Raw genomic sequence first — 117,833 nt, forward strand, 5'->3', positions numbered from 1 at the left:
AGGCCACTAAGGAGGCATGACCACTAGCGGTGACATGAGACCCTCGACTAGATGCTGGAACAGACTTTAATGGAAAAACTGGTGAAATTTAGTCTCTGGTTTTATTGTATTGTACCAGTGTTAAGTTCTTGGTTTTGGTCACTGTTTTATTGTCATGCATGACGTTAATGTGAGAGGAGACTGGGTGCAGGGTATGCAGAAACTTTCTTTACTATTTTGCAGCTTCTCTATAAGTTTTAAATTACTCCAAAAGAGTTTTTTTTTTTGTTTTTTTTTTTTGACGTAGCAGGTGAAAGTAGAGGGTCACTGAAGATTAAAGGGCAAGAAAAGGAGGAAAGGAACCGGAGGACCTGATGACATCATGTGAGCTTCTGAGCCACGCTATGATGGAAGCTAATTTACTCCAGGGCTTTCTGGTAGTTCCTGGACAAGTGTGCAAATAAATTCACTACATTTAACACAATACTAAATTTAGATAAGTATAGTAAATTCACAGGCCATTGAAAAGAAAGAAGGGGAAAAGTGTTCAGCCAGGAAAGCAAATAAGAGCTGCAATTTACAAAATGTTAAAATACTGCCATTAGTATTTTTTTTAAATGAAAGTTTGAAATGTTTGTAAATATGCCTCTTCAATTTGCCCAATACTTTTGAATGCCACTTTTGGTTATCAACTGAATTCACTTTTTTTTCCATAAGTAGACCACCTACCTAAATAGTGTTCCTGAGAAATGTAAGAAAACTCAGCCCTAAAACATCATTCTATTGGCCATGCCACAGAACATGAAATTCACCTCATTCATCTAATTTTGGGTTAAGGCCTCGAAGGTCTCTCTTAAAATGTAAATGCTATGGCCCAATCTATAAATATTCATCTCAGTGCTCTCTGAAGGAGTAATATACTATTAATATATTATTAATCATTAGCAACTTAGCCCCAATTTATTAATCAGATTAATTTATGTCCCATGGTAGGGTCTTGGAGGAATGGAACATAGAGTGAGTAATTTTTAATGAATGACTAGAAGAAAGGATTTGAAGTCTGAGAGACATGTGCTGACTCTGGGGATCCCATTCAGAGGTACTAGGGGAAAAAAGAAAGAGGAGCAGAGAGAAAAGGAACAGAGGAAAAACAGCACAGTGTCAACAGCAACCCTGCCAACAATTCCTGTCCATAGCCACCATTTTCAGGAATAATATAAGCATTCTTTAAGGGACACACAGATCAGGTCCATCACTCAGTTATTCAGGTTGTTCCTGGACAACCTGTTTCAAGTAATGGCCAAATCCAGCCCAAGCTCCCTTTGTCAAGCTGCAAGTCCTGCGGGGGCCTGCAGCTGCCCAGAGCAATGCCTTCCTCTAATTCATGCAAAAGTTCTGCAAGGGCAGCCCTACACAAAAATCATTTTTAAGGCTTTTTCACCCAAGGAGGAAAAGGGCATGTTGACATTTTCTGGTTGCAAAATCCTCTTCCACTTTGGAGACTGTGACAAGAAATCTCATTGCCTTCCTCCTTGATATGGTTTGGCTGTGTCCCCACCCAAATCTGAGCTTGATTTGTAGCTCTAATCCCCATGCATCATGGGAGGAACCCCATGGAAGGTAACTGAATCATGTTGGGGAGTTTTTCCCATGCTGTTCGTATGAGATCTGATGGTTTTATAAAGGGCAGTTCCCCTGCACATGCTCTCTTGCTTGCCACTATGTAAGACATGCCTTGGCTCCTCTTTGCCTTTTGCCATGATTGTGAGGCCTCCCCAGCCATGTGGGACTGAGTCCATTAAATGTTTTTTTCTTTATAAATTACCCAGTCTTGAATATGTCTTCATTAACAGCATGAGAACAGACTAATACAGTAAATTGGTACCAGGTAGTGGGGCACTGCTATAAAGATACCCAAAAATGTGGAAACAACTTTGGAACTGGGTAACAGCCAGAGGTTGGAACAGACTGGGGGGCTCAGAAGAAGACAGGAAAATGTAGGAAAGTTTAGAACTTCCTAGAGACTTGGAGAGCTCAGAAGACAGAAAGATGTGGGAAAGTCTGAAGCTTCCTAGAGACTTGTTGAATGGTTTTGACCAAAATGCTGATAGTGATATGGACAATAAAGTCCAGGCTGATGTGGTCTCAGATGGAGTTGAGGAACTTATTGGGAACTGGAGCAAGGTGATTCTTGCTATCCTAATTTAGCAAAGAGACTGGCAGCATTTTGCCCCCGCCCTAGAGAACCATTAAACTTTGAACTTGAGGGAGATGATTTAGGGTATCTGGCAGAAGAAATTTCTAAGCAGCAAAGCATTCAAGAAGTGACTTGGGTGCTCTTAAAAGCAATCAGTTTTTTTCATTCACAAAGATATGGTTTGGAATTGGAACTTATTTTTAAAAGGGAAACAGAGCATAAAAGTTCAGAAAATGTGCAGCCTGACAATGCAATAGCAAAGAAAAGCCCATTTTCTGAGGAGAAATTTAAGCCTGATGCAGAAATTTTCATAAGTAATGAGGGGCCAGCTGTTAATTGCCAAGACAATGGGGAAAATGTCTCTAGGGCATGTCAGCAGCCCCTCCCATCACAAACCTAGAGGCCTAGGAGGAAAAAATGGTTTTGTGGGTCAGGCCAGGGGTCTTGCTGCTTTGTGCAGTTTCGGGACTTGGTTTTGTATCCTAGCTGTGGCTAAAAGGGGCCAACGTACAGCTTGGGACATTGCTTCAGAGGGTGCAAGCCCCAAGCCTTGCACTTTCCACATGGTGTTCAGGCTGCAGGTGCACAGAAGTCAAGAACTGAGGTTTGAGAACCTCCACCTAGATTTTAGAGGGTGTATGGAAATGCCTGGATGTCCAGGCAGAGGTGTGCTGCAGGGGTGAAGCCCTCTTGGAGAACCTCTGCTAGGGCAGTGCTGAAGGGAAATGTGGGGTGGGAGCCCCCACACAGAGTCCCCATGGGGCACTGCCTAGTAGAGCTATGAGAAGAGGGCCACCATCTTCCAGACCCCAGAATGGTAGATCTACCAACAGCTTGCTCCATGTGCCTGGAAAAGCCAGAGATACTCAATGGCCAGCCCATGAAAGCAGCCAGGTGTGGGGCTGTACCTTGCAAAGCCACAGTGGCAGAGCTGTCCAAGACCACAGGAACCCACCTCTTACATCTGTGTGACCTGGATATGAGACATGAAGTCAAAGGAGATCATTTCAGACCTTTAAGATTTGACTTCCCCGCTGGGTTTAGGACTGACTGTCATGGGGTCTATAGCCCCTTCATTTTGGCCAATTTATCCCATTTGGAATGGGAATATTTACCCAATGTCTGTACCCTCATTATATCTAGGAAATAACTAATTTGCTTTTGATTTTACAGGCTCATAGGTGGAAGGGATTTGCCTAGTCTCAGATGAGACTTTGAACTATGGACCTTTGAGTTAATGCTGAAATGAGTTAGGACTTTGGGGGACTTTGGGGAAGGCTTAATTGGTTTTGAAATATGAGAACATGAGATTTGGGAGGTGCCAGGGGTGGAATGATATGGTTTGGCTGTGTCCCCACCCCAATCTCAGCTTGAATTGCAGCTGCCATAATCCCCACATGCCATGGGAGGGACTCAGTGGGAGGTAATTGAATCATGGTGGTGGGTTTTTCTCCTTCTGTTCTCATGATAGTGAAGAAGTCTCATGAGATCTGATGGTTTTATAGAGGGTAGTTGTCCTGCACATGCTCTCTTGCCTGCCACCATGTAAGATGTGCCTTTGCTCCTCCTTCACCTTCCACCAAGCTTGTGAGGCCTCCCCAGCCATGTGGAATTGTGAGTCCATTAAACATCTTTTTCTTTATAAATTACCCAGTCTTGGATATTTCTTCATAGCAGTATGAAAATGGACTAATACACATCTTAACCGTATATCCAGGCTACCATCACCCCATCACCCTCTTGGTACTCAGGCCTGTTTTGAAGGTAGCAGAATGCAGAGGACAGGAGGCTCTCTAGCTGAGGAAAGAGCTTTAAAGCAGTCATCAAATTATCTCCAATGACGGAGCTACTGGTACACACTGTACTGATAATTTTTGTGCATCTTGATATATTGTTTAGGGTGGTTAAAAGTAAAGGACAATGTAAGAAAGAATCTGGCTGGAATACTACTCAATAAAAAAATCAAAACTAAAACATCATTGTCCCCTCCCTTTTCTGCTAAGTTACTTATTGCAAGAAAGGCTAGAGTCAAAGTTAGGGAAATTAAAATAAGGTACTTCTTCCTGTTGCTTTCAGGATGGTGTTAACTGCTTCTGGCATATTTTGACCAGCAGAAAGTAGTAAATTAGCACATTTTTCTCTTTAGGGCAGTGTGGATATATTAGTTCCTCCTATCATTTCACTAACACAGAGGCTCAGAGAAAATCCCACCGGGCCTTAGAGAACATTACCTGGGGATGATAACCAGCAAATGCTTGTTTTGGTTTTTCCCAACCTCTTTTCTGCAGCTTTTCTCTGGCTAATAGTTGAAGCTGAGACTTAGTTTAGGTCAGTGGTTATCTGGTGTCCTCCCAAGATTACTGCCACCCCCAAAGAGCACCATGCACTTGTAGTAAGCCCAGATGAGAGCCCAATTTCCTCTTGGCTAAGCTTCAGAGGAAGCTTAGCAACCTTGACAAGCACTTATCTCCTTGGTTTTTTCTTCCAGTTTTCCCAAAGACATAACACAGGTGTTAAATATAGATAAGGCAGCCACATAGGGGACTTTAACTTGAGGCACCATCTGCTCTTAGCTCTGCCTCCCAAAGTCTGCTGCTGCCCAAAATGTTTGATTTGGATGAAGGTATCATGTCTTCAGAGGGTCTGATGCAAGCATGTTACTTTAGAGGAACAGCACACTGTTAGCCCTTCCTTCAATCATTCAACAAATACTTATGGACTACCCACTCTACCGAAACAGGTTCTCTCTGCCAAGCCTGAGGAATTAGTGCTAGGCAAAATAGAGACATGGAGTTTCCTGTCTAGTCTGCCATTCTTGCCTAACCAACTCTTCATCTTTGGTTTTTATCACCCCCCTGGGAAGTCTTCCATGAGCCCTACCTCTGGCTTGAGGACTCCTCTTCTATTCTCCTGTAACATTCAGTACATAAGCCATGGCACTTAGCACTCAAAAGGAACTCCGAGTTCCCAGGATTTCAAAGGAGGACAAAGATTAGTTTACCCATCTCAAAATCTCCTGTCATTTTCATTTCAGTTGTAAAAGATCACATAAAATAACTCTCAAAACATCATTGTTAAGCACTACTCAAAGGAGAGAAAAATTGATATGCAGTGCACAAAATCTGGAAAAATAAAGTCTATACTGCTCATAATGGTAAATGTGGTTGTGGGTCATGAATCTGATCTAAATCACCAAAATCCATAAAGACAGTGATAACTTGCTCATAAAACACCTCTTGCGAGACTTTCCATAGGAAACCTTAGAAGGTAATGAAACAGCAGCTAATTAACTCTGGTAAAGCCTTGATAGGTTCTGCTTTATTATCTTAATTAGGAATATCATGAACACTGTCCTCACAGCACAGACACAGTTGTCTTCTTCACCCAGCTTTCTGCTCCCGACAGGCAAAGACCTAGAGCTCTTCCTGCCACCAGACTTTAATAGCCCAGATTTTGTCTTTGAGTTTTACAATGTACCTTCTTACAACTTCCTGCCTGTTCCTGGGCCACCAATAGAATGATTTTGGTAAGCAGGTCCTATCATTGAGAATTAAGAATGTGAAGGGGCCAAGTCCCATGTTCAAAATTTTAAATTAAAACCAGACCTAACAATCATAGTGAAAAATGTAAAACCAAAGTGAAACTAATGTAGAGGGGGGAAGAATTATCAAACAGACTAAGAAAACCTTTTCATGTTTAGTTTCTCTCATAAAATATAGAGTTTTAGCCTGGGCGCAGTGCCTCACACCTGTAATCCCAGCACTTTGGGAGGCCGAGGCGGGTAGATCACGAGGTCAGGAGACCGAGACTATCCTAACATGGTGAAACCCTGTCTCCACTAAAAATAAGAAAAAAATTAGCTGGGCATGGTGGTGGGCGCCTGTAGTCCCAGCTACTCGGGAGGCTGAGGCAGGAGAATGACATGAACCTGGGAGGGAGAGCTTGCAGTGAGCCGAGATTGCACCACTGCACTCCAGCCTGGGTGACAGAGCAAGACTCCGTCTCAAAAAAAAAAAAAAAAAAAAAAAAAAATATATATATATATAGAGAGAGAGAGAGAGAGAGAGAGAGAGTTAGTTTTGGGAAAATCACAGTATCTTGGGTTCGGAATCCTTTTTTTTTTTTTTTTTTTTTGAGTCACGGTCTTGCTGTATCACCCAGGCTAGAATGCAGTCGTGTGATCTTGGCTCACTGCAACCTCCACCTTCTGGGCTCAAGCCACATCCTCCCACCTTAGCCTGCCAAGTAGCTGGGACTACAGGCATGCAACAACATGCCTGGCTAATTTTTTGTTTTTTGTTTTGTTTTGTTTTTTTGAGACAGTCTCGCTCTGTTGGCCAGGCTGGAGTGCAATGGCACGATCTTGGTTCACTGCAACCTCCAACTCCCAGACTCAAGCAATTCTCCTGCCTCAGCCTCCCAAGTAGCTGGGATTAAAGGCATATGCCACCACGCCTAGCTAATTTTTGTATTTTTAGTAGAGACGGGGTTGCACCATGTTGGCCAGGCTGGTCTACGAACTCCTGACCTCAGGTGATCCACCCGCCTCGGCCTCCCAAAGTGCTGGGATTACAGGAGTGAGCCACCGCACCCGGCCATGCCCAGCTAATTTTTAACAATTTTTTTTGAGAGACAGGGTTTCTCCATGTTGTGCAGGCTGGTCTTGAACTCCTGAGCTCAAGAGATCCTCCTGCCTTGGCCTCCCAAAGTGCTGGGATTACAGGCATGAGCCACCATGCCTGGCCCAGAAAGCCTTTTATACTCTTTCTGTTCTTTGCATTAAAAAAACAAAACAACAACAACAAAAAACCTGATGGACTTGGCCCATGTTCCCAGGTTTCCCAGACCCATTAGCCATTCTGTATTATCTTGGCATTTATTATCATCTTGAGCTCATGACAAAAGTAGAGAGGCAAATATTCAACATGGCAAAACACTTGCTAAGTAATGACAAATACCATTTGCATATCTCCAAATGGAGCTAATTTTGACAAGATAAAATAACTGAGTATGTAGGCTTCATAATGACCCACTTGATTTCACAAAATATTACAAAGGAAGGTCGATAAATTCACCAATTACTAACAAAAATATATTATATTCAACTCATGGAGAGAATTTTTTTAAAAAAAGATTAAAGAAACAAACAAACAAAAACATATTAAGAGTCATTATAGCCAGTGTAAAGTTAGCAGGTGAATCTATGTAAACTTTGCTTTCTCTGGATTTTCCCCTTATCTCCTTTTCAATACTTATTCTGTTGACAGTATCTTTTAATGCCTAAGAACTGCTTTAATAATCTTGAAACAGGAAAAATAACTAGCATATACTTGTAACAAAAGGTGTGTAGACATTGATGCTATAATTATACATCATAATAAAGAATATAATTCAATGTCCTAGAAGACAGCTTGCCTGAAAACATGTAGGAGATGATTTGGGACATCTTCAGGGACATAGCAATTTGGTAGTTGGAAAATAATTTAGGCAGCAAGCAATGTGGTCTGCTTACCCAAACCACAGAGCAAATGTAATTAAAAGGGGGAATGGAAAATATTGTGGGTTGGACTAAAAACAATTGGTTAGGAACTAGGAACTTTTTCTGACTATAATCTTCTCTTGTTACAAATGTAAGCATAGGGAAGCATTGATGCAAAGAACACGATCCGTCCAAACCCTTCCTTTTAACCACCTGGTATGCAGACAAATAATAAGAAAGACAGAGGTAAGTCTAGAACATAAGGCTGGTACATTTAGGTTCCTTTTTAAGAAAACGTCATACTAGATTCTGTGATTTAACATGCAAGAAAAAGAAGAAAACTAAAGACTTTTGAGGTTAACATTAAAAAAGAAAGAATAGTGTCAAACAAAACACAATACTCCTCTTCCTTTTCTGCTACCATTGGGTTGCTGGAAAAATAGCAGAGGAGATATATGGTAGAGTGCTAGAGAAAGCCTCATACCCTCTAGTTTAATTTTTTTTTTCTTTTTTGAGACAAGGTCTCACTCCTGTTGCCCTGGCTTGAGTGCGGTGGCCCAGGCTGGAGTGCAGTGGTGTGATCATGGCTCACTGCAGCCTCCACCTCCTGTGCTCAGGTGATCCTCCCACCTCAGCCTCCCAAGAGGGTGGGACTACAGGCACTTGCCACCATGCCCAGCTAATTTCTTGGGGTTTTTTGTTTTTTGTTTTTTGTTTTTTTGTTTGTTTTTTTTTTAGTAGAGATGGGGTTTCGCTATATTGCCCAAGCTGGTCTTGAACTTCTGGGCTCAAGCAATCCTCCCATCTCAGCCTCCCAAAATGTTAGGATTATGGGCATAAGCCACTGCACCCAGCCCCTGTACTATAATTTATTCTACTTGGAATTTCTTTCTTCCTAAAGTTCAAAATGTACCTAACACTTACCAGTTAACACAAGAATATAATCCCAAGGTCTTGAAAAAAATAATAATTAGGTCAGCATAACAAGTAATACTTGTTTGTATTTTACTGTCTACCACCACCACTGCTGTACTCAAAACTGGGGGAATCAGTTATCTTTCTTTTTTTAAGGTCAGGCTCCCCAAGAGGAGGTAAGTGAGGTGGAAAGTATATAAGAACCAAGGGGGCCCTGGCTACCCAGGTGCAGTGGTGTGCACCTACAGTCCTAGCTTGAGCTCAGGAGTTCGAGGCTGCAGTGAGCTTTAATCACACCACTGCACTCCAGCCTGGCCAACAGAGCGAAGGCCCATCTCAAAAAGGCCCTGGTTGCCTACATGCAAGTCAGGAGCAAGTGGGATACTGAGCTGATTGTGCATATGTGCAGAATGGTTCTTTGCTTTGAGCTCAGGTTGACTATTGCAACCAATTCATGTTTCTCATGTTTCTTCTGGGATGGGAACTGAGAATAGATCCACTGTCTATCCTACTGGGGGCCCTTTCTGCTCTACGAGGCATAGTTTGTCTTCCCAATGGACATTTTGCTAGGTAGGGCTACCCCTCTCCTGGTGCACCAAAGGTGCACTAGAAGCAGTTGAGGCAGAAGGAATAGGATGAAGCGTCAACGTAGCCATCAGGCATAGTAGGTGCAGTGCCTAGGCTCACAACACATTTAGGGGTCCATGAACATGTTTTTAATTTCTTTTAAGATCAGGAGAATAATGAATCCAGCAATCCCATTCCTAGGTATATACCCAAAAGAATTGAAAACAGGCATTCAAACAAGCATTTGTACACAAATGTTCACAGCAGCACTGTATTAGTCTGTTCTCATGCTGCTGATAAAGACATACCCGAGACTGGGTAATTTATAAAGGACAGAGGTTTAATTGACTCACAGTTCCACATGGCTGGGGAGGCCTCACAATGAAAGTGGAAGATGAAGGAAAAACAAAGGGACATCTTACGTGGTGGTTGGCCAAAAAAAAAAAGAGAGAGCTTTTACAGGGGAGCTCGTGAGATGTATTCAGTACCATGAGAACAGCACAGGAAAGACCCACCCCCATGATTCAATTACCTCCCACAGAGTCCTACCCACAACATGTGGGAATTATGGGAGTTACAATTCAAGATGAGATTTGGGTGGGGACATAACCAAACCATATCAGCACTATTCATAATAGCAAAAAGGTGGGAAAAAAAACACAAATGTCCATCATTGATGAGTGGATAAACAAAATGTGGTAAATACATACAATGGAATATTATTCAACCATAAGAAGGAATGAATTACTAGTACATGTTACAATGTGGATGAACCTTGAAAACATTACACTAAGATTCCAGACACAAAAGGCTACATATTGTATGATTCTATTTATATGAAACATCTAGAACAAGTAAATCCATAGAGACAGAAGACAGATTAATGGTTCTGAGGGGCTGGGAGGAGGGGCTTATGGGGACATGTCTGCTTAATGGGCACAGGATTTTCTTTGAGGTAGTTTTGGAAGTAGGTAGAGATAGTGATTGCACAATATTGTCAGTGTATGAAATGCCACTCAATTGTACGCTTTAAGATGGTTAGTGTACAGCATGGTGACTATGGTTAATAACAATGTATTGTATACTTGAAAATTTCTAAGAGAGTAGATTTTAAGTGTTCTTGACACATAATAAATAAGCATGTGAAGTAATGCATATGTTCATTGGCGTGATTTAGCCATTACACAATGTATAAGTATACATTTCAAAATATGCTATATATCATAAGTATGTAAAATTTTTGTCAATTAAAATTTTTTAATGCTAATGGCTCATTTGTTTATGTACATTTATCTCAATAAAAAATGAATCCAACCTAGATTATATTCATCTTTGTACCAATATAGTCATAATTTTAAAAATATATTTATGAAGGAGTCTATAAGGCAAAAGTGCCTAGGACCTATGAAAGTCATAATGCAGCCCTAACCAAGTGCACAGGATGCAGAGACAAGTGGAAGGAACCTGAGCCATCTGAGTGAGAAAGGGTAGTTGGTCAGAGCACAGCGAGTAAGGGACAGGCTCATGTGTGCGGAGGCTGGGGAAGCCGGCAGAGGCCCAGCCAGGCATGGCAAAGCCTCGGGATGCTAGGTGAAGTGCCAATAAAGAGTTTTAAGGAGACTGACATTTTCAAAGATCACTCTGGGCTGCTGATTGGAGTGTGGACTAGTCAGAGTCAGGAAGAGTGGTTACGAGGAGCCCAGATTCCAGGATACTGCTGTAATCCAAGCAAAAAATGATGGCTGTTGCTCGGATGCTGGTAGAGGAGATGTAGAGAGATGCATGGCTTTGAGACACTTGGACAATCAACAAGATCAATATGGGGAATGGGAAGGAGAGGGTGTCAACGTTAACCTTCCCCTTTCTGGCATGAGCATCGAGAAGCATATGACGTTATTCATTGAGATAAATACTGAAGGTCCAGGTTTAGGAGTAGACATTCAGAAACTGAATTCTGAACACATAAAGTTTGAGGTACCTGTGAAAGTTCCAAAACAGGGGCCAAATAGGTAATTCAATATTTTACCTGCAACTCAGTTGAGGAGTGGAGTGAAGATGGAAAACTTGGGAGTTGCCCACGTCTGCAGTAAAAGGAAATCCCAAGAACAAATGAGATCATCCAGTAAAAGAGTGCGGATTGAGAAGAGAAATCAGCTCAGGATCAAGCCTGGGAAAAATTCGACATTTAACTGCCAGGTACAAGAAGAAAAGCTAGCAAAGGAGAGAGAGAAGCGGAAAGAGGAAGAAGGAAACAGCTGGGCCATGGGTAGATATTAGGAAAGAATCTACTTCAACAAATGGAGAACAGCCAACTGATGTGAACACTGAGGTCAGGCAGTATGTGAATGTTTCAATGTTACATGCGTTAGTGACAGGGAGGTCACTGTTGACCTTTTCAAGACCATCTTTAGTGAAGTGAAGGAACAGAAACCAGATGGGAGTTATTTGAGAGGAGAGCAGGGGAAAAGGAAGTGAAAAGTGTGTGGGCAACTCTTTCAAGAACCTGATTGTGAGTGAGGAGTAGGTGACAATGAGACAAGGCGAACCCAGACTTCACTCACCTAGCTGCCTGCCCATGGGGCAATAGGGAAACTAAGACAGAAGTAACTGCCAAAAGCAAAGGAGTTAGCAACCCGGTGCTGCTAATTCTTAGAGGTCAATGACGAGCAAGGCCTAGGTCCTTCTGCAGCTGGTTGCCTGACAGTCTAGCAAGTTGATAGAACCCATGCCGTGACCCTGTTAATTTTATGACTGTTTGCAAAGGGACAGTTTTCTCTGCCCTTGTAGAGCAAAACCAGGGAGGAATTTAAGTTTGCAGCTTGCTCCCCACCAGATCTCACAGTTGTGATGGGATAAAGTCCTCAAGAACAAAGAAGCTGCGATCACACTGAGTCAGAGTCCAAAAAGCCACCTTCAAATAATGTTAAGACTGTATACCACCTTTGGTTGTTCTTTAAGTACAGAGTGTTAAAAGAGGTCGCTCAGCACTGGCGCTGCAGGCTGAGTCCGGCCCCATGATGCTCCCGCACATTCTAGGACACCTTCTTTCTCCACAGCCATAGCTGTTAACGGCTAACTTCTTTCCTCCGAGCCTTTGCCCTCTGTGTCCTAAGTTTAAATTCTAGGACATGAGAAATATCTCAAAAAACTGTCCCTTTATCCTTTGCCAATTGAAAAAGAAACCAGCCCAGCAGAGAGGAGACTAGGTAACACAAGACCTTGGTTCCGGATGGTGTTCACACCTACTGTCGCTTTTGCTGTGCGTCATCAGTCACATAATGACTTATAGGGCAGAATATTGCTTTAAAAAGTTGGTTTTGGCCAGGCGCGTTGGTTCTCGCCTGTTATCCCAGCACTTTGGGAGGCTGAGGTGGGTGGATCACGAGGTCAGGAGATCGAAACACGGTGATATCCCGTCTCTACTAAAACTACAAAAAATTACCTGAGCGTGGTGGCATGTGCCTGCAGTCCCAGCTACTGGGGAGGCTGAGGCAAAAGAATTGCTTGAATCCGGGAGGTGGAGGTTGCAGTGAGCCGAGATTGCACCACTGCACTCCAGCCTGGGTGACAGAATGAGACTCCATCTCAAAAAAAAAAAAAAAAAAGTTGGTTTTGTGCATATGTTGCTGCCTTATAGTTTCTAGTCTCCATTTCAGGGTTGACTCACTGTCTCCAATATTGGAGTAGATTTGAGGAACACTTTGGTTAGAAAGATACATTCCCATCATCAACTTTTCTTAGTTTTTTGCTGCCCTGAATTTGGCTTATCAAGTGAGCCTCAAGTTTAACACTAGAGCCTGAGCAAGTAAGGCCCTATGTTCTTTCTTTGAAAGTCATAAAAGGTTTATTAGGTCCCCTCATGAATCTAAACGTGCCAAGTAGACAAGGCCTATACGCAGGCTCTCCCAGGCTTGGGGCACAGTGCTCCAGATGTCACATCTGTGGATATTTAGCAGAGTTATACTGTAGCTCTTAGAGGATCATGTTTAAGGAAAAACAAAAAACAAAAAAGTAGCCCTTCCCTAACATTGAAATAAAGGGAATATGTTCTTATAATGAAAAAAGTACAGGAAACTAGTGAAACCAAATGGATTTTTTTTTAAGTCAGGAAGGTGATTATAGTCAGAATGTTATCAGCTTCTCTTACTATAACCTTCAGGGTAGAAATTATGAAATGATAATTTCATCCTGAATATCGGGTATATAACATGCACTCAAATGTTTGTTGAAGAAATAAATGCCATCAATCCTGTTTTAGGTTATATGAAGACAGCTGTGATACTTGAGATAATCACACAGGATTTGAAGTCAGAAAGTCTGGAGTACATATTCTGACATCTACTAGCTGTGTGTTTTGGAGTGATACTCTGGCCCACTCAGCTTTAACTAGAAATGGAGATAATGCCTATTCCACCTATCTTACCATGTTATAAGAACTGAATAATGTTATAGTTACATGTGAGAAAGAAAAGTAAATAGTAGTCAGAAGCAGGACAGAGATGTCTGGCACCACCACTTCTGTTTAACATTAAGCTGTTGATTAAAAGTAGAGGCACAAGACTTGGAAATGAAGAGACAAACATTTTCTTCTTTGAGGACAATATGACTGTCTCCACAGAAAATCGTATAGGATCTACAGGCAAACTATTAGAACAGCAAAAGAATTATGTAAGATTATTAGACAAAATCATTTTACAAATATCAATAGCATTTATATACTCCAGCATTGATCAATTTAAACATTTAATTTTAAGAAGCCTATTCTCCAAAGCAACAACAAAAACATAAACTACATACGAATCAGTGCAATAAAGGATGTGTAAGGATTTTCAAAGAGACAATAATTTATTTTTAAAAACCATTAAAGACTTGAATTAATGGAGAGATACAGAATTATCATGGATAGAAAGATAACATTCTTTCCCCAAATTAATCTATAGATTCAATGTAATTCTAATAAAAAACCTTAACCCGATTGTTTAATTCTACATAATCATTTAATCCTAAAGTTCACAGAAAGAGCAAGGGGTCAAGAACAGTCAAAACCATTTTGAAATACAGAGAAGGGTGGGCAGAGGAGACTTCCTTACCGGATGTCAAGAATTTAGGATAAATAACAGAGAGGGCATTATAATCAGCAGGGAAACGTTGGACCATTCAATAAACTGCTAAGACAACTGATTATCCATATGGAAAATAATGGACTTTATGCCATAAACAAAAGTAATTTCAAAGTGAATTAACAAGATAAATAGAAAGGCAAAATCATAAAATTTTTAGACAAAAATTTTTATGACAGTAGGTAAAGAATTTCTTAAGACACAAAAGCCACAATTCAGATACAATAAAACTTCTGCAAAACAACACACACAAAACACCATAAACAAAATTAAAAGATAAGCCTTAGACTGAGAAAAGATACTATCAGCCTATATATCTCTAAAATATATCTTATATATAAAATAATATGTACCTGGGATTAATTAAGAATGTTTGAAGATCAATGCAAAAAATTGCAAATAACCCCAAAAAGCAAGTGGGCAAAGGATTCAAACAGGCAACTCCCATCAGAGGAAAATGGATTATGAACTTGTAAAAATATGCTCAACCTCACCAGAATATAGAAAAATTAGAATTAAAGTCATGAGTTATCATTTCACATCCATCAACCCATCATGTGCAGTAGCCTATATCCCCAGCCGTTGGATAAAATGAACAGCAGGGAAACAGTTAGTTGGACTTAAGCCTTTTTTTTTTTTTTTTTTTTTTTTGAGACGAAATCTTGCTCTGTCGCCCAGGCTGGAGTGCAGTGGTGCAATCTCGGCTCACTGCAACCTATGCCTCCTGCGTTCAAGCGATTCTCGTGCCTCAGCCTCCCGAGTAGCTGGGATTGCAGGCATGCGCCACCACCCCCAGCTAATTTTGTACTTTTCATCACCATGTTAGTCAGGCTGCTCTCGAACTGCTGACCTCAAGCAATCCGCTCGACTCAGCTTCCCAAAGTGCTGGGACCACAGGCATGAGCCACTGCCCCCGGCCAAGCCTTCTTTTCAATATTCAACTCAAGAGAGTGGTCTACTATGTGAGAAGACCCCTACAGTGAGAGACTATGAGGACTACCACACCTGGGCAGGGCTTGACTGAGAGATAGAAGGTGGAACCAGTGAGAAAAACATGCATTGTTTCTGCTACAGTTAACAAATATTTGGTTATCCCTACTGGTACCAATTTTTAAATATATCCATTGCTTAGTTTTTCAGGTCCCTTTTAAATTTCTTACTTATACTTGCTTTTCTTCCAGATGAATCTAGAATCATTTTGTCAAATCCCAAAACAAAATTTCATTGTTATTCATTGGAAAAAACATATCTGCCAAGGCAGGATTGGGAGGGTATGGAAAAAATGTGAACTCCTATAAATGGCTGGTAGGAATATAATTTGGTATGCATGTTATGGAGATCAATTTGGAAGTATCTGGTGAAACTGAAGATTAAGAATATCCTGTTGGCCAGTGATTCAAGTTCTAGATACATATCTCAAGAAATGCTCACATGTACACAAGGAAATATGTCAATTATTTCATTGCAGCATTGTTTATAAGTCAAAAATTGGAAATAACTGAGATGCTCATCAAGAAGAAAATGGATACATTGTGATAAACTTATTCAATGAACTACAGCATTTAAATGAATGATTTAGAGAAAGATGGTAGTGTGGATACATCTCAAAAACATGAGTGGTAAAACAAGTCCCAGAAGGTTTTGTACAGAATGATACCATTTATATGAAGTTTCAAAATCAGAAAAACAATCCTAGGTATGCATACATATAATAAGGATATAAAACCACTCATGGTATCATTCTGATAAACATCAAATTCAGAGCTGCAATTACTTATGTGGGTAAAGGGAGACAAATGAAATGAGACAGGGCTATACAGATTTCAGGCACAACTGTGATCATTCCTTTCTAAAAGAAAAAATATATAGGTAAAAATAAGACTATAAAAGTTGGGTGATAGATACTTAGGTATTTGTTACATTGTTTTCTGCATTTTTCTGTATTCTTGAAATGTTTCATAATAAAAAAGGCACAATACGAATACTAGCAGTTTCGTTAATAAATGTTGGCTGACAATTAGGTGGATCAAGGTGACTTAACAAGGTGAATTAACTCATTAATACAACAATAGTTGAAGACAACTATTTTCAAGTGTAGGAAGACTACTGATTCTTCCAGTGCTTACATTTACTAATACATAATATAATATGTGCCAGGCATTATGGAAAGTGGTTTACATGCATTAACTTATTTATCTCCATAATCACTCTATGAAGATGACGCTAGCATCATTCTCATTTTATAGTTAGAGAACAGGCTAAGAGTGGAAAGGTAAAGAGTGAAAGGTCACATAGGTGGTAAGCGGCAGAACTGGGAGACAAGCAAGCCCATGTGTGTCTAAGTCCCAAACCTATGCACTTAATCACTATATTATGCTATGAAAGGTTTCAACTTTACTAAATGAATAAAGATGGAAAAAAACACACAGAGTTACTAGGAGTAGAATTGAGAAAAATGCAATTAACACAACTTAAGAATTTTTAAAGGATCAGGGTGTGAGGAGGACTAAGTAATTGGGTATACATAATTAAAAGAAAGACCCAAACCTATTCTGAGTCCTAACACACAATGAAAATATACGTGACTTGGTGTGACATAGAAACACAGGCTAATGCTGGCAGAAAGTCAGTATTCCACAAGACCAACCACAGATAAAGATACAGCCATCTGTTAAGAGGGCGTCCTGAAACTGTAGAGGGACTTCTAAGGCTTTTAATCAGTTTTCTTGGACACATTCTACCAGTCTTTCAAGGCCCACCCTTTCTGATTCATCCAAGCTATATACTAAGTTCTGCCTTGTCTAAACCTGACTCACTTGGCAGGCAATAAACGTGACTTTTTGTTGGTATTTCCTAGGACGGCGGTCCCCAAACTTTTTGGCACCAGGGACTAGTTTTGAGGAAGACAATTTTTTCATGGATGGGGGTCGGGGGGTGGGGATGGTTGTAGGATGAAACTGCTCTACCTCAGATCATCAGACATTAGATTCTCTTAAGGAGGGCACTACCTAGATCCCTCGCATGCGGGGTTCACAACGGGGTTCGCACTCCTATGAGAATCTAATGTTGTGGCTCATCTGACAGGAGGCAGAGCTCAGGCAGGAATGCTCGCTTACCTCCTGCTGTATGGCCTGGTTCCTCACAGACCAGGGACCAGGACCAGTCTGTGGCCCAGGTGGTTCCTCACAGACCAGGGACCAGTACCGGTCTGTGGCCCAGGGGTTGGGGACCCTTTTCTATAGGATCAAGTCATCAACTCTATGGTGTTTTACGAGAGAATATACTGTACCTCAGTTGTCTTAGTTGGCATTATTTGGTAGCAAGTAACAGCCTTCTGACTTAAGAAAAAACTAAGTTGGGGAGTCTCTCTGTAAGGTTTTAAGGCTATCTTGTGGAACCCCAGGAGGATGAAATGCAGATAGTGAAATGCAAGACACTGGAACAAACACTGCCAAGTTATCAGGAATCAAGAAAGCCATTTTCTTTTTCTTCTGGGGTTGAATGTCATCTTTGCTTTCTCTGCCTCCCATGTATGTTCCAGATGTGACCTCCCAAGACATCAGTTTTCCAATTCCAAATTCTCAGGAGAAATCATCTAATTGGCTCAACTTTGACCAGATGTCCACTCCTTGTCTGATTTCTGAACAGCTCCTCACGGAAGGTGGCAGAAAGTAATGCTCAGAGAAGGGATGTAAGTCGGACAGATATCCTAAAAGGTCACTAAGCCAATACTTCCTGTATTTCGTTGTTGTCGATTAATCGGAGGCTTAGACTTTTTTTTGTGGGGGAAGGATGGAGGGGAGAAATAACTGCATTTCTCTGATGGCCTTTCCTAATCTTAAAAACCACTTCAGTGCTAGACTTTATCTTTCAGTCGCAATGAACCTGAAGATTCTTCGGCTGGTTTTTAGAAATGTTCAAATAGGATAGACTCTTACACAGGGGTGTAATTTCCTCAAGAAAATACACATTTAGGTGCTTCAGTCTTTTCTTCTTATTCCATCCTTTTCTGATAGGGCAGTCACTTCAGACACTTCATCCACTATCACTTTAGGTTCCAACTGTTCTTTTCACATTTTTGCATTAGAAATAAGACTTCTTCTCATTTTGGAAAAATCAATGTATGAACCATAGTCAAACAATGAAAATTCTAAAACACTTCACTACAGAAAAATGGAATCTCCAGAGTTAAGGGGGGAGGAAGGCATTGGAAGGAGGTTACCATTTGAATCTCTACCGTTAAGTCAGGCACTATGCTGAATGCTTATATTTTAATACAACAATCCTATCAACAGGGAGTACTATTGTTAGCCTCTTCATGGATGATGAAAATGAGGTTTTAAGGTAAGAAAACTACCAATATCACACATCTAGTAAGTAGCTTAGCATAGATTCAGAAGCAAGAGTTAAAAGGTGAAAAATGGGGAAAAGGACTGAAGGAGATAGGCCTTCTCAGGATATCATTCTTAACATCAAAAACTGTATCTTAAACGTATTTAATACAATGAAGTGGCATGAATCATGTTACATGACAATATACATGACACCTTTTTAAAAAATATATTCATATCATGAAGACTTTATAACATCAAATAAAAGCCAACATGGGAAAAAAAAAAACCTTGTATACCCTTTAGACTCCAGATTTGGCCAAGCGTGGTGGCTCACGCCTATAATCCCAACACTTTGGGAGGCAGAGGTGGAAGGATCACTTGAGCCCAGGAATTCAAGACCAGCCTAGGCAATATAGTGAGACCCCATCTCTACAAAACAAATTAAAATTAACTGAGCATGGTGGTGTGCACCTGTGGTCCAAGCTACTTAAGAGGCCGAAGTGGGGAGGATTGCTTGAGACCAGTAAGTGGAGTCTGCAGTAAGCCATGATTGCACCACTGCACTGTGTGACAGAGACAGACCCTGTCAAATATAGGGAAAAAACAAACAATAAACCCTGGACTAGAATGAATTTTTCTGGGGAGAAGGTGTAGGATTCCAAAAAGACTAGGAATCACTGACAAAAAAAATTCTTCTCTTTTGCAATTTGGCAGCCCCTCTTAAAAATTTTTCCACTCTGTCCCTCACAAAGTCCCCCATCACCCAACATACCACACTGTACCTTTGCAAACGCCATTTCTGCTGAGTTTCCCAGACTTCATGCAGAATTCTCCCTCTTCTAGGTTTCTACAGTACTTTGTTTCTGCCACTAATATATATATTTACATTATACGCAAATCTGTCTGAACAAGGCAAGGGGCCAATGTTGTTTCTTCAACACTAAATAAAATTATGAGGTGATTTCACAAAAATATCAAATTTGTACCAAAGATATCAATTAATTTGTTTTGTGCTTATTGTCAGACAACAAAAGACTTAGTACTCATTCATGGCAGTCAGTTTTAAACATACTGTTTAGTGAAAAATAATTCTTTTACAACAAAAACGATTGTTACCAGCTTCATATAATTAAAACTGAAAACCAAATTGTGTAACAGGTAGCATAACATGTCAGTTTATATTATTTTAAAACCAAATGTTATTCCATAATCATTTATGCAACAACCCCAAATTTCAAACAATATTGAACACAATACAAATTTTTCATAAAACAAAACTTTTGGGTCTGAGTAGGCAGTACTGGAATTTAAACTACAATTAAGAGCCTAAGGGGATGCTTGCTCTATTTTAAGTGATTGTAACGCAGGAGTGTTTAACAGAACCACTTGAGCAGCTGTTTCAAAACACATATACACTCCATCTCCAGAGATGTTGATTTAGTAAGCTGAGGTGGCTACCAGGCCTATGGAATCTCTAAAATGCTCCCCAGCAATTTCTAATGAACAATACTGTTTAAGAACTATTTTCTATGAAATAGGCTTGACATGCTTTCAGCTTATATGTATGTGTATTTTTAAGTATCTTAAGCATTGCCACTATTTTGAAAGACCAAAGTTATTTACAGGGCATCTGACTTTCTGCGGTAGGTGTAGCTCCTTTAAAAGGTTATGTGCTTTTTGGTTGAGTCACTTTTCAGTAATTAAGCCTCAATCTATAGAAAATGAGATGCTCTTTAAGTGATACTTTCTTAAATTAAAATTTGAGGTATACAGATAATCGCGTCCACTAAATGTTACAACAGGAATTATTTGTACATAAATATATTCAATATGCACTAACTCTAGCCTTTACAAAAATAAAGCAATTGACAAAACACCTATTAGAGTATACCTACCCTGAGAATTATACACAATACTAATAGGTTTTATAACCAGAAAAAGTTGACATCAGAGCAAATCTTCAAATGTTGTTTCCAGAGTATATTCAACATTTTAAAATATAAAAATAGAAATATTTAAAATTATCTACACTGAGGTTACATAACTTTGGTAAAAGTTCCAAAGTTCACTAATATATTCCTAGGGGGCACTAAAAAAATCTACAACTTTATTTAAATAATTTTCAAGACTACTTACTTTCTTCATTGCATTCATTCTCCACGAATTCATAAAATATGCATGGACACCTATCGATTCAAAGTACACCATAAACTTACTGTAAAAATCCAGTATTACTTAAAACATCTCTACTATCATTCAAATGGTTTAATCTGACTTAATGGGCAGTTTGCTCAAGTGAACCACCTGCTGCTCACTTAATTCTCTTCACATTAATCTTAATTTAAAAATTCTAAAAATTACCTAAAGGATTTTAAGATTCAAAATCTAATCCCTGTAACTTCAAAATAATTGTAAATTCTAGTGGTTCCTTTATATTATTCCAAGTAGAACTTCCTATTTTACATCACAGGCTTAAGTCTCACATTTAGAAAAACTGTCCATGTTTATGCGTGTCTAGAGTTCTCCAATGCAATCAGGTATTACAGACAGAGTCAGACTGGGCCTGGAAAACAGAAAATGGACATCTTTACCCCCACTGTATACATGTGTTAAGAAACTTGATTTTTACTTTAAAACATCTACAATACACAATCACATTAATACTCTTTCCTCCTACTCTGCCTTTATAATGATGAAACACATGCAAATTCAAAGGCAACTTTTTCAAGTAACTCCTGCCATGGTTACCAACGCTTGTCTTATCATTTTCAGGAGTCTTAATGTAAATTCAGGTTTTCGATAAATCAAAATATTCTGCATTGCTTTAAAACGGAAAACAAAAAAATTGCAAAATGGTACTGATAAAACTGATATGAATCAATGTGGGCTAAGGGCTAAGACTTTTTTTCAAAAATTTTATTTAATAAGCTCATTCTTATTTACTCTAGGTAAAAAATTAGTAAATGACCAGTGTCTCTATATATCTCTTCTTCAAATAAATGCCTGTTTACAATTCAGTGTCTAAAATCAAGAATCTAAAAATAAAAAGCCAAGTTGAAGAAAAATAAACCACCAATTCTTACCCCATACCACTGCAATATTTTTTATGCATAGGAATACAACAAACTCAAAAGAAAAAAAAATAGTGTTTTATTAACTACCACACTGTTATAATACACTTTAAACGTACAATAAGGTAGCCTTTAAATTTGAGGTGGTCTTAAGAATAACAAATGAACAGAATTCCAAATTTTTGAAATAGGTGAACTGCTGCAGTTACAGGTATACATTTAGGAAAACTGTATAGCTCTTACAAGACCAGCAATGTAACTTTATTTTGTACATTTTTGAATTGAAAATATAAACAATAATTAAAAAATAAAAAGAAAATACAGCATAATAAAAAACATACGCTTCTCAATTAAATGTACTGGATACATATAAATTTTAAGGGAAGAAGCAAAAAAGGAAAATGATTGATATTTAAGTGCAGACTGACTACCTAGACAAAAAAAAAAAAGACTTAAAAAAATATCATAAAACCTCTAGTTCTTCTATGACTAATATCCATATGGTTGGAGTATCGTCACTATGGAAGTGATTTTGTTATGTTTGCATATGTTACACTTTACTGGTAATTTACATGATGGCTTTTAAGGCCCTGGGAGACATGGTTTTTGGAAACAAGATTGGATAAAAATCACTGCTAAGACGCAATACACCTTATTTTTTTGGTCCTCCAATAGTCAAGAAAAGGGATAATTCACTATAACATTCTCTTACCACCCAAATGCCTCAACTTATACATTTTAAACTTTTTTAAACATTGGTTATATTGCCCAACTTCGTTATTGAAAGAATATTAACAAGACATTATTTTGGCAAATTAAATCTTAAACATGGCTTTTCAACAGGATTTAAAAGGTGACTATCCCTAGAGTTCCATGTTAAAATGTAGTTTTCAAAATCTTACAAGAGTAATGCTTAAAATATTGTACATAGTTAACCTAATTAAAATAATTAGCTTCAAAATGACAAATTGATAAGCTAAGTAAAGCCTACACTATGTAACATTTGCTTGGAAACTTGATTTGTCAGTTATGCATAATAAAAATTCCAGTCATCAAGAAAATTACAAAATTTTTTATCATAACATGATTTCTTTCACCCACCAGCTTTTTTATCTTACAATAGATAAATACCAACATGTTCTCATTTTTACACTAAACCACACAGGATTGATGCATTTGGTTAGACTACCATTCGCATTGTTAAATTCAATTTTCTCTTTATATAACTTGGTAAAATTTCATTTCTTCTAGATTCCAAAAGTACCTACAAAACCCATGCAATTTTACCATTTTTAATATACTATGGAATATCATACAAAGTAAGGCATTTCAGTGTCATGTATAACCAAGTTACTGTCAATCCAAAAATTTTTGCACATCAATAAAAAGATATCTAAGAACTTAGGAACAATATTCTTCTCACTACTGTATAAAAATAACCACAATGAATAAGTATTTGTGTAATATTTACTCCATTGTCTCATTTCCAGAAACTGTGACAAGCTGTAAAGGTATTTCAGTGTTGGTAAGGATATCTTGATTGCTGGTGGCGGAAGTATTAACAGTTCCTATCCCTGAAACAGAACCTTGTTGAATATTTGCAAGGATAAGCGTTGTTCCTCCTGCAGTAATCAAAGTATCATCTCGCGCAGCTTCCACAGATGCCAGCACTGTACTGCTAGAGTGAATACCTTTTTTATTCTGGTGTGTTTTAATATGTTTGGCAAGGTGGTCACTTCTCATAAAGCGTTTTGAACATTCTGGACAAACAAATTTCTTCTCACCTGTTAAGAAAAAAATTAAGTTACTTGGTTTTAAAAATTCAACTTTAATAGCTCAATCATCTCCCCCAAAACAGAAAGTAAGTCAACGCTGACAGGTGAGGATGGGAGCAGGGGTCTATTAAAATTGTATTCATTTTACGAGCTACCCCTGCCAGATTTCTCTTACAGAATATTTCTCCTTAAATCTTTCATCTTTACTTTTTGATGACTAGCAGTCTTCAAACATGTATTATATAATAGATGGATATTCAAATAAGACTTTAATATCTCAACTACGCTAAGAGTTTGTTTGAAATACCTGTGTTAAGATGCCAGCTAAAAAATAAGCATCTATAACACACTTTAAAGTCTAAATAAAAGTATATTCTTTCACGCTATAATTAAAATACTAACATGCCATGTTCATGATACTAAACCTTCAACTCTTAAATATGAATTAAAGCAACAGGGTACTTCTAGATTAAAGAAATGACACCACAAGCTTGAGATCCAAAAAGAATGAGTAATCCTTAGAAAAATGAATCTGGCTAGCTGACTTGACTTCAGCTACAACAATCAAGAACAAGCCTAATATGTTAAGATGTTAAAGCTGTTAAAATCCTGATGCCTAAATTTATTTCCCAGCATGAATAAAGTAAGTTTAAATACAAAAGACAGACTGAACTTCTATTATGTTGAAGACCGACTCTGCAAGATTACCAAAAGAGAAGACAAAAGGCCAACCTAAAAGGAATTCAGAGAGAAATCAATAAAAATCAATCAATAAATCTAGTAAATATTTTCTTAATTCCTTTCTTCAAAAATGTCTTAGCTTGTATCCTTTGTTCTAGCACCTCTACTCTACATAGGTCTTTATCAGACCTCATGCTTGAACTATACTGCAGTCACATCCTAGTCTCTCTCTCTCTCCAGACTATCTTCCTTAAAGACCAAATTTTATTACATCAGAAAACTTCAAGATTATATTAAGTGATATGGAAATGCAAGGGTAACTTGCAGATGACGTAACAGTTTAGATGCTCCACTGCCTAATTTACAAGGACCTTTAAAGTGTGCCTCAATCCTACTTAACAGAAATGTTATGTAAAATCTCATCCTCATTCACCGCTACAAAAAAAGGTCTCTCACTTCTTCTATTAACATACCACCATTTTTCTACTAAAGTATTTCCCAGTTTCTCTTGTAACATTAGTCCTGAGAGGTACTCCATGGCAAACGGCACAAGGTTAGGAAATGCTACACACACATTACATCACTAACTTATAGATGCAAGCTGTCAATCTAGCATTTAATTTAAAGGTCCTAAGAGGTACTGCCTTGAAGGTACTTATACCCTCTTTGGCCCACTATTTCCTACACTTATTTGATCATTGACCTTTTTCTCCCTTTTACATTATTCCTTTTTACAACCTGCTGATAAAATCCTACTGAGGAAAATTCTGTTAACAGGGCCATCATAAGATCTATTATCCCATACTTTACTATCCCAAGCAGTAATTATCTCTGTTTCTGAGCCTTTTCAACAGCAGACTGCAACGCAAAATCTTTTATCTACCTTTTTTTTTTTTTTTTTTTTTTTGAGACAGGATCTCACTTTGTCACCCAGGCTGCAGTACAGTGGCATGACCTTGGCTCACTGCAACCGCCGCCCCATGGGCTCAAGCAATCCTCCCACCTCAGCCTCCTGAGCAGCTGGGACTACAGGTACACACCATCCGCCCGGCTATTCTTTGTCTTTCTAGGAGAGACACGGTTTCACCATGTTGCCCAGGCTGGTCTCAAACTCCTGAGGCTCAAGCAATCTGCCTTCCTTGGCCTCCCAAAGTGCCGGGATTACAGGCATGGGCCAGCACGCCCTGCAGCCTTATCTACTTTCTTAATTGTCTGTTGCAGTTTCATGTAGGTTAATCTCATCTGTCTACCTACCCAATGAGAGACAGGAACTAAAACTATTAGAGCATCTGTATACTACTACAGACTTCATAGGTAATTTTATACAATACTGAAGGCCAAAGTAGGATATGTGAAGCAACGTCAGAGATAGTTTATTCGCTTAACCTAATAGGGAACTTGGATTGGAATCCAGATGACTTCAAAATCCATGTTGTTCTCCATTTTACCATGCTTCTTCCAAGCTCTCTAGGGATTGTAAATACATAGTTTTCAATTCTCCAGTGTTGAGCATAGACTGATGAACACTTTAATCATTTACATGGTAGTAGGAAAAAACTATCTCTAAGTTAACACTGTTAGGTTTCAGTGTAGATCAGTCACAGGTCCATTTCATTTAACAACCACACAACACTATGTAAAAATAATATAATCAGAGAAAGTCTTCACATCAACATTGCCTTGGTTATTCCTCAGTGAAATACCTTTCCCTTACCTCAGAGATACTAAAAACAAAAGAAAAGGTGAAATGCCCAAATATGTCAGAAGAAACAGGAGTATTTTTTGTTACAGTGTTAAGAGGAAAGAAAAAAAATAGGATAGATCAAGAGTAAAAGCTGACAACTAATTAAAAATGTTAACAGAATAAAAATAGTATAAATGTGGTTTAAAGCATTCAATAATGTCAACAAAAGCCACCCAAAGTCTACTTAAATATAACTTTATTTTAGAAGATAAGCCAGACTGACTTGTTCTTTGGAATTTGTGTTATTAAGATGGTGTTACTAAAGGTAAAAATTGGATGTAATTCATTGTATTTTAAATCGATTCAGTTCAGTAAGGAATGCTAATAAAAAAGAAGTCAAGGCAGTTATGTAGCCCTATAATTCATTTTTGTCTGTTAAAAGTAAGTATTAGTAACCTGTATGTGTTCTTCTGTGCCTCTGTAATTCATCACTTCGAGTAAATCTTTTACCACAGTACATCCAGTTACAAACAAAAGGGCGTTCTCCAGAATGCCAACGCAGATGAGCTCTCAGATGTGAGGTCTTCCCATAGACTTTACCACATCCTGGTATATGACAAATGTGTTGCTTCTTTTTCCCAAGATTGGTACCTCTAAAAAACACACATAGAATAATATATACTTATATGAAAATATTCAAATGGACATTACCATTTACATCATATATCCCCATGTTGAATTTTAAATAGAAGACATTATCATTACAAAGTCAATCAGAAACCAAAACCATTTAAAATCAGTTTAAATGAAAATTTATGTATTTCAAGCATATACATTTTATATATTAACCTTACTCCAGAATTAATGTGATTGTTGTCCAAATGTAAATATGCTCAAGAATTATGTAATTAAAAGGACATTTCATATGTAAAGAATGTACAATAAAGCTATTTATTCTTCTATCAGAACCATTCACAAATTCTACGCATAAGCCTGATCCACTTAATTATATAGGAAACTAAATGTGGTCTGTATTCAAAAGTCGTCAGATAATCAAAAATATATTTAAACCAAAGAATGAATACGTAACTGATCACAGGTACAATTAAAAGATATAGGCAGCTTTAGCAGACTTTAATATGATTTAAGAATATTTGTTCATATTTGTGTGGCCACACTCTGAATATACACTGACTTGGAGAAAGCTTTTTTTTAAATCTAGTTAAAGCAATGGTCTGAACTCCCTTAGCATTAGATGAGATAAATACAAATCAAAATTATCTTTACATTTAAAATTCCCTTCATATTAACCATGTAAAAGATACCCAAAATTAGACACAAGAGATATAATAAAATACAGTTTTCTCCACATCACAAAATTGGACATTTATTACATTTCAGTATTTGATACCAAGAGCAGGGTTTAGAAGATATGAGATTAGATGGGTGAACAGAGGTATCTTAGCCTAAGCAAGAAGAAAACTTTTTTGATCCCAGAATTGATCATTTGAATAGTATTAAACACTACAGAAAATGTTATTTCTCAACCTTTTAAAATAAAAAAAAAAATTAGGCTTGTTACTGAATAAAAATAAATTAGTTTTTAAAAAACATGACACTTTGGACAAAACAATTTGTATAAACTTTACAATGTTTCTGAGTTTTTTTAAAAAAGTACATTTAGCCCCCTCCCCAACTCCCCTCCTCCCCCAATCTCACAGTTTAGGCATATCCTGTAAAACTTTCTATAGCCTGTAAATCCTCCTGTATACAATACACCTATCGTTTTTCAAATTTACTGGAAAAATGCATATTTCCCCACATTTATATTTTAATGTACTCACACTCAGTAGCATGTGAAATTGCCATAGGACAAACAGTGCTAAACGGTGCAGTGCTGGCTGTTAGATGCCATAGGTGTTCTGAACAGGGAGACATCAATGTGGGCTCCAGTAGTTAGAGAAGGCTTCGTGGAGGAGGTGGGTAGGATTTAGATAGAAAGGAGGGAAGGCATTCCAGGCAGAGGAATAGCATAAGTAAAGACAAGGAGGAGTCATGCTGTTGTCTCAAGGGCAAGGATGTCATAATCTAACACAATTCTAGTTTCTGCTCCAGTCCACCCCCAATTTCTACAACTCTTCAAAGAGCTGAGTTAAGTGAAACAGGTTTTTCTGGCTCCCTTGCAATGCCAAAGTCTTACTAACCAAAGCCAATATTGATTCCATTTAATTTAGATTTTTAAATTTATTTTATTATTTAAAAATCCCTAAGAAAAACAGCAATGTTTGTGGCTACTGGTGTACAAACCAATTTTACATATCGTGTTCACCATAGCAATTTCACAGAGAACCCAATTCAGTTCACTCGTGTACTCATTATTTCATGCCTCTCCTCTAAGCCTACCACTCAGGTCAATAATCAACGCGCTTTTACAAACTCAAAAGTGCATTTCACAAACTTAGCAAAATTTAGCATGGGAACACTAACAAAGCACAAGACTAACAAATTAACAGCAACAGATCTGGGTTCTCAAAGAAGCAAGAAGCTAGGGAAGGTATTTTTAACTGAATTATTAGGAAATAAGAAATATTATTTGAAAATGGGACAGGCATCTAGGAAAGAAAAAACATAGGGGCGGGGTTGCACACATATTTAAGGAAAAAGCTCAACATCCAGGCCCAAAATTCTATTTAAAAAGAAAATTTCATTCAAAGTAAGATATAGATATGGTAGATGTGGATTTACGGCATGTCATACCAAGGCTTGAAGGGAGAGAACTGAAGTGAATTTCTCAACAAAGTTCAGGAATAAAAGATTTAAAGTTTTCTTCTTGATTAATATCCACACCACTAATGCCTATAATATAGGAAAAACTAATAATTTTACGTTTTTATTCTTGAGTGTCTAAACTTGTTCCCAATAATTTAATAATGCTAAGATAGAGTGGAAGCTAAACTGTGGGTAGAGGAGTTAAGAAAAGTTAAGTAAATACACTCTCTTCTGCTCAGGGTGGGAAAAACAGGACATAAACTGAAATGCTGACAAAGAAAACAGATTGTGCACAATTTTAAAAATATGGACTGATGTTTAATCCATACAAAACCTATATAACAATCATGCCTCTAGAATGTATTTTACTTACAATTATTTGTCTCTCACTAGGTTATCTCTCACTAGTTTAAACAGTCTCTGAAAGCTGGTTCTGCTCAATAAATATTTGCTAAATAATTACAACTTTTAAATATTTTATATTTTACACCTTACTTTAAAAGGTAAACAAATAAAATTTACTTCTCTAAAGATGAATAAAATCAGTTCTCTAAAAATGCCATCTTGCCCATATTCTTTAAAAAAATAATGGTTGCAAAAAAAGACAAATATTCTAAAAAACTTTTTTAATTACTATCTGTATCAACTTGCAGAATACTTTAGAATAGTTTGGATTTACTACCTATGTTATGCTTCTATCAATTAGGTACAATTGTCATTTATACAAGTGTGTCTATCACACATATACTGCTTGAATTTTGTTCAAACAAGCTCTAAGAAACAATATAGTTTCTTTTCTTAGGAATCTCAATTTTTATTGCTTAGAATAAGTGAGCTATTAAAGAATGAAGTCACAAAAGTTCTAGAAAAAATATAAATGAACATTTTTATAATTCTCAGAATACGGAAAACTTGTAATAGCATGGTAACAAGGCATCTAATAAAGGAAAGGCTGACCAACTTTAATTTTTTGTGCTTAAAATGTTTGCAAGGTGTAAGTGATGGAACTGTTTCTTTACTTGTGTAATAACAATGCATTCTACAAACCACTGACAAAGGCAATGTAAAACTGGGAAAAAACATTTGCACGTGACAGAGTTACATAAATTAACAGATTTACAAAAAAAAAGAAACAATTCAAAAAATAAATTTTAAAATGGCAAAATAACATCCCCAAAAATGTTCAACCTCACCAAGTAATTTAAAAATATACTAAGACAATATTAAGGTATTTTTCATCTGTCAGACTTTCAAAGGTTAAAAATAATTGTAAAATTCATTGTTGGCAAAGGTGTGGGAAACTAGATACTCTCACACACTGCTGGTTAGAGTATAAACTAGCCTTTCTAGCAGACAATTCCCTTTAACCCAGCAATTTCACTTCTGCCAACTTATACAAATAAAATAATCAGACAAATGTGCAAAGACATACGTGTAAGATTATGACAATAAATTCCCAACAAAAGATGTTAAATCACCCTACATCCATACAATAGAATACAACAGAATACTATACAGCCATAAAAATGATTCAGACTATATAGACTTGAAAATATGGTCACAAAAATTCTCAAAACAAGAACAGACATATAAAACAGTGAGAATAAGATGATTCTACTTTAAAATACATGTAACATCTTAAAGGACAAACACAAACACATTACTAGCTTAACTTGAAGAGGGGTGAGATTTTGGTGTTTTTAAATGTCCTATGTGTCTACATTTTTATGAGCATGTTTTAGTTTAATAAACATAAACTAATTAAAACATTTTCATTTTAAAATAAAGAATAAGTGAAACAAAGGCCAGGCCTCCGTTAGATTTGACTTTTGTGAATAATTTATCTTAAAAGCCCCTCTAAAATGAGTTTCAGAAAAGTTACTGCCTAGTTAGAATTCACAATTTTAATTGACCAAAATATGTCAAAAAACAAAACTTTAAACTAATTACAATAAACATGAATACCTAAGGATCAGATGTAGAAGGAGAGTCACTTGGGAGGCAGTATAGTTTAATGGTTAAGGCTCTGGAGTAAAACTAGGTCCAAATCCCTGTTGTGTGTGCTCTTAGGAGTCACTCAACCTCTCTATGTCTCACTTCTAACACCACTGGGAATACGGTAAACTCTCAATGTTACCAGTTGTTAGCAATTATTATTACTGGAAAGGGCTGGCCAATGTGCAACTCAAAGGCAGATAGAAAAGCTCTATTAGATCAAGTTTGTTAACTCTATTAAAAGTACATTTTATCTACTTAAACAGTGCATTTCTAAGAAAGGTATGTTAATTTTCACCATGACAAGGGATTTGGTTAAGTATGGCTTTAGAGTTCTATCCGTTTTTGCTCTATATATTTCAAAGCTGCACAAAAAAGGGACCGTGACTATTAAATCTTCTTGGTGGAAATTTAATATTATTAACAAGAAATACATCTCTGTCTTATTTGGGGCTTTCACCTCAATTCCGTCTCGTGTGATATATTAACACTGCTATCCAAGTTTTCTTTTTGTTAATACTTGCCTGATAAATCTTTTTCCATCCCTCATCTTCAATATTCCTGTGCCAATTATTTCAGGTGTTCTTTATAATTAACATCAGTCTGGATCTTGTTTTTTTTTTTAAAAAAAATATGATCTGAGTCTCAATCTCTTCATTATTAAGCTTAGTACATCCATATTTAACATAATTTCTGATCATTTTGAGTTTACTCCAGTCATGTTATTCTGTCTTAATGTTTACCTTTAAAAAGACTGAACTGAAATACAATCCCATTTTTTAAAAAATTCAATCTATTAAGGCTTATTTTTCACTTCTAAGAAAATGGAAATACTTATGCTTATCAGCCATTCCTGAACTTAATTTTTACGTAACTACTATTCTCAACCTAAAAAATCAACTTTTTATCTATATTTAGGCAAATTCCATTGCTGGTTTGCAAACAGGCTAATTTCTGATCAGTGTGGGCCTGTTAAATGGCATCTGCTGTACTATTTTTGAAACAGCAAACTAATAATTTTAGTTTAAAAAACATTGAGAACTGAAAATCCAATTCCATATATTTTGTTCTCTAACTTCTGCCACACGCATACACACACACCAAAAATGATCATGTAATAATTTCTCATAATTAAATGACATAGCATGCAGTATTTCAAAAATCAGAATGATATTAGCACTCTTAAAAATATATATGTGTTTCATGTATGCATACCTTCCACCACCTTCTTTACAGTTGGGACAGGTGCAAGCTACCCTCCGAAGTCTTTTTCCTTCTTGATGTTGTTGGTCCCCTTCTTCATCTACCACCTGTACTCTTAAGTGTGTTAGGTCATTGGTATTCAAGGTAGAATCACCACTGAGCTGCCACTCTTCAGGATCAGGTTCTTCTTCCTTGATCCTAATATCTAAAGGGAAAAAAAAACCAAATACAGATGAGAAGCAACCAAATGGCCCAAAAAGACAGCATGAAATTACATGTCTTCTCCCAATGTTACAACTTTGCATGCACTACTTCTCTTGCCTAGACTGTTTTCCAGTTATTTTGTTCCTCATCTAACTAACCTCTATTCTTCAAGACTAGTTGGAGAGTAATCTCCTGTATAAATGCTTATAGTAGAATTAATAACATTAATTAGTTCATATGTCCCTTTAGATAATAAATGCTTCACTCAAAGTTCTCGGAAAATACAATCTCCCTAAATGAACAAGTCTTCTGTAAGAAGGAACTTCCAATATAGGTAATAATCTACCTGGAAAAACTTTCTCCTCTACTTTTCTATGCCTTTTATGTGCAAATAATACATAAAGAGATGTTACAAGATTAAGTCAGTTCATATAGATGAGACCACAAAGTGCTCACTAAAGACAATAAATTAATTGCCCAAAAAGTGTTATACCCAATGTCTAATCACTGCACTCATTCATACACATCTGGGTATACTTTCAAATTCTCACCATAAAATCAATTAATGTAGTAAGCCCTAAATAATTCTCCTTTGCATACCAACTTAATACAGATACTTTAAAAATAAGTCTTCAGTACCAGGCACTTAAGTTTACATCTTCCTTGGTATCTCAGTATAGATGACAGGAAAACACTTTTTTTTACTGTGCTGTATTAGTGTCCTACATGGTGGCTAGTTATTCTTAGAAATCCACTATTTATAAGGCTCAGGAGAAACAAAAGTAATAATCCATCAAAATGACCCATAAAAGTAAGAAAAGGTATTCAACATTGTTAAATATCAGGGAAATAAAAATTTAATTCACAATGAGATATCATTACACACCCACAGAAATGACGAGAAATTTTAAAACAGACCGTACAGACTGTTGGCAAAGATGTGGAACAACTGAAACTCCCACAGTGATGGTAGGTGTGTAGATCAGTACAACCACTTTGGAAACTCTTTCATCTGTATCTTCTAAAAGTGAACCTATATATACCCTATAGCTCAAACAATTTCCCCCTAGGTACACAACCTACAGAAATGCATACACTTAACACCAAAATACAAGTACAAAATTTACAGCAATGTTATTTGTAATCACCCTAAACTAGAAAAACTCACATATCCCCTAGTATTGGAATGGAAAAACAAATCATATTTGTTCATACAATGGAACATGTTAAAACAATGAACATTAACAACAACTTACATGCAACAGAAATGAATCTCTCAAAGCATTTCGAACAAAAGAAGCCCCCCCGCACCCCCTATGTATTCCCTTTATATACAGGGAATGGGATCGTGTATGATATTTATATAAAGAAATTTTCATTTATATAAGATTCATAACAATTGGCAATTATTCCAACCATATGACACGTTGGAAAAGGCAAAACTATGAAGACATTAAAAAAGATCAGTGGTTGCCAGGAATTAAAGGGGAGGGAGGGATGAATAGGCACAGCACAGACGTATTTTCATTTCAGAGTACTGAAAATACTATGTATGATGTAATATAGGTGGATGCATGGCATACATTTGTTCAAACTTACAGAATGTATAAACACGAAGAGGGAACCCTAATGTAGAGTATGGACTTTGGGTGATAATACATCAAGCAAATTCATCAACTGTTAACAAATGAACCACTCTGAATGATGGGTGATGTTGACATAGGGAAGGGTATGCATGTGCAGGGGCGGGGGGTAAGGTATATCTCTATACTTCCTTTCATTTTTACTAAGCATCTCAACTGCTCTTTAAAAATTTATTTATTTATTTATTTATTTATTTTTAAGCAGAGTCTTGCTCTGTGGTGGCGTGACCTCGGCTCACTGCAACCTCTGCCTCCCGGATTCAAGTGATTCTCCTGCCTCAGCCTCCCGAGTAGCTGGGATTACAGGTGCCCGCCACCATGCCCAGCTAGTTTTTGTATTTTTAGTAGAGACAGGGTTTCACCATGTTGGCCAGGCTGGTCTCGAACTCCTGACCTCAAGTGATCCACCCACCTCAGCCTCCCAAAGTGCTGGGATTACAGGCATGAGCCACTGAGCCCAGTTTAAAAATAATTATTTAAATGTGAAGGGAGTAGGTGCTCCATGGGGATAGAAGAGTGGTGACTGCCTACTTTTGAGGGACATATATGACTGAGTACAGGGAGATTTCAGGGTTGCTGGTAATATCCTATTTCTTGATCTGGGTGGTAGTTTTCCTATGTGTTCATTTTGTAAAATTTCATCAAGTTATATACATTTGATCTCTACATTTTCTGAATGCATATTGTACTTCAATATAAAGATTATTATAAATTAAATATTTTAACGTAATTTATAGGTGATTACTTAGGAACTGTTAAAGACAATTTTTTTGCTTTACCTCTAGTTCCCACATAGTTGACTAAACCTTCCCCCATTTTTATACAAATAATAAAATGAGTGTGTCCCACAAATTAAATTCATAATATGAAATTTAGAATATGATTTTATTCACTCAACAACTATATGTATGGCTACGATGTGCCAGTCACTGTTCTAAGTTCTAAGGATAAGGCAGTTAGCAAGTTAAAAGTTCATGCTGACTGGGCAGGGTGGCTCATGCCTGTAATATCAGCACTTTGGGAGACCGAAGCGGGAGAAACGATTGAACCTAGGAGTTCAAGACCAGCCTGAGCCAAGAGAGAGCGGTCCCGTCACTATCCAAAAACAAACAAACAAACAAACAAACAAACAAACAGGCCAGGCAGGCATGGTGGCACATGCCTTGTGGTCCCAGCTACTCAGGAGACTGAAGTGGGAGAATCACTTGAGCCCAGGAGGTTCAGGTTGCAGTGAGCCATGATCACATCACTGCCCTCCAGCCTGGGCAACAAAGAAAGACCCTGACACAGTTTAGATATTTGTCCCCATCCAAATCTTATGTTGAAATGCAATCCCCAAAGGTGGAGGTGGAGCCTGGTAGGAGGTGATTGGATCATGGGGGCGGATTTCTCATAAATGGTTTAGCACCACTGTCTTGGCACTGTCCTTGCAATAGTTAAGAGATCTGGTTTAAGTGTGTGGCACCTTCCCTCCTACTCTTTCTCTGTCTCTCACCTCCCTCTACTTCTACCATGTGACGTGCCCATTCCCCATTTGCCTTCTGCCATGAGTAAAAGCTTCTTGAGGCCTTCCCAGACCCAGATGCCAGCACTATGCTTCCGGTACAGCCTGCAGAACTGAGTCAATTAAACCTCTTACAAATTACCCAGTCCCAGATATTTCTATATAGTAATACAGGAATGGCCTGACACAGTCTTAAAAAGAGATGATAGTGGCCTGAAGCTAAGGTATTGAGGAGGAGGGGTAGAATTGTTCAGTCAGAAAATATGTTTAAAGTAGAGTCAAAGACATCTGCTAACAGATTGATAACAGGTTATCATGTGAGGAGCAAGAACAGAAAGAAGTTAAAAACACTCCCAAGGTTTTTTTTTTTTTAAATCCTGAGCAACTAGAAAGATGGAGTTGCCATTAACTGAGATATGGTAAACTGAAGGTAGAAAAGATTGCAGGGGAGGGGTGCCAGTCAGGGGCCTATTTTGAAATATGAAAGTTCTGAATGCCTATTGAATATCCAGATGAAGGTGTTCATCAGACAGTCAATGGGTTTGGAGTTCAGGTAGAAATCTGGCCTGCCAATATCAGCATATACATTAGGCATTGAGAGTCATCTGGAATATAATGTAGACAGGAGGAAACCCTGCAGCACTCCAAAATTAACAAGCAGAGACTAAAAAGAACCAGCATAGGGGACTGAGAGTGCCAGTGAGATATGAGGAAACTGGTGTCCAGAAACCAAACTGAAGAAATCATTTCGGGAAGAACTTAACTGTGTCAAATACTTAAAAAGTCAAGTAAAATAAAGACTAAGAAATGATCCTTGGATATAACATTGTGGTAATCACTGGTGATCTTGACAAGAACTGTGAGCACAAAACCCTGCCTAGTATAGACTCCAGAGAGTGGAAGGAGATGAATTGTAAACAAGTACAGGTTAACTCTTTCCAAGGGTTTTGCTATAAAAGCAAGCATTATAAAATTGGCAGTACAGTTCCTAGGTTAGCCCACAAGGGTAGATTTGACACATAAGGGTACCTGAAGTATTTGTAAATCAGCCTTTATATTCTGTAGCAATAGTGCATGCTAGCAGTATAAAGAAATGAATGTGCTGACTTAAATTTGATTAATATTTGAGGAAAAGTATGCAAAAAATTTAAGCAATGAAAACAGAAATTCAAGGAAATGTGTATGACACATTTAAGAACTTTATAAACAGCACTGTTTTTTTATGTCTATTCTCCACCTCAAAATGTTTAAGTTTCCTTTTCATTTGATGAGTTATTGCACTGACAGTATCTCTGTCCTGTGATTATGGCTGTTTTCAAGGCCTACCAATAAAACAAGCTTGCGAAAGGGGTATGTACAAAAGAAAAAAAAATTCTGCATACCTGGGCAAGAATTGAAGAGAAAAAAACAGAAAATTTAAATAATGAAATATACACACACACCCACACACACAATATGGTTACAAAGATAAGGCTAATTTTCAGTATTAGTTAAGTATCAATAACTCAGGGCATGCCTAGATTTCTATTAAAAATATTACAAGAAAATCCTAAATACCTCTTCCTAAAATTAACTGCTAATTATTTATCAATAGAGCTAACAGAACATTTAAGATAAATTCTTAACCAACTTATCAAGTCTGGAACACGCATACTTAATTTAAATAGCTAACATTAGATAAATATGAATTACAGTATGGTTGATAAAATGAGACATTATCTTTTATCAATAGTGTGCCATTAAGATTTTGTTGTTCTTATCAAAGTCTTTCATATTCTCTGCCTTCAACTTTTTTAAGCACTGAAGTAATTTGATTCTAAATCAAATTTGATTTAGAATCAAATTACTTCATTTGATTCTAAAAGTTTATTTTATTTACATTTTCCCTTTAATCAGCTTCACCTGCCATAAAAATCATCTAACAGAACCACCGGATAATCCTACAATATCTCATGTATTATAAAGTTTCATTATTCCTCAGATTCCTATGGATATTTCAGAGGTACCAAGTTTTTTTTCAACTTTTCTTCTAAGGGGATAGTTCTAAATTATAGATATGAGTTCCTAAAAATATAACTTCACTAATGCTAAAAGAAGTTAACACTTTAGGGGTTAGGTTTTTAAAACTAAATGTTATCCCCTTACCAAATATAATAATAATTTTAAAAATATAGATGGATGGTTAATCACCATCTCTGCTTTAACATCAAGCAATCTCTTCCCCCAAATGCCATCTCCTTAGATTTGGATCATTACTCTTCTATAAACTGCTCCTTTCCTCCCATTTGAAATTAATCTTTTATTAACCTTTCATTTTTATAGCAGTTTTCCAAATTATTTTATATACACATACATATGAACATAACCAGAAATGACTGATTTTCTAATATGTATTACAGAAGATCTCATTTTATAGTCTTACCACAAATATGTGAGAAAAAGATGATGTGACCTGTAATTAGTAAACTGACTAGCGAGATATTCACTTCACCTTATTAAATCTGAAGTACTAGTTAAGCCCCTGTTAAGGGGACTCCTACTCTCTCCAATGATGAATATGATGGCTAAACACATAAGATAAGGATTTACTACTTGTAGAGCACTATTCTAAGTGTTTACATATATTAACTCATGTCATGCTCCCAACTACGCTGAGTTTAATATTATTTTCCCCCTCCTTTCTAGATGAGAAAACAAAGAGGTTATGTAGTTTGCCTGAAGTCACACAGTTGAAAATGGATGGAGCCAGGATGTAAGATGAAAACTGTGCAAAACCATATTGCAGATATTGCTAAAGATCAACTCCCTACCAGGCCAGTTCATTCATAGGAACAGCAGCTTTAAGTTAGCTTCCCTGTATATAAATATATGCAATTTTAATTAGTTTTAGTTTAATTAAATCAAATCAAAGTGAGTTTAAAAATCTAGGAAAGATAAAGAAACTTTAGTACATACATAGACTATTTTTTCTTTGTTTGAGACAGAGTGTCACATCGCCCAGGCTGGAGTGCAGTGGCGTGATCTCAGCTCACTGCAACCTCCACCTCCCAGGTTCAAACTATTCTCCTGCCTCAGCCACCTGAGTAGCTGGGATTACAGGCATGCAACACCACACCCGGCTAATTTCTGTATTTTTAGTAGAGACCGAGTTTCGCCATGTTGGTCAGGCTGGTCTCAAACTCCTGACCTCAGGTGATCCGCCCACCTTGGCATGATCCGCCCACCCAAAGTGCTGGGATTACAGGCGTGAGCCACCACGCTCAGCCACATATGCTATTATATGTGAAATATTCTATTGTATGTATATAGTATGTGTATGTAGCATGTGAAATCCTGTCACACGCTACAACACGGATGAACCTCAAGGACATTATGTTAAGTGAAATAAATGAGTCACAAGACAGCTATGATTCCATGAATATGAAGTACTTAAAGTAGTCAAAATCATACAAACAGCAAGAAAAAAGGTAGTTGCCAAATGGGGGAGAGATGAAAAGGGAAGTTGGTATTTAAAAGGTAGAGTTTCAATTTTGCAAGATGAAAAATTCTAGAGATGTGTTACACAACAATGTGAATACACTTAACATTACTGAACTGTACACTTAAAAATTGTTAAGATGGTAAATTTAATGTTATGTGTTTTTTACAATTTTTTTAAAAATCTGGCAAATCTTCCCTGTTGTCCCACTCCCATAGAGGACTTATTTTAGGAACCTAATGGATAAAATCCTCAATGTCACAGGTAAGAAGGTCAGAGAAACTATGAAGGATACACAGCAATATTACAAGTTATTGTAACACACAATACTCTTTCCTAAGGCTCTGCCTTGTCCCCATAAGCTTTAGGGACTAGTTTTCCCCTCCCCTTCAGATTAAAAAAAAGACTACTTTAAATTTACTATAAAGGTTTTTTTAAAAGCTGTTCTACCAGGTTAAAATAGTACACACACAAAAAGATAAAGTTCTCAGTAATTCCTAACTGCTATCCAATAAACAGCAGGAAAGTGATCTGCTATAAGCAGCTGTAACTCACAACTCTCAAATCAAATGTACTAAAATGTACTAAATGCTCATCTTAAAGGTAGACTGAATTTTTAGGGACAACTAAAGATCTGAAGCTGCCTATTATGAATAAGGTTAAGTATTCAAACTGCTCTTGATTCAAAACAAACTATGACTACAACAGAAATTGGATCTTAATGTAGTTTACCTCCTTTCCCACCTCCCAATCACCTAATCTAAACATTGTATCACAATGTCTAGTCTAACTTAGTCTAACTACTTGAGGACAAAATACACTGTTTTTCAAGCCTCCTTCTTTAGTAAGACCAATGAAGGAAACATACAAAATAGCAATAATATATATTATTTTTTAACCTCATCTCTTGGTATTTAATAGATGTACCTATTATAATCTTATTCTCGGTTTTCATGCCTTCTACCAAATAGATATATATATTTTCTTCCAGGTTCTATGTATGTATTTATGCTACTCACCAAGAATACAAAAATGAGGCAGGTGGTCCCCAGAAAAGCCCTGTCTTTCAACAGGACAAGTGCCAAGCATCCTGTAGAACGCACCAGAGGCTGGGCACGGTGGCTCACGCCTGTAATCCCAGCACTTTGGGAGGCCAAGGAGGGAGGGTCACTTGAGTCCAGGTGTTTGAGACTGGCCTGGGCAACACAGCAAGACCAGTCTCTACCAAAAATAAATTGGGCCACAATGCCCAGATAATTTTAAAATTATTTTTAAGTAATTAAAAAAAATTTTAAGAATGTAAAAATGGCTTCCACATTAATTCTATTAACTAAGTCATTCCAATTGCATATTGCAATAAAACTTAAATTGAATGGCTTGAAGTCGTTTCTTAAAATATTCTAAAAAAAATAGCCATGACAGAACAGATTTGGTTATGCTTTTTAGATAGTATTGTATTAGTCCGTTCTCCCACTGCTATGAAGAGATACCTGAGACTAAGTAATTTATTTTTTTAAAAGGTTTAATTGGCTCATGGTTCTGCAGGCTGTATAGGAAGCATGATTCTGGCATCTGCTCTGCTTCTGGGGAGGCCTCAGGAAACTTACAATCATGGCAGAAGGCAAAAGGAGAGCTGGCAAGTCACATGACCAGGGCAGCAAGAGGGTGGCAAGAGGTGCCACACACACTTAACTAGATCTCACAAGAACTCACTATCACCAAGACAACACCAAGGAGGATGGTGGTAAGCCATGGGAAACCACCCCCATGATCAAATCACCTTCCATCAAGTCCTTCCTCCCACATTGGGGATTACAATTGAACATGAGATTTGGGTGGGACTTCCAAACCATATCAACTATATATCTTTTTTTTTTTTTTTTAAGACAGGGTTCTCACTCTGTCGCCCAGGGTGGGGTACAGTGGTGTGATCTCCGCTCACTGCAACTTCCACTTCCCAGGGTTCAAGCAATTCTCCTATCTCAGCCTCCCGAGTAGCTGGGACTACAAGTGTCCGCCACCACGCCCGGCTAATTTTTGTATTTTTTAGTAGAGACTGGGTTTCACCATGTTGGCCAGGCTGGTCTCGAACTCCTGACCTCAGGTGATCTGCCGGCCTCGGTCTCCCAAAGTGCTGGGATTACAGGAATGAGCCACCCCACCCGACCTATATCATTCTTATAACTTGTTGAAATGCAATGGTAATGGCATATATCACAATATAAACTCATTTTCTCAAATTTAAGTAACTTGAGATCCTTTTAAGCTTTATAAAGTATTTTAATTAAACTTTGGAAAACAGTATTATTTACTATTTCAACTTTCAATTATTTGTGTATCGCTTTAAAAATACATCAAAAACTTCTAAAATTCAAAACCTTCAGGGCATCAGTTATTTAAGATAGTTATGATATCTTGAACAAAAATTTCTCCAGAATCAATTACACATTTACCTACTTTCCTTGGCAGGAAGCTCAGAACGTTATTTAATCTTTGTCTAATTATTCCAATTCATTATTAAAAGTAATTTATGGTATCAAATAGGCCCTAGAACACTGAACTAAAAACATTCATAATTATAGTTTTTTATTTCTTCTACTTGTTTTTCCTGCCTTCTTCCCAACTCTGGTGATATCAACTCTCCATCCTCCACCTCCCAGGTTACCGTACCCATCATCCCTTCTACTGTACATTTTCTAAGCCAGTTTTAAATTTGGAAAGCAGTCGGAATTGTTAAAACTGTATATAAACATTAAATAAATTAGGACTAAAGAAAGGATCTAAGGCTACTCTTAAGAAACTCAAACCCTTCAAAATGAAGATGGCCACGGCAGGTATATCTGCTTCAGTACAGGAAATTTCAAACTGTTAAGTGTCAGCAGAGAAGAGGGCCCCAGGCCCTCATGTAAGTCAGAGCAGCCCCATTAATATTAGTTTTATACACTGGAGTTCTGCCTAAGATGTCATTTGAGGAAAAGGCTCTGCTCTAGCACTGGACTAAAACTGATGTTTCTGCCACTGCTGCAATGGCTAGGGGGAAAACAACCAACCAACAACAACAAAAACACATGGTTTGGGGTTTTCTTCCTTCATTAAAAAAAAAAAAAAGCAGAACTGCCTGTAAATAAAATGATTCCGTTCCAACACTTTCTGCAGACTGTAAACAATCCTGAGTTGGTATCAATATAAATAGAAGAAAAAATGCTTTAAATGATCCACTAAACGACACCTATGTATTGCTTTGAACCCCTAGTTATTTACAAGCTTCATTGTTTTCTATTTTCCCGTGTCTGCTACCTAAATCATCTCTGCCGTATTACCTATATAATTAGAGGACCCTTAGTCACCATGTGGTTGGCTTTCACAAAGAATAAAAGCCAAAGACCTGGATCTTGGCAGTTTTAGAATTTATACATTTTTCTTTTGCCCTCCAATTTTTACATATTTGATTCAAACATTTATTGAACAACTATATTGAGCGAACATTTGTTGACCAAAATTATAATCTAACACATTAATCAGAATCAGTGAAGCTGTGCTACAGTAACATCAATCACAAAAGCTCAATGGCTTTGATACAACAAAAATTTATTTTTCACTAATTTCAAATGTCCAATTCAGGTTGGTAAGGGAGATGTGATCATGACAGTGCCTCAGGAGTCCAGGCTCCCCTTGATACATGCTTCCAGGCTCCACTTGATACATGCTTCCAAGGTTGCCTTGCCAAAGGTGAAAGAAAACGTGGCAAATCACATTCTGTTCTTTAACTTCCACTCACATTTTACTGGTTACAAAAAGGCACGTGGCCATGCCCGACATTAAGAATTAAAGGAAAGGGCAATTCAATGATTATTTTATGAAGAATCATGACTCCCTAGTCCCCTGCTGTCAAATATTTATTCTTCCCACATGAAAAAATACACCTGTCCCTCCATTCAGAAGGTAACCCAAATATCCCATCCAGTCTCAGCATCAAGATCAAAGGACAGGATCTGCGCTGATGGGGAAATCACCTCTATATCAAGTCCAGATGCAGCCCCTCTTCACAGAGACCTATTTATTAAAACAAGTTATCTACTTCCCTTCACACACACAATACACACTGACAGAATATAAAAAATGCTCCAGTTCAAAAGAAGAAAAGAAGACAACAGTCAGTAGTTCATAGCAATTCATAAGCCAGGCTGAACAGATTGTGCAAGGGCTCTCTGTCCTGGAAGGTGGGGAATGCTCTGACTGACCCTTGGGAGGAGTTTCTAAGTCTGCTGTTCTCTGTGCCTCTAGGTTCTGCCTTCTGGAAGGTTTTTCCTGGTCTGTTATCTTCTAACGCTACAAGTGAAGTGAGCATCAGAGAGTGTGACTCCTTAGCAGAGCAGAATTCTCAGCAGGCAGATAGGTCAGGGAGGTATGGGGCAGAGAGCAAGATCATTATGTATCAAGCAGTTATACTTTATTCAGACTTTTGTCTATGCCTCTCCCTGAAAAAATTAGAAGGCTTATCTATTTGATTCTATCCAATTCCAAGCGCCAATGTCCAGAACCAAAGCTTTTTTCTAAGATATGCCTCTTAGATTTACTACTTTTCTTTGCTTTCTTGCCCCATGAGACAGTGTGTCTATTTCTCTCTAACTATGGGTACCTTGAGTTTACCTGGCTTTAGCAGGGGTTCCATACCTTTAGTCTCTTTTCCCTAACCCAACTGAAAAGCAATTCCCTCTCAAGTTGGCCTTTACTCTGAATTACCTTAATCCTTTCAGACATTTTAACAATGGAAGTGATGGTCATAACCCTGACTGGATCCTACCAAAAGGATGAATTTTAATTATCTACTCAAAAGCCTTTTCAGTTGTGTCTCCTACTGATTGGAGGTAAGAAGCAACTACTGGTCAGGCACAGTCGCTCATCCCAGTACTTTGGGAGGCCAAGGTGGGAGGATTGCTTGAGCCCAGGAATTTGAGACTAGCCTGGGTAACACAGGGAGACTGCCTCTAATTTAATTAAAAAGAAAAAAAAAGGTGCAGCAGTAATTGCTTCTTCTAATCCTACAAATTCCCAAATTTCTGGACTCTGTATTGCTTTTCATTCATACTTGCAAACTAACCAATTATTTTCTAGCTCATCTCTTTCTTATAACACCTTGTCAAATGAAACCAGTACCAGTTAAAATACAATTTGTTTTCCAACCTTGTCCCAAAAGCTTCAAATGCATTAAATATATTACTTGCCTTCCAAGTTACTGCACGTTAAGTTTTATATAATAATATTGTTCTCTGCATCGTCATGTTTCTAGCATCTAACATCAGTTTCCTTGCTGCCTGATCCTCAGGCCAATGCCACAGTTGAAGTTTTTTGTTAGAGCATACTATTCCTTGTATAAATTTTGACTTAAGTGATGATAGGCTGTAATAATATAGGTGCTGTCTAATAGAAATACAATGCAAGCCACGTACGTTAACTTCAAATTTTCTAACAGCCACATTAAAAAAGTAAAACTCAAAGGTAAAATTAACTTTAATATATTTCATTTAACCTAATATAGACATACCTCAGAAACACTACAAATTTGATTCCAGACAAGTACAATAAAGCTAATATTGCAATTAACCAAGCCACACATTTTTTTGGTTTCCCAGTACATATGTTTATACTATACTGCAGTCTATTAAGTGTGCAACAGCATTATGTCTAAAAAAACAAAAAGTACATTAATTTAAAAAAACTTTACAGCTAAAAAATGCTAACAATCATCTGAGCCTTCAGTAAATCGTAATCTTTTTGCTGGTGGAGGGTCTTGCCTCAAAGTCAATTGCTGCTGACTGATCAAGATGGTGGTTGCTGGCTAGGCGCGGTGGTTCACATCTGTAATTCCAGCACTTTGGGATGCCAAGGCGAGCAGATCACTTGAGGTCAGGAGTTCGAGACCAGCCTGGCATTTTTGTTGTTGTTGTTTTTGAGATGGAGTCTCGCTCTGTTTCCCAGGCTGGAGTGCAGTGGTGCAATCTCGGCTCACTGCAACCTCCACCTCCCGGGTTCAAGCGATTCTTCTGCCTCAGCCTCCCGAGTAGCTAGGACTACAGGTGTGCGCCATCATGCCCGGCTAATTTTTGTATTTTCAGTAGAGATGGGGTTTCACCATATTGGCCAGGCTGGTCTTCAACTCCTGACCACGTGATCCTCCCACCTCGGCCTCCCAAAGTGCTGGGGTTACAGGTGTGAGCCACCACGCCCAGCCGGAAAATCTGTTGTTTAGTGTGGCCATTTTCATCAATGATCTTAGCTTCCGGATAACTTCTTGCAGCTTCTACATCAGCACTTGCAGCCTTGTCTTTATGTTATGGAAACAGTTTCTTTCCTTAAACCTCATGGACCAGTATTCTGCTAACTTCCAACTCTTTCTGCAGCTTCCTCACCTCTATCAGCATTCACAGAATTGAAGAGTTAGGGGCCTTGCTCTGGATTAGGCTTTGGTTTAAAGGAATGTTGTGGCTGGTATATCTGGCCAGACCACTAAAATTTTCTCCATATCAGCAATGAGACTGTTTTGCTTTCTTATCACGTGTTCACTGGACTAGGACTTTTAATTTCCTTCAAGAACTTTTCCTTTGCATTCACAACGTGGCTGTGTGGCACAAGAGGCCCAGCTTCTGGTCTATCTGGGCTTTCAATATGCTTTCCTCACTAAGCTTAATTATTTCTAAGCTTTTGACTTAAAGTGAGATATGTGCAATTCTTCCTTTCACTTGAACACTTAGAGGCTACTGTAGGGTTATTATCAATTTGCCTAGTTTTTTCTTTTTCTTGAGACAGAGTTTTGCTCTTTTGCCCAGGCTGGAGTACAATGGCGTGATCTCAGCTCACTGCAACATCTGCCTCCTGGGTTCAAGCAATTGTTCTGCCTCAGCCTCCCAAGTGGCTGGGATTACAGGCGCCTGCCATCACGCCCGGCTAATTTTTGTATTTTCTGTAGAGATGGGTTTCACCATGTTGGCCAGGCTGCACTTGAACCCCTGACCTCAACTGATCCGCCCATCTCGGCCTCCCAAAGTGCTGGGATTACAGGAGTGAGCCACCGTGCCTGGAACTGGCCTAGTTTCAATATTGTTGTGTCTCAGGGAGGAGGGAGGCCCGAGGAGAAAGATGAGGAAACGGCTGGTCGTTGCAACAGTCAGAACATACAACCTTTATATCAATTAAGTTCACCTTCTATGGGTGCATGGTCTGTTGTGCCCCAAGACAATTACAACAGTAACATCAAAGACCACTGATTACGGATCACTGTTAAGAAGTATAATAATAATGAAGGTCGGGCGCAGTGGCTCACGCCTGTAATCCCAGCACTTTGGGAGGCCAAGGCAGGTGGATCACGAGGTCAGGAGATTGAGACCATCCTGGCTGACACGGTGAAACCCCGTCTCTACTAAAAATACAAAACATTAGCCAGGCTTGGCGGTGGGGTCCTGTAGTCCCAGCTACTCGGGAGGCTGAGGCAGGAGAATGGCCTGAATCCCAGAGGCAGAGCTTGCAGTGAGCCAATATAGCACCACTGCACTCCAGGCCTGGGCGACAGTACGAGACTGTCTCAAAAACAAAAATAAAAAATAATAATGAAAAGGTTTGAAATATTCCAAGAATTGCCAAAATGTGACACAGGGACACAAAGTGATCACGTTCTGATGGAAAAATGGGGTCAACAGACTTGCTCAAATGCGAGGTTGCCACATTCTTCATTTTTTTTTAAGTAGTATCTGTGAAGCACAATAAGATAAAGCATGCCTATATATCCAAAGAATTAAATTTCAATCTTTTATCAATAATACAAATTATTCATGAAATGTTTTACATTCTATTTTTTATACTAAAACTTGAAAATTCAATTTGTATTTTATTACACTTACAGCACATCTCAATTCAGTCTAGCCACATTTCGAGTGCTTAATAGCATCACAGGGCTAATGGCTCCCCTATATAACAGAGCAGGGCAAAATTAAGTTGCAGTAACAACCCCTCAAATCACAGTGGCTTAAAACAAAGGTCTATTTTTTATTCACATCCATCATAAGTCAGCTGATGCTGCTTTCCTGACTTATGAATCAATGTTAATGGATCAATCACCATGACGTATTTCATTGGCCAAAGCAAGCTCCATGGCTACACCCAACTTCGGTGTGCCCATGAAGAGAACCAGAAATATTAGGAAGACAGTACAAATGACTAACATTTATAAAACTTTATATATATATATATATATATATATATATATATAAAAGTTATAAAGTAACATTTATAAAATCACAATTTAAAACTTTCAAACCGTTTTCAATAAATTCTACCTTTATTTTCCTTTTGCTCTGATATAACCCTGCTTCAAAAAGCAAATGAAATGATAAAGTGGTAGAGCTATACTACTTGAATAAACTACTTCCATTAACTAGATAAAACAGTAAATCTAAGACAAATAAAATTTCTTTACCATGGAACATCATTTGCCCTTCAACGAAATTCCTGAAGATTTAATAAAAGCAAATGAAAAGCGGAAATAAGAGTTGGATGTGGTGGTGTACATCTGTAGTCCCAGTTACTTGGAGGCAGAGGTGGGAGGATAGCTTGAGCCCAGGTGTTCAAGACCAGCCTAGGCAACATAGTGAGACCCCATCATTACAAAAAATTAAAACATAAAAAAATTAGCAAGGCACAGTGCGGGGCACCTGTAGTCCCACCTACTCAGGTGGCTAACACAGTAGGATCACATGAGCCCAGGAGTTTGAGGCTGCAGTGAGCTATAATCATACCCCTGTAATCCAGTCTGAGTGAGAGAGAACTTGTCTCTAAAAAAAAAAAAGAGCAAACACTTAATTGATTAGAATGGGAAAAAAAGCAAAAATGGAAACAGACATCAAATACCATTTTTTAAATTCATTTTGGCCATCAAGTACTTTAAATCCTCTTTAAAACTTTCTTACCAAGTCTTTTTGAGTGGTTACTGCTGTTGAAACAAGTATAGGCTGAAAGAAAATTAAACAGGAGTGAAAAAACCAATTTATTTATAAAAAGTAGGGAGAAAGCAGGAAATAAATGACATAATGTTAATCAAAACTAAAGATATTTTCACCAATTTTCAAAAAGATTTCCTTACACCCTTTAAAGTTAACTTTCTGCCATTTATTAACACTGTAACAAAAAAGTCAATTGCCAGGCCTGTAACTCCGGCACTTCAGGAGGGAGACAGGAGGATTACCCAAGGCCAGGGGTTCAAGACCAGCCTGAGCAACACAGCAAGACCCCATCACTATAAAACATAAAAAGTAAAAAAAAAAATTAAATCAGCACTCTACTTATTTATCAACAAATATAAGGTATTACCTTCAAGGTCAAAAGCTTTGCTTTTACAGTTCTAAGGCTGAAACTCCTTTCTTCTAAAAATAAATACATTCTATTCCATCTTCACTTAAACATTCAAGAAAGAATTTTGGCATATAAGAGGATCCAAGGTAATGAATGGCTGAATTACATGAAGTAATGGGAATTAAATACTTTAAGTGGTAGAAAATAAAAAAGCATCACAAAGAAGGTCTTATGTAAATATAGCAGCAAATTTTGCTTAGGGAATAAGTGTACTGATATGTCGACTGGTATCAGATACCAGCAATTAATTCTTTCTTCCAAAACCTGTTTTAAAGTCGATGTTCTAGGCCAGGTGCAGTGACTCATGCCTGTAATTGGAGGCCGAGGCGGGAGAACTGACTGAGCCCAGGAGGTTCGGGGCTGCAGTAAGCTATGATTATGCCACTGTACTCCAGCCTGGGTGAGACAGTGAGACCCTGTTTCCAAAAATCATAAAGCTGGGTGTTCTAACTTATTAATGATCAGTCCAGGTTAAAAGAAGCTAACTTTTAAATAAAGCAGAGGTTATCACCTCTGCTAGAACTATCTAGAACTGACAGACAATCCATGTAGATGCTTTCCTGATGGAAAATAGTAAGACAAAACCAAAACCCAACCAACAAAACAATCAAAACCAAACTATCTGAGTGCAAACTAAACTTTACAATGCCAAATGTCAGGGGAAAGAGAAATCCTGTTTTCCTGTCACCCAAAGAAATATATTACCCACTAAAACTTTATTATCCTAAAAGAGTATCTCAGAAATGGTAGAAAATGTACACACTTCCTGCACGTTTTATGGTCCACACTCCACCATCCCCAAAATTTCCCAAAACATCTTCCTTTTTATAATTCCCCTGCTCAGTTTTATCAACTCTCCTGACTTCAACTGTGTCTATCAACCATCTCCTACAGAATTCCATTCCTTTGTCCTAGGCTCAGCCCTCCATCTCTACTAGCAACAATTATTTCAACCACAAATTCAATCCATTCCAACTAGTGTCATCTTGGAGTCCCCAGATCAGTTTTCCCCTCACAAACGTGCCAATGATATAACTTTAAAACAACGGATTCATCTCTTGTATTCCTGATAGCTAATCACCAACGGATTCATCTCTTGTATTCCTGATAGCTAATCACCAATCCTATAAAATTCATACTTTGAAATGTCTGGCATTCTTCCTTCCTTCCTTACTTTCTCCCTGTTTAAATAAAGTAGCCCCTTTTACCTTTTTTGTTTTTTTGGTTTTCTTTTGAAACGGAGTCCCGCTCTGTCACCCAGGCTGGAGAGCAGTGGCACAATGTCAGCTCACTGCAACCTATGCCTCCTGGGTTCAAGCAATTCTGTCTCAGCCTCCTGAGTTGCTCGGACTACAAGCACACGCCACCACACCTGGCTAATTTTTTTCTATTTTTAGTAGAGACAGGGTTTCACCATATTGGTCAGGCTGCTCTTGACCTCAGGTGATCCACCTGCCTTGGCCTCCTAAAGTGCTGGGATTACAGGTGTGAACCACCATGCCTGGCCCCGCTCCTACCTTCTTTAGTGCTAGTTTCTTCCCATTCCACTCTGTTCTGAAGGTTATGTCTTCCAAGCATTGATTTATTCACGTTATTCCTCTGTTCAAAAACTTTCAAAGGCTCCTTAAGTAAGGTTAAAAATAGTGCAACCCTCACCAATAGTATTCAGTGCTTTTCATTCTCTCACCATACTTATTCAAATGTGTCCTATCAGCCACCAGTCACCAAACTGCCCAGATTTCTATTCATGCTATAACAGCATTTCCCAAAGTAGTTCCTCACAAGTAACCCAATGAAATACTAATCAATACAGATGTATAATCTAAAAAAGAAAAAAATGCTGCTTCCTTTCCTTAAATAGGTTTATTTCCCACAGGATTTCTCAGAAACTTTAACATGCTAATAAGCATTTTTATAACATTTAATAATACCTATTAATATCTTACGAACCATTTTTGGAGAAACACTTTGCCTTGCCTCTATTCTTACCTTTTTTTTTTTTAAACCTTGTTAGTAAACATCTTCCTCTCATCTCTCTACCTATACAAATCTAGATTCCCCATTAAACTTCTCTCTTCTCTATTAGGTCTCCTGGAGCCTTTTTTGATTTTCTGTTCCTCTGAACTTCTACACAGTTATCTGTATCATGCAATTTAGTGACTTACTATATTGATTTATATTGCAGATCACACACTGATTTATATTGTTGATTACTACTCCATGTATCTATCTTAAATACTCCAATAAATCTGTAAGCTTCTTGAGAAAATGAACACATACATACTTCTACAGACAATACAAAAAAAGCACACAGTTGACTATTTACATTTTCACAGTAAGAAACTTGTTCACCCGCTCTCTCAAGTTCTTGAGCCTTTATTAACCCTGTGCCCAAACAAGGCTGCCAAATGAAAGCAGCAAAGACATTTATTAAAAATTTATCTGACTTTCCCCTTCATATGCAAGAAAAACCAAGAACACTTCCACTGCAGTTTAGTGTGACTGGTTATCCCCTGAAATTTATCAACTACCTTCTTCATTAACACAAGAGATAATGCAGGGAAATAGCCTAAACAGTCAAAACTTCATCTTCAAGGCTTTCACAACAGAACCATAAAATCCTCTTCCACTTGTGAATCAAGTAAGTATACAAACCCTGCCCAAGCTGTTACTATGAACAAAGCTTACTAACTCAAACATCACAGGAGATGTTGGAACCAAAATTAAAGTCCAATCTTACTTTATGTTAAATTTCTTGAAAAAAAATTTTTAAATAATTCTGATGCTCACTAAAGTCCGAGAAAAAAATGTTTAAAAAGAAGTTTTAAAATATTTTTTAATCCAAATTTTCTACTCATTAAAAACATGAGGCTAAAACTCACATTCTCAAAACCTTTTTACTCTAGAAAATCTCCAATATATACCAAAGTAGGAAAGCATAACAAACTCCCATGTACCCAACACCCAAATTCCACAAACTCTGGGACAATTCTATTTCATGTATAACCCAAACTACCTCATTTTGAAACAAATCCGAGATATAACATTTCATCTGCAAATATTTCATTATGTACTGCTCAAAGATAAAGAACTTACAAAAAATCTCTCATCATGTTATTCTTAGAATAAAAATACACTAAATCTACAGTGTTAAAAAATGACTTTAGGGCAAGTCATTTAATTCTCCTAAATTCTCTCATATGCACGTAAGACTAAACCTAACGTTCCTCTTGCTTCTCTTAGTTTCTTCCCCCACAGGTTTATATGTTGGCTTCTGAAACATAATTCTTAATGTCAAGAGTTTTTAAAAAGCTACAAATTTAACACAATTACAGAATTGGTAGAGGTATGAAACACAGAATGCAACTATCACATCTGAACAAAGTTATAATCCCAGCACTTTGGGAGGCCAAGGAGGGTGGATCACCTGAGGTCAGAAGTTCAAGACCAGCCTAGTCAACATGGTGAAACCCTGTCTCTGCTAAATATACAAAAATTAGCCGGGCGTGGTGGTGGGCGCCTGTAATCCCAGCTACTCGGGAGAGGCTGAGGCAGGAGAATCACTTGAACCTAAGAGGCAGAGGTTGCAGTGAGCCGAGATAGTGCCATTGTGCTCCCGTCTGGGCAACAAGAGCGAAACTTTGCCTCAAAAAAAAAAAAAAAAAAAAAAAGCAACCAAACAGGTAAAATTTACATTACACATTTCCACACAAATCTACGTTTATTCTGTATCTATTATTGGCATCTCTTCATTTTATCCATCAAAAAAAAGAATGCAGAAAAAAAAAAGATGAGTAAGCAATGACTGCCCAATCCCAAAACAAGAAATACATGTTAGCTATAATACAAGACAAAGGACAAGTGCTATTAAACAAGCGGTAATTCAAAGGTGGCAAGAAGAAGGGAAGGCTGCGGGATAAGGCAGTATCTGGGCTAAGTCTTGAAAGATGTCAACCTGAAGGTTACTCCACTATTCCTGTTTCTAAAGTGCTGTGGGGTTCAATGTTAATATACCATTTATCACATTATACTAGAATCATGTGCATGTCTGTCTAACCCAATGATTCTTAAGGGGGAGATGAAGAACTGTCCTCCAGGGGACATCTGGCAATGTGTGAAGCCATTTTTTTTATTATCACAACTGCCTGGGGTACAGAGTGCTACCAGCATCTAGTGGGTAAGTCAGGAATGCTCCTCAACATCCTACAATGCAGAGGACAGCCCCAAAACAAAGAATCATCAGGCCCAAAATATCAACAGTGCAGAGGTTGAGAAATCATAGTCTAACTTGTTAGATTATGAGCACCTTTAGTGCAAGAATTATCATATTCATCTTTGTAATTCCAGTATCTGGCATGCACAGCAAGAGCGCTGTAAGTTATCTGTAGACTCAACAGACCTCAATTTAAAGGTAATGGAAGAGCCAGTAAAGACTTTACAGAAAGCAACATGATCTGTGTTTAGGGAAAATGACTGATACCAAAATGATGTATTGGAACAGTTTCTAGTATCTTACAAAATTTAAAATGCACATATTCTCCAACCTTGGGATTGTGCTTTCAGATGTATATGCTTCAGATATGCATACTTTAACAAAAGAAATGACACATCTGTATAAGGATATCTACTGCAGCATTTTTGAAATAAGATTAAAAATTTTTGTGACATCTGGCCAGGCACGGTGGCTCATGCCTGTAATCCCAGCACTTTGGGAGGCCGAGGCAGGTAGATCACCTGAGGTCAGGAGTTTGATAACAGCCTGGCCAACATGGTGAAACACTGTCTCTACTAAAAATACAAAAAATTAGCCAGGTGTGGTGGCATGGGCCTGTAGTCCCAGCTACTCAGGAGGCTGAGGCAGGAAGATCACTTGAGCCAGAGAGGCGGAAGTTGTAGTGAGCCAAGATTGCGCCACTGCACTCCAGCCTGAGCAACAGAGCAAGACTCCAACTCAAAAAAAAAAAAAAAAAAGTTACACTGATTTTGGGGGAGGAATTAAAAAGATTAAAAATGTAAAAATTTTTTTTAAAAATAAATTTTTGTTAATGCACCAGAAAGGAGGGGGCATGGAAAATGGAAGTTGTTTTTTAAGAGAGAGTCACCCAGGCTGGAGTGCAATGACTCAATCATAACTCACTGTAGGCTTGACCTCCTGGGTTCAATCAATCCTCCCATCTCCGCCTCTCTGAGCAGACAGGACTATGGGCACACATTACTGTGACCAGCTAATTTTTTTTTGTTTTTTGGTAGAGGCAAGGTCTTGCTTGGTTGCCCAGACTGGTTTCAACTTCCTGGCTTCAAGCAATTCTCCCAGCCTCAGCCTCCCAAAGTGCTGGGATTATGCCACCACACTCAGCCTAGATTAGATGTCTTAATAGTAGTCTAGGACAGCGGTCCCCAACCTTTTTGGCACCAGGGACCAGTTTCATGGAAGACAATTTTACTGCTGACAAGGGAGATGGTTTCAGGGTGAAACTGTTCCACTCACTCAGATCATTAGGTATTAGATTTTTCATAAGGAGCTTGCAACCTAGATCCCTCGCATGTGCAATTCACAATAGGGTTCGGGCTCCTATGAGAATCTAATGCTGCTGTTGATGTGACAGGAGGCGGAGCTCAGCCAGTCATGCTTATCGCCCACTGCTTACTTTTTGCACTGTGGCCTTGGCACCCGGGGGTGCAAGACCCCTGGTCTAGGAGACCAGTAAGAGCCAAACTAACAAACTGAGAATGGAGAGGATGAACAGATAACAAAAATATGGCAGAAACAGAACAAAAAGGACTTGGAACTTTCCACCAGGAAACAGAAGATTGAAGTTTGCATGTGTGCCCAGCAGCTAAAGGTAGCTGGAGAAAAAACACAACTGTGCTAATTATTCAAGCAGGCACCCAGTACTGCTGCAATTCTACATCTCACATTTCACTTTCCAATTCTCAGATGACCACTTCATACCTTCTTCCTTCTCAAACTTCCTAACACCTGGCCCTCTCACCCATCTTAGCTTGTTTCTTATCACAAAAGGAAATAAGGAATAATCTGACAAGAATTATCTTATCTTCCAATCAACATATCTGTATCTCTGAATGTCTATCCAATGCCCTTTCCCTGTTATAATGACCCCTACTCCTGTGTCCAACCCTTAAACCTGTGTCCTGTGTTTCACCTTGCTTGTTTTCTTAAAACATCCCTCTCTCATCCTCTTTCATACTTTCTCTCCTCTATCATTAATTTGTGGCGAGATTCTTAGAAAACCAACCTCCTCAACCAGGTCCACCTCCAGCTACCACCTATTTCAATGTTGCTCACAACACGAGTAAAAAAAAAAAAAAAAAAAAAGTCTGTAATTACTCTCACTAAATCCTCTTCACCTTTTAAATCATTCTACTCATGCTTTCCTCCCCAGCACTCTTAATGAAACCACTTGTTAAAAGTCACCAACAATCATTATCTTACTAAATCCAATATCCCGTTCTCTCTCATCTTATGTACCCTCCACAATATATGAATAGATAATGCTAGGCATGGTGGCTCATGCCTGTAATCCCAGCACTTTGGGAGGCTAAGGCAGGTGGATAACGTGAGACCAGGAGTTCGAGACCAGCCTGGTCAACGTGGCAAAACCCCATCTCTTCTAAAAATTACAAAAAATTAGCCAGACATGGCAGCACACATGTGCAGTCCCAGCTACTTGGGAAGCTGTGGTGGTAAGGTCACCTGAGCCCGGAAGGTCCAGGCCAGTGATCATGCCACTGCACTCCAGCCTGGGTGATAGTTGAGACCCTGCCTAAAAAAAAGAAAAGAAAGGGATAAGCATTCCCTCCTCCTTTCTTAAGTAATTTACACACTTGGCTTCCAGAATATACTTGGCTTTCATGGAAGCTCCTTCTGTTTCCTTTGCTAGCTCTTCCTCTACTTCTCACCCTCTATATGTTGGGAATGCCCTAGGACTCATTCCTAAGGCTTTCCCTCAATTTTGGATACTTAAGTTTCAGTTCCTGAATTTCTATTTGGTTATTTTACAAATCTGCAGTGTCATTTCTGTTACAGTCTCCAACTCTGTTAAAATTTTTTCAAGCTTGGCTTGTATTCCCTAGACCACAGTAAGTAGTTTTTAGTCTATTTCCATTGTTTCTGCTGGTTCTCATTCACGGTATCTTACCTTCTCATATGCCTGGTGGGTTACATTTGATTCTGTGCCAGACCCTGCATTTAAAAAGTCTAGAATAGTAACTTGAGGCTCAGAATATGATTTCCCAAGTTCTTCTCTATGTATATTCTTTCTCTACTAAGTTAGAAATTCTTAAACCAGCTGCACTTCAAAATCACTTTGGGATTTTTACAACACAACTTTCCTGGTTTCATGCAGAGCAATTAAACTAGAATTGGGAGGAGGATGAACACAAGTTGTTGGCACTTCTAGAAAGTTCTCTGTGAGATCCTACAATGCAGTCAAAAGTTGGGGCCGGGAGCAGTGGCTCACAAGGCCTGTAAGCCTGTAATCCCAGCACTTTGGGAGGCCGAGGCAGGTGGATCACTTGAGGTCAGAAGTTCAAGACCAGCCTGGCCAGCATGGTGAAACCCCATCTCTATGAAAAATACAAAAATTAGCCGAGCGTGGTGGCGCATGCCTGTAATCCCAGCTACTTGGGAGGCTGAGGCAGGAGAAACGCTTGAACCCAGGAGGTGGAAGTTACAGTCAGCCAAGATCATGCCACTGCACTCCAGTCTGGGTGACTGGAAAAGAAACTATGACCTGAATATTTCATCGAGTCATATCTGTATACACTAATGACACCCTAAATTCTACCTCCAGCCCAACCTGACCACTAGATTCTGATATTCCACTGTTTACTGGAACCATCCACTTGTAGATCTAATAGTCATTTCAGATTTAACAAAGCCATAACAGACTTAATTCCCACTTTACTCCACCCTTCCCTAGATTTTCTTCATTACTAGCCTAGCCAAACTATCATCTTTTGCTTGTACAGTCAGCCCTCCACAGGTTCTATATCTGTGGATCCAATTAACTGTAAATCAAAAATGTTTTTTTAAAAACACAAAAATAAAAATATAAAATTTAAAATACAGTACAACTATATATATAGCATTTACATTATATTAGGTATTATAAGTAACTAAGAGATGATTTAAAGCTTGTGGGAGGATGTGTGTAGGTTATATGCAAATACTACAAGAGACTAGAGCATCTGGGGATTTTGATATTCTAGGGGGTGTAGGGAGTATCCTAGAACCAATGCCCAATGGATACTGAGGAATGACTCTATTGCTCCATCAGCCTTATGCTTACTCTGAGGCAGGGACCTGCTGGCGTGATCTTTTAAATACATAAATTATATCAGTTCCCTATTTAAAACCTGCCAATGTTTTCCTATGAGACATGAAATAAATCCAATTTCCCTACCATGGCGTATATTATCTGGCCCCTGACTGATTCCAATCTTATTTTCTAACACTCCTCATTCATGAAATTCCAGCCACCTTGCTCATTCCCTCTTCCTGGAATACTCTTTCCTCCAAATGTCAATGTGACAGGCTCCTTTATCAATGTTCAGATCTGTAGTTCAATTTCATTTTCTCATAAGGCGGGATTTCCTAACCATCATATTTAAAATAACCACCATACTCCATGGTTATTCCATAACTCTGCTTTACTTTCCTTTTTAATTTTCTTTTTTATGAGATGGGGGTCTCACTATGTTGCCCAGGCTGGTCTCGAACTCCTGGGCTTAAGTGAACCTCCCACTTCGGTATTCCAATGTGCTGGAATTAAAGGCATGAACCACTGCTCCCTGCGCTGCTTTATTTTCTTCATAACACTAATTATTTAAAAGTATTGTATTTGCTTATTTGTCTTCATCCACTAGAATACAAGATTCATGAGAAGAGGGACTTAGTCTTTTTCACTGCTGCAAAGAACATTACCTAGAATAGTGTAATATACAACCATTTGTCACTTAATGACTGGGATACATTCTGAGAAATACATCATTAGGCGATTTCATCACTGTACAAACATCACAGTCTTTCTTACACAAACCTAGTGGTATAGTCTACTACATATCTAGGCTATAGGTATAGTCTATTGTTCACAGGCTAAGAACCTGTATAGCAAGTTACTCTACTGAGTACTATAGGCAACTGTAAACATGATGGTATGTATCTGTATATCTAAACATAACAGAAAAGGAATCGTAAAAGTCTTACATCTTATGGGACCACCATCATATATGTGGTTCGCTGCTGACTGAAACATCATTATGCAGCATGTGACTATAACCTCAAACATTTGTTGACTGAATCAATGACTGACTAACCTAGGTTGCTGGGAGAATGATGGTCCTATTTTCATCAGAGAATTTATGAGATTTATGAAAACAACGTCACATGTTAAGTACCTTCATAAAATAAAGCTGAAGGCCAGGCATGGTGGCTCATGCCTATAATCCCAACACTTTGGGAGGCCAAGGCAAGCGGACTGCTTGAGCTCAGGAGTTCGAGGCCACCCTGGGCAACATGGCAAAACCCCATCTCTAGAAAAAATACACAAGATTAGCCAGGTGTGGTGGCACACACCTGTAGTCCCAGCTAACTCAGGAGGATTGCTTGAGCCTGGGAGCTGGAGATTGCAGTGAGCCAAAACTGCACCACTGCACTCCAGCCTGGGTGACAGAGCTAGACCTTGTCTCAAAAAAACTGTTAAGTTGAATACAAAAATTGTCCCCAAGAACCACTAAAATGATGAGGCAGTTTAGAGAACAAGCTGTAATAAAGTTCTTCTCTTGGAATAAAATACGGCATTACTGAAAAATATATCAACACTCTAATGAAGAGCACACATCAGGTGATTTCCATTCTTTTATGTTCATCCAGAATCCTTATTTGCATTATTGTTGCTGACTAAATTATGGGGTAAATTTGGTTATTAAACTAAATATACTATTCCAAAAAAATTAAAGAGAAAAGTACTAAAAAACAAAACAAACCAAAAAAAACCACCAATGGTGGGACGGTGGTTCATGCCTGTAATCCCAGCACTTTGGGAGGCCAAGGCAGCTGGATCACTTGAAGCTAGGAGTTTGAGACCAGCCTGGCCAACATGGTGAAACCCTGTCTCTACGAAAAACAAACACTGAGCAGCCATTTGTTCAAGATGCATTTAATAAGTTGAATTAGTTGAGCTCTCTAAAATTCTATGGTTTAAATCACATAGCTATATCAGAACAAGTAAATGGTTATAATATTTACTAATGTTAAATTAAATACACTTCAGGTTGATGAAAGTATCATCCTTAAGGATGGGTCTCATGGAACTATGAACACTATTTTTCCATAGAATACTAAGAAACCAAAGTGTGACCAAAACCATATATTTAAAATTACTTTATTTTAAAGGTCACACAATGCATTTTAGATCTTCTAGTCTAAGAAAGTATAATTTAAAATACCCAATTTCTTCCACATACTGTTCCCACTACATCAGAAGACTTGTAAATCCATACAAACTAAATTCAAAAACTACACCTCAAAGTTTCTAAATTGTTATACTAAAAAAAGTCTAGTAAGAACTTATGTATACCTCAACTCAACATGACTAAACCTGAAGGCAAAAAAATGATGACATTATTTGTAGTGTGGGACAAAAGATTAATATCCCAGACATATAAAGACATTTACAACATCTTTATGTATACAGTATACAAGAAGTATGCTATACTAGTGGGGGAAAATAAAAAACATAAAAGGCAATTTAACAAAAAAACACAAATAGCCAATGAACATGCACATATGTTCAACTTCCTTAATAAAAACTCCACTGTACACTACTTGTGAGGTGAAAGAGGTAAATAACATCTTAATATTATGAAAATAGCTTTGACTTCACTCTCCCATTAAAGGATCACGGGGACACCTCCCCCAGGGGTCTCAGATCACACACTGAGAACCACTCCATTAGTATTTTGGGATAATATTATATGATGTCAGATTTGCTTTAAAATAACCCAGCAAACGTCAGGCCTGGTGGCTCATGCCTTAATCCCAGCACTTTACGAGGCTGATGTGGACGGATCATTTGAGGTCAGGAGTTCAAGACCAGCCTGGCCAACGTGGTGAAATCCCATCTCTACTAAAAAACACAAAAATTAGCCAGGCATGGTGGCAGGCTCCTGTAATCCCAGCTACTCTAGAGGCTGAGGCAGGAGAATCACTTGAACCCAGGAGGTGGAGGGTGCACTGAGCCAAGATCACACCACTGCACTCCAGCCTGGGTGACAGAGCAAGATACGGTCTCAAAAATAATAATAAATTGATTAAATAACCCAGCAAAAAAAAAACTTTAAATGGTAGAAATAAAGGAAACAAGAATAGCAGGGTGTTCATAATTGCTAAAGCTGGGAAAGGGGTACATGGAAGGTTCATTATATATTGTTTTTGTGTACTTTTGAAATTTTTTATATTTCTAAGTTACCAATATTACTGATTTTTTTTTTTTAAAGAGATGGGGGTCTATCTTGCCCAAGCTGGTCTTAAACTCCTGGCCTCAAGCAATTCTCCCACCTCAACCTCCGGAGTAGCTGGAACTAAAGGCATGTACCACCACACTGGGATTCAAATCATCAATTTTTTAAATCCATTTCTGTAATTACTGTTATTTCCTCATTTCCAACTCATTTCCTCAGGATCCATTTTTCCTACTTAATCCTACAGTAGTCAGTTCAATAAAGGTCTTTGAATAATAGTATTTTAAATATCTTCACTAAACTCTGAATCTTGAATAGTAGTTTAATTGCCCACTGAATTCTGGGCTGCTGGTTATTTTCTCTCAGCACTCTGAATGTTACTCCACGATCTTCTGACATCTGTGTGGCTAAAAAGAAAGATCTGCCTTTTTTTTTTTTTTTTTTTAAGACAGGGCCTCGGTCTGTCACCAGTGTGGAGTGCAGTGGCACAATCACAGCTCACTGTAGCCTCAACCTGCCAGGCTCAAGCAATCCTCCCAACTTAGCCTCCCCAGTAGCTGCGACTACAGGTGTGTACCACCACGCCTGGCTTTTTTTTTTTAAGGTAGACGGAGGGTCTTACTATGTTGCCCTGGCTGGTCTCAAACTAACTCCTGGGTTCAAGTGATCCTCCTGCATTGGCTTCCTAAGGTGGTGGGATTAGAGGCATGAGCCACCATACCTAGCTGGGCTATCATTCCTTGTAAGTAATCTGTCTTCTCTCTGTTAACATTTAAGATGTTAATGTAACATCTCTGTAATGTCTGTGATTTTAGTTCAAGTCAGAGATGAACTTATTTCTACTTATCAACATACTTGAAATAAAACTTGATCTGTAGATTGTACTTCTTCAACACAAGAAAATTCTTAGCCATTATTTCATCAAACATTGCTTCTCTTGCCATTCACTTTATTCTTTTCTTCTGAAATTCCTACACTGGTGGTTCTCAATCTATCCTCCATGTCTTAACTGCTCGTTCATTATCTCTGTGTGGTATTCTGGGTAAATTCCTAAGCATATTACTATTTGCTCAATCCATTCTAAAGGTTGTCTTTTTTCTCCCCGAAAAACTTTTATGTTTCATCTAAGAAAAAGCACTACCAGTTTAAAAAAAAAGAGAGAGAAACACTGACATGCCTTGAATAGCAAGATGCACTCCGATTTCAAAAAATTGTCTTAGAATCAATGAAATGGGTTTCTCATGTACAGGATTTGATTGTTTTTCCGTATTTATTGTTTTTGTTTCACTTCTTTTCTATAGATGCTATTGCTTCTTTTATCTCACTGACAATTGCAAGCATACTGATTTTCAAAGTCTTCAACAGAATGTTTTGTTTTCTTTAATCTGACATGAATTCATCTCCTAATTGTTGATTTTATCAGCTATCTTTCACAGATTTTGTCTTCATGTATTTTGGAATTTAGGTTTGCAGGATCATCTTGAATACAATTTTTTTCTTTCTTTCTCAGTATTACAATTTTGGGTCTGGCATTTCTGCAAGCCCCAAAACTCATATATAACTCTTGTAAGCAGTAATACTGGCTATATCACAAATCCAAACACTCAGCTAACAGTTCAATGGTTCAGATTGGTTCAGATGTGGTGGTCGTAAGACTGTGCTGATGTCCTCCTATTTTCCTGCATCATCGTCTCATCTCCGTAAATCTTCATTTAAGTCATACCTCAGGATAACAAACAGCAACAACTTTTTGTAGCTCCCCTTTAACAAAAAAGAGCCCTACTCCAGGCTCTTGTTTTCAGCAATGAATCTAACTCTGGGTTTTTCTGCATGTAGGGTACTTTTATCTATATTAATAGCTAATTAAATAGGATGTAATTCTTGACCTAAATACTTAGCAAGTATAGGAAGTCCTTATACCCTTATCCAAGGTTTTGCTTTCCACAATGGTTTGTTACCCATAGTCAATCACAGTCTGAAAACATGAAATTAAAAATTCCAGAAATAAAGACTTCGCAAGTTTTAAATTACATGCCATTCTTTGCACTAAGAAATCTCATGCTGTCTCATTCCATCCCACCTGGGACATGAATCATTCCTTTGTCCAGCCTATCCACTATACATGCTACCCACTCATTACCATATAGTAAAAACCATAGTGTATATAGGGTTTGGTACTCCCTGAGGTTTCAGGATCCACTGGGGGTCTTTGAACTATCCCTCACTGATAAGGGGGGCGACTATTCTATTTTCATCCTCCTAAAACTAAAAATTAAGCAATATTGTAAAAAGTGTATATGCAGTATAATTATGACAATATTTTAAAATATATGACACTAAGTCTTATTCCTAAGAGATAAGAGAAAATTTCACTTTCTACATTAAATATTTCCATAATGTTTTTGTTTTCCATATCAAGCCATGTATTACTTTTGTAAGCAAATCAACTTTAAGTACAGAAAATAAATAATTATAAGTCTCAAAATTAATAAACCAAAAAAATCGTTGGAAAATCAGAATATGAATAGGTTTTCCCCAAGCATTAAAATAAAAATCTTAATTTCTAAAATTTAAAGACCATAGCATGCAATACATACATGATTCACAAATGAACAGGAACTCAGACATAACCAAGCTAAGTGGTATGATACCTAAATAAACCATCCTCAGGTTATTTTTGATAAGACAACTTTAAAGTCTACAGAAAGCAACAGTGTAAAAGTCTTACACAACAACCTTTTATGTTGTGTAAGAGGGGCAAAAGGAGATCTACCAATTACTTAAAATCAGCACAGATCATAGTCATCACATTTTGTCTATTCTTTTTGTAACTCTAAAAAGACCACATTTCCATCATACACTCTACTTTTCAAGCAATAGGGTTGGCCTTTTAGCAGTATTTGTGCATTTCTATAATCAACCAGTTCTGACAGTGATCCCTTAGGTAAAATCAGTAAGGATTTATCTTTCACCTTGTTAGAATCACAAATAAAAATGTTTCAGAAGACATTTCCTCCACTTACCATGTAGAAAATACTTTATTCAAGGCTAGTATTTTACCCTCAAAAAGGAAAAAAAAAAAATCTGAAATAAAAATAACCAAAAAAAGGGAAGAAAAATACAATACTGATATAAATTAAAGAGCACACTGCCAAGACACTATAGGAGAGTGAAAAGAACAAAGCCTAGTTGTGAAGCCTTGGGCCAGTTACTTTCCTATCCAACCGTGAGAATAGTAAATAGATTAATGTAAGAAAGAATTATATGAGATAATACACCTAAAAACACCTAAACAGTACCCGATAGAGTAGGAGCCCATAAGAGATCCATCCCTCTTTCGCCTGTCAATCTTTAAATACTTAAATATTAAGTTAAAAAAGCCTGCCTTTTATAAGGCTTCTATTTTCTCAAAAAAAGATAGCTACCAGTTAACCTGCAACTATCCAGTTTTTCATGAATAATGGGGAATTCTAAACATTAAGTTGTTTGCTTTTAAGAAGAAATGACTTCTATAAACTCTTCTTCCAACTTCAAACACCTGACTCCATTTTAAATGTGCCCAGTCTTGAAAGATTAACTGTATTTTAGATAAAACAAAATCTGACAGAGGACTAAAATTTGAGAGACTGAATTAAGTCTTGGCTTAAATTTGGGGGAAATTTTGACATTGGAAAGATACATAAATTCACACTTTGCCTCCTCTTACCCAGTTTCAAATATACAGCAACGATAAAGTAAAAATGAGACAACAATGAAGTTTCCTAAAACAGCATGCATTTCTCAGTGGGCCACAAATGGACAGAAATATGTAAGATTAGTAGGGTTTCAGCTTGGCGCCTGATGTTTCCAGGAAGATGGAGATTTGCCTTCTAAAGGATAAGGAGTAGTAAAAGTACCCCAAAAAAGAAGGGAACAAAGTCAGACTTACTGCTTAATACAGGCTCGAGTAGAGGTCATTTTTGTTAAAGGGGTCCTTTAAACTTAACAAAAACAAACAAAAAGGCAAGTTCCAGAGCCCTGGTTTAAAAAAAAAAAAAGTACTTTCTCCTTTATTTTGGGAAATTGTTACATTAATGTCATGCTTATCAAAAGTAAAGTGCAGGCTAGGCACAGTGGCCCATGCCTATAATTCCAACACTTTGGGAGGCCAAGGCAAAAGGACTGCTTGTGCCTAGCAGTTCAAGACCAACTTGGGCAACATAGCAAGATGCCATCTCTACAAAAAATTTAAAACTTAGCTGGGCATGGTGGCGCTAGCCTGTAGTTCTACACATTCAGGAGGCTCAGGCCAGGAGTTTGAGATCACAATGCGTTATAATCATGCCACTGCACTCCAGCCTAGAAAACAGAGACCCTGTCTCTTAAAAAAAAAAAAAAAAAGTAAAAAAGGCAAACCAAGGATGTCAAAGTTTTCAGCATTTTCATCTGGGCATACTACACGTAACACTGAAACAAAAATGTTTTGCTCTGATTTTCTAGTGAGAAAAAGCATCTTAACATATCTCCCTTCTTGCCAATTAGAAAGATAGTATACCAAGAGAAAGTTTATATCCTCAAAATGAATTTATTACTAAATATGCTATGTCTTATACAGCATTTTTATTCTCACTTGCTTTAACTTTTACTTTCTCAAATAATTTCCCCGTTCCTTTAAAATCAGGACAAAATTCAAATTTAATGGCTTTCTGGAGTATTTATTTTACCCTTCCTGGGCAACATTCAATAAACTAAAATTCCATTTTGTATTCAATATACACAGTGTTTCTATTCTGATAACATTTGAAAAGAAATTACTTTACTGAAGAACTTGGTGCTTTATACCAACTTCATTTCATGACCAACATAAATCCACAAAAATCAAAGTTTCTAGATTTATTTTCTAACACCTATAGAACGCTGTAACATTAATTTTGTACACACATTAAAAACTAGTTTCTAAAAACTATCTTTTATGTCTTCAGTAGTCTGTCACTTAACTCAAACCTTTTAGTCTCAGAACTCCTTTCCAAACTTACACATTACTGACGTTCACAAAAAACTTCTGTTCATGTAGTATATGTGTATACTGATACTTACCATATCATAAACAGAAATTTAAATTTAGTTCATTTAAAAATAAATCCATTACACGTTAACATAAATTAACATTTTATGAAAAACATTTTTCAAAACAACAAAAAAAGTTTAATGAGAAAACCATGTTTTACATTTTCACAAATCTCTGTAATGTCTAGAGTGAATAAAAGAAGACATTTAAAGTCTCAGATCTGCTCCTGCATTCAATCTCTTGCAATATGGTTCGGGCTGAACCATATGAAGAGTATCTACTCACGGATATCTACCTGGAAAGGGCAAGAATAACTTAATATCCTTTCAGCCAATTGTGGGTTTTCTTTGAATACTACACCAAACTTAACAGGTGGCAGTTTCTTCAAGTTCAGTCCAAATGTGGAATCTGACACTACCTGTAAACTTTCTATACTGTTATTGGTCTATCTCGCACTTTGAATGGATCTTTTACTCATGCATGATTTTATAATATAATGAGTTGGTCATCTGAAAACTGCCGGTTCACTGAACTATCATACAGATCTTCCAAGTGTTAGCACATTACATTAAAATACAGTATCAAAAAAGCTTTGTTAGTATCACTATCCATCTCATCAGAAAAATATTAAGAAGGTATCAAGCTCATAATAGATTTGAGTTTTCTAAAATTCTAATTTTCACTGGAAAGCACAAATTTTGTCATCTGCAGCAGCAAATGCTTTCCAGTTTTTTTCCTTCACATGACAGGCTCACTTCATTTTTTTTTTTTTTTTGAGGAAATATCTGTCACTTAAGTACATTAATCTCAAGACCACAGTTTATCATTCTTTCAAGTAAAAACAGTATTTGATGAAAATAGCATCTAGTTCAGCTTGCAACTCACAGAACTGCATAACTGAGGGAAAAAAGTGGTTTTTTAAAGACAATTCTTATTTTGATATGCAGCAAAAATGCTTTATTAAGGCATACTTCCCATTTCATCATAAATACTACTACAAAGATATGCAGTAGGAACTACAAACCAAAACCATAAAAAGATACCACTTCACACCCACTAGGATGGCTGTAATCAGAAAGATGGGCAATAATAAGGTTGGTGGCGCTAGAGAGAAATTGGGACTCTCAACACATTGCTGATGAGAATGTAAAACGGTATGGTCTCTTTGGAAAACCGGTTAAACCCAATTGCCATATAACCCAGCAATCCAGTCCCAGGTACATACCCAAAAGAAAACATTTCCACACAAAATACTACCTACACAAATGTTCACAGCAGCAATATTCATAATAGCCAAAAAGTGTAAACAACCTAAATGTCCACCAGTAGATAAATAAAATGTGGTATATCCATACAGTGGAACAGTATTCAGCCATATATAAAGAAATGAGGTAATGACACATACCATGACACAGATGAACCTTGAAAACATCATGCTAAATGAAAGAAACCAAACACCAAAGGCCACATATTGTACAATTACACTGATACGAAATAACTGGCAAATCTGAAGGGACAGAAAGTAGCATAGTGGTTGTCAGGGTCTGAGGGGAAGTGAATGATGAGTGACTGCTAAAGGGTATGGGTTTCCTTTTGAGGTAATAAAAATGCTCTGAAATTAGATAGTGATGATGGTTGTACAACTCTATGACCATAGTTACAACCAGTGAATTGTATAAAGAGTGAGTTTTACGGTATGTGAGTTATATCCCAATAAAGCTATTATTTTTTAAAAGACATGCAGCCCTCAAGGGTCAAGATTTAGTAAATATCTTTTCTTACTGGTTCATCGAGGTCATTCTTGAGTGAAACTGGGATTTTTCTTTAACTGCAAGTGCATGGTCATGAAGAATACAGCAACAACTATTACAGTTTGCTGTCACTGCCTTGATTTATGCTAAGACACAAGCAGTTTTATCCACCACCACTGAAAGTGTCAACACAGAGAACAAGGCAAACAATTTCTTAGTGCAGCTTGATGTGAAGGACCTCTGAGAGGGTCTCAGGGATATCCAATGGTCCACAGATCACATTTTAAGAACTACTGTTCTAGGCCAGGAGCAGAGCGGTGGCTCACGCCTGTAATCCCAGCACTTTGGGAGACCCACACCTGTAATCCCAGAACTTTGGGAGGCCCACACCTGTAATCCCAGCACTTTGGGAGGCCAAGACAGGCAGATCACTTGAGGTCAGGAGTTTGTGACCAGCCTGGCCAACATCTTTACTAAACCTCATCTTTACTAAAAATACAAAAATTAGCCGGATGTGGTGGTGTGCACCTGTAATCCCAGTTATTCAGGAGCTAATCCCAGTTACTCGAGAGGCTGAGGCACGAGAATTGCTTGAACCCAGAAGGCAGAGGTTGCAGTGAACCAAGATCACACCACTGCACTCCAGCCTGTGTGACAGAGCGAGACTCCATCTCAAAAAACAAAACAAAACAAAAAAAAAAACAACTACTGCTCTAAACCAGTTTCAGAAATCCTAATCCCAACCCCTAAAAAAAAATAATCACAGCTTCAGAAGGCTTAAATGCAATTAAAGGATTTCCAAATACGGATCTGAGGTTCTAAGACCATTTCAATTTTCTAAGCATGTATCACAAATTTATCAAAAGAAAAAAGGTAATCTTTAAATGGTGATGGGAGTTATGTCAATCAGTTCAGTTAAAGTGTCCCAATTTAAGAGTTTAGAATCACTGACCTGGTGAAAGAATGTTAGTAGTACAATCTCCACAGAAATCCAAATACAAAACAGAATTAAAGTAATAAAGTTCAGGATTTACTGCACAACAAAACATTCAATCAAATGTTATCTAGACAGACAACATTAATAGGGTAAAAATGACACTATCTCTTTTTAAACTTTATTATTTAATTCTTACACAACATTCAAAGAGCAGACTTCAGAAATGTCTACCCATACTATTGACAACTATTTCTAGCACAGCTAAGTTTAATGCCCACTATCACAGAATCAAAGAATTTTTGGTCTGGAAGGTCACCTAGACAGTTACCTAGTCCAACACCTCCATTTTACACAACAAGGAAACTGAGTTTGCGAAAGAAAAATAACTTGGTCAAAATCACACACCTAGCAAGTGGCTGAGGCATATTTACTCCCTGTACCATGTTTTCACTATACCAACCTGACTCCTCAACCAAATATAATGCATAAAAATTTTAATTCACATCACACTAAGGCCAACCAAGACACCCTACCTGCCAAATAAAAATTTTATAATGCCTGACAATATCAATCAGATGTCAAAACAAATATAAAATTAAGAAAAAACTATAAATGTTAATTGGCATAATAGAAACATGAATCCCTAACTTCAAAAACTACAAACTTTCAAAGAATAATTTGGAAGATACTTTGATGTCTACTTTCATACAAACATATTTTCATACAAACATTGATCATTAATTCTAATGTGAGTCTGATGCTGATAAATACCTAAAGCAAAAAATTTCCCTCTATGTATTATCACTGAACTTATTTATGGCATGACATAACTTAAGACTCACCTGCAGGACTGTCAGCATTCTCTCCTGGATGTAGCTGTATACCAGCAGAATCTATAGAGTTCACTGTAACTGTTTGTAGATTTGGCAACTGACCAGTGCTTAGACTAACTGGAGTTGAAGTGAAGGCTCCACCTGCCGCAACTTGACCAAGTGTGAGGGTTTGAACAGGCGTCAAAGTTATTTGTTGGGCAGCAGTATTCTGTATTTGCAAATTCTGCAAGTTCTGGACCCCTTGTACTTGAAACGTTTGCCAAGTTACCTGTCCAGAAGGGGTCACTGTCTGTGCCTGAATTAAAAAGGTTCCAGGATTCAGCTGCAACTGAAGATTTTGCAAAGCCTGTTGTGATATATTTTGACCACTGGCTTGCACACCATGGATTGTCTGTGGTGTAATACCTTGCACAATTTGGGCTTGACTGGTTGGCTGCTGAGACTCTTGAAGTTGTAGATGCTGTACAACAGGCTGTGCTGTAGAAACCTGAATATTCTGTGCCTGTGTCTCTTCAGAAACAGGCGACTGGATATAATTTCCCTGAAGATCTGAAGAATGAACCTGCCCACTAGATGTAGTCAAGCTATTTGTGTTTTGTTGTAATATACCTGTACTATCTATCGTAACAGGCAACTGTGATGAAGAGGATGTTGGCACAAATAAATCTGTATCAGTATTAGTTTCATTAATATCAGGAGAAACCCGCTCACCAGTCCTTTCTGAATTGTCTGAACTATCCATAGCTTGTCCTGTGTTTATCAAATGTCCGTCGGCATTAATGCCTGCAGTCATTGTCTGAGAACTGCCCGAGAGTCCCAAAGAATCTAGATCGACACTATTGATTGGTACAAACGTAATATTTCCTGGCAGACCAAGAGGCACATTAGCAACTACTTGGGTTTGACCAGGAAAAGATGAACCACCAATTGCAACTCCCTGAACCTGGACTTGACCAGTCTGTGGTATGAGATTCTGGATGTTAGCAGAAGGTGTTCCAGAGGCAAGTAAGGTTTGATTAGAGCCAGGAATGATCTGAATTTGACTGCTTTCTTGATTTATACCCCCATTATCTGAAGAGCCTGTGAAACCAATTTGAACCTGCTGACCATCTGCTGACTGGATCTGTGGTATCACTTGATATTGAACACTGGACACTGTACCATTTGATGAATCTGATCCTGGTGCAACGGAAAATATTTGTTGATTCTGCAAATTCTGAAGGGGAAGAACATACTGCCCACTTGAAGTAGCAGCACTTGGAATCTGGACTAGATTACCAGCTTCATCTTTTATAGTTGTAGGTGTGGCTGACAAAACCTCCCATCGGTTTGGTGCTCCTCCTAACTGTGCAGAAGCCAAATCACCTGTCTGGATGAAGAAAACAAAAAGGTGATATATTTGTGGTATATTTAAATCAACCCTCAAAAAATTCTAAAAACTGGTATAAATCCTACTACCTGAAAATTCAACTTATCTTAAAACACAATGGAGTTCAAATACAGGAGCAGTACTATATGAACTACAATAATTATCACTTCCAGTTTTGTTACTGCAAAGACAATTCATCCTATTTGAGTGGGATAAAAAAAATTCTCGGAATGTTCATCACAACCACAGACCAATTTTCTAATCCTGCATCTATGATCTCTAACACTACACAGTTAAAACACAAAACAAAACAGTGGAGATGGCTATGACCAAATCAGGTGCATTATATTTGTGTATAAAAAGGAAACATAAGCATAGTGTATTAAGTCATCCGACTTAGAAAAGATTTATTGCTATAAGCCTAAAATCAAACAATGAAATCTACTCTTTTGTGGCATCTATTAACATACTCTAAAGTAAACTCATGGCTAGGGCTATTCCATTAAGCTATCAAACTCTACTTTTTCCATGAACTAATGAAAAACAAAGACCTTAAAAAAACTTAATGAGAAAAAGTCATTGCCCTGTGACCACATGACAACGTAGCCCCATTTGAAAGGTTTCTCTAGGATCAGAAGCTGGAGGATACACACTGTGACTTTACTTACTAGTCTAAGTTTTCAGTAGAATGTCTGGCATATACCTTTTGTATTCTGGTGTATTAATACAATTTGAGGGAGAGAAAGATAATCTAGGGTTTCATTATATTCTCAATGGGAATCTCAATGGGACCATAAAAATCAGTTGAGACATACACAGTTCTCTCAACATAAACCATTCTATAAAACTTAATGCAAATATGATAAACAAAAAAATCTTAAGTTTCTTAAAGAAACTCACTACCTAATTTTCATGAAGACATAGTTGAGAAATATATACAGTTATTTCAGTGGATGAACCACAGTTAAATGACTGAATTCAAACATTTGAACGTAATTTACCAAGATGAAATACACACGTGAGTAAACCCATGACATACAATCCCAATCTTCAAACGGTTCACTGTCAATCCAAGCAGACATACACACATCCATGCTAATACAATGTGAAAAGTAGCACAGACTAGTCATATGATCAAAACACTCTGTGGAAGACACAAGATTGAAAAAAAAGATTTCATACAGAGATAAAGTAGTATTAGAATATAAGATTTTCCTGTAGTCAGTTAAAAAAGAGGCACTAATAAAAGCATAGAAACAATAAAATCACAAAAAGAAACCCTAAATAATAATATGCAGTTTGGAGTTGAAGAAAAGATCCCAAAAAGGCTCATATTCATAGAGGAAAGTAATGGGGAACAGGACTAGATATTTTTATCAACGCTTGTAAATGGCTTCACAGATCCCACTAAATTGTTTAGACTTTATCCTGTAGATAGTGAGTGAAAGCTATAAAAGGTTTATAAGCAAGTGAGTGGTGCAATCACATCTGTGTCTTATAAAGATAAACTAAGGCTCAATGAAGGAGACTGAAAGAAAGGGAGGAGACTAAAGGCTGAGAAATTGTGGAACCCAATACAAATCTCTAGGCCTGAACTATAAAATAGCGATCTGTCTTAAATACACTTAAATTATATTTACTAAACAATTTTAAAATGAAGCATCAGACATTAAAGTCACATGTCACTCTGCAACTTCAATCTGGTATAGAAATTACAATGTTAAGTCACCTTTCCTAACATTACAGTGACAAATGTTTCATTTCGGTCTCTTGGCATTTTAAGTAAACTACAAATATTTAAATCTATATACTAAAATCTACACTAAAGTGTGTCTAAAATCTAACCTTTATCTTCTTAAGGTTATTGCTCACCTGGAGGATCCACTGAAATTTTTTCTGACCAGCATAAAATTTACAGGTATTGAACTTTTATCAAAGAATATAGTAACTCAGACACAAATTAATTTTATGATACTGGCATTTTGTCCCTTTTCCTTTCTTTAAAAAAAACAAAGTCAAATTTACAGCACCTAAAGTGTTTTTTTTTTTTTTTTACAAAATAGTAATAAAGGCAGATATTCAACCATCACTGAACAGCTTTCTAGTCAAGAAATTCCTTGAAAATAAATACAGCTAACGCAAATGACAAATCTGAGTAAATATTGCCCAAGTCATCCCCTCTCCAGAAGCTAGATAAAAATAAACTGTAGTGCCATTTTTCTCAGCAATTCAGGCCATTAATTGAAGGAAAATCTCTAAACCTAGAGCAAAGTGATGTATTCCGAACTTTTCTGAATAAGCCTGAAATGAAAAGCATTATTAAAATACCTGTGAAGCACAACGATGGGGGAAAAAAAAAAAAAGCAACAGGTAATTTAAGGAAAAGAATCAAGCAAGAAAAGGAACTTTTTTAATTTAATAAATTTGCAGTTTTAAAAAAATTTGCTGAATACCCTATTTTCTAAATGGAATGGAAAAAACACATTGAATCAGAAAACTACTAGATGATTTATGCCAAAACTACACTCGACAATATATTACACAAGAAAAAAAAAAAAGCTCAGAACTGAGTTCTAGTTCTGGCTACACTGTGGAATTGTGTGAGTTACAGCAACTCAATTTTCTCATGTCAACAACCGGAAAAACATTACCTTGCAGGGGCATAAGAATCAGAAGAAAAATATTAAATTTTATAAACTATTGAGCACTGTGCAATCCCAAGATCATTGTGAGTGCTAAGATTATGAGAATAGATTTGAAAAACATCCATTAAAATTAGCCTAGCACAATTCCTGGCACTCAGTAAGATCAATATATATTTACTGAATGAAAAGTTATTTTACTTTAAAATCATTGCAAACACAATGACAGAATGGATCAAAACAAATTTTGAGGTATTAAGAGCCTTCTATGAAAAAGTCTAAACCAATTTTAAGCCTATTTATTTCCACAATTCCACAATGAATCAGCTCCAAATATTTCAAAACTACAAAGCCTTGCAAAGCACAATCAAATTTCTTTGTAAAAGAAATTTCATCAGCAATATACCACTAAAAGAGATAAAGTACACTAAATACCAAATGGGAGAGGAATAAATTAGAAAATCATCTGAGACCAAAAAAAAAAAAAAGTTTGAAAAATGTTTGATGTTAGACTACTGGAAACACTACAGAAACAAAAGAATAAAAGGAGATTTAAAAACGTACAACCGTGACAGGGCCGGTGGCTCACGCCTGTAATCCTAGCACTGTGGGAGGCTGAGGCGGGCAGATCACTTGAGGTCAGGAGTTTGAGACCCGTCTGACCAACATGATGAAACCCCGCCTCTACTAAAAAGACAAAAATTAGCCGGGCATGGTGTACATCTGTAGTCCCAGCTACTCTGGGACTCTGGGGCTGTAGTCCCAGCTACTCTGGGGGCTGAGGCGGAAGAATGGCTTGGGCCTGGAAGGCGGAGATTGCAGTGAGCCGAGATTCCGCCACCGCACTCCAGCCTGAGTGACAGGGCGAGACTCAGTCTCAAAAAAATAAAAATAAAAATAAAAAAAATTAAAACAGGCAACCAAGACGAGAACTAGTATTTGGTTTAGAAGCAAGATAATCCTCTACATAACCTATGTCTACGTAAGTTTACAAACCAAATTAAAAATCCACCAGTGTTTCTCTCAGTACCTTTCTTACCGGACAATTAACAAACAAAACCTAGGCAGGTGGATCCTTTGAGTCTAGGAGTTCAAGACCAGCCTAGGCAACATGGCGAAGCCCCATCTCTACAAAAAATACAAAAATTAGCCAGGCGTGGTGGCACGTGCCTGTAGTCTCAGCTACTAGGGAGGCTGAGGTGGGAGGATCAACTGAGCCCCAGTGGTTGAGGCTGCAGTGAGTTGTAATCACACACCTCCATTCCAGCCTGGGAGACAAAGCGAGCCTTTCTCAAAAAACAAACAAAACACCATCTAACATGAATGTTGGCATTAGTACAGTAAAAAGTTGTAACTAAGGCACTCTAAGTCTCTCTACATACAAATATACCGGTGGAAACGGAAAAAGAAAAAATTCACACCACCTATTGCATAGCATTTGGAAATGATTATTAACTTAGTTCCCACGAATGCCTTTACGAAAGCCAGAAATAGGAAAGGAAGGAGTATAACTGGAAACAAGAACAGGTGTGAAGCTGAGGTGGAAACAAATTAAGAACTTAGGCAAATATTCAAGTTTCTTAAAATCTTCAAAGAGCACTAAAAGAACTCAGACTTCAAATAGAATTACCCTACCCAATGAATTAGTTACAATGACAGCACAGGTCTTATTTTAAATAATGGCAAAATAACTTTTTTGAAGTAAGCTATTACTTATTTTTTAGCTCAACATTTATGTGCCAAATTAAGGAACACTAAATTTACAACCTAAACCAAAGATCAAGCAATCACTTTCATAATAGTCACTTATTTTAGGCCAGGCGCAGTGGCTTACGCCTGTAATCCCAGCACTTTGGGAGGCCAAGGTGGGCAGATCATGAGGTCAGGAGATCGAGACCATCCTGGCTAACACGGTGAAACCCTGTCTCCACTAAAAATACAAAAAAAAAAAATTAGCCGGGCATGGTGGCACACGCCTGTCGTCCCAGTTACTCGGGAGGCTGAGGCAGGAGAATGCTGTGAACCCAGGAAGCAGAGCCTGCAGTGAGCCGAGATCGCGCCACTGCACTCCAGTCTGGGCGACAGAGTGAGACTCTGTCTCAAAAAAATAAAAATAAAAATAAAAGTCACTTATTTTATTCCACTAAAGTAAAAATGAAGTAAATTAATAATCCACAAGTTCACATAAATGCAAACTGGTCAAAGTTAATACTTGCACAAAGGTCTACTTTTTTCTATTTCCTGGTTTACTACTAAAATTAGCCACAACTTAAGTACAAAGGAGCGTTGCTATAAAACCATCTTTCAGAGTCCATGTTGTACGACATTATATACGAGACTGCTTTATGACTAGACTTCTTCAGCAATGTACTGTGGGTAACCAAACACCCTTGGCTAGGATCCTCTTTTATGACAAATTCCAAATTCAAAATCCAAATATTAAAAGCAATCTTCAGCACAGTTGATTGGCTTTTCAAGGCCCTTTTAATCTCAAAATACCAAGCTAAACTGGCATAAAGTTCATCTGTATGTGTATATTTCCACTTGTTTAAACACAACAATATATATGCAATGTGGAATCCTGGACTGGATCCCAGAAGAGAAAATGGACATTAGTGGAAAAGCTGGTGAAACGCAAACAAAGTCTGGTTAGTAATGTCATACCAATGTTCATGTCTTAATTTGGACAAATGTATCATCATTATCCTAACATTAGGGGAAGCTGGATGAAGGGTATGAGATTACTCAGTTCTGTATTTCCAACTTTTCTATAAATTTAAAATTATTCCAAAATACAATTATTTAAAAACACAGCTATAACCTCTCATAATTCCCAGTCATTTGAGTAATAAAAGATTATCTAAGCCCATGAACTCATGTGAATTTCCTTTTCTAAGATGTGCTGAAAAGATGTCTTAAGTTCATATTTGCACTGGAAAAATAAATTTTTAGCAAATTTTCTATTTGCTAAGGCAAATACACACAAGCCAGTCTTACCAATTTTACTCAAAGTGAAAAATCTTGGGTGCAGGTACCAGACATCATAAATATATGGTTTGGGTTTTTTTTTTTTTTTTTTTTTTTTTAGGCAAAACTATTTTCATTTTACTATGATTGGCAAATTATGATGTATTTGATTGATAAATCTCAGATTTATCAGATTGATTCTAGTTCGTCTTCATGTGGCAGAATATGTGTTGTCAGGAGTGATTTGGTAATTCAGAAAAGCAGCTGAAGAAGCATGGAAACTTCCCTACAAGTATATGGCCACAGCTGGCTAAGGTTGGAGACAGTATTCTATCCTTGGGCCTCAGACTCACATATGTATGTACATACACATATTATTCACCCATATTTCCTTCCTTCTCCCCTCCCCCATCTGTAAACTGATATCTAAACTTTACAAATTACAGTTACAAGAAAAGTTTTGTTCCATTTGAAATACAAAAAAGATCAGGAGAAGCAATCTGCTTTTTAATTTTACTTATGCAGTAGTTTTTTAAGATACAGTCAATTTGTTTTGGCACTTTGGAACTAGAGGGATACAGTTCATAAAAAAATCTACCAACTCTCAGCGAAGCTGAAATGAGGTGAACAGAAGGCGTACCAATCCATAAATGTATTTAAAAATAACAAAGCCTAATATAATTTTACATTTTTACATGTTAATCTGCTTATGAAAAAACAAGACATTAAAACTATTCACATCCCCTATAACGAAGCACTAAAATTACAAATTATTTACCAGTAATAGCTTAACATTGGTTTAACTTAAAAAAAAAAAATACCTGGACATACTAAGCATTTGTTGTAGACTATACCAAATACCAAACTTCTGTCTTCAGTGACTATTGAAAGTATCACTCCACAAATCAATTCCTATGATCCACCACACACACACACTCAAATGAGGGTTTTCATTATTTTAATAGGTGAACAAATCTACACAACAGTGATGACCCAAATGTAAAATTCACAATTAACAGTCTAAAAACTGTTCCTATCCTATTGGTATTAACCCCTCATATAACACAGGCGAGCTCCTCCCCTTGCCCAGACACTGAAAACACTACAGAAAGAATCCCACCATATCTTACCTGACTAGCAGTCGTAATAAAATGAAAACATACTTTTGCCAACCAAATTCAGCTATAAGTATTGTACTACTAGTATGCACGTAAATACAATTCCTTACACATACTTTTCTAACACTGTTATATTCAGTTTCAAAATCTAAAGTACTATCTAAGCAACTTGCTGATTTCAAAGGCTGCTAAATGTTTCATTTACCCCCCTTACAAAAAAAAAGTCACTGCAAATTTTAGTAGTCTGCAAAAACTAAAATTCAACGATTTTGAATGGTCAACTAAAAAAGCAGTCTTCACTCCTGCATACAAAAGGGTAATTCAAAGAATAAACCCTCATTTTTTTTAATAATGTATGATTTAAAGCAGTAAGATCCTGTAACGTCCAACAGAAAATGCTCCAGGTTCAAAAATAATAAAAACTAAAGACATTGCCTCTAGTTGATACTATCTATGGCCGATAGGCTGTGCTTGAAAATTTTGTAGTGTTAAGCGAAGGAGTTTTCAGCACTGATATGAATTGCTCAAACATCCATTTTGGAGTCCTCTACCCCCGCCCTCTCAGACTTCATTTTGTGAAGATTTTGCGCGAGGTGCTGCAGTGACAATTTCGAGAAAGCCTGGGCTGGCTTCAGATCCAAACCGGGATGCGAAAGAGCAGGAAAGGGCGCCCTGGAGCCCAGCGGCCCGTGCGGGTCGGGGGAAGCGCGGGCGCCGGGGAGGCCTTTTGGGCAGGCGCGCCACGGGTCCGGGATGGCGGGCGCCCGGCCTCGGCGGGGGCGGGCCGCGCGCGGGACTTACCGCTCCGGCGGCGGCGGGGGCCCCGGCTGCGGCGGCCGCCTCCTCCTCGTCGTCGCCCGGCGATGGCGGCCCTATCTTGCTGCAGGTAGCGGCCAGCAGAGCGAGCGGTGACGGCTGAGTGTCCTACCCCCAATGGGCGGGTTCAGAGAGGGAGACAGGGGGAGGGGGTGGCGGTTAGGGTCGGGCCGCCTTTCGCACAGGAAGTACGACTCGGTCCCCGCCGACTGCGCCCGGGCAAGCGCCAGCCCGCGCTCTCCTCCTCCTCCTCCTCCTCCTCCTGGTCCCGCCGCCAGCCCACGCCTGGCGTCCCCCGCTCCAAGCACCCCGGCTCCCCGGTCCGCGGGCAGGCGGGCGGCGGGCTGCGCGCCGGGCCTCCGCCTTCCGCCCGGAACCCACCCCCGGGAGGGCACGCTGGGGCCCACACTCACACGCGCACAAAAAGGCGGCAGGCGGGCGAGGCGGGGCGGCGCGGGCGGGGTCGGAGCGTTGGCGCCTCGGGCGGGCAGCTCCCGGGGCGGGGGGAGGGGAGTGGAGGGGAGGGGAGAGACGAGGAGGGAGGGGTGAGGCGAGGAGGGAGGGGAGAGGCGAGGGGAGGAGAAAGCGGCGCGAGGGGGGAGCCGGGCCGGGGTTCAGCCGCTCCTCACCTGGGCCGCCGCTGCCGCCGCCACCGCACCGTTTCCGTGCTGTTGCTGCTGCTGCAGATACTCGCCGTGGCCGCCGCCGCCGCCACCGCCGCCGCCGCTATCCACGTCCAAGGCAGCCATTTCCTCTTGTTTCACGGGCTTTTCGGGAGCTGCAGGCACAGCGCGGGGGGGTGGGGGTGGGGAGGAAGGCGGGTGGCGGAGAGGGAGGGGGCCCGCGGGCCGAAGCGAAATTACTCCCAAAGCCCGGACCCAGGCCCCTTCCCCTCCCCCACCCGCCCCCCGGCGGCGGCGGCGGCGGCGGCTCCCTCCTCCCCTCCTGCTGCTGCCCCCGCCCGCCGCTGCCTGTAACCCTCCTCCTCCTCCTCTTTCCCTCCTCCTCCTCCTCCCCGCGCTGCCCCTGCCCCCTCTCCTCTCCTCCCCTTTCCCTTCGCGCCGCTCGCTCTCACTCGCGCTCGCTCCTCTCGCACCGTCAGTCACTCACACACGCCCGCCCGCGCCCGCACACAGGGGGATGCGCTCCCGGCGGACCGGGCCGCCCGCCCCGGGGCCTGGCGGGGAGACGGCGTTGCTGGGGCTTCGGGGGTGGACGGTGGCTGGCGGGGAGGGGAGGGAGGCGCAGGGGAGTGCAGCTTTCTGCCTCTCACAGACACTCGGTCGCACACACGGGGCCGAGACCGGCGGCAGCGGCCCCGGGCTGGCTGTGGTCGGCGGCAGCGGCGGCGGCGGCAGCAGCAAGGGTTGCTCTCTCGGCTTTACGTACCGGTCATAGTGTGTTTAGGGCACCTCAGGCGGGGCTCCCCGCCGCCTTACACATGGTGAGGAGCGAAGGCGGCGGCGGCGGGAGAGGATGCGGGAAGCGGCGGCGGACACGGCCGGAGCGGTCCGGGGATTTTTTTTTCCTATTTTGATTGACTGTGCGGGAAACACAAAAGGTGGAGCCTCCAGCCCAAAAGGGGGGAAGAGGGTGACAGCCCGCCCGGAACTCCCGCCCCTCTTCTTGGCTCTCATTCGCCGCCGTGCTCTTTGTCGGCTGTGCTCATTGGTCCAGGCGCCTGTCCGTCGGTCTGCCAGGCGGCGCGCTTCCTGTTTGCCCCCGGGTGGAAGGGGAGAGACAATGAGCGGCCGTGGCAGCGTAGGTTTTCGAGAGCGGCTACGGCTCGCCGGTTACCCCGCTGTGCCCGCCTCCCTCGCCGGCTGCCGCTGCCAGGCCCGAGGCGCAGGCCTCCTCCACCTTGCAGGCGCTCGGAGCAGGCCTAGCCAAGCTGTAGGGGAGCTGAGCTGGGGAGGAAATTCGTCCCCGGTGACTCCTGCTCCACTGGACGCTTCCTCCATCCCGGCAGCAGTCTTGGCCGGATCTCCCCAGGGCCTCGCGCTCTTGGAGCCGCCGCTTCCCTGCGCTGCCAGGAGGCCACCGCTGCTCAGCCCCGGGGCTGCTGCTGCGGCCGCTGCCGCTACTGAGCAAACCAGACCCGCCCCACGAGCCCGGGGGGAGGGAGCTGGTATTAGGGGAGACACCCCCTCCGAGGCTGGAGGAGGATTTTTCTCTCTCACATCCAGCTTCCTGATTCAGTCACAGCCATCTCGCTCCCAGCCCCCTTAGCCCCAGTTTTCCAACCGGTCTCCCACTTTCACGTACCCTGAAGGCAGGCATTTAAAGCAAAAAAGAAATCTCAAGTCACCTCACATACGGAAGGAGAGTTTTAATTTTGGCCAGTGGCACCAAAACGGGCACTTAAAAGTATATTTCATTTTACTTGTGGTATGTGTATGTATTCAGTGGGGCAGAATTCTGTGTTTTAAAAAATCGGTCACATAACCATTTTGCTGCACAAACGTATTATTCCCGGCCTCTTTATCCTCTTGGTACCAAGTCAGATATCTCCTGAAATAAGCCCATCAACCACTGCCAACGTTTTTTAAAGTCGTGAACCGGTGAACTACCTTTTTTCCCCCATTGGAACATTTTTGTTGTATTTTAAAATCTTGTTTCTCTTACTGGATTAGGTTAACACTCCTTCCTTCTTTGGCATCCTTGGTATCTTGCTGTCATCCTGGGGGAAAATGCTCAGGTTTTAAGTGTGTGTTTTGCCAACTAAGAGACATCTCTCCCTGTTACCTTCAAGTATAGTTGCCAAGAAAGAAGTTAAATTCAAGAGGTGGAAACACTGTCCACAATACCTGTTTTTTAGAAATCTGGCTCAAGATTCAGTTTTCCCATTACTGTGATTATTATATTTTGTGTGATATGTGATGTGCTGGTGGATGAGGTTGTGAAGTCCAAGCACTTTAACCAGATTTTGTGTGTCCTAACTTAATAGGTAATCCATTTGTGAGATACTGAGTTTACATCCCAGTTCCAAAGCACTTAACCGCCTATGCTGACAGGATCAGAAACATTGTATGGTTACTTTGCTCTTAATTGTACAAAGATCAAATTTCCAGGGAATTAACCTAAAAACCACAAACATGCGGAAACGAGACTCAAAATTCTGAGTCCAAGAATAGGGTTCATCTCTTCTAATAGTCCTTGTAGTCTCATATTTAAGTGGAAAAGTCACTTTCAAAGTTGAGTCGTATAACCTATGTACTATTTTACAACAAAAACTTTTAAGGAAATAAAAGTCACAAAATAACCTGATTTGGGGTGGGGAAAATGGAAAAAGAGATGGGTGCCTTGAAGAGCGGGACAGGTGAAAATAAGTGGACTGGGAGGGAGGAAGGGAAGTCACTATTATCACTCTGTTCCTACCCGGATCTCTTGGGTGGAAGGTAGCTCTTTCCCTAGAAAGGATATTTCAGGCATTTTCAGTTTTGTTTTGTTTTTTTTTTCAGGAGTGGGGATATGTTCTACGCTATCGCCATACCCTTTTTGCAAAGTGTTAGTCCAGCCACCTTGAGAGCAAAGTACTTGGCCACAGGAGTTAAATTCGTTTCTTCATTGATACCAATTGGCAAATGATATGAGACATGAATTGTCTTTTTTCTTTCTTTTTTGGGGGGTGGGGACGGCACGTCCGCAGACCATTTTGACAAGCAAAAAAAACACTTCTGAAAAAGAAAAAAATAGCCTAGCTGAGCGTGGTGGCTCACACCTGTAATCCCAGCACTTTGGGAGGCCAAGGCAGGCAGATCACTTGAGGTCAGAAGTTCGAGACCAGCCTGATTGCCATGGTGAAACCCCATCTCTACTTGAAATACAAAAATTAGCCAGGCTTGGTGGCGCACACGTGTAATCCCAGCTACTCAGGAGACTGAGACGGGAGAATCACTTGAACCTGGGAGGTGGAGGTTGCAGTGAGCCGAGATGGCACCACTGCGCTCCAGCAAGACTGAGACTGTCCCAAAAAAAAAAACCTACCTGAACTAACTATACTGCTTTTGATGCGATGCTTTTAAGAGATACATATGGAGGTAGGGTGACAGAGGTTGGTTAATTGGTACAAACATACAGTTAGATAGAAGGAATAAGTTCTAGTGTTCAATAGCACAGTAGGGTGACTATAGTAAATAGCAATATATTTTATATTCCAAAATAACTGGAAGGGAAGATTTGAAATGTTCCCAACACAAGAAATGACAAATGTTCAAGGTGACAGGGGAGAGGGGGCGGAAAAAAAATGTCCAAAGTGATAGATACCCTAAACACTCTGATTTGATCATTACAACACTGTATGCATGTATCAAAATACCACATGTACCCCATAAATATGTACAAATATGTATCCGTTTTTTAAATTTTTTAACAAAAGATGCATATACCAAAAGCATCACTCACTACTTTAGTCAGATTCAGAGAACCCTCTTAGACCACACTTGAGTTATTGTCATGGAATAGCTTTTTAAAATGGCTGGAAATGAAGATAGTCTCTTGAAAGAACACCTTTTCCTACCTATTTCAGTATTGTAGTCAAATCTTGAAATACAAATTTTTTTTTTCAATGGCATGGTCTCGGCTCACTGCAACCTCCGCCTCCCGGCTTCAAGTGATTCTCCTGCCTCAGCCTCCCCAGTAGCTGGGATCACGTAGCGCCCGCCAGCATGCCTGGCTAAGTTTTGTATTTTTAGTAAAGACAGGGTTTCACCATGTTGGCCAGGCTGGTCTTGAACTGCCGACCTTGTGATCCGCCCGCCTCTGCCTCCTAAAGTGCTGGGATTACAGGCATGAGCCCGGCCGAAATACAATTTAATTAAAATACTTATTTTCTTATTAGAAAGCTGCCTCTCAATGGCACCTACTGCTACATTTACATAGTAACCCAAAATTGCAGTTGCTTAGCAGGGAGAGAATCACAGTGCTGGATATTATTTATACTTTTTCTTCCAAAACGATTTGAGGAAGTACTGTGCTGGCCATTGTTTACATCATATTAGGAGATCTGGATGTCACTTTCTTTTCCCATATCCTCGATTTCCTCACTTTTTAAAATGTCATGTGTTTTTGTAAGTTTTCTTAAATCCTTTGGAAATGTGATGACGGTGAAAAATCCCTGAAGGCTTCTATACACCTGTTGGCATGGAATATTTTGCAACCCGTTTCTTCCCTACAAACAGAAGAGACAACTAAATACGGTTTGATCTACATCTGCAAGAGCCTAGCCATTCAGTATTAAAAAGTGATGGCCCTGGTTGACGGTACCACACCTGAAGACCTATGCCCTTTCCTTCACACTCCCTACTTCTGCATTTCTTCCCTCCTGAACGTCTATCAAGTGGACCATATGAAATTGCCAGTATTCAACTGTTTTTTATCTTAAAAGGTGACAATTCTATATCATTCAACCTAAATTAATGTCTCAAGAACATAACCTTTGTTTCTATTATTGTGACCTTACTTTTAACCATCCTAGAGCTCTTTAACCTGTTCACACTGGATTTCAAGGATCTTAAGTTGTTCTACTACATAATCACTATCACACTTCAGAAACATTTTAGTTTACATTAAATACACTTAACCCCCTCATATTTCATCTCTTCCTTTCTCAAAAATAGTAATAAATAACCTCAAGCCATTAAAGTGTGATGTCCTTAAATGAGGAGCAACAACCTTCAGCATGGAGTGTATTCATACTTTATGATTCAATTAGATAATAGAATTTGTTTATTTTCTTTGGTCATATAAACCAGACATAAACAACAACTAATCTCAAAAGAGTCAATGATACCCAAAGCCTAGTTAGAGAAGGTAAGAGAAAGGGGAAAAAAAAAATGATGTGGTTAGGAGAAGGTTGGATAGAACTGTAGAAAATATTGAAGGCAGCTTTTACCTGCTTTAAGGAACAGAATTTTTCGAGTTCCCCCTAAAATGGCTGAGTGCTGCACCATGTCATCACTCCATTCCAACCAAACAGCTGGAATAAAAAATGCAATTATACACACACATATATATGTATAATCTATACACACATAAGTATATATGTATAATATATGCATTAATATATAAACAGAACAATCCATAATTAATTAAAAGAGATGACCATCATGGATAAATCTCAATACTGTGTGAAAAAAGCCTGGTTATAGAAGAATAAATGTTATGCTACTACTGTATTTATATAAAGTTTTTAAATGTACCAAATTATATTCTATACTATATATGGATATATACATATGTAGTAACACTGTAATTGCAAAGGAATGGTGTGCTAAATTTAAAACGGTGATTACCCTTGGTATGAAGAGGAGAATGGCATTTGAATGAGTTTCCCATGGGCTTTGTTTACATTTGCAAATTTAACTTAAGCTAGGCTGAGTGTATTATTATTGTATTCTCTATATTGTTCTCCTTGCCTGAAATACTATGAGCATTATTTTAAACTAGAAAAAAAAAAAAGTAACTGATAGGAGAAGTACTGCAGTAAGTATGCCCAGGTAACTGATCAAAGGGCTGGAGGCAAAAGAGAATGATTCAAATATACTAAGTTTCCCAGCTTTTAGTAACTGGAAAGATGAACTGAAGTAAAGGATCTTAAAAGGGCATGAGTAAGTGGTGGGCCATTATGAGTTTGTTCTTAGATGTGCTGAGCTGGAGGTGCTAGCAGGACTTCCATGAGATGGATAGCCAACAGACTGTTGTCAAATTGAGTTTAGAGCCACAGAGAGAAGCAAGGGCAGGCTTGGGTTTGGGGACTCTTACCATCTTCACAGGCCTTTGTCCATTTGTCTTCAAACATAGCTATGTTTGAAGATAAACATTCCTTCCTATCTTTAAAAATCCTCCATGTGACTGTGGTTGTCCCTAGCTACTATCTTTTTTCTTTCCTCCCTTTCCTTGTCCAAAGTCTCAGTAACTTGCTGTCTTCCTACTGCCTTCCTAATATAATTCTACACCCAATTTCAGCATTTGACACTGTAAATATTTCCTTCTTAACACTCTCCCCTCCCTTGAACATTATCAGCTTTCTGGTTTTCTCTCAAATATATATTTCTCTGTATCTTTACAGTGCAGTCCCATAAAAAGCTACCTGTGGTGATGGAAATATTCTTTGTGTGCACTGCCTATTACCATAGCCACTAACCACATGTGACCATTAGGAACTTGGAAATGTGGCTAGTATGACTGAAGAACTGAAGGTTTTTTTATTTTAATTAAAGTTAAATGTGAATGGCCACATGTGGCTAGTGGCTATCAGACAGTGCTGCTTTAGGGTTTCTTTTGTTTTTGGTTCCCCGAGCTTTTCTTCAGAAGCTGGAAACACAGCATTCTGCAATGTCAGCCCTCATCTCCAAACTCACTCCCAAATCTCTATCTCCTGTCACCTGAGTTCTTGTTCTATATCCTTTTTTTTTTTTTTAAAGACAAAATTTCACTCTTGTCGCCCAGGGTGGAGTGCACTGGCATGATCTCAGCTCACTGCAACCTCCACCTCCTGGGTTCAAGCGATTCTCCTGCCTCAGCCTCCGGAGTAGCTGGGACCACAGGTGCACGCCACCATGCCCAGCTAATTTTTTTTGCATTTTTAGTAGAGACGGGGTTTCGTCATGTTGCCTAGGCTGGTCTCAAACTCCTGACTGCAAATGATCCACCCGCCTCGGCCTCCCAAAGTGCTGGGATTACAGGTGTGAGCCGCTGCACCCGGCCATGTTCTATATGTTTAAGCACTGTGAATTCCTCTTGAATGTCTCACTTTCACCTCAAACTCAGAATGTTCAAAACTAAACTCATAACTTTCTCTACACAACCAGCTCCTCCTCCCCTCTGATGCTTCTGTCTGTGACAGTGAGGCCATCATTCTCTCAGAAGCCCATACGGGAAATTACCTTTGACACATCTCCTCCCTTCCCTCTCCCATAGGCAGCCACTTACCAGATGCTGCCTGCCAAGTTTTCCTGCAGACACTCTCAGCTACCTGTTCATTGAAATCACATTTATTGAACCCTGCTCTACAAGATGCTGCATGGTCCCTATCCTCAAGGAGTGGATATCCAGTTAAGAAACAAAATATAGGGCTGGGCACGGTGGCTCACACCGGTAATCCCAGCACCTTGGGAGGCCAAGGCGGGTGGATTGGGAGGCCGAGGCAGATGGATCACGAGGTCAAGAGATGGAGACCGTATTGGCTAACACAGTGAAACCCCGTCTCTACTAAAAATACAAAAAAATTAGCTGGGCATGGTGGCGGGCACCTGTAGTCCCAGCTACTCAGGAGGCTGAGGCAGGAGAATGGCATGAACCTGGGAGGCGGAGCCTACAGTGAGCCGAGATCGTGTCACTGCACTCCAGCCTGGGCGACAGAGAGAGACTCAAAAAAAAAAAAAAGAAAATATAGGCCAGGCACAGTGATGCATGCCTCCCAGCACTTTGGGAGGCAAAGGCAGGAGGAACACTTGAGCCCAGGAGTTCAAGGCTAGCCTAGGCAACATACTGAGACCTCAACTCTACAAAATTTTTTTTTTAATTAGCCAGACATGGGGGTGCATGCCTGCAGTCCTAGCTACTTGGGAGGCTGCGATGGGAGGATTCCTTGAGCTCAGGAGGTCAAGGCTGCAGTGAGCCATGATTGCACCACTGCCCTCCATCCTGGGCCACAGAGCAAGTAGCAAAATGTAAACATACACAAATTCAAATAATAGAGAAGAGAAATAACAAAGCCTACAATACATCAGATGCTTTGCCAAAGGACTGCCTTCCGAATTCAGAAATCACTGGGGGGTCAGTCAGCTCCTTCTGGAAGGGATCAAAGCATGCTTTGCCCTGGCCCACTTCTGCTGCCCTAGACAGGCCTCCAGACTTTCCTGCTCCTTTCTGTTCTATATCTACCATCAAATTAATCTTCCTTAACCTGGCTCAAAAAACCTGAGTGATTCAAATGATCTAATGCATATCAGGTCATCTCTCCCAACTCCTCACTGTCCTGTAGTCACTCTAACCACAAAGTTTACTGGCCCTCTGCCACCAGGATTTTCCTTCTCCCCTCCCCATGCTTCAGTTCAAGTCTTAACCTCTTTCCATAAAGCCACTGCTGGCCAGGCGTGGTGGCTCACACCTATAATCTCAACACTTTGGAATTCAAGACCGGCCTTAGCATCGTGGCAAAACCCCATCTCTACAAAAAAATGCAAAAATTAGCTGGGCATAGTGGTGTGCACCTGTAGTCCCAGCTACTCTGGAGGTTAAGGCAGGAGGATCAACTGAGCCCAGGGAGGTCAAGGCTGCAGTGAGCTTTGATTGTGCCACTGCACCCCAGCCTTGGTGACAGAGACCGTGTCTCAAAAATAAAAATTTAAAAAGCCACTGCTTCCAGCTATTGGTCATTCCCTCATCTCTAACTTTCCATTAACCTTAGAGTATACCCCTTAATATTACTCTTAATTCATGATTTAGTATTGTCACCATGATTTAAATGATAAGCACTTTGTGCACAAGCATTATCTTACTCTTTCTATGGTTCTTAAGCAGTGATTTCCAAGGAAGGAGAGGTATCATTTGAAAACAAAACAGCTCTTTGTCCCATAGGGATGTTTTTAAAAGCTATAACACTTAACTTACTGGAATTTCAAATATTAAAGGAAAATGTGAGACTTTTATGTTTTATCAAAAGAGGCATGTTGTATAATGAAAGAGTTAGGAGACAATTTTTCAGTGTTGAGCAAATAGAAGATAATTAATAGATATCTGTTGAACAATACATTGATTTCAACAAGCCATGAATTTGGATTCTTTTAGGATTAAACATTCAGACTTCTTATTTTAATGGAGAAACTGTTAGTAATATGACCTGCTGATTATAAAGGGGCCAAAAAACTGGTACTCACCAGCTGAACCAACTATTAAAAACGTAAGGATATGTTTGAATGTTTTTGTTATGAACCATTTGATATATAAAATGTGCGCAATGTATACATAAATTATAAAACAATAATAGATGGTGAAGTCACCTAATTTAAGAGATTTCTGGAACTGATTAACACCTATAATTTTTTTTTTTTTTTTGAGACGGAGTTTCACTCTTGTTGCCCAGGCTAGAGTGCAATGGTACAATCTTGGCTCACCACAACCTCTGCCTCCCGGGTTCAAGCGATTCTCCTGCCTCAGCCTCCCGAGTAGCTGGGATTACAGGCATGCGCCACCACACCCGACTAATTTTGTATTTTTAGTAGAGACAGGGTTTCTCCATGTTGGTTAGGCTGGTTTCAAACTCCCGACCTCAGGTGATCTGCCCACCTCAGCCTCCCAAAGTGCTGGGATTACAGGTGTGAGCCACCGCACCTGGCCAACACCCATAATTTAAAGGTTCTGTTACCTTTAACAGCAAATGACTTTATTTTTGCTCTAATTACATATATTTCACTGAGTTATTTTCTTAGTCTAGTATATTAAAACTGTGGCATTTCTTGGCCAGGCGCGGTGGCTCACGCCTGTAATCTCAGCACTTTGGAAGGCTGAGGTGGGTGAATCACCTGATGTCAGGGGTTCAAGACCAGCCTTACCAACGTGGTGAAACCCTGTCTCTACGGAAAATACAAAAGTGAGCCAGGTGTGGTGGTGTGCGCCTGTAATCTCAGCTACTCGGGAGGCTGAGGCAGGAGAATTGCTCAAACCTGGGAGGTGGAGGTTGCAGTGAGCCAAGATCACCCCATTGCATTCCAGCCTGGGCAACAAGAGTGAAACTCCGTCTCAAAAAAAAAGCATTTCTTTAAATTCTATAGTCAATATTCCTGTCTTACTCATTGCATTGGAATTATTTTGTTTCTGGCATGCTTGCTAACTCATGAGTTTGTACTTTTTTACTCTATTTTGAATATTCTGATTTCACATTACTGAGATAATCTTTCTTTCTTTCTTTCTTTTTTTTGAGACAAGGTCTCACTGTGTCTCCCAGGCTAGAGTGCAGTGGTGCCATCTTGGCTCACTGCAACCTCCACCTCCTAATCTCAAGCGATCCTCCTTCTTCAGCCCCCCAAGTAGCTGGGACTACAAGCATGAGCCACCATATCCGGCTAATTTTTGTATTTTTTGTAGAGATGGGGTTTCACCACATCGTTGCTCAGGCTGGTCTCGAACTTCTGAGCTCAAGCAATCCACCTGCCTCCACCTCCCAAAGTGTTAGGATTACAGACGTAAGCCACCGAGCCCAGCCTACCATGAGATAATCTTTCTACTTCATATTTCCTCCACACTGAATTGAATAAGCCACTTATCTGCTTATGTCCCTAGTCTACTCAAGTCATTTCATTCCTTCTTTGTATTGACTGACCCTCCCTCTAGTTTTGTATAACAAGCTTACTGCATGTTACTTCTTCCAAATCACTGACATATAAAAATGAACAAAGTTGGTCCTAATATTGATCCCTGGAGCGTTGTAACCCATCCATTCCAAACTATTCCACACTTTGATATCAAAGTCATTGTTTACTTAAGTAGTTCATCCCTATACTACTTATCTAACTTCTAGATTAGTTGTTTGTCTGGTATTCTTTTCATGGTATTTTATCCTAAAATACAAGTAATTGGTTCATGGCTTCCCTCAGCTGATATTTGTTATTAGACCCAGAAGTTATTTCATATCACTGAGGCAGATAAGATGTGAATCCATGCTGACTCTTTTTAAATTAAATCATAACTTTCTGATATTTCCATTTGCTGATTTCCTACAAAATTTACCAATGTCATCTTCTCTACAGAATTTAATACTTCTGAATCTCATGCTCAAGAGAAAAAGGGATATTTAGGGAATGAACAATAATTTAATGAGGGTTTTACTTATTAAAACTGACATAGACCTAGTCAAAGATAAAGTATTTCAAGTCACTTTTCTCCTTATTGATGAATTTAAACATCTATTAAGAATCAAGAAGCAGGCTAAGCATGGTGGCTCGTGTTTATAATCTCGGCACTTTGAGAGGCTGAAATGGGTGGATCATTTGAGTCTAGGAATTCATGACCAGCCTGGACAACATAGGGAGATGCTGTCTCTACAAAAAATAAAAAATTAGCTGGGTGTGGTTGCACCCGTGGTGGCATGCACCTGTGATCCTAGCTACTCTCGATGCTGAGGTAGGAGGATTGCTTGAGTCCAGGAGGTTAAGACTGCAGCAAGCCGTGATCGAACCACTGCACTCCAGCCTGGTCAACAGAGCAAGACCTTGTCTCAAAAAACAAACCAAAAAAAAAAAAATCAAGAAGAAACTATTCGCATTACAATAGTGAAAATGTATCAGAGTAGTCAAAATTCACAGAACTGTATACCTAAATAGGGTGAATTTTACTATATGTAAATTATACCTTATTTTATAAATAGAAAAAAGTAAATAGAATCTTCATTTTATGTTTGTTTTGTTTTTTTTTGAGACAGTGTCTCACTTTGTCACCCAGGCTGGAGTGAAGTGGCGCCATCTTGGCTCACTGCAACCTCTGCCTCCAGGGTTCAAGTGTTTCTCCTGCCTCAGCCTCCAGAGTAGCTGGGATTACAGGCACCCGCTACCACGCCCGGCTAATTTTTGTATTTTTAGTAGAGATGGGGTTTTGCCACGTTGGCCAGGCTGGTCTAGAACTCCTGACCTCAGGTAATCCAGCCACCTTGGCCTCCCAAAGTGCTGGGATTACAGGTGTGAGCCACCACGCCTAGCCAGAAGCTTCATTTAAAAAAAAAAAAAAAAAAAACTAGTAAATACGGAAAGTGAAACTCTGTGAGAATAGCACAGGGGATGGTTCAGGCTCCTATACCTGGGGGGTTTAACATAGACTAATTTAATTGTGGAAACTTTTTTGAAGAGGAGATGGAAGTATATGAAAAAAGGCTTAGAAATGAATATTTTGAAAGAAAGAAATCCATGGATAAACAGTGGAATGGCAAGAAATGCACATGTTAGGCCTAGGCCGGGCGCAGTGGCTGACACCTGTAATCCCAGCACTTTGGGAGGCCAAGGTGGGCGGATCACCTGAGGTCAGGAGTTCCAGACCAGCCTGGCCAACATGATGAAACCCTGTCTCTACTAAAAATACAAAAATTAGTCAGGTGTGGTGGTGCATGCCTGTAATCCCAGCTACTTGGGAGGCTGAGGCAGAAGAATCGCTTAAACCCAGGAGGCGGAGATTGCAGTGAGCCAAGATGACACCACTGCACTCCAGCCTGGATGACAGAGCGACACTCTGTCTCAAAAAAAAAAGAAAGAAAGAAAAGAAATGCACACTTTTAAAAGTGTGTTTAATGTATGCTAAAAGTAAATGCATAAAAAGGCCAAATGAATAAACCCACAGAGTTCCTCACAAACACATATATTTCTGCAAATATAACAGCAAGATTATAGAAAGAAAAATGGTATATATAAACACACACACACACATATATATATCTGTTTTGTACACTTGAAAGCAGGAACCATCAAAAAACTTTGCACCTAGTAGGACTTTAATAAATTATTTGACTAAAGTGATATTTAACTTCTTTAGGCCTATTATCTCATTATTAGTCAGCTATTCCTAACTTGTTTTTAATTTGTCTTATTATTTTTAATAAACTTTTTATTTTGGAATGCTTTTAGATTTACAAAAACAGTTACAAAGATAATATAGAATTCCCATATACCTCTAATCCAATTGTTAGATTAGAGCCAATCATTCCAGTTTGCACAGACTGTCCTGGTTTTAGCACTGAGAGTCCCACATCCCAAGAAACCCCTCTTCCACACAAACTGGAATGGTTAGTCACCCTACAATGTTAGTATCTTACCTTACCATGGTATATTTGTCAAAACTAAGAAACCAACAGAGTGCATTATTACTAAACTCCAGACTTCATTTGGATTTCATTAGTTTTTCCAGTAACATCCTTTTTCTATTATAGGATCTAATTCAGGATACCACATTCATGTGTTTAGTCGGCATGTCTTAGTGTTCTCTAGCCTGTGACTCTTTCTCAGTCTTTCCTTGTTTCTTATGACTTTAACTCTTTTAAGGAGTACAGTAGCCACCCTTATCTGTGAGGGCCATTCCAAGACCCCCAGTAGGTGCCTGAAACCTCAGCTAGTACTGAACCCAATTGCCATCAATCGGAACACGTTTTTGTTCATGTCTTCCACCCACAAACTTAATGCCTTTTGCATCTTAACTAGCATGTATCACGCACAGTGTCCATAAATTTTGCAATCTGAGGTGTGATGGCAAAACTAGCAGGAATTTCTTTTTCCTTCATCATAAGTTCACAGATAGAAGGTTTGTTCTTGTCTTAGATCTCAGCAACCCCAGCATATGATTTTTTTTCTTTTTCTGTTGAGTTGAGAAGGTTCACCTTTTCATTTAAAGAAGGCACTTTATGGCTTCTCCTTGGCATATCTGAATTGCCAGCATCACTACTCTTGGTGCTTTGGGACCATTATGAGGTCAATAAGAGTGACTTGAAGGCCAGGCGCAGTGGCTCACGCCTGTAATCCCAGCACTTTGGGAGGCCAAGGCGGGTGGATCACGAGATCAGGAGATCGAGACCATCCTGGCCAACATGGTGAAACCCCATCTCTACTAAAAATACAAAAAAAAAAAAAAAAAATTAGCTGGGCGTGGTGGCCCGTGCCTGTAATTCCAGCTACTCGGGAAGCTGAGGCAGGAGAATCCCTTGAACCAGGCAATCAGAGGTTGCAGTGAGCAGAGATCTCGCCACTGTACTCCAGCCTGGCAACAGAGCAAGATTCCATCTAAAAAAAAAAAAAAAAAAAGAGTGACTTGAACACAAGCACTGTGGTACTGTGACAGAATCCATGAAAGGGCTACTGAGTGACTAACAGGTGGGTAGGATTGACAGTGTGGATCTGCTGAACAAAAGGATGATTCACATCTGGGTGAGATGGTGTGGGATGGCCTGAGATTTCATCAAGCTACTGAGAACAGCACACAATTTAAAAGTGTAATTTTTTTATTTCTGGAATTTTCCATTCAATATTTTTTGCCACAATTTGCTGAAGGTAACTAAAACCACAGAAAGTAGAACTGTTGATAAGGAGGTGCTATTGTACTTACTGGTAACGTATTTTGTGGAATGTCCCTCAATTTGTGTTTGATGTTTTTCTGACATGTAGACTGGTCTTATGGGGCTTGAGGTCCTAATTTTATTTATTTATGTATTTACTCATTCATTCATTCACTTTTAGAACCGAGGTCTTGCTATGTTGCTCAGGCTGGAGTGCAGTGGCTATTCACAGGTGCAAACATAGCAGCTTCAAAACTTCTGAGTTCAAGCCATCCTCCCATTTCACGCTCCTGCATAGCTGGGACTACAGGTGCCCACCACCTCATCAGGCTCTTATTTATTTATTTATTTTTATTTTGTTTGTTGTTTTTTTTTGAGATGGGGTCTTGCTCTGTTGCCCAGGCTGGAGTGCAGTGGTGTAATCATGGCTCACTGCAGCCTCAACCTCCCAGGCTCAATTGATCCCCCCACATCACCCCCCCAGGTAGCTGGGACTACAGGTACATGCCACCACACCTGGCTAATTTTTGTATTTATTATAAGTGTGTAAATTTACCAGTTTATACACTCGCAAACAATTTATAAAAGTACTCATTTCTCCACACACTTAGTTTTCATTTTTATTTTTAATCTTTGCCAATTGGATCATCAAAACTATGGTGCTTTTTAAAGTTTCATTTCTTTGATTACTGGTGAGAGTGAGCATTTTTACATGGTTAGTGCCATTCGTATTATTCTATGAGTTTCTTGTTTATACCCTTTATCCAATTTTCTATTGAGACATTCATCATTTTCTTTTGATTAGAAAGTGCACATTAATGATGTTAAACGTTTTCTCTCAATAGATTTCCAATTTTTTTCCAGATTTTCATTTGTGTTTTAATAATGTCTTGATATTCAGAGGTGTGAACCACTCTCATTTGTTTTCTGCCTTTGGATGTTGTTTTTGTTTTTCGATTTGGTGTTGGTTTGATTTTAATATGGAGCTCAGTTCTGAATCCTGCTTGTTCCCAGGCAGCTCACATGAGTCTTCAAAACCTGCAGCACAGCAATCTCATCACATATGGACAGTGCTCTCCTTCCTAGTGAGGCAATACCCCTGAGTCCTCACAGCCCCAAGCTTTAGGAGATAAAAAAGAAACAAAAACAAATTCAAAAACACACTGCCCTGAAAGCTGCCAAATTCAGGCTGCCATTGACCTCCAAGGAAATAAATTCCAAAGATAGTAATAACCACAGTAAAAAAAAAAAAAATATTTTAACATAATTCAGCTCCAAAACCCCAAAACAGACTGTTGTAAAGGCTTTGGTACAGTAGAGAATAGGGGTTCCCAGCATCCTCTGTGAGCATCCCTGCCATCGAGTCTTTCCCTACAGCTTCGGCTGTCTCTGAACAGGAAACAGGAGCCTGGACTCTTAAGTCCTGCTCAGGGAGGCCAGGATTTCTCTTTCCTGTTTCCCATTCTCTTTGCCTCCATTTTAGAACTTTTAAGGTCCTGACAATTTCAGAACAGATGTCAGGACTGAAAGTTATTAGAAAGAACCAGAAAGGGGTGGGAGGAGGGAGAGCATCAGGAACAATAGCTAATGGATGCTGGGCTTAATACCTGGGTGATGGGATGATCTGTGCAGCAAACCACCATGACACACGTTTACCTATGTAACAAACCTGCATATAGACCCCTGAACTTAAAAGTTAGAAATAAAAAAAAAATTACTCCTAAGTATTTTATTATAGTGAGGCTTGATACCTTGTGGAGAAGGTCCTCCCTTCTTATCTGTTTTTTAAATTTATTTTCAGACAGAGTCTTTTTCTGTTGTCCAAGCTGGAGTGCAGTGACATGATCACAGCTCACTGCAGCCTTGACTTCCTAGGCTCAAGTGATCCTCCCACTTCTGCCTCCCAAAGTGCTAGGATTACAGGCATAAGCCACTGAACCCAGCTGTTATTCTTTTTATTCAAGAATGTCTTGGGTGGTGGTGGTTGTTGTTGTTGTTGTTGTTGTTGTTGTTGTTTTGAAATTTGCTCTTACATGTACATTTTAGAGCCAGTTGTCAGGCTCCATGAAAAATGTAGAATTTTCATTAGCATTGTTACTAGATCTATAGATCAATTTTGAAAGAATTCACATCTTTATTATATTGTGTATTTCTAGCCATGAAGATAGGGTATGTATTATTTAGATTTTCATAATGTCTTGCAATAAAGTTTCATAATTTTCTGCCAAAAAAAAGAGAAAGAACCGGCGGCTCACGCCTGTAATCCCAACACTTTGGGAGGCCGAGGCGGGTGGATCATGAGGTCAGGAGTTCAAGACCAGCCAGGCCAAGATGGTGAAATCCTATCTCTACTAAAAATACAAAAATTAGCCAGGCACGGTGGCAGGCACCTGTAATCCCAGCTACTTGGGAGGCTGAGGCAGGAGAATCGCTTGAACCTGGGAGGCGGAGGTTGCATGAGCCGAGATCACGCCACTGCACTGTAGCCTGGGTGACAGAGCAAGACTCCGTCTCAAAAAAAAAAGAGAAAGAACCAGAAACATTAAAAGATTAAAAAAGCCTTGTGCCTTCTCTTTCCCCCCACTCCTCTTAATGAAAACATTTAAGACAGCAAAAGCTTTACATTAAATTTAGGCAAGGAAAAATAAATAAATAAATAAAACTTGAGGCAAAAAGCAGGCCTAGTTCACAGATGGTATGGTTCTTTTTTTTATAATTGACAAAAGTTGTATGCATTTATGCTGTACAAAACACGATGTTTTGAAATCTGTATACATTGTGGAATGGCTAAATCCAGCTAATTAACATGTGCATTACCACACACACTTATTTTGATGTGTGTGTGTGTAATAAGAACACTTAACATCTACTCTCTTGGCAATTTTAAGTATAGAATACGTTGTTATTAACTAGTCACCATGTTGCACAATAGATCTCTTGAACTTATTCCTCCTGTTGAACTGAAATTTTGTATTCTTTAACCAACATCTTCCCAATCAACCCCCACTCCCACCCCACTACCAAGCTTCTGGTAACCACCATTCTATTCTGTTTCTAGACTTTTTAAGTTAGACTTTTTAAGATTGCACATATAAGTGAAATCATGCAGTATTTGTTCTGTGCTTAGCTTATTTTATTTAACATAATATCCTCCAGGTTTATCCATGTTTTCACAAATGACTTTTCTTCTTTTTTAAGGCAAAATAGTATTCCAGTATGTGTGTATATTTATATACACACACAACGAAATGTGACATATATATCTCTCACACACACATTTTCTTTATCCATTCATCCACTGATGGACACTTAGGTTGAACTTAGGTTGATTCCAGTCTTGGCTGTTGTTAACAATGTTGCAATGAACATGGAAGTGCAGGTATCTCTTTGACACACTGATTTCATTTCCATTGAATAGATACCCAGAAGTGGAATTGCTGGATCACATGGTAGTTCTATTTTTAATTTTTTGTAGAACCTCCATACTGTTTTCCACTATGACTGTACTAATTTATATTCCCACCAATAGTATACAAGGGTTCCCTTTTCTCCACATCCTTGCCAACACTTGTTATCTTTCATCTTTTTGAATAAGAGTCATTCTGACAGGTGTGAACATAGCTTGCTTTTGTATTATGAATCAAGGGATCTTAGGAAGGTCGCCTTCTCACATTTTCCCCAGAATATCTCCCTTCCACAAACTCACCATAAATGTTTTGTTTCTGAAGTGTCTGACCCAGTATCTAGTAGAGTGGGTATGTGTGAGTAACTGCAATAATTCTTGGAAAGAACTGAGATGTATGAACTAGATGTCTGTCCTCAAGTCTTCAGAGATACAGATTATCCTCTGGAAACAAAGGGTACCCACAGTTTTGCCTGGATTGCGCTTTCCAGTTGAGAAAGGGGGTCTTGGTAGAGAAGAGAGCCCATATGGCCTTGATTAAGGTGGGAGCAGATGATGATGGGAGGAGGTGCTGCTGGTGCCTTAAACACATGTTTACCCTCTCTATTGGGTAATCCAGCTTTGGTCCTGAGGGAGCTACCACACTGATATTCAATGGTATAAAAAATAGTAACAGGGATGTGGTTTTCACCCCCACCTCCTCACTATTCCCAAAAGTTGGTCTAATTCTAAAACTACAAATCAGAACAACTCAACATGCAGTCAGCAACCCCAGGTCACATCCTTAATTCCAAAAGGCTGCAGCCTAGCCCTGTTCAATGCAGCTGTGTTATAGAAATATTTTCTTTAACACTTGTAAACTGCCTTTTTTCTAGAGTTTCCTTGTTGGTGACCTTATTTTGCCATCCAGTTTCAGTGTAAATGCAGCACGGAAGGGGAGTGGGAGGGATGTCCTAGCCTGAGCCAAAGCCGGGCTCCAAGCCAGGATACAGATTCGTCTGGGCATGTCTGATGGGCTTGCCAGGAGTATCTCAGCATGAGGGATGGAGGAGGCCCATAGAAAATAACATCCTAAGTCAGTAGGTGTGGAGGGATGCATCACAGGTATCAGAATCACCAGGAAAACATTAAAAAATGCGTGTACCCTGCAAACTACACTCCTCATTCTGGTCGTGTGTGTACATGTGGGAACACTCTAGTGAGGAACCCTGCTTTAGCACCAAAATTGGCCCTAAGAGTTATGCAGATCAGTCTGCACTAGAGGCACTGAGAGCTCCGAGAAAACAATGTGGCTTCTGTGCATAGCAAGCGTTCCCAAGCCACTGGCAGTGTGACCTTGCTACGTTGCTGTGAACACCAATAGCTTCAGTGCCTCAGGTACAGTCTGCACCAGGATGCCTACACTAGAAACCATGGACCACTGGGAGTTCAAGAACAGGCTGCAGGGGTCCATGAACTCTGGAAAATTACATCAACTTACTGGGTATATGTTTGTATTTCTGGGAAGAGATTCAATAGGTTTTGTCAGATTCTCAAAAAAGAATGTAATCCTCAAAAGGTTGAGAACTACTGCCCTGGCAACTGCCAAAAACATACTGAGGAGAGCAGATTTTGTAAGATTCTGAGAATGCTATGATGGTAAATCTTGGCCAAAGCCAGAAAAATGTTGCTTTTTCATCTAATGTGACTTATTTTTACCTCGAGGCATCAGTGACCCGGCAAAACATTCGTTACGCGAAATCGCACCCATCTTATCCATGCTTTAAGCCCACTTTAAATGCTTCCACCTCCTCCCTAACCCAAATCATTGCTTCCTTGCCTTAACCTTGTGTATCTCCTTTGTAATAATACTTTTTCCCTAGTATGAGTACATATATCATCTCTCTTCTACAAACTATAACTTTTTTTTTTGAGACAGGGTTTTACTCTGTCACTCAGCTGGAGTACAGTGGCATGACTGTGACTCACTGCAGCCTCGAACTCCTGGGCTCAAGCAATCCTCCTGCCTCAGTGTCCTAAGTAGCTGGGACTACAGGCATGTGCCACCATGCCTAGCTAATTTTATTATATTTGTAGAAACAGCGTTTCACTATGTTGCCCAGGCTGGTGTCAAACTCCTGAGCTCAAGCAGTTTTCCCATCTCAGCCTCCCAAAGTACTGGGATTATAGATAGGAGCCACCAGGCCTGGCCAAAGTATAACCTTTAAGAGTAGGAATTATGTTTTATCCATCTTCTTTCTATCTTACAGTGTCTAGCATAGCACATTTACTTAGTTATCATTGGATGAGGAATGAACAAGTCATAAATCCATCCATCTGCCAGACCTTTTTACTCTCTCTACTAAAAACAACTAATCTTATTTATTTATTTTTACTTTTTATTTTATTTATTTATTTTTTTGAGACAGGGTCTCACTCTGTCGCCCAGATCTCAGCTCACTGCAACTTCCACCTCCCAGTTCAAGCAATTCTCCTGCCTCAGCCTCCTGAGTAGCTGGGACTACAGGTGTGCGCCACCATGCCTAGCTAATTTTTTTAATTTTTTTTATGTTTTTGTATTTTTAGTAGAGACGGGGTTTTGCCATGTTGCCTAGGCTTGTCTTGAACCTCTGAGCTCAGACAATCTACCCACCTCGGTCTCCCAGAGTGCTAGGATTATAGGCATGAGCTACTGCGCCTGGCCTAAAAACAACAAATCTTATTTCCTTGTAAGTTATGTATTTTAAATATATTCCTTATAACCTCCATTGTCCTAGTTCTTTTATTTACTTATTTACACATCATCCAATGTTTGCCTGCCTTATCTGTTTACTCAGTTGCACGCTGCTTGGAGGAACAGGATCCCATATAAGCCAAACTATGGAAACCTACATGCCTCTTGGGAAGAACGCACAGGGCTAACCAACATGTCCGATATCCTGGAGTATGTGCCTCACAGTACAGACACACCACGAGGAAATGTTTCATAAAACACAGACAGAACAGAGGCTGGTAGGAATGAAAAAAAAAAAAAACTACTAATGTAGGAATTAAGCAAAAGAGGCAAATCATCAGGTTATGGAACTGGGTTGCAGATAAACCAAATGAAGAGAAGCCTGAACCTGTCTGAAGGAGAGGGCCGATAAGGCGGCCCAGCCTCAGGGGGTAGAGCTCAGCAACAGTTCAGAGCTTTGGCATTGGCCCTGTGCAGGTTTTGCAGGAGCTGCCAGGTTTTTTCTAACCCTATTACCATATTTGGTTTGTTCCATATTTGTGTCAGGCTTTTCCTGTGTTCAAAAAGACCTGACTGCCGCTATTACATGTAAAATGTTAAGAAAATCATTTTATGTACTCTGTTTTCAAAGTAGAACACAGAGTATTTTTAAACTGATCCGAGCACATTCCTGATTATCAAAGCAGCAGAGGCACAAAGATAGGGTGGCTTTCTTCTCTTTTTCTCCTTTTCTTCACAGTTTACTATTTGTTACTTACATATCCACTCACATATCAACACACCCTTAGTTCTGTACAATCAGTGTCTCCAAAGGTCAATATGATCTTGGCGACCATTTCAGCTTACTGACTGAATTGTATTACAGCATGATTATACACAAGATGTTGATTAACTGATAATGGGCAGAGTCATAAATGTCAGGCCAACCATTCCACAGGCAAGGGTCAATGCAAGTGGTACAAGGCTACACCATTTAGTGGCTACATGGATAGTAGCTTAGCTAGTGATTCTAAATACACCACAACTACACAGAGATCAGCCCTAGGACTCAGGGTGATTTTAGAGTGAATGCAGTTAGGTAAGTCAGATAATCTCACATTGCTCATTTAGCTTATCATAAGTTTATTTATTTGTCATTCAACAAGCAGGTATGGAGTGCCTATGTGTGGAAACCATCATTAAATGGAACAAAAGTCCTACCTATTAGAATGAAGTTTACATTCCAATAGAGAAGAGTCCCACGTGGGCATCATCTGTCAATCCTGTGGTAGTTGTGCATTTTCTCTAAGTCTCAATTCTTGGAGGTTATTACCTTGCTTGTCCCTGGTATTTGTATCTCTGCGCCCCAAATGACTTTGTTTTCAGCACCTTGGGTATTTGGAGAAGTAGGGTCTCTGCATTTCTGGGCCCCAGGTCCAACCCAATCCTCTCTTATGTGTTAAAGAGGCCCCTTTCCTTACTACCTCAGGGGCTTCTTAAGCTCTTAGGCCTCGGCCTTTAGGGGCTTGTTAGGCTCTGGCCCTCAGGGATCTCTGACTTCTCCCAGAGACTTCTAGGACAGAGGCTGAGAAAATATGAGTGGGTCCAGCTTAACCCACTTACTTCCTAGATGAGGAAACTGAGACCAGAAAAGCAAAGTGACTTGCAAGTGTCACACAGAGAGATGTAGATGTGTCTGTCCCCTGCTTCCTTCCTCTCAGCCTAGTGCTTTTCTGTCACATTAGATGACATGCCCTGTGAGGTCTAACAGAAGTGCCAAAGGTGGCTGAAGAACAGAAGTGACTACAGCAGGATGCGTGATCAGACAGAGCTCATGCTTAAGAGTACAATAGAGAGGACTGATTTCTTGTTAGATGGGAAATCTTGAGTACTTTGGTATCACATCTTCTTCATCACCCCAAACAGGATGAAATCAAGGCAAGGAAGCTGGTGTTGGGTGTCCTGAAAGCTGCTGCAGATATAGGCCAGGCAATAGTTAAGTTAGAATTTAAAAAACTTTGTTCCATCAACTCATCCATTTATATGCTTTCGTAATTGTTTACCCAGTTTACTAGGATGAGCCAATTTCGAAAGGGTCCAATGTTGTCACAGCTGGGCTGGACTATGCTAAGAGGAAAGAATTTTTCTAGATCTCATTCAATATTGGGACCAGGAACAACAGCTGCCTGAGCCAACAGTTCTGATGAATATGGGACAGAGAGAACTGAAACCATGGGAAGCTTAAGCTTGCTTACCATCTGAGAAAACCCTAACAAAATTTAAAACTTTAATAAGAAACCATATGATCCAAGATACCGACACTCATTAGCTTTCAACTGTCCTTACCAATGAATCCATTAGCAATTAAACAAGACCATGGGTTTCGTGTTAGATTTAATTTCTTCAGGGTACCAGTTTTATGGCTTGGGGCAAGTTCCTTAACTTTCCTGAGGCTTTTCTACCCACGAAGTGGAGATAATAAAACTTCTCTGATCTTCCTCTCTAGGTTTGTGAAAATTAAATAAGCAAGCATATGAACACTTTTTATAAACTGTACAGCACTGTAAAATTTTAATTATCATTATCAATTAGCATTTAACTATAAAACTTCCTTAATTAAGCTCAATTTTAAATTTAGTAACAACATGAACTTGAAACTATGCTTTGGGGGGCTTACATGTTACCAATGTCAATTTTTTTTTTTCTTTTGAGATGGAATCTTGCTCAGTTGCCCAGGCTGGAGTGCAGTGGCACAATCTCGGCTCACTGCAACCTCCGCCTCCTGGGTTCAAGCAATTCTTCTGCCTCAGCCTCCCAAGTAGCTGGGATTACAGGCGCCCACCACCATGCCCAGCTAATTTTTGTATTTTTAGTAGAGATAGGGTTTCACTATGTTGGCCAGGCTGATCTCAAACTCCTGACCTCAGCCTCCCAAAGTGCCGGGATTACAGGTGTGAACCACCATGCCCAGCCCCAGTGTCAATATTTTAAAATTCAAAGAAACAAAACAAATTCCTTCAGGTATAATCATGTGAATGAAAATAGTCTTTCATTCATTCATTCATTCTTTTTAAATAAATATACAATTTCTTTTCCTTATCACAGAGAAAGTTAAAAAGAGAGCCACTAGGGTGAGTTTGTTTTACACACTTTATGGAGCAGATAACGTATTGTTTACTCAATTGCTGAGTTCTGGAGGAGAACTCCAATCTGAATTCTACTCAGTATTAGCTACCTATCCTTCAGGGCCTCACACTTGGATGACTTAAGAAAATCTTGTTCCTTCAAACCCTGTACTTTTATTTTTTACCACGGAAATGTTTATTCCTCTGTCCCAAATTGCATGAAAACCTTCTTTGCTGAGATAAGCAAAGCTTTGCCACTTTTGGTAGCTTTAATCAAAAACTGATTCTACAGATTTGGCTGCCCAGACAAGTTGACTGATGGAAAGATATTTATTAACATGCACAGGACTGAGGGATACCTGTACAATGTAATAATTCTTAAATCCACATCTGCCAACCTTTAAGGCATAATTAACGTTGTTTTATTTTTATTTTTTATTTTCAAAACTGTACCCTGTACAACACCGCCCTTGGGTGTTAGTGGAGAAAATGAACACATTGTAACAAATAAAATATTACAGAACAATAATAGTTTTCACTAATAAAAATGAGAACCCATTAAACAGTCTTATTGCCAAACTGCTGGGGGAGAAGCAAAGTCCTTTAACCACTAAGACTGGGACACAGTAGAAACAAACTCTTCCAAGCAAGGTAGGATGGCGCGTGCCTGCAGTCTTAGCTGTGCGGGAGGCTAAGGTGGGAGGATAGTTTGAGGCCAGGAGTTGGAGTCTGCAGTGAGCTATGATCGTACCACTGCACTTCAGCCTGGGTGATAGAGCTAGACCCCATCTCTAAAAAAAAAAAAAAAAAAGAAGGAAAGAAGAGAAAGAAAGAGACTTTTCCTAAGCAATGCAAGGGACGTAGGAGCTGGTACAGGGAAGAAAGGCTGGAGGAGAAAAACAGCAAGCTTTCTTAGGAACAAATGATTTCCCAGCCAGACCTACAAAAGGTTCTTGAGTACGGTAATGAGCCAGAACTGCCTTGATGACTGCAGATGGGTCAGGTCTTATTTGATGCTTAAGTGGTATAGTCCAACTTTAAATCTCTAACTGAAGACTTCCCTGTTTAACTTTCCCACCAGACTTACCTGATGTTATCGCTCTCATTTTCCTAAATAGGAAAAGGCCTATATTATTTTAAAACTTAAATAAAACTAATCTAGTCCATATATACAAATCACAACAGTGACTGAGAACATATATTATAAACCAATGCACGCATACATACAAATACACACACACACAGTATACACACACACTCAAATGTGTATATCCATGAACTTACAGGCCCTTCCGAATATCTGACAAACATAATAATCTACTGGCCAAAATACAGAGCCAGTCCACTAGGCGTCCTTAAAATAAGAGTGTATTCTAGTTTTTCTTCAAGCCTCTACAAAGTTTTGCATTGCTATCAAAATATTTTTGGAAATTCTGTAATGTTTCTCCTTTTCCCTTGGCTTCTTATTTCTGGCAAGGACTAAACCCCAAAATATCTTTCCTCTGGGACACTGAAATAACTGTCCCAACGCAGCTGCCAGAGCTATAGCTATTCAGAGATTTGAGACAGATTTCCAAGGAAGGCCACTTGTAATTTTAATTGTTTGAGTCAAAAGACCAACTTTCTGAGATGTTCAAAGAACAGGTGTATGAGAATTTTTAGTCTTTCTGGATGCTCTCATTTTCGTTCATGATTCTATCTGCTGTTTCACTTCTGTTTCATCCCTCCTTTTGTCTTCATCCCGCCCATCCTCTGGGTTTTATTTTAGACCTAGAAAAAAAGTCAGCCACCCCCCTCCCTCCCAGTGCTCTGAAGTAGTATTTCTCCTCTGCCGACTGCTCAAAAACTTTCTTGCTGTAATGATGCCACAGAATTGGGGTCTTTGTACCCAACATCACCTCCCTCAAGTTTAGGCCAAGGAAGAGGGTGTATCTGGTAGATAAAGGGAGGAAGCAAGCTGTCTCTGCCAACAAGCACAGCTGCTTGACCAGCCCAAACTGAGAGGCCTCCTGCAGATGAATAAGGTTCAGACCCATCACACAGCACACAGGAGACTTTCCTGTGCTTATGCCCAAGCTACTCACCTTTAGGTCGGTGCTTCTCATCTCTGAGAGTTGTTTTTAAAAATATCTTTGTCAAAAAAAATGTTTTAAACAAAACCTTTATTTAGACCCATTGAACCAAATCTCTGGGCCTCGGCCTGAGCGTTGCAATTTTTTTAACAGCTCCCAGATGATTCTATTGTGCAGCAGGGTTAAGAACCACTGATTGAGATTCCGCTTGTGGAAGTTATCCAACCCCGAGCTTACTCCCTTCCTTCCAAATACACCCCAGGAGATTCCTCTGCCTGTTCTCACACTAAAGATTTCTGGGAGCCAGGAAATAAAATAAGGCGGCCTAGGGAATGCAGTTAGTTTTAGAAAAGAAGAGGGTTGAAAAGAGAGGGGGTGCCACGGAGTGGAGGAGGCTGTGTTTGTGGCTCTCTCCCTACCCCTCTGTGGATGTGGGCTGCACACAGCTGGTGTAGATAAGGCTACCACCTCTCTCGAGGACTGGGCCTCCGAGGATTTGAGGATGAGATACTATAAGTGTCAGCATGCTCAGTTTCTTTCCTGCTGGGGTGGGAAAAGGGAAATCATAAGTGCTGGAGGATGCTGGAGACTCGAGAACTGTGATGCAGAGACTCTAGGGAGAAGAACATGATCCCCAGCCAGCAAAGGACAATTTAAAAATTAAGCCGGGTGCGGTGGCTCAAACCTATAATCCCAGCACTTTGGGAGGCCAAGGCAGGAGGATTGCTTGAGGCCAGGAGTCTGCAACTAACATAGCAAGACCTCATCTCTACAAAGAATACAAAAATTAGCCAGGCAAGGTGGTGCACACCTGTAGTCACAGCTACTTGGGAGACTGAGGTGGGAGGATTGCTTGAGCCCAGGAGTTGGTGGCTGCAGAGAGGTGTGATTGAACCACTGCACTCCAGCCTGTGCATCAGAGACCTTGAGTCAACAACTAAAAAATTAAGTCCCACCCATGCCAAATTATTAGGATACAGTAACGAATATGATTTTCCATGCAGAACCCAGCTTGAGAGCCACAGAGCTACTGCACTGACGCATCCACAACGGCCAGAGACTCTGCTAGCCGAGGAGGAAGCAGCTCTCAGAGCCCAACCCACATGGTCCCTTCAGACCCTCCAACTGTTCTCCATGCAGTTAGGAAAGAATAAAGAAGTCCCCTCTTGGGGTCCAGAGCTTAAACGAACCCCCAGAAATTCTAGACACCCCCTGGTTGCTTAGGCAACTGGTGGGCACCATCCAACACTTCCAGGCCAGTGACTCTGCTGGGAGAGTGGCTTGCCCTGCTGCTTAGCTTTTGCTCAGAGAATCCTGGCTCTCTGCCTGCCTGCCTCTGGCACGTTCACAGCTGCTGTTGCGCTCTTGGCTTATTCTGTCTAGAGGTCTCCCTGCCTCCACCCCTCTTTTTTCCCCCCCTTTCTCCCCAGATGTCTCAGTGTTTATGTGGGAAAGCATGTTCGTAGAGCCTGTTAGAGACTTTCGAAGTCATGCCTTCCCCTGCAGCTTTGGGAGTCCACCACGTCTAAGTAATGTGTAAAGGGGACTGAACAGGAAGGTGTATTTTGCATTCTCTGGGTAGAGTTGCTAAATGCAACTCTGGGTTTCCCCTGGCACCGTTCTCTGATTCGTGAGCATCCAAAACTCAGGTCCTTGCCCTCAGAACAACCAGCCAGATTAATGCAGACGTGCAATATGGCTGAGTTCCAGCTATGGAGGAGCAAGGGTGTTTTACATTTTCTTGTCCAGTGAAAATCCTCCCCATTCTCACAACCTTGGTGCCTCCAATTTAATGATGTTCCATTACCTGGAATTTGGGGTGTGTTTCTCTTCTTTTTTTCCAAAAGAAATTCAAGCAAAGACCAAATGCAAGTGAGTGATCTCAGATAATGAACTGCCAGGGCTTGTGCCAGATGCTGTCCCACCGTCAAACCAGCATGCGTCAGTCCGTGCTGGTCACCACAGCTTCTTACTGCAGTCAAGCCAGCCAGCCCAACTCCCCTGGGGCTGGGAGGGCCCTTAAAGCTTCAGGATAATATTGGCAAATGTGTGCACCTCCCAGCTTTAAGAACAGTTTTGTTTTGTTTTTTTAAATAAAATTAATTCATGCAATCTACTGCATTTGCACTCCAATCCAATAGTCAGACCAGGACACGCCTGAAAGGCTGAATCTGATGTAGCTTCAAAAGGTGTCAGAGCAATCACATACCTAGGATGGGGAGCGTGACTGCCCTAAAGGTAAATCTTCCTCCTGGAGGAAACTGGCAGGAAATACCCTGCCTAGAACAAATACTCCTGCTGCAGGGATTTCTTGCCATTTTCATTTTTAGAAACCAGAAAAACATGAAATGTGAAAAGGGCCCCAGTTCTAACCATCTTACTCATACCTGGCCACAAACAAAACTAAGAAATGGGCCAGGAAGGTAAGTCCAGGTTTTCAGCCCATATCTGCACCAAAGGCAAGGACCCAATCAGTGCCACCCTACTCCTCAGCCCAGGGTAGACTAAAGCCGCTCTGGGGCACACGCATTACTGAAATCTCTTCATACAGGACAGCAGAGCAGAGCAATCAGAGAAGTATGTCATGGAGTCAATATAATAATCATCACAATAATAGTAATGGCCACTAGGATTCTTGTCCTACTTCTACTCCTTATAGGCTTCGTGACCTTGGGCAAGTCATTTACCGTTTCTCTTTGTTCACCTGTAACATTGTAACATTGTCATAATTATCCGTTCTGCCCTTGTCCCAGGCTGGTCTTAAGAACAGGATGAGGCCAGGCACAGTGGCTCACGCCTGTAATCCCAGCACTTTGGGAGGCCGAGGCGGGTGGATCACCTGAGGAATTTGAGACCAGCCTGGCCAACATGGTAAAACCCATCTCTACTAAAAATAGAAAAAATTAGCCAGGCGTAGAGGCGCGTGCCTGTAATCCCAGCTACATGGGAGGCTGAGGCAAGAGAATCACTGGAACCTGGGAGGTGGAGGTTGTAGTGAGCCAAGATGGCGCCACTGCACTCCAGCCTGAAAAACAAGAGCGAAACTCCGTCTCAAAAAAAAAAAAAAAAATGAACTGGACGAGATTGTAGGATTAAAGTTTTTTTGAAAAGAAAAAGTTCATTTGTAACCTATTTAGAATATTTATTCTTATTAAGACTACTTAACACCAAATAAGTATTTCAAAAGATACCACACCTAAATATCATACCTATGGACAATATCTTAGTTATCTACTGATGACTAAATATGCAGAATTTGGTGGGTGCATCTGCCATGTTGTATTTTTCTTGTAATATTCCAAACTGTTACTGGAGATATGCAAATAGCCTCACTGCATAAAACCCATGACCATGGCATTTGCTAAAGTGGGCTTCTACCTCGTGGTGTGGTGTAGTTTCAAGGGTCCCTGAGGAGTGCTCTGCACAACTCTGAGTGGGTGGTACAAGTCTTTAACTAGACCACATAAAAATTATATATATTCTCATGGAATGCAGCTATCTCTATGATTTGTGAGTAGGCTGCTCAATGAGTTCAGAAAAACATTTCCCTTCAGCTCCAGCTGGCAAGATGTCAAGATTGAAAAACATTTTCTAGCTCTCCTTCTTGCCCCAATTGGGATAGATGACCCTAATTCTCACCACCCCATTTCCTTAAGCCATTAGCAGTGATTGAATCTCTGCCCATCCCAGTGAGCCTCATACAGATGATTTTAATGCACAGAAGCACCCATAATAGAGAGAACTATGTTGTGAAACTTCAAATTTACTTTTAATTCCATCTTTGACAGACCAAATTGAAGCCGTGGGTTATACTTTGATATGACCACTTAACGCTATCTAGAAATTCATGCCCCCTCCAGTTTGTAAAAGTTTTCCTCTCCTATTAGCCTCAGATTAGATAGAGGCATCTCCTTTTCTATCTTAATGGCTTTCAGTTCACAGAATGAGTTCATCTGGCCTGGGAGAGGGTATAGAAAGAACAGCCAGAAGCTGGTATCCCTGAGGAACTGGGGATCCAATAGGAGAGATGAGACAGTGAAGTGTCCTCTTACTGGGCATGCATTCACTATGCATTTGTTAAGTACTACGGAGCAAGGAAGGAGTTTCAAGAGACACACAAATACATCACAAGCAAAATTCACTCGTTCTTAATTAGCCAGGCATCATTTATTCTGCTGTAAGTTTTTAGAGAAAGAAAAGTTAATAACAGCAATATCACTATTGATTATCTCTCTTTATCCTCACAACAAATCCATGAGGTACCTATGATCCCGATTTTATAGATGAGGTAATGGGAGGCTTAGAAAGATTGGGTACGTTGCCCAATATTCCACAAGTATTCGGTGGCAGAGCAAAATTCTCACACTAATTTATCTGATTCCTAAGCCTTTACTCTTAACCAGTACACTTGGCTGCCTTGCAGAGTCAGGGAACCATTGAGAAGTTGAGGTTTGAATTGGCTCTTGAAGGCAGTCTATGGTTTGGATCACCTTGGATTGAGGTAAAAGGAGAGACATTCAAATTGCCTAGATTATATCCCCAGAGCTTGAAACACTGCCTAGTATATGGTAGGAGCTCTATATCTACTGAATGAATGAATGGGTGGATGGATGAGAAGAAGCATCAATAGAGTCATAGAGATGGGGTCAGAATCATGGAGATGGGACCAGGATGGAGAGCAAGGACTGGGAAAGGGAAAATGAGAGCCTGGAATGGAAAGAGGAGTCAAGAGACCAGTTTGAAGCACAGTGTTCATTCTGGTTGGGAGTAGGAGCTCAGGTCACCTAAACCTGATGGACCACTTGATGGAAGGCTTAGGACACTAGGGTGAGAAGTCTGGATTTCGTTCTATGGATTGTTGTCAAGTTAATTTCTAAAGAGATGCCCAATAAGGTGAAAGCCATGAATTAGAAGGATTAATCTGGTTCTGACATGCAGTGGGGGCTAGAAGTGGAGGGACCAGAGACCACGGGACTAGACAATGAGTGTATTGATCAGGTGAGAGCACAGGGGAACATGCCTGGGAGGACCTGGGGAGCTCTGATTGGTAAGCCAGGGTAAGAGTCAAACACAGACTTGTGTCTTCGTTAAAGAGACAAGAGAATTGGGCATCCAATTATGACTGAATCACTTACAGCAAGTAGAGGACAGCAGGGAAACATGCAAGCTATCTTCCTCACAAGAGCACCTGGATACAGAGATAATTTGAAAATATTCAGCTCAGTCTCACTACACAAATAATTACTTTGAAAAATTTTTGGTCATCAAGTCAAAGGAACCAGCCACTGGTCTAAGCAAGTGATTGCAAATGCTTTTAATGATCTTCACTGGCCTAGAGAAAAAAACCCTCAAATTAGAGCAGTTCCTTTCTCAAACTTAGGTGCATCCTCTTGCTAATAAGAGTCAAGATCCGTAAGGCAGCCCTTACATGGAAACTTCCCCAGCCACATGGCAAACTTTGGTGAGAACAATGGCAGAGTGCACTACTTTTTGGGAAGTGCCACAGTGAGTTCAGCACCAGGTACACAGAAATGAGTGGTTCACAAATATATGCTGCCTTGACTTACTAGTAACTGAGAGAGCTTCCTCCGTATGTCCTAAACAAAGTTGACACTTAGCTGCTTCCATAAACGCTCAAAGAATGACTGGAACCCCAAACATTTGTGTTCCAACACCAGTACTCAGACTATACTTTGATCACATACACCCACAGGGATTTTGTCTTTAAGAAATGCACCTAAAAATAATAATAATAAAAATAAAAGGAAATGCACCTTAGGGTTGTTGGATATTGGTAGTGTTCTATGATCTGAAGAGGATTTGAAAGTGCAGATATTTAGATGTCCATCCAATCATTCAACAAATGTTTACTGTGTGCCTACTACAAACCAGGCACTGTTTATGGCACTAAAAATATGTCAGTGAATAACACAGGCAACCCTGCCTTTGCGGAGGTTACCTTCTAGTAGAAGGAGACAGATAATAGCTAGCAAATGTAACAAATAAGTAAATTCGTAGGTTGGAAAGTGATATGTGCAATGAAGAAAAGCAATAGAGTGTAGAGGCTGCGTGTGATATCACAATTTTAAATAAGATGGTCAAAGTAGGCATTGATTGAGATGTGACATTGATGAAAGACCTGAAGGAGACAAGTGTCTATGTTGCTACTTATACTTACATTTAAAGTCCTTCCTAAAACTTCAGACTTAAGGCAAAACCAATGCATCAGCTTATATCTGGTATAAGCAAAGTTGGGGACTTGCCCTCTTATCATGAAACTAATCAGACACATATTTTATCCACTTGCATTTAACAACAAAAGCCATTAGAAAACCTAATTTTCTGAGGCAGAATGTGTTAAAATACCAACCCCCAAATCCTTTTGGTGTAACAAAGCTCCCCTTGTAAAAACTCTGGCCCTACTTGTTGGTGCCACTCTCTCTCAGGTACCATTCTTTCTCTGAAGACAACAATAACAACTGCTCTCTTATCAAGATTAAAAACAGAAACCAAATTTTTGTTGGTGATAAACAGCCAACAGCTAGTCTAAGCATTAATCCAGTAGTGTATGAATAAGTTATGAAAATTCTCTTTGCCAGAAAAACAATCAACTGTCTCACTGCTCACCTATCAGCCTTTATTTCCTACTAGGTACTATATTTATGGCTCCTATCTAGAAAAAAAGAAGTTGGGAACAATTCAAGCTTAAGTGCATATTATTGAAACTGTAAATCTCTATTCCAGATTGTAAGCTATTATCATATACTTATTTTTAAGACTTTCAGATTCCAATGTTTCTCAAATGCAGAAAATTATCTTACAAGTCAGCAGGTCAGGGTTTGATCTTGAACAGAACCAGTTTAGAGAAAGTTCCCATGGGGAGCTTTCAAGATTCCTGAACTACAACACATGTCTGAGAAATTAGAAAGTCCACAGCAAGTTTCTGTTACATGGATTATAACTGAGTTTGTGAGTGGTTGGTGTTCGCTGCCACTAAGTGGCCTTGCTCAAAGATTCTGCCCCAGGCCTCGTGTGGTAGCTCATGCCTGTAATCCCAACATTTTGAGAGGCCAAGGTGAGCAGATTGCTTGAGTTTGGGAGTTAAAAACCAGCCTGGGCAACATGGTGAAACCCTATCTCTACAAAAAATAGAAAAATTAGCCAGGCATGATGGTGTGCACCTGTAGTGAGGCAGGAGGATGGCTTGAGTCTAGGAGGTGGAGATTGCAGTGAGCCGAGATCGCACCACTGCACACCAGCCTGGGCAACAGAGCCAGATCCTGTCTTAACAAACAAACGAAGACTCATCCCCAACACCACCCCACGTGTCTACCGCCTGCCTGCATGCTTCTGGCTGCTCAGCTGTCTGCACTTCTGACTTTGCTCAACACAGCTCCGGCCTTTGCCAATCATGAGCTGCCAAGACTAGAGTGTGTGGCTGAAACACTTGAACACTCACGTGAAAGAAACTCAACTTCTGCTTTTGGGTAATTTGCTGACAGTTGCTTTATTTCCTTTTCTTCTATTAAGCAATTCTATTTGCACAGAAAAATATAATCAACAAGTGATTTTCTTAAGCAAAAGCATAAAACAATGATAATAAAATAAATGATGACAAACTTTTACAGAACCTACTCTGTGCTCACGGGCACACTTGGCAGTGTGTTGTGAGCCCTTTCAGAGGAGAAATGATAAAGAACTTAAATTTTTTAAAACTATCTTTATAAAGAAAAAGAGCACAGTTTAACTGTGATTTGAACTGACAAGAAGTACTTCTTGTTTCAAGCGAAAATACTTTGGACCACTGGGCACATTAGGTATTGAAATGTCAGGTTAACACTGAATACTCCTGTTTATTTTCTCCATCTTTTGGCAGATGCTCAATTCCAAGGCTTGGTGGAGAGCCAATGTATCCTGTTAAAGTACAGCACACACACACAAAATGGACACTTTCTTTCACAGGAAAGCTCAACATATAAACACTTTCCCTTTGACCTGTCCGTTCTCCAGGCTTCATGACTTTCTACATTCACCAAGCAGCCCTGTATCTCACCATAACCTTGACCATCCTCTTTTACTGTGTAGGCTAATTAACTGTGACAAGATGAAGTGACTTTGCCCAAGACCCAAGTGCAGGTGTCAGTACCAGACTAGAACTCAGGTCTCTGGCTCCAGGCTAGTACTCTTTTGTCCAAAGTTACACAAGTAATTAACAAAAGGTGAAATGATTTCCCCTGCTTTCCAGCTTCCAACACCCGGCTTCCCCATCTTCTCTCACCTCCTTCAATGAGAATGTCTTACTGCCGTAACACGCATTTGTACCCAGTGTCTCTTTAATGTCATCTGGTTGAGTGCTGCCTTTCCTTGCATGCAGGGCTGATATTCAAAATATTTCACAACTTGGGTGGCCTAAGCACTGACCAGTCGGAAGGAACACTGGTTTCCTGCTGGATTGAGGAGCTGGAGGCTCCCTTCCCCGCTGCAATGGATCCCCTTAGCTGCAAGTGTGTGAGGAAGTCAGAGGAATCCCCGGAAGCCCTGCTTAGAGGCAGCTTCAGAAGGGAAACTCGTGAAGGGCCCAGGCTTCTGTCATTTGTGCACCATATGCACAACCCTTCTCGTTTATTATTCACTCAGCAAATATTGATTAAGTACCTACAATGTTTAGAACCTTATGGGAAAAACAAAGTCAGTAAGACATGCCCTTATGCCTACTTTATTTCCTGGTATAATAGATAAGAAATGTACATCAATAGCTATAATTGAAATAGATTATAGCTATAATTGAAATATAGCTGTAATTGAAATAGCTATAATAGAATGTTGTTTTTTTTTTTGAAGACAGGTCCAGGAAAATGGGTATGGCAGTTGAAAAAAAAAAAAAAAAAAGAAGGATTCTTTCTGGTTGTAGATCATAGAAGGCTTCCTGGAGGGCTCGTTTCAGCTGTGGCTCTTCAAGGGTGGGGAGGATTTGGTGAGGAGGAGCTAAAATGGACAAGCAGTCCAGGCTGTGGGAAGAAGATGAGCCGCATGCACAGGTAGGAAGTGATAGGGCAGATAAAGGTGATAGCAGCAGTCCAGCCCGGCTAGACTGAAGAGCACACTGGTGGCACCTGCACGGGTGTCAGCACTGAGTAGGTATAGCAGACAGGTTAGAGTGGGGTCCACCGACCACAAGCTCCCCAGCAGCACTCCTGGGCAGCACTCTCATTTCCGCAACTAGCCAGGCACCCTTCTCCCTGGTTCTGACCAGGCTAGAGAACAAACAGGCACTTGCCAAGCAGTGTAAGGGATTACATGCCCTTTCTGGGCTCTGAGGGGCCTGGGAAGAGTTGGCAATTGAAGGCCGTGCCCAGAATCACTGCCTGGGAACAGCAGGCATTCTCCCAGGCTGCTTGGAGGCAGCCCAGTGCTGGGTCTGGCTCTAGTCCAATCCGGCTCCTGAGCTAGGAGGGAGTATGTGGCAGTGGGCGGTGGGTGCTCCCTAGTTCCTAGCACTGACTCCACTGAGCCTGTAGATGGGAAAGGGGAGGGTCAGTCAAAGGCAGATGCCGAAAAAGGGGTAAGTCGAGAACACTGGAAGAAGTCATTTGAGAAGAATGAGTGATTCTCAGACTGTTGTGGATAAAATGGAGAAAGAGATAGAAGGTTGCTTTTCCTGTCTCCTGTAGTATTTAAGGATCCCTCATGATTTAGTTCAATGAGAGAAACTAGCAACATGCTAATTGGAAAAGCCAGGGGCTCTGGAGTTCACGGATCTGGTCCAAGTCTCTTCCTTGTCAAGTGGAAAGGGCATCCTATTTACCAAGAAATGATGCAATGGCAGGGAGGGTTCACAGCTTCAAAATGAAGTCTAGGAAAATGGAAGTTAGTGAGTAATAATTTGTTGGTGCTTCTTCACCATAATGCAAGAAAGATGGTGCTCTGTTCTCCATGACGGGTAGAATCTTTGTTTGTTTGTTTTGTTTTGTTTTTTGTTTTGTGACAGGGTCTCACTCTGTCACCCAGGCTGGAGTGCTGTAGCATGATCTTGGCTCACTGCAACCTCAACCTTCTAGGCTCAAGCAATCCTCCTACCTCTGCCCCGCAAGTAACTGGGATGACAGGCGTGCACCACCACACCTGACTAATTTTTGTATGTTGCCCAGGCTGGTCTCAAATTCTTGAGCTCAAGTGATCCACCTGCCTAGGCCTCCCAGAGTGCTGGGATTACAGGTGTGCGCCACCACGCCTGGCCTGACTGGTAGAATCTTAAACAGAAATACTTGTGCCACAAATGCAGACAGGATAAGTAACTGCCCTTGTCTGAGTACCGTATTCCCTGGGAACAGCAAACTCCCTCTGTTCTTTTTCTACTCCCACCAACCCACCTTCTAATCTGCAACTCAGTTTCCTGAGTGGGCTTGCTTTAGAGCATCCTGTATCTATAAACAACCACAGTTTTCAAGCAAAGCCTTTGTCTTATTGCATTGTTTTTAAAGTTGGATTCTTAAATAATATTTTCAGAGGTCCATGAATTCTTTAGAAGAATTTTTAAATGTGGCGTTTTCATTTTAAAGATAATATAAAATTTTTAACACAAGTGTCACCACCTTTTTACAGAGTACTGCCACATAACATCAATGCCCATGCTGGATTTGCATTCATGACTGTTATGGTCAAGTGATCTAAACTAAAGTCTCCTAATGGAAGTTTGAATGCAGTGTTTCTCAAGTTGGGACATATTCAGGAATTTACGGGTTCTCACGTGTGAGAAACACTTCCTATTATAAATAATCTGACAAACTGATTTACACATCAGTCTCTTATAAGTTTGGATATGATGAATTGATCCTTTCTAGTTTAATCTCCTTGAGCACAGGGCACAGTAGTTATTGTATCTGTAAAGCTGAGGATCAGATCTGTGGTGTCCGTATCAATAAATTGCCAATCAGTGAAGCAGCCAGCCAGATTGTCTCCTCCTGAAAAGCCCTACTCTCTTCTATGTGACAGACGGATTGCAATTAGTTAATCAGACAGACTAATCTTAGATTCGAAATAGAAGACTTTTCTGACCCTGAGTAAGTCCCTTAATCTCTGTTTTCAACTTTGTAGAATACAGGCAATAAACTACTACCTATCACATGGGGATGTTGTGCTAATAATTTCAGGCTTTCTGCCATGCTGAGCTGGTCTGGCCCTGCTCCTGATACAGTGCTCTAAGGAGTTTGGCATTTGCCAAGAGACCAATTCAGTGAGATGGGAGAGGCATAAGAAAGAATGTTTTGGAAAAGTCGTCCCTGAGGTCTGAGGTCTGAGGTCTGAGGTCTAGTGCTGGTACAACTGTGAAAAGCTTCTTCAGGTGGTGCTAGAACAACAGAACATCCACATGCAAAAAAATTAATCTAGATACAGACTTTACACTCCTACCAAAAATTAACTCAATAGGGATCATAGACCTAAATGTAAAATGCAGAACTATAAAACTCCTAGAAGATAACATAGAAGAAAACCTACATGACCTCGGGTATGACAATAACTTTTTAGAAACAACACCAAAGGCATGATCCATGAAATAAATAATTGCTAAATTGGACTTCTTCAAAATTTAAAACTTCTGCTCTGTGAAAGACACTGTCGACAGAATAAGCCAGGCATAGTGGCTCATGCCTGTAATCCCAGCACTTTGGGAGGCCACGGTGAGAGGATTATTTGAGGCCAGGAGTTCAGGACCAGCCTACACAACATAGTGAGACCCCATCTCAATTACAATAATTAAAAAAAAATAAGAATGACAAAACAAGCCACAGACAAAGAGAAAATATTTGCAAAAGGCACATCTGATAAAGGATTGTTATCCAAAATATAAAAAGAATTCACAAAACCCAACAATAAGGAAACAAATGACCAAATTAAAAAATGGACCAAAGACTTTGACACCCACCAAGGAAAACATACAGATGGCAAATGAGTACACGAAAAGATGTTCCACATATGTCATCAGGGAAACGCAAATTAAAACAACAGAGATACCACTACACATCTATTTGAATGGCCAAACTCCTGAACGCTGAAAATATAAGATGCTAGCAAGGATGTGAAACAACAGGAACTCTTGTTCATTGCTGTGGGAATGCAAAATGGTACAACCACTTTGGAAGACATTTTGGCAGTTTCTTACAAAACTAAACATACTCTTACCATATGATCCAGCAATCACACTCCATGGTATCTACCCAAAAGAGTTGAAAACCTATGTCCACACAAAAACCTATGCACAGATGTTTATAGCAGCATTATTCATAATTGCCAAAACTTAGAAGCCACCAAGATGTCCTTCAGTAGGTGAATGAATAAATAAGTTGTGGTATATATCCAGACAACGGAATGTTATTCGGTACTAAAAGGAAATGAACTATTAAGCTATGAAAAGACATAGAGGAACCTTAAAAGTATATTAACAAGTGAAAGAAGCCAATTTGAAAAGGCTATATGCTGTATGATTCCAACTACATGATATTCTGGAACAGGCAAAACTTGAAGAGAGTAAAAAGATCAGTGGTTGCTAGGGTTTGGAGGGAAGAAGGAATAATAGGTGGGGACACAAAGGATCTTTAGGACAGTAAAAATACTCTGTATGACACCACTGCATAATAATATACAAAGTATATATAATTATACACTTGTCCAAACCACTAGAATGTACAACACTATAAGTGAGCCCTAATGTAAACTATGCACTTTGGATGATAGTGATGTGTCAATGTAGGTTTATCAGCTGTAACAGATACCAACCCCTCTGGTAGGGGATGTTGATAGTAAGGGAGGCTGTGCATGCGTGGAGGCAGGAGATATATGGAAAATCTGTACTTTCCTCTTCATTTTTCTATGAACCTAAAACTGCTCTTTAAAAAGTCTTAGCCAGGCACAGTGGCTCACGCCTGTAATCCCAACACTTTGGGAGACTGAGGCGGGTGGATCGCTTGAGGTGAGGAGTTCGAGATCAACCTGGCCAACATGGTGAAACCCCACCTCCACTAAAAATACAAAAATTAGCTCTGTGTGGTGACACACACCTGTAATCCCAGCTACTCAGGAGGCTGAGGCAAGAGAATCGCTTGAACCTGGGAGGCAGAGGTTGCAGTGAGCCAAGATCGTGCCACTGCACTCCCGCCTGGGCAACTAAAGTGGCCTTTGGCCTTGAATAACACCAGTGGCAGTCACGCAGATTGGCCATGGCCCTTGGGTGAACCCCAATGTTGTGCTGGTCTTCAGGGCTTCAGATGCAACTCAGCATAGTTGCAACTGTGGTGGCTACAGGAGTGCCTGTGTCACCCACCTCCAACACTGGGCAGGCCAGTACAGAGAAAGACTCCTGACTGAAGGAAAGGGAAGGTAGAGAGCAAGAGACTCTGCCTGGTAACCTGGGGAATTCTCCCAATTATCTGCCCAAGTCCATCAAGACTGTGTATGTAGGAGTAAAGTCTTTCCAAAAGTTTCTCTGGCAAACTGCATCTGAGAGACTTCTGCGACTCCGGATCAGAATAGCAGTGAGCATGCTTTTGGATGCAAGTAACAGAAAATAACCAAGGGAGCTCCTTGGTGATGTAACTGAAAGTGCAGAGGTAGATCGGGCTTCGGGTGTCGATCCAGCGGCTCACCGCTGTCCTCAGGACCAGTTTCTGCCACTCTGCCCTGCCACATGCAGCACTGGCTCCACCGTCAGGCTGGCTCTGCTTCTGGGTGTAGGATGGTGGCCAGAAACCTGCAGGCCATATGCTGTATCATTTGGGGATGCTTCTGCTCAGCATTCCAAGCCAGAATTCCAAGGTTTATCCTGAAGAGGATCCTCCTTGACATCTCTTTTCTCTCACATTCAAGTCTGTTAGTCTTTTCTCTCACATTCAAGTCAGCTGCCACTAGCCTACTGCCAGCCACCAATGTCTCCCACCCGGCTTAGCGGCTCGCCTTCTAAACAGTCTCCCTCCTTCCACACCTGTTCCCCTTACAGCAGCCTGAGTCATACTTCAAAAATGTAAGCCAGATAACGATTGGAAGCGACAGACGCTGGGGAGCCCAATAGTGAGGAGGGTGGGGGGTGGTGAGGGTTGAAAAATTATCTATTGGGTACAATGTTCACTGGGTGACGGTTTCACTAGCTCAGATCACAATATTACACAATATATCCATGTAACAAACCTGCACAGGTACGCTCTGAATCTAAAAAAAAAAAAAAAAGTCAGTCAGAGCATGTTACTGCTCAAACCCTCCAGTGGCTCCCCATCTCACTCAGGAAAAGCCAATGAACTTGCAATGGACTCCAAGGGTATGATGTGGCTCCCTTGTAACCTTTCTGAATTTAGCTCAGCCACCCTCTCCCTCTCTCACTCCAATTCAACCATCCTGGCCTCTAAATTGTTCCTGGGAAACATACCAGGTGTGTTCACCTTCTGACTGGGGACTTTACACTAGTTGTCTCCTATGCATGAGACACTTTTCTAGAGAGCCACGCTGCTCACTTTTCAGTCACTTTTTCAGTGAGGCCTACTTAGAACACCCCATTTAAAATT

The 117,833-nt window shown here is 39.7% G+C and overlaps 1 protein-coding gene across 3 annotated transcripts, besides 8 other annotated features; it reads right to left on the reverse strand.

Moving 5' to 3' along the window:
* Positions 13,964-78,891, reverse strand: SP3 (Sp3 transcription factor). 3 transcript variants are annotated; one of them, NM_003111.5, is made up of 7 exons: positions 78,354-78,562; positions 77,594-77,742; positions 76,950-77,072; positions 68,062-69,421; positions 31,782-31,974; positions 26,259-26,455; positions 13,964-23,446 (listed from the first exon to the last, which is right to left on the reverse strand). In NM_003111.5, the coding sequence occupies exons 1-7, from the start codon at positions 78,358-78,360 to the stop codon at positions 23,130-23,132; spliced, it is 2,346 nt and encodes a 781-aa protein (NP_003102.1). In that variant the 5' UTR covers positions 78,361-78,562; the 3' UTR covers positions 13,964-23,129. The 3 variants fall into 3 exon arrangements, with proteins under 3 accessions (NP_003102.1, NP_001017371.3, NP_001166183.1); NM_001172712.1 differs by having other exon boundaries at positions 19,648-23,446; positions 76,950-77,063; positions 78,354-78,891; NM_001017371.5 differs by lacking the exons at positions 77,594-77,742; positions 78,354-78,562 and having other exon boundaries at positions 76,950-77,069.
* Positions 53,262-53,401: an enhancer, noted in NCBI's record as "active region_16769". NCBI's record gives its function as "activates an Ori minimal core promoter by ATAC-STARR-seq in GM12878 lymphoblastoid cells {active_cell/tissue: GM12878}" and the evidence as "EXISTENCE:reporter gene assay evidence [ECO:0000049][PMID:35858748]".
* Positions 76,253-77,076: an enhancer, noted in NCBI's record as "H3K27ac hESC enhancer chr2:174827792-174828615 (GRCh37/hg19 assembly coordinates)". NCBI's record gives its function as "activates a minimal SCP1, AML or CMV promoter by ChIP-STARR-seq in naive and primed H9 embryonic stem cells {active_cell/tissue: H9 hESC(naive and primed)}" and the evidence as "EXISTENCE:reporter gene assay evidence [ECO:0000049][PMID:30033119]".
* Positions 76,760-77,009: a silencer, noted in NCBI's record as "silent region_12118". NCBI's record gives its function as "represses an Ori minimal core promoter by ATAC-STARR-seq in GM12878 lymphoblastoid cells {active_cell/tissue: GM12878}" and the evidence as "EXISTENCE:reporter gene assay evidence [ECO:0000049][PMID:35858748]".
* Positions 77,077-77,899: an enhancer, noted in NCBI's record as "H3K27ac hESC enhancer chr2:174828616-174829438 (GRCh37/hg19 assembly coordinates)". NCBI's record gives its function as "activates a minimal SCP1, AML or CMV promoter by ChIP-STARR-seq in naive H9 embryonic stem cells {active_cell/tissue: H9 hESC(naive)}" and the evidence as "EXISTENCE:reporter gene assay evidence [ECO:0000049][PMID:30033119]".
* Positions 77,140-77,629: a silencer, noted in NCBI's record as "silent region_12119". NCBI's record gives its function as "represses an Ori minimal core promoter by ATAC-STARR-seq in GM12878 lymphoblastoid cells {active_cell/tissue: GM12878}" and the evidence as "EXISTENCE:reporter gene assay evidence [ECO:0000049][PMID:35858748]".
* Positions 77,960-78,239: a silencer, noted in NCBI's record as "silent region_12120". NCBI's record gives its function as "represses an Ori minimal core promoter by ATAC-STARR-seq in GM12878 lymphoblastoid cells {active_cell/tissue: GM12878}" and the evidence as "EXISTENCE:reporter gene assay evidence [ECO:0000049][PMID:35858748]".
* Positions 78,740-78,809: a silencer, noted in NCBI's record as "silent region_12121". NCBI's record gives its function as "represses an Ori minimal core promoter by ATAC-STARR-seq in GM12878 lymphoblastoid cells {active_cell/tissue: GM12878}" and the evidence as "EXISTENCE:reporter gene assay evidence [ECO:0000049][PMID:35858748]".
* Positions 105,938-106,111: a silencer, noted in NCBI's record as "fragment chr2:174857477-174857650 (GRCh37/hg19 assembly coordinates)". NCBI's record gives its function as "represses an EF-1alpha promoter that drives an FKBP-Casp9 reporter gene in an ReSE screen in K562 erythroleukemia cells {active_cell/tissue: K562}" and the evidence as "EXISTENCE:reporter gene assay evidence [ECO:0000049][PMID:32094911]".

The sequence above is a fragment of the Homo sapiens genome, chromosome 2 (assembly GCF_000001405.40).
Source record: "Homo sapiens chromosome 2, GRCh38.p14 Primary Assembly".
Taxonomy (NCBI): Eukaryota; Metazoa; Chordata; class Mammalia; order Primates; family Hominidae; genus Homo; species Homo sapiens.

Bases quoted from the DNA above. Each gene is read 5' to 3' on its own strand.
- SP3 (NM_003111.5), bottom strand. The intron at 69,422-76,949 runs GTAAGTCCCGCG...TTCTTCATCCAG, and splicing joins CCCCCGCCGCCGCCGGAGCG to ACAGGTGATTTGGCTTCTGC. The intron at 26,456-31,781 runs GTATGCATACAT...TGTGTTTTTTAG, and splicing joins TGTAAAGAAGGTGGTGGAAG to AGGTACCAATCTTGGGAAAA.